This window comes from Mya arenaria, chromosome 14, assembly GCF_026914265.1.
Source record: "Mya arenaria isolate MELC-2E11 chromosome 14, ASM2691426v1".
Taxonomy (NCBI): domain Eukaryota; kingdom Metazoa; phylum Mollusca; class Bivalvia; order Myida; family Myidae; genus Mya; species Mya arenaria.
Genome location: NC_069135.1, coordinates 59543023 through 59687201, shown reverse-complemented (window position 1 = coordinate 59687201; position 144179 = coordinate 59543023). Strand labels below are relative to the sequence as shown.

Genomic DNA, 144179 nt, shown 5'->3' with positions numbered 1-144179 from the left:
ATGTCCCAAGGCCTATTTCAAGCCTTCTTTAAGTGACAATTGATCCCCGACCCGAAACTCGTGTGAATAACTCCTGGGTATTGATTTCTATTTCAATTGTCTTGTGTTCCCTATTTTTAAATAACATTTATTCAGCATTAAATAGTGTAAAAATAAGCACTAGTAACTCTGCAATATATGGTGAACTAGGACGGTACCCTCTGTATTTTACTAGACATGTAAGAATTGTAAAATATTTTCTTGAACGGATTAATTTAAAACAGACAGTTGCTTTTTATACAAAACATTGCAAAGCCTTCGATACGATGCGGAAAATAACGCAAATTCAAACAAGTGGTGGTCTAATGTACGCACACATATCCGGAGTCGATTTATATTGATTATTTTATTCCTTTTTTAGAAGAAGATTAATCGACTCATTTATTGGACATTGGAAAACTTATATAAACTCATTAAGTTCATTAGTGTTAAACAGAGAACTACAATTCAATATTCATATGTCATCGTATATAGATAAATTGTATAGCTATAGACATAGGAATATTATTGCTAGATTTAGATTGTCTTCACATATGTTAAATATTGAAAAAGGCAGATATGTTAATATTGAAAGAAATCAACGTAAATGTATTTTATGTGTTCATAATGATATCGAAGATAAATATCGTTTTGTTTTGATTTGTCCGAAATATAATGGCATAAGGAAAAAAAATATAACTAAATTTTACTATGCAAGACCAAGCATGTTTAAATTCATTTATTTATTAAACTCGGAAAACGCTGCATGTCTACGAAAACTAGCTTTGTATTCCAAACATACTTTTAAACTACGATATACTGCTTTGAATAATAATGCTTAATTTTTAACATGTTGAAATCATTGATAGTTTATATATGAATAATGCACTCTCGCATCTATCAACTATTGCCATGCAATGTGTTATTGTAACAACGATGAACTGTAAATGTAAAAGTTAACAATAAATGTTCTGTTCTGGTCAATGATATATAACGTTCAAAGACAAAATGCAAAAACATATGAAACAAATCATCGTGATATCATTATAACCATCATGCACGCTGAATTGTGTGATTAACTTGGTTGATATTTTCCTTTTACTCTTTTATTCTTTCGATTTTTGAGTAATTTCTAAAAATTCTGTCAATGATAAAAAATCATTTAAAACGTGTTATACATTAAACTATATATAGTTTGATTGTTTATGTGTGTGTATTCTATATTTCTGTTTTGTATTCATATAATATAACGATGAGCTTTTATGTTTAAGTCAAAAATAAACTTTCTGTTCTGATCTTTTCTATCAATAGATGAGTATACTATACATCATAGTATCAAATTCTTAACATAATAATGTTCTCGATCGTAACAAAGATGCATACTATAAATATTTACTAACTTGGCATATTTTTTTCCTCTGTCTGAGGAAAGAGGGTAATACATTTTGTTTTGTTGGCCAAAAGCAACAATATGGTTTACAGCAATGATTTCGTAGATAATAATGTTTTTGACATAGAAAATGATATTCATCTCGATGACATTTATATTACAAAAGCTACATATTCTATATTTTCTTGGAAAAAGATGCTGTCTTCCTGTTTCGATTAAAAGGTCATGTGAGGAAATGTTGTAACGACCGTTCTATACTTATTCATGTGCATACTATTTAGATATTTTCATGCTTGAGTTCATTTTTATACCAGCGATATGTTTCTAGTCTGTTCGATTCATTAATATCTGCATTCCATATATGTCAATTTTTCTTTGTCGTATTATTTCAATCAAAATCATAATTTAATGTAAAATATAGGGATGGCAAATAGTAGTAAAGTTAATACTCGAGTACTCGGACGATCGTTCGATCGAGTACCCGGGTACTCGATTACTCGGAAAAATTGAATATGTGTTCGCAAAGACAAGATTGTGTATACATGGATCGTTAATGACGTATATTGTGCGTTGGTCGTATTATTGGTCATTTTCACCTTTAAAGTAAACTTTCATTACGTATTTTAACAAAACAATGATATAAAAAGAAAACAAATGTTGTTTCAGGCTTTTAATTTGTCTTATTCGTTTCATTTCATACAAGTATGCACCGCAGAAATGAACAACAATCAGAATTACAATGAACGAAAATTAATAGCATACATAAAAATAGTGAACGAAGTTCAGTTGTTTACTCTACAATTTTTTTTTTAAATGATATTTTTTTGTACTGTGTAATTGTTGTTTACCTCATTAATATTCATAATTTAAAATATCAACCAATCAATTGTGATAATCATTGCAAAAATAGTTAAAATGCGCCCATTAAGAAATCAATCCTCGTAACATTCGATACTCTTTCGCTCGTTAGCGTCCATTGTTTGGTGAAAGGTCTCTAATTGGTATACAATAGAATTGTGTAGGTGAAAGTACCTCTATCAAAACTTCGCTAATTGACATCAGTGCTAATTTGAAATAGAGGTCCTTTGTTGACAGTTTGCAACTATCACAACAATTGTCAACCAAGTCAATTGTGTACACAGCGGAGATTAGAGGGACCGTAAATTGTCCTCTTGGCAAATAACCAGATCTGATATTTTGTCTGTAAATCGTGAATTTGGTGATTTTAATAGATTTTTTCCCGAGTACTCGAGTAGTGATTTGGTACTCGGACGTTCGATCGAGTACTCAAGTCCTCGGGTACTCGTTGCCATCCCTAGTAAAATATCAATAAATCGTAGACTTGCCGTTTTGAAATTGATTTTAAATAGTTTTATTAAGACTGCTCCACGTCAATTTTTTAAGAAATATTTGAGAAATAAAGTTCGAAAAATATCAATGAGCGTTATTTCTCTATAGTTCTTTGGCTCGTCTTCATTGCTCCCTTTGAATGCAGGTACTAAATATCTTCCCTAAATGGATCTGGGATATTCTCCTGTGGTAAAGATGCGATTTAATAGTTTCAAGAGAAACGGTGATATATCTGTAAATATGGTTTTATAGATTTCAGCATTACAGCTTCATTAATCTGCCAAAATTACCTTTTTAACAAGATTGTCATCGCAAATGTTTGCTCTTAATTTTGAGTTGTTAGTATAATCTTAAGTACTATATAGAGTTTTGAAATTATCATATAAATCCGACGCATTTTGATTCTCAGATTTTGGTTGACTTTTTTATATTCGTTTTTATTTTATTTCTAAAAATCGTTAAGGTTTATTTTGCTCAGGCTCTCACGGCTTTTTTTGGAAGCGATTTTCTAGAAGTTGTATCATTTTGTTTTTTGGCAGACCGACACAAAGACGAATTTGAATTATCTGTATGAACGAATTTGTTGAACCATCAATGTTTAATTAGAATCTAATTTTTTCTACAAATCAAGACAATTGGTTACATTTGAATGACAAACTACTTTTAAGTTCTTCAATTTTGGATGGATTCCATTAAATTGTATTATCATTATTGATATTATTACTCTTACTATTATTTTTGGCATTATTTTTCCCAAACTGCTTATTACAATCGAAAACGATCCATGATTGATTCGAAAATTCGGTTGGATCTTGTATTTGAAAGCCTGAAACAGAAAATATATTTTGAAGCTGAAGTATTTAATAATCCAATACGCCTGATTGATTCTTTTTGAATAAAATGTATATTCGCCCATACCTGATCGGTGTGCAGTCGACATATAACAAAAATATCAAACTTGGATTGACATAACTCGATGAAGCGTTTACCTTGTGTAACTAGCACATAATCTTTTGAATCACGTGGTGGAATGTAAGCACAATCTGACAGCTGATTACCCGTCGAATGTTAGGTAATCTATGATTTAGAGCTACTGCCATAAAGATCCGCTGTAACCAAACATTTATTAAGTTGGTAATCCTTTTAAAAACCGAAAACAATCAAATTGATCATATCGTTATAGTTTGCAGTAACTTCATCGGTTTTTCTCAGCAATTTCAAAATATTTGCTAAATGAATTGTGATGATAATATTCATTTCACGCGTTTCGTTAGTATAGCGTGAAATATTTGTCTTGGCGAAATGATAGTATTTGAATATAGTAGTGGTCAGTCTTGCACGAGGATTTCGTGCTATATTGGTATATTAGCGTGAAGAGTCATTCTACCAGTCGACTTCACTCAGTTCACTTCGTAACCTAAATTTTCACTTCAATAGTTTTAGTAATTTTGTTTCACTGTTTTATATCCATATTTGAAACCAGACAAATGAATGAGGTTCATACATGTGCTCGTTTTATACTTACTTAACCTGGCTTCACGTCATCATCTAATAAACAACTCGTCTGGTATTGCACATTTGTGTTGTTGCTTTTAGGGTAAAAACGAAGTATAACAAAGACATTGGTATGCCACCGCTTATTTAAATTTAAATGCTTAAATAAAAAATATAAGTATGTTTAGAAGTCAATGTGTCTGTTGAAATATCATATCAAACTTATAAATAATGTCTAAAAGGCTGTTATATAACTTTTGTTATTGAAAGACTATTGATATTCCGTGATATAAATCTTAATTATGACTTCTCTTGACTATGCACTATTGCCAAGGCGCTTGGTTAGCTTATTTGATCTCCGATCTAGGTGGCGAGCTGTGAAGCTATAGAAATGCACCAATATATCTTGTCTTTTAGTTTATGTTGCTTTCAAATGGTGATTGTATCATAATGCCTTTAAATAAGGAAAAGAGTTATGTAGATAGTCCGTTTATACAATTTAACCGGAATGCGTCACAATTAGGATAGAACAATGGTGACCATTCAATCAAAATGGATTTAAATACATGTCATATAACTATTTAAAAATAATTCTTATTTCCAATCGGTTTAATTAATAAATACATCGGCTAAGCACATTGTTTATATGTGTTAGTAAGACAATGCCAATTTCTAATAGCAAAGCGTCTACTCTAAATGGCTCTTAACACGATACACGAGTACACAGAAAATTGCCCCTACTGTGACACCAGTGCGATTAACGCATGAACCACAGGATGGGTTAAGCATGATAAACATTTTTAAACTAGTCCTTAAGCACTTTAAAAATGACAAAGTTTGCGCACTGAAATGATTATCAAATTGACAAAATGTGGTCTACAGTACAATGTTTACGTTTTCTAAAATAAAGACGGGAACCAAGATTAGCAGAGCGTATTCATAAAACGTCAAAATTACGCGGTGTACTTAAGTTATAATATAATATAACGTACTTTTCTTTATATTTCATCATAATAGTGGCCATCAATATTAAGTGTTAGAGGCTTTTATACATGTTAGCATATGCACAAACCCTAAAATCTCTAACTGGTAATTACCAGCTAACGTTTTACGGGCGTCAACATCACCTCTATCTAGTAGTTTAAGCTCCCAACAAAATTCCCCACACTGGTATAGAAACATCTGCGGTACAAGACCATTTATGTATTTTTATTCAAATAGTAAATCTACCCAAAGCGTCTCCATTGGTTGGGATCAGGTTTGAGCACTAGATTTCCGCTACGTGCCTTTGTCCGATCTTCGGGTGCCACATCGCGTCTTTATAATATTATGAAACCCATCCAGAGTCAACAAACTGGCTTATAATAGAAAAATACGTGGTTCTCTAAGCTGGCCCTTGTTTGCTGATATAAGATGGTAGTTCAAGTTGTTCCCTTCGTACCAGTATCCGGTCTTAAAAAGTCAAGCCACATCGTTCTAGTATTATGAACCATATTATTCATAACATATACTATTATATTATATTAATAACGAATGTTAAGTAATTCACCATTCATCAGCCTTCATGAAATATTTCCTAATTTGCTGTTACGGTAATATTATTTATTAATACCTTGGATATATGTTATATTTCGACGTAACCCGCATAGTTATTTGTTTTTAGCTGCGTTATTTATTGTTTTCATTTTTATCCGTTATCCTTCGTTGGTTAAAATAGGGCCTATATAAGGTTCATGTCGCTCACACATGGAGTGAACCTCAGTTACAGTGATTTATAAGTTGACTGCATTTTTAAAAGTTTCTGTAGATGCTCACTGCCATGCGATACACATTAGTCATTACTGATATCGAAGAATGAATTTGAATTTAGCAACTAAGCACTCAAGTTGATGGAAATAAGATATTAATTATAACTGTTTTTTAAGTATAGTCGACTCAAGTTATTGCAGATGTACGTGTATTACGTATTAAGTATGAGTAACTACGTTTATTATCTTCGAATGAACATTTACATGTTAAAATATTATTTTTGGATACAATATTTGATCTTGAGGATTTGGGGAAAAACTAGTTAGATATGCCGCTTGTAAACCATACACCATCAGATTAAAATGTTTGTTTTTGGTGAGGAGGTTTAACCCTGAACTGATTTTGGTTTATCAGTACATGATAACACATTTCGACGTATTTTATGATTTTTGCCGTCCATTTGAAAAATAGATTATATTTGCTTAACAGATTTCCACTTTTATGTCGGAATAATTGATTACAAGACGTTTCTTCGGGTTATGTTTTATTTAAAGTGTTTCGTCTGAAATTTTTATCTAGTAGTAACCCAGAGCAGTTTTATCTAGACATGAAGAAAACTTCTTGTTGTTATGGAAAACAGGTACCTTACTTTAATATATGAACTCATAGTAGATTCGTCATTTTGATGTTATTCTAAAATGTAATCATTGCATCAATATAAATGTTAATCAATACAAATAAAACATTAAAACAATTCTATATCATTATCTGAAATTCACTATCAACTAATGATAGATAACTTCTCTTAAATTCTAAATGTTGGTCAGTTATAAATAGGCAGGAAACTTGAAGCAGGAAACGACATGTTATATGTAAACCTATTTGTACCAGCATCTAAGGATTGAGGAGATATGGCGAAGTTACTGTTTACACTGCATATATCAATAGCAGATATTTATTTATCTACTTTGCAGAACATGTGTATCCCCTTGAGAACGAAACATTCTTAATAAGCTTAAAACAACCTTATCTATTAGAACAGAGTGATGGTTTTATGCGTTAGATTTTAATTGTTAAACCTTTGATGGATGCGAATAAATGCAACCCAAATTTATAATTACATGACCAAAACAAATCCGATAATCCATTCAAATTATCGCAGGAAAAATATCATACGCCAAGAAATTGATTTTGTTGATCACTGAATATATATGTAATGTTATCACATAATTGCTTTTTAAATCAATATACTTTCGTGTCTTGGCCATAATTAGATAGATAAACTCTTGAAACTCTTAATCACGAAACACTTAAACATCAATTAAAATTATAGAATTTTTGCTATAATCCCTTTAAACATTGATTTTGTTTTTGAACGACATTCATCAAATTGATATTTCACATTCAGGAAAATTTATAAACTCTTTAGTTGACCAAGGGTCCATTCTGGGACACCTCATGTTTTATATATATATAAATATATATACATCATAGGCATTCCCTTTGAAATACAAAATCTGATTGTCTTGTACGAGTATATGGATTGTGTCTTACCTTATCATAATAATTAACGTAAATGCACAAAAAATAAATGTACGGAGAAACTATTCTTGCACTGCATATCAGAGTGGTGCGTATCGGAAATAAAAGCTATCACGTGTGAAGAAAATAACTAGACTTTAACTAACAGGTCCAAACAAGTATATTGCTTAGCAGCACAGATTTAACGTTTTTTACAACCTTTTTTATTTTTTGTACAGAAATGAGCAGAATATTTCGTAGTACTAAATATCTGCAAACCAGCGATAAAAGACTGCTGATAAAAGACCGCAGATTTTCATAGTTCCGTTCTTAAATTTATATTTAAAGCTAAAAGTGTTACTAACTGTTTACAACAAATGCATAAAACATCATATTTCGAACTTAAATAATTTTTTTTATCTGAGACCAATTTCTGTCTGAATTCTTATTTTATGCATTTTCACATAATTTGGCTCGTTCTAAAACAGTTGTCACAACGTTCAATCTGTGAAATAACAGCTTTAAAACGCGAATAAGAATTGTTTGAAAAAATAAAACGGATTCAATATATAAACCATTGGTAGTATAAAACAGCTAGCACACTAGCTATTTTTGAGAAATCATTACTATATCTTATACTGCAGCATAGGACATCGTCTCTAAACGAAGAAGATATCGCTCATTTTAGGCATACAAAACAATAGAAGAAACACATGCTTGTAGAATAAACGTTTAGAACTTTTACGAATAGATAAACATAAATCTAAAAACATGTAAGAATTGCTTTACAACATCAGATGCAAATAAAAAATTGGATTTTTTGTGTAAATTCTGTTAGATACATATTAACAGATAATCTTTAATTGTATTTACGATATTATAGTTGTTTTAATTGATCGATATACTGTCTTAAATACATTGTATGTGTTCCTTAATTTACTGTAAATAGTTTATTAACATTTTATGTGATAACATGATGGTATCGATGGATCGATACAAAATGGTGTAATCTGTGAGTGTGCATGTGCGCGTGTGCGAGCGTGTGATACACGCGGGCATTCATATTTCTTATAAATGATTGATTTGTTTAATTGAAAATGTTTTATTGGACTAATTGACTTGCGTTTTGTTTGTTTGTTATGTGATGCTAGAAGTAGCCGGGAAAGCTGCGTTATTGACCGATAGTATTGAAAATTCTGATTTTGCGGTCACAATGGACTGCATATGCAACCAAATCAAGTATCAGTGTGACGTTATATCCATTTTTTAGAAATGCACAAGTTGAGCTCACTATGGCAGAACCAATTTTATATATACTACTCGTATCAGATGATGCTTAAAATTAAATATAAGTTAATTAAAATGTTCCTCATACAAAACGTATTGTCATTCAGGAACGGATGTTGTATATTGAGCAGAAATAATAGCCTAAAATCATAGTAAAACTTCAAAAAATCAATCTTTAAAAATGTATATTGATTGAGATAATGAAAAACGAATAATAAAACACCAAGTGTGCAACTGTTTGCAGTCTTTTTGCAATGGAAAACTAAAGTATATTTTGTCAAACTATCTTTAATTGGTGCAATATTTAGGATATATTCAAGGAGCTTGAAATACCAAAACTTATAGTCCTCGACGTTTTGCTGAACCAGTGTTGAATGGTCCATTGTAAAGAAAGTAAAGTTAACTGATAAGTAAATTAACAGTTTTCGCAATCATTGTAAAATAAGTAAGACTCATATATTAAACAGTGAAGGCGTGTCACGTTGGAACTGAAATATACGGATTTCAAAACAATGTTTTAAGAAACGCAACATTTTGTGTTGTTTACCATTATTTTGATTCCTTTGATGATAAAATTTCAGCCAACTTATATACAAATCAAGAACACTACCAGGCGGTCGGTCTTAAAGCTAGTTCTGCATTAGCTAGACTTAGCTAACTTAATTTGTAGCCTAATTGTTTGTTTTGATAGTTTGTGTATATGTATTGTAAAACACATTTGAACGTATATTGCCATATGACAATAGTGCTATATAAATCAGGTATAATAATAATAATAATAATAATAATAATAATAATAATAATAATAATAATAATAATAATAATAATAGTTGACTATCAATCAACTAGTGATTGATGAAATCCGATCAGGCGTTAACGTTCAATGCTGCTCATCTCTTTAACACAATAGTATGTTTGGTACCATTGTCGATAAAACATATATTAAGTAATTTAGTTTCATCCTAGATTTCTTACAGGTAACCAATGGTTTCTACAAAACTTTGAAATGATGCACTGACTACTGAATGTAATATAATTATGTGCTTACTATCATGATATGAAATTATGTTAAATAAAACCAGTATCTCTATACTTTGTTGATCTTAATGTGCGATTGCCTGTAATTATACATTTGGCTTCATTTAGTAAGAAACCATAGGCATAAGTATTCGTATATATTTTTAAGATTAATGCCGTTTGACTTCACGAAACTGTATTCATTTTATTGCATGTAATATTTTGTTTATTCCACGTTATACACGATTGGTGTAAAAATAATATTCGTCAACATTTGTTCAAATTGCTCGTTGTTTATATAATTAACAAAATTTAAGACGTCAATTTTATCCGCCATGCGGCCGTTAAAATAGCCATTTAATGCAACTATGCCAGCAGTGCTATATATTTCGATTCCCTGTTCAATAATCGAATAAATATATTTAAAATTGTTTTAAAATAGTGGAATTACTTGGTGGTAAATATAGACTGCATATATATAAATCTTCGAATGCTGAAAGGACACCTAAACATATTTTAGTCTACAAAACAACATTTTTATGTATTTCAATAATTGTAATATTTTCTCTAAAACTATCCTTAAAATAATTGGAGATACCTCCCATTATAACGATATTTTCTTGTATTTTTATATTTAGTACCAAAGAAAGGCTCATAATCAAAATTTCTTATGTCTAAAGTTATAGTATGTTTTTCTGATAGGCATGTCTCTGTTAAAATTATATCATATTCACATATAATGTTCACAAATTTAGTATCGTCAAGTTTTCTACGAAGTCCATTTATATTTCACGATCGACTGCAAATTACAAGTACTACTAAATTGGGAGCTATGTTTTGTTATATTAACAATTACAGATAATCATTAAGTCGTAATTATATAAAAAAAATAACTTTTGAAATTATCACTTGACCTTTGAAACTGTGCAGATAATAAATGTTTTGCAAATCATTAATTAACTTACGACGTAAAGTAATCTTGAATAAGCATACACATAACGCACAATGACTATTGGTCGAAAGAAGATATGACCTTCTGGTGAAAATTTTCAATGTCTCCCAAAGGTCGCAAATATGTTTCCCAAAGGTCGGATTTGACCAAATACTTTGGACACTATTTACAAGCATTTTTAGTATTTTCTTACTGTGGCTCTACATCTGTTATTGAAAGTGTCATGTGGGTGATATTTCGTTTCTCATACATGCAAAATATTCACGTAATAAAAATATAAACCCATCCAGATGAAAACAATAAACAAGCAATCTTGATACTAATTTAGTACGAATATCTTAGGTTGTACCGAGTACTTTCGAGATTGCTCACGATTTGACATTTGTATTAATTCTTTTATTTGGAGAAACATTCAGCGCAATATTTTTATGTGATCATCAATACGCCTTATCAAAATACCTTCTGATTTATACCTGTCCATACAAGTAAAACGCTTATTAGATGAGTTTGACATACATATATGTAGCATAATGCAAATGTTACGAAAGTTGAATTGGAGATGTTAATCCAACGTGCTCATGATCAATGCGTATTATGTTGGTTTGAAGATGCTAATAATAGCAAAAAGTTAAAATCGTATGCAGTTATGAGGAAAAGTTATATATATGAACCCAATCTTAACTATATTAATATTATGAAGTATAGAATAGCATTACCACGATTCAGGTGTTTTAAACATAAACTTATGATTAAAAAAGGTATATACAGAGGCATCGATTGAGCAGAAAGACTGTGCACAAAGTGTAATATGCGTACTTTATGAAATATGTGCTGAAATATTTGTATTTAAATGTGCTATGTAAACTATTTATATGCAATAAGGCCGGAGTTTTTTTGTTTTTTTTCGTTTTACGGGAAAGTTTTCAAAGTTAAGCGCCATGAGGAGGGAATAAAATTAAGAAAAAGATGTCGAAAAATGAGCGTCGAGAAAAAATAAATAAAAAAAGATGGATTTTTCGTATTTTTTTCGGAAACATTTAAAGAATGTATGTTTTGAAGTTGTGCACTCTTGTTTTGTACTCCATACTGCCTGTTGTATAATAGATCTGTATAATAATGTCAAAACAAGAAGTTGTTTTCACAAGTAGCCTCAATCATGCACCATTGAATTGTAACCAGCCCCTCCCCCAACCCAGGTCTTGAGAATAGCGGAAACTTTGACTATCAGTCCAGCTAATCCTTGGTAAAACCCTGTCCTGCGTAGAGACAGACGACAGTCTACTGGTCAAATCCACGCCAATTCCCCTGCACCCTGAGGTAAGGCCCATTCCCCACTATTTTCGGCGCAAAATCAAAACCACCGCATTCTCTCAGCACTGCGGGGCCACCTGGAAGGTAAATAACCGCTCATTTCTCTCGTTATCCCCTTTAAACCCCCGGACCTAGGGGCCGTGGTTACAATTGACTGATACATAACCTGGTGCATAATGCACGTTTAATGAACTTATTTCAACATTAATTTTGGATATTCATTTTACTCCTAAACGCCACAAGTCAACTGATTCACACCATTCATGTAACTATATTCTTCAACTGTAACTCCACAGTATTTAACACTGCACTTTTAAATAAAAATTAGTAAAATTACACATAAATTATTATATATGCATGATTTTAATATGAGCATATATACTTTTGTCGTGCTTTTTATAGTCACTGAAACTGCACCGGCAAAACATAAGGCATCTGGCATATTGTTCGTGTCTAAAATGTTGATTAATATCATTGCGGGACTACATATATTGAGATAAACAACACATCTGAACAAATCTAATGTCTTTGATATACAAGAAAAGAAACAAGGTATGTAACTCAAACTTACCAGAGGTCACAGTAGAGTCCATTTATTTCAGTTTCTTAATCAACATACAAATAATCCATTTTAAAATGAGTGACATGAAAAGAGGAGCCAATGCCCATTAAAATGGTATGCGATATGTTGGTATAACTTAATTGTCTTTAGACAAACAAGCCAAATCCAATGTCACATTTTCGTCTTTTTCTGTAGTCGGAACATGTACAGCTAATTACAATTCTCAGTGTATCCCCGTGTAAACAGGTCTACACACAGAAATATTTTAGAGATCTTATGCTTTGGTATAAATACCACAAAATGACAAACGCACTGATTTTATGAACAACAGTCTTCAAACTAAATCCACTTTAAAATTTCGTAAAGGCGGCCACTTTCCTTGCAATCGCTTAGATGGTGATAATAAGCAAGTTTCAAGTTTTATTTTCATCATCACATATAATATGCATGTGATATCACAAAACAATGAAACATAATTTGTTGTTGTTGTGAAATTAGCAATAAGCTAAAAAATACACTAAATTTTATTTTGTATCGGAGATCAAAAAACGGGCGGCGGAAAAAATAAAAATAAAGTTAAAAATTTGAATCTTTTTCTTATTTGGGTTTTGCAATATTTAGGTACGGCGCTCCAGTAAAACGAAAAATAAAAAAAAAATCTGGCCTAAGATATGAGTTAACCAAACAGGCGGGTCCGTGTAGATGCGTACGTGCGTGGGTGCGTCAGTGTTTGCGTAAGTGAGTCCGCTCGGCTTATTAACACTATAAGTTGAACATGCAAGGAGGATAACGAGTGTCAAGATTATAGTCTTAGCTTTATAATAATGAACATTTCTAGAAATAGCGAAGAATGATAATTATTTTGGCTTAACAAGAAATATATATCTCAACACATTAACATAATTATAAGACAAAAAGAAAATAGTAGCTCGATTAGATAAAAAGGTCTTTATTATTTATCACGTACATAAGTGCTGAAATAAGTTTATTTATGCAAAGAACGTGAATAGCTTAAACACCATAGTCATTTGATTCTTTTAAAAAATGATAAATTACACTTTAATCAACAATTTATTTATTACAGCAGTACAAGTAAGTCCAGTATAAATGCGTACAAAAAACGCTATGGCGTATAAAAAAAGGATAATTTCGAACAAAATATTACAAAAATGCTATTCAAAGTACATGCAAAATACAGATATAATTCGTTTAGTCTGTATAAGATTAAAACAACTTCAATCTTATTTTGGTTACGATGTATATGTAGTCTTAGGTGTCAATATATTTCCACCTTTTTTGTGGCGTCTCTTCTTGTGTTCTGGCTTTTAGTGACGTTAAAGCTTTACGATCACTTCTGATTTATCTCTTGCTAAAATCATTTTTCATACAACATTTAAGAAACATAGCAATAAGTCTTATAAAGAAATATGCAAAACATTTTTTGTGGCATACTTCTCACTAACTACATTCCCTGCTTTGGGAGGGTTTCTGCATGTTGCCTAAAAATACATCAAGGCAAAATCTGCATTTTTAGTAACGTAATAATACTGCCCTGTATCACACATAAGTCTTATTTATTTCATTATATTTCATTATATTACTGACAATTTCTTATTTCAATATGAGATATTCATGAAAACACACACCTTCCCCATCATTGTTTTGTTTCTGCTGCCCGACATTTTTAAGGAACATTTTATGTGACTGCGCAAAACAACTGGAGTCAGCCAATTCTTTGAAGGTTTGTGTAATTTTCCGTCTTAGACTTATGCTTTATGGCTGGTTGTTGGTACATTTATGTTTTCTGTTCTTTTTAATAATAGTCAGTGTTCTCTGTGACATCTTGTTAGGAAGAGGCAGTGCATTTTTTCTTTAAATCATATAAATTTGACTTCCCAAACCTTTTCGGTCAGAAACGATCACAATCAATAATGAATTAACCAATACAAAATACTGCCATCTAACTGTTATGCTTTCATCAAGGCTTCAAATTATAAACAATATGAACTATTTGAGTTATAAACGATTAAACCCAGCTGATTGTGAAAATGCCGATCACCAGACGGTAGGTAGAGTCGAGATAACAGGACTGACTAATCAACAACCGTATCCGCTAATGCGGTATGCATCTTCTTATAAAGAAATCTATGTAAACACCCTGAGAGGTATAAAGTCTTAACCGATAAATCAGTATACAACCCCATAAAAATGCGCTGAAGATAAGTATGAAAGTTATATTTTGCAAGTTCACTTTTTATGCTTTATGGCATTCGAAATCATTTTTTTTCTTTTGCTAATAAAAGTGAATTTGCTGTTATATGTATCTTTATAAATGTACATGTATTTTGAAATATAACTTGAACTTATTTTCTTTTGCTTTTTCTTGTGAATAAAAAATATGGTTTTCCTATTCTATGTCTAATACATTTGACTTAATCATTAACCTAATTATAAGAATTTCAATGTATGAACGCTTCAAATATATGTTTATTTATTTGCATTTAAATGTTTCAAGCTTATTTAGATTGAACCCACTATAGGCGCTATAAAATGCTGTTTAAATAAAATAAAATTATATCGTCCGCATAACAATGTTTACATTTTCTAAAACGAAGTGGGTAACCAAATATAGCAGAGCGTACTCATAAGGGGTCGCTGTTTAATAATTACTTCCTATACGGACGTCAAAATCACACCAGACGTACTGGAGGTTATAATATACTACTATTATGGCGTTTCCTCCATATTTTATCATACTAATAACAACCATCTTCTAACTAGTTTAAGAGGCAATTCTAGTTCTTCACATTTGCACAAATGCGATTGTATCAACTGGTAAATGTTTAACCAATACTTTGAGCGAATAAGCCAGGACACGGTGCCTTTGGGTGCCATTATTCGCTTAAACCAAGTATTAGCCCTAGATGTCCCATACGTACCGGTACCCAGTCTTTAGGCGTCACACCACCCCATCTAGTAGTATTTACCCCCAACAAAAATCCACACCCTGGCTTATCAAGGAAAACTCTGTGGTCCTTGACACTTAAAGTCATTTTGAGTAGACCTACCCGATCCTCCCTTATTGGTTCGGGTCCGGATGGTAAACTAAATGTCACCTACCTGCCTGTATCCAGTTTCCGGAAGTCACATTGCGCACTTATTATCCTCCCAGCCCAGAGTCTACATACTCGCGTATAATAGCAAATTCCGCGGTTCCTGACATTAAGACTCATTACTAGTCAACTTGACTCAAAGCTGGCCCTTATTGGCTGGTATTAGATGGTAGCCCTATATGTTCCCTACGTACCAGTACCCGGTTTTTGTGCGTCACATCACCTCCATCTAGTAGTTTCAATCTTAAAATTTGCATATATACCTATTTCGTTTAATTATGTAAAGGATAAATTTACACCGTTGCCCATATCGCTATTTCTGAAAAAGGGTATAGGCGTAGACAACTTTTGTATATATATATCTAATATTCACATGTTATTTAGCAATTCACCATTAAACAGTCTTAAGTCATTTTTGTCTAACTGGCTCCTACGATGATATTATATGCTAATAACTTGGTTATACTTTTTATTTCGGCTTATCCAATTGAGTGATTGGCTTCTGGTTGTAGTTATCATCTTTTTCATTTGTATCAGTTATTGTAATTTTGAAAATCTTGTTGTTCAACTGTACGACTTGTTAGGGGGCATTTCTACATCTTAAATCAAGAAAAATCATTACAAATGAACTATATATGTATGTAAAAAATAAAATATAATATGCATGCAAAACTTGATTTTGAACACATTGGTTTTACGATTCGATTTGTGAACAAAGATCTGTGCACTTAATTAAAACAATACCCGATTAGTTTTAGCAATATTCTAATGCATTCAATTAGACCACTTTTTTCTAATATAATAGTTAATCAATATAAATACAACATAATATTCTCGATTGTTATATCTAATATGCAATAACACCCTAATGATGGCTGACTTCACTTTAATTTGTAATGCTTATAAGTAAAACAGCTAGGCTGGAAACTCGAAGCAGGAAACTAACTGCTAAATGTATCAACTTATCTGTACCAGCATCTTAAGGTTTGGGGGAAAACGGCGAAGTGTATGTTTATACAGTAGATATCAATAACAGTGTTTGTTTATCTACCTTTGAGAACGTGTCAAACCATTTGAGAACGAACCATACTTAATCTGCTTAAACAACCTAATCTCTTTACCCAACTGATGATGCTATGCGTTAGAAATACCGTTATCAAACCTCTGATGAATGAGAATGAATACTAATCCAATGTCTAATTACATGACCAAAACAACTCCAATAATCCTTTCGAATGCAGACAATTGATTTCCCCATCCGGATGAAAATATCATAGTATTTGAATAGCTTAATCACGAAGTTCTTAAGCATCAATTAAAATATATAATTTTTAGCTATAAGTCCTTAAAACATTTAATTTTGTATTTGAACGATAGACATCAAATAATTAAGCTTGAAATGAATATTCACGAAGATTAATAAACTATGTAGTTCTCCATTCTAGGACTCATCATGTTTCTTATGCATGAATGTAAATAGCGTTACATGTACCTTTGAAATACAAAATATGATTGTCCTGTATGCGGATGGTATTACAAGCAAGAAATTGAATGTTTGCAGAAAATAAACTTAAACAGCTTGTTTGCTGTCTTTTTGCAATGGAAAACTAAAATATATTTTGTCAAACTATCTTATATGTATTGCTATGTTCATTATTCGGGAACTAAGGGACAAATTCAGAACAGCCGCTCACACTTACACTCAAACCACATTCCCGCAAGGGACACTGAAGTGACTTAAGTGGTACTAGGGGGATGAAACTCAAGAGATATGTTCGTAATCACACGCCTTACTAACACTCCACTTCATCACGTCACCAATACAATAACAAATACATGTACTTGTTCATGATCATTTCGGATTATGGTGGTGTTTTCAGTAAACATAAAAAATATGTTTAAATAAGATTTGGGTACCTTATTGTTAGAAATGGTGTCAAATAAAAGACAATTACTATTATAATTTGAAATTAATATTTTAAAACAATCGCTTGAATAAACATTTTGGAAATACACAAAATGATGCAAAACGCATTGAAATGCACGTGTGTGTGTGTTTTAAAATGTAGCCGTTATGCAATGTATCACGTTAATTAATGTGTTTTCGTGTATAAATTTATTTTTTGTTTGTTTGCAAAAACTGTTTTTAGCGTTTAAAAATACTAAATGTTAAGTCTAAAACACATGGACAGAATTAGCGAATGAATCGGCTTCGGGTGTGAAAATAACACATCGGAGTGAATAACAACTCAAGTGATGTAGGATTTTTTTTTATAATAATAATAATAATAATAATAATAATAATAATAATAATAATAATAATAATAATAATAATTAGAAGAAGAAGAGAAGAAGAAGAAGAAGAAGAAGAAGAAGAAGAAGAAGAAGAAGAAGAAGAAGAAGAAGAAGAAGAAGAAGAAGAAGAAGAAAAAGAAGAAGAAGAAGAAGAAGAAAAAGAGCGATAATAATAATAATAATAATAATAATAATAACAATACTACTACTAATACTAATACTAATACTATTAATAATAATCCAACTGACTGTTTTTTGGGAAAGACATATGAATGCCCTGACCACGCTCTGTAATAAAAATGTTGCGTAAAACCTCAAAGCCTATCGGCATGTCGGCCAAGCGGCGTGAAGTAAGCGGCCACCTAAAATTGCTTCCTAATTCAAAACATTATATATGCGCTTTCTTCTAAAACAATAATTAATCTTATGTTCCTATTCACAAATTAATATCCTTAAGCGAATACCGGCATTTTCCCTAAATGGATTGGTGATCAAATTTGTTTTATACTCGCTTTAGAGTGTTGATTGTTTCGTAAACAAGTATTGTTTAAGAAGCAAACACATATGAAAATGATTTGTGTTAATCTATGAATACATATGCTTTGATTAATCATTGTTTTCATAAAATGAAACGAATGTTCAATTGCATTGAAGTAGAGAAGTAGGACGCTAGGCCACCAACTTCACTCCGCAAGGCCGCTCGTTCCCAGATAATATTCAAGAGACCGGGATAATCCATTGAAGTACATTTTACTTCAATAACGTGGACTTCAAAAAAAAAATCAATTTTTCAAAAGGATGCAAAATCACATATTTGTGTTTTTTTTGTGCTGATCTCAAACGCTCAGTGAAGTTGGCATCCTAACGTCCTAAATTTTTACTCTATCTCAAAGGAATTGTGCATGTGTTTAATTGGAAACTAATGATAAATCAATGTTTTATTCACAATTATATTATAATAGCGGCCTTATATTATTTCTTATTCAAAACATTTTTATATTAGTTTTTTCTAAAACAATGCTAAAACCATTTTTTTTATTCAAAATGCAATACTCTGGAGCGATTATTAACATTTGTTTGAAAAACTTGATCGAGCAATCCAGCGCCATAGCAGCGTAAATCTTGGGGCCTGACGGCCTGTTAGCCTAGCGGTCTAAAATTCCGATACCACTCAATCCAGCAGCCTAAAAAATAAGGAAATATTCTAATATGTTCGTAAGAACGTTGACCTTTGAATAGAAACATCGAATTTATCATTGTTGAAAAGAACGCATATTAAAAGTTTGAAATATTGAAATACGAAACATTGTTAGGCCGCTAGGAAGCGGGGCCGCCAGGCCTCAAACTTCATGCTTCTAGGCCGCTAACTTCACGTACATGGTTTTACGCAACATGTTCATTTCAGACCTTGGGCAGAGAAATAATATGTATTTTCCAGCCTATAATCAGTTGGATTTATGTTATCATTATTATTATCATATAGTGATATTATTATTATTATTATTATTATTATTATTATTATTATTATTATTATTATTATTGTTGTTGTTGTTGTTGTTGTTGTTACCGTTATATTTAAAAAAAAACAAAAAAAACAACAGAAAACGAATTTTAACGAATTTTGGAACTGTTCTTTTAAATATTCACAATCCAAAACATATGTTAACATTAAATACTGTAAACACCACCATAGTGAAACAGATAATCCGATATGATTATGAAAACATACATGTATTTGTACTGAATTGGTCATTTGATGAGATGGAGTGTAAGCGAGGCGTTTGAAAACAGAAAGATCTTTTGAGTGTCACTCCATTCATTCAACTCAAGTGATCACTTGAGTGTCCCTAACGGGATTGTGGTTGGAGTGTGAGTGAGAGTGCATGTTCATTCGGCCAAATTTTAAACAAGATTTTTAAAATAAGACTAAAAGAGAACATGGAAATCCTTGTACCACACAGGGCCTGTCTAGAGAGCAAAACCTTAATTTGAACAAACTGTGTAAAGCACCATTACACCATGCTCAAAAACTTTATTTCAAGGGTCTGCGACTTGCGGTTTCAGGAAATTTTCTTTATTTTTATTACTTCAGACGCTATTTACTAAGGCCAAGGCATGCTTTGGCCAAAGGAATATTATTTGATTTTTGTTAGTTAACAGCAAAAATATGAGGCTACATACAACTTATCAAAATTCTTGCCCTTGTGATTGAGAGACATCTTGGGCAGGCCAATTTTTGGCAACAAAGCAATCATTTTATGTTGTTGTTCAATTGGCATTGAAAAAAAGAATGACGCACGGAAGAGTGAACACCGCCTCCCGCACTCATCCATCAATACTTGCACGTGTCTTCTAGGGGAAGGCCTTAATCTTAGGTAAAACCAAACACACGTTCAAAAGCATGCCAATACGAATATCTTAGTGTTTGGTTTACAGCCATGGTCAGGCGCGTAGCTAGCCCTCTATTGATGAATGTGCTTGCACCCCCCCTCGGAACATTTGTAAACCACGGTGCAATCTGGTTAAATCTGGTCGTTCTGAGGTGCTTTATTAAGTATTTTGAAATAAAAATCAGGTAGTCAAGTATGCGTATTGCAACGTTGTCTGTTTTGTGTCAATATCATATGGATTCAGCCGAGTACTCGTATATCTATATTTACGCGCCTGATAGTCCATTTAACTCTGAATTTTACTAACCTGTGACGGATATCGACCGACACTTGTATCCGAGAACAAGATGCTGGAAGACAAATATATGTGTATAACGTCCAAAATAGACCTACAGTACTATTGTGAACATTGCAGTGTAAAGGGGATTTGAACGTATGTACAAGGTAATATTATGATGCACACCAATTGCTTGGTCTGGGGTTGTAAGAATCCAATTCAAGCAGATAATAAGTGTCATATTCAATGTTACGATATACACTTTTGCAAAGAATGGTTGTTATTGGGTTGATTGTTAAAACAAGAAGTGCAAAATGCATTGTTTGCACAATATCACAGACGGCGAATTTTGTCACCACATTTTCACAACCCATTCCTGAACGTAGTAGTCTGGGTCTGTTTCAGCATTGATTCAAACCCGCCACTACTAAATAAAGTTGAAAATGCGCGAAATTTGAATTAGCCAGTGAGACAAAGACATTCTGCAGGTCACAACTATGTTTGGTTGTACCTGCTATAACCCCGTTATTGCACTTTGGACACTTATTCATCAGAATTGTATGAGGATGTGTGTACTGTTGCATTAAAAATCATAATGTGTTCATACTTTAAATGTTATATCTAATGTGCATGCCCTACTAAAACGGGCCGGTGTTTTTTGAGTGCCTATTTGACATGAACAATGATGACCTTAACCCTAAACTAAAAAAAACATGAAAGTTATTTATACGGCCGCTTTTTAAAGTCATGATCGCGACATGGATTTAATAAAAATAAATACCCTGTTAAATACATCTGATAAGTTCAATTCAAATTGACGAAAGTTGTGCATTGATATATTAACGCAATTGCATGCATTCAGAAAGTCTCTGACGTGTGGCTGAACCAGTGTTAAAATGACCATAGTGAAGAAAGTGAAATTTACTGATTAGTTAATTAAGATATTTCGCGCTAATTGTACAATAAGTAAACAGTGAAGGCGTATCACATTGGAACTGAAATATATGGATTTCAATACAACTTTTGAAGAAGCGCAACATTTGGATTTTTTACCATTGTTTTGGTCTTTGAAGATATTATTTTAGCAAACTTTTATACAATTATCTAAACGAAAAAAAGCTCATTGTGATAAGCATACAGATAATTCCCTTTCGAATTCCCAAAACGCTTAAAAGGGTAAAATGGCACAAATTAAACCAAACAAAAAATCGGCTGAACTTAATACTGTTTTAAGGGACTTAAGATGTATCGAGCAATTGGGGCCGGAGGTCTAAAAATGGTACATGATAAAGCTGACGTCACAGTAATCTGGTACCCTGATTTTATTATCGAAGATTTAATCGGCTGACAACGCGATCTGATTTTTTTGAAACTTATATATCGCCCATGTGCATTTTAGTCTTAGCAACTATAACTGTTTATTCGTCGTATTGTTTAAAATTCGAAAATCATATCACAAATAACGTTTGAAAAGTGAATTCTTCGACAGTGTATACTTTTGAAGTTCTTTTTCGGGCGGATTCATCTTTCCTAAGGAAATTATTTGGCTTTTAATAAAAACGTGGTTTGAAATATTCATTTCAATTTGAACATCATAACTATTGCATTGAAATTGTAAAAAATAAAATAAAATAAAAAGTTCATTCAATAATTTTTCATAGAAAACATTACCGATAAAAGTAGGAATATCAACCATAATTTATGTCCACTGCCCCATGGGTTTTAGACCTATATGCGTCGAAATGAGAAACCCTGAGATGAATTGTGCGGCGTCTGCAGTCTGCTAAAAATAACATGTAATCATAACAAAGGAGATTTCGGCGCATCACCTTCTGCTCTTAAGAAATGGTTTGATCAGTCCCACAGAAGTACCACAAAGCTTTAAAACAAGCTTTACACTGAAGAGCTGGCCAAAAGGATAAGTATTGAAAATGTATTTGTTAACAAACTTTGACATTGACTCTTAGATGTGAGTGCGAGGTTGGTGCCACGACACTTGAAAGTGACGATAATGCAAATGGGGCAATTACCATATAAATATAGAAATGAGTCATTATCACCATGCGGTTGTGCGGCATAGTTCTTACGCAAGAGACCCTGCTTCGAATCCTAATCCTGAGTGGAACTATTGCTTATCTAGGAAACATAGTATACTGGATACTTAATATTGGCACCGTTTAGGGGCCATTTTGAGTTAACAGTTTTTGGTTTCTGACTTATATTGTCTGAAGGTTGCAACTAAGTTAATCTTATCACTTTCAGCTGTTAAATAAAGCTTAAAAAGGTCATTGCTTGGGTTCGCGTCTTATCCCTCACACTTAGTGACCGATATTCTATACTGTAATAATTAAGACAACCCAAAATATTTTTCTTACAAAGATTACACATAGCTGAGAACCTAAATGTTGAGAAAATGCATATATCAATGTTATCAAAAAAATATCATTCTGTCGGTATAGAAGCTAGAAGCACATACTTGTACAATGCACAAACCCCCCTTGACCTACAATCACGCCCACTGCTTCATTTTCAGAGATTCTATCGACATTTCAAGATATTTATGGTGTTTTTCACATTTCAATTTAAAAGTTAACTACTGTGTATTCCAAAGTAATAAAACACGACTTGCATGAACATATATCCTTATATACTCGGTTTTAAAGTCATGCTAAAACACGAATTGTCAACATTTAAAAACAAGTATCTCTAAGACACAAGTATTATGCTATTCTTGAAAATGTTAACTCTTACTTACGCTTATATAAAGGCAATTAAGTATCCATGAGTTATTTACAGCGACTAAAACATACATGATATGAGTAAAGGGTCTGGCATTTAAAGACTTTTCATTTGCATATGGTAGACATATTTCATGCATTACTTGTGAAGTGGTAATGCAAACAACACAATGGAACTACTCAATGAAGTCCGAATTCCTCGGTTTAAGTGTCAGCGGCCAGTCATTGTCAGACGGGACATTAGTTTTGTCTCTACGTCGTTCAGTTCAGGATTCAAGCGATTGACTGTTGAATGTTCGCAAAAATCATATTTTAGTATTCTTAGAATAGGACTTTCTTTGGACATTAAGCAAGAGAGGACTTCTGTGACATTTCATGTGTTTTAAATTTAGTTGAATAGTTACTAACAAAAGATCTCATTTAAAGATTCACTCTCACGCCCAAATAAGAGTAACCTCAATTGAAAGAAGTGTTTCTATTTATCAAAATTAAGAAATATAATGAAAAAATATAATGAAGGACACCGTCTTTAATATGAAACAAAGGAGCATAAAACGGTATTTCTTTTATGAGACAATACTTGATTACTGTTATTATCTTAGGACCCACCAGTCATTTATGTTTTGTACGGTTTTAGCTACTGAATACACGTTTATAATCTTGTTATAAGTAAGAAACATTTTCATAAATGCATAATTTCGCAGTTCGTTTCGCCGATAATAGTTCACACATATAATTACACGGAAACAGCCAGTCATCTAATCATTCACTATTAACGCATCATTACGCGTTAAACAGTAAAGTAACAGAATTAAACTTGTGTTTTACTTTTTTAAACCGTTCTTTTTCTAAAGTAATATGCATATATGAACTGAACCTGTAAACCAATAAACAAGTAGTATAAATTGAAAATAAATAACATATTACACTTGTTTTATTTCTAATGATTTCGGCAACATTTGTTGACAACGGAAATAGAAAAGGCTATTAATGGCCTGTACGATTTGAACACAATTTATGGAATGATTATCAGCAGCATGCACTCCTTACGCATTCCATAAAGAAAATCTTTTACCTTTGATTAATGTTTGTGTAGATCCAGACCAGTTAAGTAGCATGAAAAGATGACAGCTTTTGTATATATAAAATCACAGATTTCGTAGGCTTCAAGACAAACATATCAGTTTGCATGATAAAATAAGACGTGCAGGTACATAAGTGTATATTTTTACTCTCCAATACAGATATTGTTAAATCAACCACCAAAACCTGTTTTAATATACTTAAATTCCGATTCAATGCTTTGTACAAGTAGTTAAGTGATAATCCTTTTAGATGTATCATAGTTTCTTAGCTTAAATGAGTCATGTAAATAAGATTAATTATCTTTTTTAGAATAGACTTGCAACTCGGTTTTCTGTAATAAAGAGACGAAGCACATGCGACCATAATTGCCATTCGTTATTCACAAATAGTTGCGTCAGGTCCGCCACCCTTGGTAGTGACTGTAGGCCAAATTGAAACTTCCTCGACGTTTGGTTCGAATGTCCAATTAAACATTTTAAAACAACTATTATAAATTATAATAAGCACTTTTGTCATTTGTGTTTATTAATTTTTTAATAAAATAACTAATACAACGAAAAGTATATGTCGTTCTTATAGTCTGCAAAGCATTGAATATACATCAACCTTTGGGCGACACGAAAACACGGAACGTACGCTTATTTCGAAAATATTTTTTGAGGGAATTTCGGAATCTTTAAAGTTGAACACAATTAACTTTTCTGTTAAAAAATATTATGTTCTTTACATTTATGAATTCTTATCTAAAACATATAACTATAACAAGAAAATTATTGATAAAAATTTAAATGTATCCCAAAGGTTGTTTTCAAAATATACACACTTTTTTGAAATTCATGATTTTTCTTTAAATGGTATTCCTGCTGATAATAGCTTAATGACTGAACCTTTTTTAAAGCGTTCAAAATCGTTTGCAAAATTGTATTATTATATTAAAAAATAAATTGATAGAAAAAAACACAATTACTTTTGGGCGACACAACATATATCCTATGGGCGACACGAGTCTCCCAAAGGTTGCATCAAAGTTACCCAAAGGTTGGATTGGTCTAAATATATATATATATATATATATATATATATATATATATATATATATATATATATATACGACTGAAGGTGTACGAAAACCCTAAAACATAGCAAATCAACAAAAACATACTAAATACAAATTGACGTTTAAATAATATCAATACTCACATATACCTTTGACATATAAATTATTAAATGCTATGTCACTCTGATGATATCAATGAAATATATCATTTTCCTGGCATATGAAAATCTGGCAGTTGAGTCTTAAACTAACACAAATACTCTGATAAAAATAAATAAATGATTAAAATACATAGTCATTCATTTACATTGATACACATGTTATTACTCTGTACTCACATAAACGGTTGCTATCCATGGTATTTGTCTAATCTGTCCCTCTGGGCTCGCTCATTTCCATTGCTGGATTATACTGTGAACTAAAGTGCATCTAACAACATGTGAACATGCAAATAGAATATTACACTGATAGCCAGGATATAATTTAGAAAGAAGAATGTTACCGAGAAAACCTCGAGACAAAAAACAAATGTAATTCCATCGACAATGCCAATTTAACGAAATGCTACAATTAAACTTCTACTTCTAAAAATGATTATACATCTATACTAACATGTGCTACTCTAAATATCATGAATATCTCCTCCAAACTATAATGAAAACTAAAGTAAAACTTTTCCCAGTCAGCTCGCTCGTCGACATTCTCTAAGAACAATGTGACTCAGCAAGAACAAAGACTCTCCCGCACAGTATTAGGGTTACATACTACTGATACGTTGATGATAAAACTTATCACTATCGAGAGGGTCACAGTAGTAGGTAAACTACATGTATTTTAATTCTTTAAACACGTAATCCCACGAACAAATGCATTTCATTTGTGATTTAGTGAGCAACAGGAATGAACACATTATGTTTTAGACTAGTTATGTGTTGATGGATTTGTTGTCAGTATGTCTTTGTTTTGTGTGGCATTTATTGGCGCGGAAACACTGAATCCGTTTAACAATCGTCCCTATTGCGTGATTTTAATCAGCGTTCCCGTATTTTCAAACGAATGGTTAAGCGTTTGGAGCTGGTGGTCATAGGTCGGTCAACATCAAATTGTGATCAAAACAGTCAATTAAAAATGACCCGTGCTTAATTTTGATCAGAAATGGGATCAATTTAAACGGTTATTTAAATATAAATGAACGTGTAAGAGACTGACTTTCCGTGGAAACAGCTGGTGACTTTCGCAATCTTATTGGCTAGCTTCATTACACGCAATCATGTCGAGCAACACGCAAGCTCGAACCTTAAACTTTCTAGATCGGGTTTTAAAGCAACTGTGCACCAGATGATCAATTTGCAAGAAAAAAAGAAAATTGTCGAAAACTGACATAAACTTGGTATTAATGTGTACAATGCATTGGAACTTACTAACTGAAGTACCACATAGTTTACAATTTATTTAACTTTAGCAATTATTTCGTATTTTTCCAATAAAAGATTACTTGGTATGTCTACCTAGTAGAATTCATTCCTTATGCGTGATTGGATAGTCGATGTTATTCGGTACTTTTTTATAATTATGATATAAAAGCGTTACACATTTTATTAAATAATCGTCCTGAGATTCGTTACAGAAAAAAATAATTTTGGTGCCAATCTGGTGTACAGTCCCTTTAATACAAAGAAATCAACCTAGTTGGGATTTGAAAAAAATGCATCCCGATTTCATAGCCATCACTCGTTCTTTTGTCCGAATAATACCTCGATTTAAGACAAATACTACGAGTTGGAGATAAAACCAGCGAATTCTAGCGCGTAACCAATCGACCACAGATTTAATCTGAGAACGCAGAAACTAGTCATTATGTACTACAAACCAATACGATTATTTCAATATATACGAAACCCCTGCTTCTATATTGGCAATTGTTTTTGGGTTTATTTACTCATGCGTGTGTGACCCGAAAATATTGACCGGATAATCATTATAAATTTGGGCATTAAGACTAAATAGGCACGTTTTGAAGAAAAAAGGAACCCCCTTTCTGCTTCAGTTTATGCTAAGTTATTAGACGCGGCCTGGAGGCAATTGTCAATGGGGAAGTGTAAACGGATAAATTTAAGTTATGTAAAAAAGAACATTTGTTAATGATATCAACTCTTATTCAACTTTACTTAAAAGTCGTCAATAACCGTTTTGATGCGTGTAAAACTTCCAAAACGTCATATAAAACGAATAATCCTAATGTTTAAAACAGAAAATTAAAAAAAGTTATTCTCTGTGTTTTTGTATTGACTGGTCGCCGGTCATACGAGTTCGTTATTTTAGAAATTTATTTTCTGTAAAAAACGATTTATATACACGCTGTGGTAGTAAATAAGCATGTGAGAATTTACGGGCATATTATGAAGAATAGTTTAAATTATGCATTTGATAACAAATATAAGTGCCTTAACACGACATTAATTGACTATTTTAAATTTAAGTGATATAAAATGGAAGTACAAAGCTTAATTCACACGATTTTATTAACAAATATAAGTCGCAATAACGAAATTAACACAATTTAAATTTAACTGATATAAAATGAAAGTTCAAAGCGTATTTCAAAAGATTTAAAACAAACATTAATGAATAAAATAGGTCGAAAAGGATCAGGCCGGAATGATATCTCGGCCGAATCGACACCAATAATTTTATCGATGATAATGCAAGGTACCAGTCGAAATAATTTACGCATGCTGGAGACGACCGAGTAACTACGATCTAGAAAGTTGATTAAACCGTCATAGTTCGGCTATGTCCGTGTTTATCCGGAATGTTAACAATTGTATATATTGTCACATGACTTTATTGAGCCAATTGGGTATCGATATTTTTCACGTATTATATTAATAAAACCCATTCAACCGCGTCTTTTATGCCTAGCATCAACATTCGTCTTGTATCTCCTTGTTATTTTATCTGAGAGCACTAAGCCACCGATTTAGTGCGATCATGTATACAGAGGTTTATTTTTTGTAAGGCACAGATTCATGTGTGTACGAGTTATACCCCTTTTAGTCGGCTATAAATGTTTAAGGTCATAGTACTATACTGATATATAAATTTTACATCGAGTTATGTTGAAAAGTCTTTTTGTTTATCTGTTACGCCATGTAAAACACTCCAACTAATTTAAACTATATTTTTTGTGAACTACTTCAACTGATGTAACGGCATACATCGGAGGATGTTTTTGATAAAAATGGCAGAGGAGTTTCGAATGGTCTTAATCTAAAACACCCAACGATACGCAAAACGGAAAGCCTTAACAGACGGTTTCTTACATGTCAATCAAAAGGTCAATAGCGATACCATGTCAGACTGTAGACTGTTCCCTTTACCTGCCTAGTAGGCGCAAAATAGAAAATCTAATGCCACGTGATCCGTCCAGGTTCCTTGGTGATTGCAATGTTTACAAAACACAAATCATTCGGTAAACCAACATACACATACAGCCCCCGTAAAGATGTTAATATTTTAAGGGCCTTCCACAGTGATAAAGTTGGTTGGAAAAGCCAAAAATTAAAACGTTTCAAAACTTCATGTTTAATTCACTTTGAGGTACAATATATCTAAGGAGCAATATAGACATCCTTTGTGACATGTTTTTGGGTAAAAAGGGGTTGACCAAAATTTACGAAAGAACATTTTATTAAATTTTAGACCAAAATTTCTTTTATTCTTTCTGAAAAGTCTTGTCGAAAATATTATTATGTTTTTTTTTGGATCAAAATTCCCCATACTACCTCATGAACAATATATTATAGTAATTGATGATATATTTTCAAAAAAGTTATATAGTCAATAAAATAATGAAAAAAATGAGAATTAAATTCATTTCCTGATTACAATAACCAAATATCTTAAACTGGTGGAATCATCACACACCCTCAAGACATTGTTGAGTGGCTAGTACTTATAATTTTGATACAAAATCAATATTTATTTTATATGAAGACATCGCCGGAAAAATGCAAATGATTATTTTATCAGAAATAAAATCTTCCTTCGTAAAATTTGCTTAAATACTAATTACAGCTACACATGTTTCAACAAATATAATTATGATTGCTAAATATTGAACCTCAAAACTAAATGAAAATTGATTATTTGATCATTCAACCGAAACTGTGGAAGGCCCTTAAAGGTATTAGTTCTTCTCAGAGCATAAATTCATGTTACTTTAAGATTTCGAAATACCAATACCCAAATGGCACCATAAATAGATTTGAAGTGTTCGAAAAGAGATATAAAGGGGTCGCGTCCAAAAGGTGAGGCAGATAGCGGAGGAGGGATTTGACTTGTGATCTAAAACAAGGTATTTTATTCAGAAATTAAGGTATTGGAAACTAGTGCGATTTAAAATAAGATGAACAATGAATAGTTGTTAAAATACTTACAATATAACAAACATGCTCAACATACGCTTCCGATTTTAGAATGTTTAAATGTAAAAAGTAACTAAAACAATATATTTTAAAAAATCAACATATATGTTAATACATGGTTGTTGTGTGTATTGTATGATTAATTATTCTAATTCAATATACTATACAATCAGATAAAATGGGATTTGTGAAGCTTCTGCTGCTTGCTGTGTTGACATGTGGGGTTTCTGCAGAAGGTAAGATATCTTTTAATTGTCACATTTTAACATTAAGCCATTTCTTTTACAACCATTGTGATACAAGTTATTTACGGATTATTTTTCATTCGTAAGCGCTTCATTGTCAATTTTCGGTGTTTATAATTCTTAAACGTTCGAAAACACATCTCGATCCTTTAATTCACATTTTGTTTTATGTGTTAAAATTCCAAAATATTCAGGGGTTGGTTTAAGATGGCTCATATTTGACCTTGAAAATTCACAAAAAAGCATCAGTGGTGTATGACACATACGTTTAGTGAAATAAACTGAAGTTATGCAAATATGATACAGTTTATCCGTCTTTCGCAAACTCCTTAAGAAATATTTTATAAAAGGATTGATGAAAGATGGCGTTTTAACATTTTTGATAAATATGAGAGCTGTTTAGCTTTTATTTTTAAAGCTGCATACTCACAGATTAAACGTTTTGAATTTTGTTTGATTTTCTGTCTTGGAACGAGCTATTGTTTATGAAAATGCATGAAAAACAGCTATATAAGACTTCTGACAAAAAAGAGATCGCAGATGTTTACATTTAATTTCAAAAACTGATTTATGCATTTCTTTTATTAAGCCATAAAACATTCATTCCGTTTTGAACGGAAATATGAAATTCTGCGATCTGAACCTTTGTCAGCAATCTTTTATCGTTGGTTTGCAGACAAAAAATAAAAAAGTTGTAAAATCGGTATATCTGTGAGAGTGCAGCTTTAATGTCACCAGCGCTCAAATTTGTCGACGTAAACGAAGATATGCGGCCAAATCAATTGTTCTCATTAAATTCACGAAACATGGCAAAAAAGGTCAAATATTACCATTTAATAGATAATGTGTAAAGCAAATTGTTTGGTGAAATAGAACATCTAGTGTTTAAAATGGCGTTTAAAAGGCTTTATCATTACATGAATGTCAAGCACCATACTTCTCAATATAGTTATACCTGCACTTACCCGCCTCGGTCAAGGTGAAAAGATGCAATAGCAAGTGCCCTTCCCCGAAATAATTAAGTGAGGTTTTTCGACCTTTTGGATGTTGTCACCAACGCGAAGACAAATCATTCAATGTAAACGAATAAACTTGAAGTCAATTTTTTACTTATTGATTTTTTACATCTCACATTGTTTTATTAAACTTATATTTAACACAAAACAGAATTTAAAAATTTGAGTGGAACTGGTCAATAATCAACAGGGAAAAAACGCTGTAGCTTGAGATGTTGTAATGTTTAAAATGTACTAATACAATGAAAACTACACGAAAAAGCCAAATAGTCATATTCTCAAATTATAAGCCCTATTTAGAAGCAAAAGGTAATGGCCCGCAAACGAGGGCCACATACACACAAGCACCGACATAACTTCATTAATAAATGCAATGATAACCGCCATCCATAGGAAATTTATCGCATTTTCATTTTAGCAGTGTATGTCAGTGTGCCACTCTTTTAACCGACTAATTGGAGATATATCTCGTACACACTCTTTTTCAGTCAACAGCTCTTGCAACTCGACTTCTCTTTGTACGGGCAAGCTTGTTTGTGAGAACAACCTCTGTAAGATACGTAAGTATAGTTTAAAAAATGACTGCAATGATTAAGTGTATACACAATAATTGCGATACAAGTATAAGGTTAACACAATTATCTTGTGTTCAGATATGTCATACAATTACTACATTATTTAAAATGTTGCAGGTTCTGTTACTGTAAAATTAACTCAACTCAAACTCGACTCAACTAATTTTATTAAAGTTAAGAAAGGAAATAGGCCAACAATATACAATATCTACATAAATCATTATAATTATTTATAGTTGCTATGTAAGCAATATAAATAAAATGTACTCACTTATATATATTCGATGTATTCCGCGGTAGGCAACGCCGGGGTGCGCGTCATCGCCTGGTTTGAGTGTTGCTGGCGCGTACGAGTTCAATCTTTAGTACTATCCTAACTTAAGAAATGAACGCAATGGGCAATTTACTTCAATTGCAGGGAAAATTATATTAAAAAAATAACGTCCGCGGTAAGGAAAAATCGCGGCGATGTGCGAAATGTGTCAAAAACGCGGGGTTTGTAGTGTATCGTGTTTAACAGATGATATTATACGTCGATTATTTTAATAAAGTTTTAACTTTGTCAGGGCCCTCTTAAGAGAAAAAATGATTATAATTGTTTCCAGATGTTTACCGAATTATGTCGAATATATAACATTGCACAAAAACATTATATTCACTATCAACAACTGTCATGTTATTTGATTTAGGCAAAAACTAAGAATACATTTTTTTTTGTACAGATCTATTTTGCAGAAATAATTATGGTCGCCCCTTTCTTTTCCAGCTGCTGCAGGAGTCTGCACAACCGAACACACAACCGCCGCACCGCAAACAGACATAGATGAAACGACAACAATTCCGCTAGATAAAAACACAACGACTGGAGAAAACACAAACATAACAGAAAGTACATCTGCACCAAAAGCTACAACTGCGAGCGCAAACACTACGACAAATGAAAATACACCTGTACTAGATACGACCATACAACCCGCTACGACAAACACCTCAAAAGCTGCAGATACTTCTTCAACAACTGCAGTAAATACAACACAGACAAGTGTGTCAACAACTGAACCGGACACGACCGTCACAATTAAAACAACAATTATGACAGATGCCACTACGACTGCTGAATCAACAGCTAAACCTTCTGCGCGGAGAAAGAGACAAGCAATTACACAGGAGTGTGTTGCTAATGCTGATTGTCTTTCTGGGGACACCACATTGACGTGTCACTGTAGAAAAGGGCATACCGCTGGCAGCGATGGTTTGTGCCGAAAAGGTAGAACATAAACTTTATTACTTTTTCATCAACTGTTCTCGGTGATTGTACGACTGTTAGTGTGCATGTACGTTTTATTAGGATGCATATGATTTAACCAGTATTCGAGCTTAGTTCAAGTAATTATTTTAAAATGCAATTATTTTAATTCTGAGACTCATGGTTAACCGATTAAAGGTGAATTATGAACACAAAAAATAGATAACGACAATCAAAACAACTTCCGATGAATATTGACGGTTAACTCTGTCAGAACTCATTACATTTATCTACGCTGCAAGTATATCGCGTAGTTATTTTAATTAAGCTGTTTAGCCTAAATATATTACTCTTAGGAGTCTTAACTATTTATGCAATAAAACACTTCGTATAGGGGTCAATTTTGACTAAGTAATGCAAATCAAGCGTTCAAACGATACAATTAATTGAATACTATAATTATACTATTAATTATTAACAAATTATTTTTATATAAGGCAAATAATCATGAGATTCATATTTGTTTTCAGATAACGCAGCCGGTTCCAACCACAAGGCCAGCGTGTGGATTGCCCTTGCAGCTGTCATTCTACTGCTGATGAAATGATTATGATCTGTTGTTGAAAGAATGACGAAAAGTCAACTTGATGCTTTACTTTGCATACATATATTTTCTTGTAAATGTCTGAAAACATCTGCAAATAGCTGTCACATAATTCCTGTGGCTTTATTGTATGCTGTTTTGGTTTCATGCTTATACAACAGTCTGATGACGCTTTCAGCCGATAAAACAGACTAACAGTATAAACACTGAACCTACAGCATGTATGCTGCAAGTTAATGCACGACTGTTTCATGCTGGCTTCGACATCCATTTTGTAATCAGAACCAAATAAAAATAAATGTAACATTTTTGTGTCTGTTTTCTTCTGTGACTGTGTATTTAAACAACGACCATTCGACCAAAAACGGTTTGGTTCTGATTAGCAGACCTATCTTAAAAATAGTGCGATGCATTTTGTACGAATAAATCAAATACGAGATTCTAAAAGTCAAATGAAACACTAAATTAATTCATACATTACGAAGGGATCTACTACTTATGATAAAGACAGCCCGACTTACCAACCGCTTATTTAAGGCATGTCACAGGAACCAGACTCAATAATATTAATAATAATTAAATTGGCCCTATGATTCCAAAAATGCATTTGAAACGGCGTAAAGGGGATTTTCATTAAATCTCACGATCTGTTTTGGTCAGTGTATATGTTAATGTTATATACCAATCATAAATTCACGTTAAGTAAGGTTGTCTGCATTCCGATCCAGTTCAAAATGGCCATATTATATTCTACTGACGTCACATCATAAACGGATCATTGCTCGATAATAAAATGACGTTATGAAACAAAACTTTGCGCCATTAAAAGTACCTTTATTTAAAACATATGTTTTTCAGAGGTTTAAATTAGCGAAGTGCATCATAAAAGGCTTATGAGTAATGCGTGTTCATGCGGAATGTCGTATTCGACTTAGTATCTAGTCCAAAACCTTGCGCCTCGTGAAATCCATATTTACAAAAATAACACCTATAAAAAAGAAAGATCGTGAAAAGATATCGAAAAACAGTCTTCATTTTTTGTGTTAAACGCACCAAAAAACATGGCATATGTAAAAAAGAACAAAATCCGTAACTATCATTATTTACCCTGTTGCAGTACGTCACATTTTAGCACAATATCGCATCAAAAATATCGAGCATAATCAGGGCGAACTTCAACTGACACCTCTAATGTAGGTCAACGATATTCGAGATCTGCTTATCTGTTTAAGGGTTTATTAACTGTTAACTGATAACCTAGGTATTGCGTTTAGACTAGTAAGACTAGTCATGGGCTCAGAAAAAGGCGGCCGTCTTGGCTATTGTCATCGTTTCCATGGTGTCTAATGAACTTTTTCTCTTTTTTTTGGTGCTAGTTTGTAATATTTAAAATCTTTCCACGTGGTAACAGGTTGTAACAGGTTGTTAACATCATTCTTATTGACCTTCAATTCTTCACAACTCTAAAAGTTTCAAAATAACACTTCTGGACAATCGATATGTGTTAGAGTTTGTACGATAAAAACTCTTATATTTTGGATGTAGTTTTTATGACTTTGTTTTTGCTTCGCCTTGTACCTTGTGCATCTAAATAAGGTCGTAGTTTAGTTCGTGTCTAACAAGATGAACCCTGTAGTTTCCATTGTATTATCCATACGTATTTCAGTAATCTTAAAGTGTGAAGTTTGTATGTTAAGACCGAATCCATTATTCTTAACTGATGTCTTTTTCCTGATAGAAAGGAATAGAAGAAAAAATAACTGTGAATTATTCTTTAGATAAATGCTGTGTTTTATTTGATATTGCTCTCGACAGTTTTATTTTCCTGCTTATTTTTAAATAAATTTTATATAAAAGCTTGTTGTCACCATTGATAACCTTGTTGACAAGGAGGAAATCGAACTGACAAGTCAAACAATACAAGCGTCATCTATGGGTCGAAGTCAAACAATGCAGAACAGAGATAATCAAAAAATATATTCACATAAAGTTTGGCATGTTGGCCCTTACAGAACGCAAAACTATAGATCTAGATGAAAGACTTGACTTTTAAGATTGTTTTGCTCAATCATTGTATGAAAAGTGCGATAATGGCCAATATTATAGATAAATAATATTAACAGCTATCAGTTAAGGGTACCTGACATTTTCCAAAGCATATTCACGACTTTAAGATAAGACTACTTGACGTTTTGCAAACAATTGAATCAACAACTGTAACTTAAGTGTACCTGATTTTGCAAAACAAAATGCCCTCGGTGAGATAAAACACTTGTGTTATCATCAAGCTCACATTATTGTTTATGGCATGTGTCGGCAAGTATGGATTGTAACATCGACTGCTACTTGTAACTCAATTTATGAACTTGATCTGCTAATGTCGGTAAAAATTCAGATTATCTCCTCGTTAGATGAAATATAAAACAAATAGTAAAAGTAGAAGCTATTAATCTGACAAGTTGTCAATAAAGCTCTAGAAAAAAATGAGTAAAGTCGCAGAGAAGGACCACAAGAAAGTCCTCATTAAGCAGCACTTTGTTAGACTTATAAGTCTAAAGCGGCATCAGACTCATCTTATACGTTTAAATAACATATTGATTATGTTATTGTGTGATTATAAGGTCATTTGAAAAACCATTTGAAACAAAGCACAAAAAGTGAACAGTAGCGAAATGTGTTGGTAGAAAAAAAGCTAAAGTTCGTTTACCTATTATTAAGTATGTTGAACTATCAAAAATGAACGTAAACATTTGAATGTCATTAAGAGTCGCTACAATATTATTCTGAAATTGTGCGTAGATGCGAATGAGTGGTCAAACGAGGCAACATTTGTAATTGTAATATATGTCAACTGTTTCCGGTCTGGATAGAAACCAGATTGTTTCATCCAGACCGGACACACATTTTTTCTAGCATACCTTAAATTACTTTTCTTGGTAAAATAACTGACATAGAAAAAAGCATGTTTGTAAATTTCACCAAAGAACGCATGCGATGATGTTTACTGACGCCATGACGCGCTGTAATTTTTATGCACTGCATACGTCAAGAAGTTTCTTCAAAATAACTTGTTTTGAATCTATATTTTTGTAAAGAAATTGTTTATGAAATCATCTATTGAAAAATCATAAGTATGCTTACATAAAGTATATAATAACAAGAATAAGAAGTATTTCGTGACAGCACAGCGCGGGACTCATCTAGCATGGTGGGTTCTAGAAAGAGTTTTCCAGCACGACTGAATTTATCGGAAATGCCTATCCGGCATACTAGAAACGTATGTCCGTTATGCATGAAAAGTCGTGTTTAACTACACAGTGGAATCGATCAGAGTACTTTGGTACGATCAAATTAGATTGGTTGTATTTTTTGTAACTCTGTGTCTGCTTTGCCTTAAACCTGATATCCCTAGATACGTTTTTGTTGAGTTTATGGATACCGGTTATGTTCATGTAGTTCCATTGTATTATAATGACGTATATCTGAAACTTAAAAGTGTATAATTCATTTGTTCGTGTTTTTTCATTATTCTTGCATATGTTTCTTTCTTCATATAATTAGGAATACGATAACATGCGAACTATTGTTTAGAAGAATGTTTATTATAATTGTCCTGCTTTTTGTTAAATTAATCTTCATAAAAAATATGTTGTCACCATTGATGTCCTTGTTGACAAGGAAGAAATCGAACTTACAACTGACAAACTATATTTCAATACAAGCGGCATCTACGGGACTAAAGCAAACAATGCATAGTCGAAATACTCCAAATACATATTTTCATAAATTTCAGTACGTGGAGCCTTCCATAAAAATATAAATCTAGGTAAAAGACATTACTTTTTTTTCACTCAAACTTTGCATCATAAGTGTAACAATGGCCAATAAATCAAACTAAATCCATATTTACGATTGTAAGTTAAGAGTACCAGACATTTTGCAAAACAAAGTACTTCTTATTGGGATGAAAACACGTTGTTATCATCACGCAATCCCTGTATTTGAAACATGTATCTGCAAGTATTGATTGCAACATCGACTGCAGCTCGTATAATAAATTGCATCCGCCAATGTCGGTGAGACCTCAAGATGTCTTGTTTATTGTAAAACAAATAGAGTAGAAACAAGTAATCTGATAAGATAAGAGTTGACAGGGCCAATGAATGCAAAAAAAGGAAATATCTGTAGGACACTTAAAGGTCCCTGGTCCTGGACTACAGGGAAGGGAGGGGGGACTTGGTTAGCTTTTTTGTACTCGCACTGGGGTTATGCCCATTTGACGAGTGCTCTTTTTAGATTGTTAGTCATTTAAGGCTATTTGATCAAAGTACACAGACAAAATGTTACTCTTGTTAGAGCTACCCTGGTTCTTTAACGTTCAATTATGTATAGCAGTGCCACACGTGACCTTTTGGAACACAGCATAGAATGTGTATTATCACGTAATCGGAACACCTCGGTCAGTTTCCATCGAACAAATAAAGTGTAGTGTTTTAGCTTATAATTTGTATGACTTAGTTCTAATTGATTGCCAGTGACATGTATTAATGCATACATCCGGATTGTTTTCTCGATAGAAACTGGCAAAGGCGTTCAGACTTGACGTGGACAATTATGGTACAAAATAAATGATATGGCAATAGATCCAACCAAAACAAAATGTATGTTTAAAGTACAAAGCACTCGACAGAAACAGTGTTTATCTCCTAACCTTTACATAACGATAACCTTGTTGAGAATGTGATCTTTAAGACAGTCATGGGTGTCAAAATGACACTAATAATTTACAATGGAATAAACAAAAACATCAATGTTGAAAAATGCTAAATATGAAACTTAATCTCTTGAAAAGACTGACACATTCCTTAACAACAGATATGAACAAAATTGTATCATAACCCATATAGCGACAGTAATTTACGATGGAATGTACAAACTAATCATTTTTTTTTTCAAAATTATACATAACCATAATATTATTTTTGCATTAATTACATATTAGGCGTTGCCCCCTCCATCCACTAACGGTACAGGCGTTGTCAATCCTATCCATTCACCAGATGTATACAATTTAATAACCTCATAATGACGCTTCTCTTATGATATGATATATTAAAGGGAGGTAATAACACACAATTTGTATATAATTATATAGCACTTTTATTAATATGTTTCAGGGATAACATAGTAAAAACGTTAGAAATTTTGAAATTTCATATGTTGCTACTTTAAAAATAAAACTTTACAAGCATATCAATTGTTGTATTAATGATGGATGAATAACCTTAAAATGAAACTTTACCAGTAGCCTTTCTTATTAATGATTGATCGGTTACCTTGAAGTAACAAAATAAAATTCCTTCTCTACCACGTATCAATAAAAAGGGATGGATACAGTACGAAAACCGAGATAACAATCATAGAGGCTTGACTGTAAATAAATCCTAAATAACCAATCGCTCTCTAACATTTGAAAACTATACATTTCTTACTCCTTGTGTAAACACTCTATACGATCTTCAACTCAAGGTCGCATCAGTTCAGACTTGTACGAAAAAAACCCAGGATAGACTTAATTGTGAAATGTCCACAAAAAGTCCAGTTTGTTCAAATTCAATGTGATTATTGATACTGTTCCTTATGTACAATGGAACAGAAATTATTTTCGTTACCCGGTATAGATTTTTGGCGGGACCTGATTTTTTTATGTTTATTTGTTGTTTTTGTTTTTCGTTGTTGTTGTTTGTTTTGCTGTATTTTTTTTTTTTTTTTTTGGGGGGGGGGGCGGGGGGGCATGTCCTAAATATATAGAGGATAGTTGTTTTCTTTTTCGGTGTAAGATCTTTATGTATTTCATCGAGTGGTCTTCAAAAGATATATTTTACGAGGTGAAAATTACTGCAATCTTACAGTGAAACAAACATTTTTTTCACCTAAACTGCAGTTAAAAGACATTTATTTACACATTTAGGAAAACATTCGCCTATTTTTATGCGCACGTAAAGTCAGTTCGGAAATAACATCGTTGAAATTTCGTTCCAGCCCTGTGCGTCGTGTGACGTAACAGCCACAGAACTCTCTAAGTGTTCACTTAAACTGTTGGAAGTCTTTAAGTTAATAAACAACAACCGTTCGAATGTCAGTTCTTTATTGTTCCACGTACTTTCTAAGTATAATAATAAGTTCTAAATACAGCATGACATTTAAGGTAATCCCGCATCATAACTGCCGTCCATTAAGGACCCAAGGCCACTTTCCTTGCCTTGCCTAACCCCCCTCTGTTTTTACATCCAAATTCATCTCTCTTATACTAATTGTTGTCTACATATGACAGCTTTACAACCCCAGGAATACACGTTTTTGTAATTAACATGACCATTTTGTACATTTGTACCAGGTCGGCTGTCAACCACCTCCATATTCAAATGACAATCAAATATGCCCTATATTACTAAACATACAGTATGTAGACACATATACATCTAATTATATCTTAAATATAACTTGAATTAACGTATTACGGTATTACTTCACAGTGCTGACGTTTGATTTTGAACAGAGAGCGGGCTAAAAATTCAAAACAGTGAAAAATATCAATTTTATTTCAATGACAAATCTCTATAAACCACCGGAAAGCATAAAATAAATATGCTGAATACTTTTTTAAACACCAGTTTTTTATTAATGTTTAGGTATACTGTTTAATTGTAACGACACGTTTATAAATTATTTGTTTCCGGGTCATACTTGAGTAGTTTGTTGAAGAATATATTATAACATTTTTTGCAGATGTGTTTAAATGATTGATTTTGTTTTGCATCGATATTAAAATATTTGTATGGAGGTCATATTGTAAAAAAGTTGTCAATGAGTTAAACAACTGTATGTGTTATCTCCAAAACATTTTTTTTTACATTCAACGAGACGAAAACAAGGTAATAAAGCGGGGTAGTACAAACAAGGGGGGTCCAATTCAACCACTGTTATTGATAAGCATCTTACACCATGATTCACACCTCTGCAAACACTCCTTATTGAGTGGTACATAGTTAATAACAGTCTTATCAATACATAGGTAAACATTTTATGAATTAAACGACCTTAAAAAGTATTGCTACTCCAATGGCGACTCCAATTGGGAAGCAAAAGACTAAATTATTATTAGTATACAGCATAGAAATTATATACAGTATATTACATATTTACAATTAATAAAACCAATAACTATGGCCAATATCAATAAATTGCTTGATTTTCATTGAAAAAATAAAATAAATGGGGACAGGGTAAACATCTTTTTTGTCTTGGATGACCGTAGAATATGTGTTCTTGCTCTTTCTTTTTGCATAAGGGACCATATTTACATGTGTTTCGGCTAACCACGAACAAGATTGTAGCTATTAACCTGTCTTAGATTTGAAGCATAGACAGCATAGGTACGAATAAACGCCGTACCCGGACAGTACCGAGCCGATACGTAAAAGCAGACCACAGTTCAACATTTTAAAGTAAAAACAAATAAAGGGGTGGCGGAATAAACGGAGTGGTCGGGGATGAATAAATAGCAATTTAGTACTAGTCCCTTTAACTAAGAACCTTTTTATATAAACAAACGGATTAAAGTTCAGAATACGGAAACATTAACTTTTATTAAAAGTTTTCTTTTATAGTTGACTGTTTCATCATTGAATATGTGTTCATGCTCTTTCATTTTGCCTTAGGAACCAAATTCACATGTGTTTTTCATCGTGGCTATTCTCCTTCCCTTATATTTGTACATCGACGCCGCAGGTATGAATAAATGCCGTTCCCAGACAGTACCGGACCGTGACGTAAAAGCAGACCAGAGTTCAACATTTTATTTAAGTAAATAGAATTAAAGATGTGGCGAAAGAATGAGGGGGTGGTCGGGTATGAAAAAAAGCAATTAATTTATAGTCGCCTAAAAGAGTATACTATATTCCCTTACAAATTCCTTCATAGTGGATTTACGTATTGGAGTTGTTTTGTATGAATGCCCTTATCAAAACACAATTCAACAGTTGAAAGGATGATTTATAAGCATATTGCCACATAACTCAATTTTTTGCAAACATCCAATACTGTATGATTACCTGTGCCATGCCATAAATCAATTCTGAAGTGTTATGAAGACCCCAGACCTCTTCCTAGTTCGCAGTATAAAACGAGCCGATCTCGTGCCCTTGTCTGATTGCGGACGACATGCACATTGATGTAATTTAAACATCTGGTAGTTTTACTTTAAAACGTTGAGGGCGCTTTTGAAAGGAAGAAAATTGTTATGAAATAATTTACTTAAACCGTTCATACAGGTTAATTTTGTTTAGATAGTTAAGCAGTTATGATTGCGCTGTGAAACATATTTAGCATTAGACTAATATTGAAATAGTTTTTCAGTGAAGTGAACCTTTTTAAATTAATATCTTACAGATAAAAATGGTGTTTGTGTGTATTCTACTGCTACCAGCTGTATTGCTCTACGGGGCTTCCGCCGAGGGTAAGATGATATATGTATTTTACATATGTGTGTGGGATTTTTATTAATTTTAGTTTGATTTAACATAATACACTGAATTATGACATATGATGTCATATTAATCCCGTTTTGTGTTAACTACTTAATTTCCGCGATAAGTATCTAGCCAATCTTGTTAATATTCGCGACACTTTTTGGTAAGATAAATATTATAAGACTACAAACTGGCTTGGACAGTGCCTAGAACTGCCACCTATTACCCTTTTTAGCTATACAACACTAACAGGTTACCCGGTTATGGTTTGCGAATTCCACTCGATAAGTTACATAATAACTGGTTAACTAGTTAAGATTCGTGTTACCAGTTACTAAGTGAACTTCGCAAATCATATGTAGATAACTAGTTGTGCAAGAATATTTATAGATAACTAGTAACACTTTAAACTAAATGACTTTCGTTTTGGAGGGAGGGGCGCCCTTAAAAGGGTTACGCCCTTATGTATCGCCCTACTATAACATCAAATTCTGGGCCACCCATGTATGTGGGGGATCCGTAGTCTAGTGGCAACCCAGGGGTCGCAGGTTCGATTCCCTGTCGCACCACTAAATAATATACTAATCGTGTTACGGGAGGAACGTTAAATGGGGGGTCCCCTGTGACACTGCTATGCACTGTTGCACGATCAAGAACCAAGGTAGCTCTAACGAACACTCGGCGAATGGGCAAGCCCCGAGTACCCAAGTATACATAAACTTACACACACATACCCATACAAAACATATATGTTGACCAGGCAACAATTTAACATTTATTTAAAGTTACGGTTATCAGAACACTAGCTTTAATGTTTGTGAGTCGGATTTCATCACGGTAGTTTATTAACGTGGTGTGTTTACATTCATGTACATGTATATGACATTAGGCAGATATAACAAAAAAGGAAGAAGGAAAATAAAAAGCTTTTCAACTTCTATTTATTTTATTAGATGGTCCCATCTATTTTTCAAAAGCCGAAACGGGAAATAAATGACACTGGTAAAGAATGTGTCATTTTGTCACTATATAGTTCATAAAGGGTCAATTACTTAAAATGTAGATGTCATTAAAACGTTCATATATACTTAAATAACACTCATGCACTTGAATGATCTAATGACCTTATGTTTTCTAGATATACCTTTTAAATGGAAAATTCAAAAGTCAGTTAATTGATATGGTTTGGTTTTTACTACTTGTTCGAGCTTGATTATGACAAAAGCTTAGAGAATCACTCTCGTGACAGTTTCCTGGGTAGACACCAGTCCCCATTTTCTCGAAACGTCTTAAGTCCCTTATAACAGGATTAAGCTAAGCTCACTATTTTTGTCTTTTAATAATTTGCATAATATTTACTTCTTTAGGAGTTTTTATGCTTTAGAAAGGAAAAATCATTATGATAGTCACAAATAACCATTTTTCATATATCAAAATACAATTAAGAATGTATATTGTCTTATTGAAATAAGCTACTTAAGCCTGTTAAGCTTCAAAGGTTTCGAGAAATTGGGGCCAGTACTTGTGGCCGTTTGGGAGGCCATTAGAAAGTACTCTTGGAGGGGCTGAACCCACAAAATCTGGGTTAAGAGACGTGCACCCATACCACTAGATCACTTTCATCCTGATATATAATCGAACCCACAACCTGTTGTGTAAGAGGCGGACATGTATACCACAAGACTACTCTAATTCTCCTAACGATATATTTCCACAATGGTGACCCTATAGACTGCAATCTCACAGATTTATCGTTTTGACAACGTTTTATTTTTGTCTGTGAAAGAGCCAAATTTTGCGCCAATATCTGGACAAAGGTGATACAAGACTGCTGGCAAAAGATCAGATAGATCATATTTACGCTCGAATTTAATGTTATATGGCTAAAAGCTTTACAAACGCATTAAGATAAATGAACTTTTCGGCAGTTTCCCAAACAATTGAGATCTATTAATTTTGTTGTGCAAAATATCTTATATATGACTCAATGGAAGGCAATGATGCCGAGATCTGAGACAAGTGTCAAAACTGACTATCTGAGAGTGTAGTTTAATGCACATTGTTGTGATCATTAAAGCATACATATTGAAATTTACAAGTACGCTTAGAGAAGTGTTTTGAAAAATTACTTACATGAACATTTCCTTTTTACAGTTGACAGTGCATGTAACCCGGGTGTGTGTGCGAATGGTTTTGTGTGTGAAAACAACTTCTGTAAAATACGTAAGTCATAACGATATTCGCATAAAAGTTTTAAACAATAACAATTAATATGTTTGCATAAAGAATTATAAGCTGTCGTCAAGTTAACAAATTCTTATTGACAATAATTGTGTTTGACTTATAGATGGATAGATTTATTTCGGCAATGAGTGCATAACATAGACAATCAAAGCAACATGTACAGTAAATATAAAAATATTACATACATACAAATATGACTAGTCAATTGCCTCGCACACCAGCACCAAGGATAACTCGAAAAGGGTAACAGAGAACCCTTATTTCCATTGAGGTCCATAATGTCGGTAGCATGACATAGACAGGCAGTTTTACCTTACATAAAAAAGATTACACATGCAATTAATCATATTGCTTTTACTTATTGCGCCCGGCATTGGACCTTGGTGTTCGCTGCGGCCTCTTTATGCTCGATCCATCTTCTGTAAGTCGCGAAAATGAATTATAACATATACACTATTCAGCTGCATAATGCGCTCTCAGTGTTGATTATGAGAGTCCCTTAGAACTTGTGTTCGTCAATGTCGAAGGCAAATTTTCGGGGGAGAATATCACGGTACCGATGCCTTTACATGTGGTGAGAAGGTTTGTAAGCGTTCAGGTAGCTAAGTCGGTAGAGCATTTTAACATAAAAAGGGTGAGGAATCGGGACAGTTACACAACCATCTTTAGAAGATAAATATAATGTAGGTATTTTTGTTTCTACAAATAAAAGTAAGTCATTGCAAACGATCATTTAACTTCCAGCTGCTTCAGGGAATTGTACGGAAAAACAAACAACCCAAGCACCGCCAACAACAACAGCGACGAAAACAACAACAGCAACGTCAACAACAACGACGGCACAAGCAGGTTCTTCACCTGCTGCAGACACTACAACACAACCCGCCGCGCCAACCACTGAAACAACTACTCCTGCTCCTGAAGCGACAACAGCATCACCTAGTGTTGGTCGAAGAAAGAGAGAAGCATCTCCACAGGAGTGTGTGGCCAACGCACTTTGCCTTCCTGACGGAGAGCAGTTGACATGTCACTGTAATCAAGGATATACCGCTGACAGCAATGGTTCTTGCCAACAAGGTAAACCAGAATACATATAATTAATTGATAATATAAGTATATATGTATGTAATATTATATCAACCGATAATTAGTGTATCTAGACATACACACAAGTAATGTACATTTATCTTATTTACGTCAAACAAACGTGTGAACAGTATGTGTAGTGCTAGCTTAGCTGAATGGTATATACTATGTATACTATGTATCCTGGACAGAAGAAATACGTGTATTAATAACATATCTCTCATATTTTAACATTTATATACATCAAATGGCTATCAGTTTAATGAGTTTTTAAATGCGACAAATTTCAGATAACGCCGCAGGTTCTCAGTACAAGGCCAGCACTTGGATCACATTTGGAGCTGCCATTCTACTGATGATGATGAAATAATCGTAACCAATGAATAACGGACAAAAATAGTAGTGCTTTACTTCGTATACAAGACTATAAGTATCTTCCATGGCCGAGAGTGTAAGATAGGTTCATTCCGACCCGAGAGTAGGGTGTTTTGCGGAAACGAGGTTTACCTCGTTTCCGCAAAACACCCTGCGCGAGGGTCGGGATGAACCTATCTTACACGAGCGGCTATGGTAGATGCTTTGTCTCCCACCTCAGTTAAAAAAATGAAGTAAAGATGTATTTTTTTGCCGGAACTCTTTTGTGCTTAGTGAAAATAATTGCATACGAATATGCAATAATTCGTGGTTTTCATGGATATTCGCGCAGTGATTCAGAGTATGTAAATGGTCTGATCGGTCTTTAAATAGTTCTAAGAAAAGTGAAGCATTATTTCTTGAAAGGTGCGTGAAAACTGTTTTCTGGTGACATTTGAAGCGAGAAATAATTAACTCGCGTTCTAAATATTGCCACCAGACAAGGTTTCCATGATGCGCTACAGACGACAGTCTTCAACAAGGGAGGTATTTACAATGTGGTGACCATTAAAAGAAGTTCCATACGGGCATTTTATCTTCGCCCGTGGGCAATATAAGAATTTCTAGCATGGTTAAATTAATGGATCTACTTATCTGAGGTGGGAGAAGTACTTCTCTGGTCGTATGAAAATGTATGAACATTGTTGTCAGAATTTCTGTTGATTTATTGTATGTTGCTATTTTGTATACAATAATTTCTTCTCTGAATGTCTGGAAACGTATGCATATGGCTGTTATACCATACCTGTCGATTTACTGAGCGCTTTTCTTGGTTCATGATATTACATTGGTCTGATGACGCTTTATGCCGAATAACAGACTTGCCGTATAAACTCTGAACCTAGATCATGCTCTCTGCAGGTGATATGTCTGACGCTGTCATGCTGGTTTCGACCTTCATATAGCGGCTACCTTATCAACGAGCGCACGGCCATATATAGTAACATCAAGAATTCCAATTAAATACAAAGGGTGTGTCAGATATGGAATCAAAATTTAAATTTCGTAAAACTACATGTAGATAAACTTTATGTAATTTTACCAGTCCAACTATTTGTTTTAAAATGCAATTCATAATAACCATGATTTAAGGAATCGAATGATCCGCTCGTTGATATGATGACCTTGTTATCTTTATGCAATTGTTATCAACTCGCAATAAAATATAAAACTCTAAGCAGCTGTTACTTCCCTGTTGATGTATACATTATCATGTCCGCAAAATATATTAAGTAAATGAGATGATACTCGAAAAAACATTAAAAACAATAGTATCTCAATTATTTCAATATAAATATTTTGCACTTATGAACAAAACACAGCGGTAATAAAAAAACTCTTAAAAATGAAATATTTTGATATTTTACAGAGATATATTCAATAAAAAAATATGTTTTTTTATATCTTAAATATTCGCGATGGAAACTGAAGAGACGATCTTAAAGATGCACTCTCACAGATATACCATTTTTACAACTTTTTTATTTTTTGTCTTGGAAAAAGCATTTTTTTGCGTACATATCTGCAAACCAATGATATAAGAAAAATCAGATCATAGGTTTTCATATTTTCGTTCGGAAAATAAAAATCTGCGATCTACTTTTTGTCAGCAGTCTTATATAACTGGTTTCCATGGATTTTCGCAAAAATTGGCTCGTTCCAAGACAAAAATAAAAAGTTGACAAAACGTTCAATCGGTGAGAGTGCAGCTATAATGTGTAACTTGATGACGTACTGCACAAAAGAAGTTCGCAAATGCACGTTTACATACAAGTAGTGTCTCACAAGCTCTGTGTTAACACTAACCAAACATAAAAGACTATGGCAGTAACAGAGAAAATAAACAAGACACAAACAACTAGAGTACATCATGTTGGAAATTTCCTTATGTTGAATGAATGTGGCTATAGTTGTTTATTGATGCAATGTTCATGTGTCCCGATATTTGCATAATCTGGTTCGCAGGAACATTGCTGCCATTCAATTTATTTATAGACGCGGTGTTTTATGGCGCTGTGATAAGAGAGTCGTTTGTTTGTATTAAACACACCGTCATCCATCATTCGTTTCACCGTAGAGCTGAGTTTGTTGACACCGAATGGATTTATTTGAAACAGCATTTTTGTTTTTTGTTTGTTTTGCGGTCACCAAGCCGGACAAGTGGATTTCCTCTGGGAACTCCGGTTTCCCCCAAAAGGCAAAACCATACTCTCGTGAAGCATCATGCCAACGAAAGTGACTGACCCTTACCCTGAAATGTAGAAGTAATTGGTTTCACAATTTCTGTAAAATAAATTTAAAAAGTTTAGCTTATAAAAATATCCAAATATCATGTATCAATGCATGTCGGGTATTTTGGAATAGATGTATTGAGACGGGAAGGTGTGATAAAAGAGCTTTTTTTTCGTAAAAAATAAAGTTCCAGGAAAAAGTAGGAACCAAAATTTAACTGTTATACGAATTCAGAATGGAGCAATAATGGATGTACAAAGGAGTGATGACCAGTTATATATAATGAGGTCATTTTCCTCTTGATGTGTTCCTACTTTATATTAAGCCACCGTCTCAAAGCCATTATGTTCCATTTCCTTTGGCATTCTAACACAGTAGTGCATCTCAGATATATGTTACTTCATTGAATTATGAGTTTAGATATTTTTACATGGCTTCCATGGGCTTTATATCCTAGGTTATGGCCAATAAATCAAAATAAATCCATATTTACGATTGTAAGTTAAGAGTACCAGACATTTTGCAAAACAAAGTACTTCTTATTGGGATGAAAACACGTTGTTATCATCACGCAATCCCTGTATTTAAAACATGTACCTGCAAGTATGGATTGCAACATCGACTGCAGCTTGTATAATAAATGCCATCCGCCAATGTCGGTGAGAGCTCAAGATGTCTTTTTTATTGTAAAACAAATAGAGTAGAAATAAGTAATCTGATAAGATTAGAGTTGACAGGGCCAATGAATGCAAAAAAGGAAATATCCGTAGGTCACTGAAAGGCCCCTGGTTCTGGACTACCTGTGAAGGGAGTGTGGGAATTGGTTAGTTTTTTGTACTCGCACTAGGGTTATGACCATTCGGCGAGTGCTCTTTTTTAGATCGTTAGTCATTTTAGGCTATTTGATCAAAGTACACACACAAAATGTTACTCTTGTTAGAGCTACCCTGGTTCTTTACCGTTCATTTATGTATAGCAGTGCCACACGTGACCTTTTGGAACACAGCATAGAATGTGTATAATCACGTAATCGGAACACCTCGGCCATTTTCCATCGAAAATAAAGTGTAGTGTTTTAGCTTATACTTTTTATTACTTAGTTCTAATTGATTGCCAGTGACATGTTTTAATGCATACATCCGGATTGCTTTCTCGATGGAAACTGACAAAGGCGTTCAGACTTGGCGTGGACAATAATGGTGCAAAATAAATGATATGGCAATAGATCCAACCAAAACAAAATGTATGGTTTAAAGTACAAAACACTCGACTGAGACAGTGGTTATCTCCTAACCTTTACACAACGATAACCTTGTTGAGAATGTGAACAAACTGACACTAATAATTTACAATTGAATAAGCAAAAACATCAATGTTGCGAAATGCTAAATGTGAAACTTAATCTCTTGAAAAACTGACATCTTCCTTAACAAAAGTGTATCATAACTCATATATCTGAAAATTAAAATTTAAATTATTTAAAAATTAACTTTAAAATTTGTTTACTTTCAACGGATAACATCGCATTATATTATACCTTGTACATCCTTTTTACAGATAACAATCATTCTATATTTTGTACATTTATGTGTGTATGTGTGTATTTTGTCAGAATTACGTTCATAAAACTTGTTCATGGGGTTAATGTAAACTGTGTTTTGGCCGGTGGCCTTTTATAAAGAATAAAATGGGTTTGAGTATCGACACTAATTAACGATAGAATTAATAAATAAATCAAGTTCGAAAAAATGCTTAATATGAAACTTATTTTTTTTTTAAATAAAACTAACATTCTTAACGACAGATTATACCTGAAGACAATAAATTACAATGGAATAAGATTATTTTTTTATGTTGTTTAACCATTATATTATTTTTCGCATGAATAACATTTTTGAATAACCCTAATTTGACGAATCTATTAAAGGGAGGTAATAAAACTCAATTTAAATATGATTATAAAGCACTTTTATTAATATTTTTTCAGAGATAACATAGTAAAAACGATAGAAATATTGAAACTTAAAAACTTGTTACTTTGAAATTTAAACTTTACAAGTTTATCACTTCTTGTATAAATGACGGGTGAATAACCTTAAATTAAACTTTACCAGTAGCATTTTTGTTAATGATTGATCGATAACCTTAAAGTAATCAAATTAAATCCTTCTATACCACTAAACAATAAAATGGGATGGATACAATTCGAAAACCACAACAAGAGTCACAGAGGCTTGACTGGAGATCCTAAATAACCGATTGCTCTGTTACATTTGAAAACTTTACATTTCTCACTCCTTGTGTAAACACTCTATACGATCTTCAACTCGAAGCGACATCAGTTCGGTCCATGTACGAACATCCCCAAAACAGGGTAGACTTAATAGCGAAAAGTCCGCAAAAAGGTCTGGTTAGTTCCTACACAATGTAATTAATGATACTGTTTCTTTTGAATAATGGAAAGCATATAACACATATGCTGAATACTTGAGTGTTTGTTGCTCAAGACATATATATGTAACATTTTATGTATCATACAAGTATTTATTTAGCTTACCAGGAAACTTAATTCTTTTTGGTTTGTTTAGGTAAACTGTTCCATTGTAACGACACTCTTAGAAACTGTTTGTTTAGGGGTCTTACCTAAATAGTTTGTTGAAGATTATATTATGATATGTCTTGGCAAATGTGTTTAAACGTTCGTTTTTGTGTTGCATTGGTCCACAAGTATTTTTAAGGAGGCCATATTTAAAACAAAGTCAAGTTAAACAACTTGATGGTTACCTTCAAAAAATATTTTTTGACTTTCACCGAGACTAAAACAATGTCATAACGTGGGGTAGTACAAACAAAGGGGTCCAATTCAACTACTCTTATTGATAGGCATCTGACAACATGATTCACACCTCTGCAAACACTCCTTATTGAGTGGTTCATAGTTTATTCCAGTCTCATCAATACATAGGTAAACATTTCATGATAAAAATGCATGACTATAAATATAGTATTGCTAATCAAATTGCGACTCATATCTGGTAGCAAAAAACTATGTTATTATATAGTTTACAGCATCTCGCTAAAACATATATACAGTATATAACATATCTACATTTAATAAAACCAATAAATTAGGTCAATATAGATTAATTGCTTGATTTTCATCGAAAAGAAATTTAATGGGGGCGGGGTTGACATCTTTTGATTCTTTGATGACTATTTTACCGTTGAATATGTGTTAATACCCTTTCTTTTTGCATAAGGGACCATATTTACCTGCGTTTGGGCTAACCACGAACAATATCGAAGCTATTTTCCTTTCTTAAATTTGATTGATATACATAGACAGCATAGGTACGAATAAATGCCGTTCCCGGACAGTACCAGACAATACCGATACGCAAGTGCGGACCGCAGTTCAACATGTTTATTTAAGTCAATAAAATTAAAGGACGGCTGATGGGGATGAAAAAATAGCAACTAATTTATGGTCGCGTAAATTAGTATACTATATTCCCCTACAAATTCCTTAATAGTGGAATTAAGGTAAGGGAGTTGTTTTGTTTGAACGTTCTAACAATAAAACAATTCAACAAAGCTAATTTATTAACATATTGCGACATAATTCACTGTTTTGCAAACATCCAATAGTGTACGACCACCGGCATTATAAATCATTTCTTAAGTGTTTTGAAGACCTCAGACTTCCTTAGTTCGCGGTATAAAACGAGACGGTCCCTTGTTCTTGGCTGATAACAAACCACATGCAATATTGATGTAATCTAGACATCAGGTAGGAAATGTTACTATGTAACGTTGAGGACGTTTTGTAAAGTATAATGAACTAATTAACTAAAACTCTTGATTCAGGTTTATTTAATTTAGAAAAAACGTAAAGCAAGTATGTTTGAAATATGAAACATTCAAAAATTAACTTAAACTGTATGTGTGTGTGTATTAAAACATTATTTCAGTAAAGTGAATTTTATTATTTTTCAGAATAAAATGGATTTACTGTGTATTCTACTACCGACAATAGTGTTCTTCGGGGCTTCAGCCCAAGGTAACTTGCTTCTGTTTTATTTATCAACGTAAATATGACGTCGTGAGCGCTAGTGAATCTTGTTGGGTAAAAATGACATTTTTGAAATGTAATGGGTCACATATATGTTTCACATTGTGTTAAATGTGATTTGTAGTCCTATCACTTACTAAGGTTTTTGTTTTCTCGTTAACGACCTTAACAGAACTTCGTCACAAAATATATTAATTACAAAATGAAATAAAATTAGCAATTGATCCCCTATTGTCCTCCATTTTGCAGACATTTTTTTAGATTATGTAGCCATTAACTTGCAAAGGAAAACGAAAATATAAACTTTGAATAAAGTTTTCTTGTTCATATGCAATGTTAATACAATACATACTACATATCATCCTGTGTAATGTATAGAAGGTAAACTGGGTTTGTCCGATACTTCTGAGCAAACCTGGTGCCATGATTACAATCAGTTTGAAGTCCTTGTCTAGACTCAAAAAAAGTAAGGAATAAATTTCTGCAAATTTCATCAACAAAACTAAATTAGGAAGAAAGTAACAATAACATTATACTTTTGCAGTTTTGTCATTTGAGTCTGAACTCTGACTTGGGACTGTTTGCAATAATTGCCCTAGAAAATATCATGGGATAAAAAGATTCAGCGATTTAAAAATAATAATTAAGACGATTTATAGCTTACAACTATTCACGCGAATAATCTGATGACATACGAGTATCTTAATATATAATAATATAATATATACATTTTTAATTGACAGAATGATTTTTAGAAGTTACACATAATTTTACTTTTTCAGTTCAAAGTCCATGTAACACAACGATTACATGTACGGGTGTATTAGTGTGTGAAAGTGATATCTGTAAAATACGTAAGTCATTCTTCATGTTTAGCTTTGTCAAACAAACTGTCGTCAAAAACACAAATTTCACAATGATTTTAATTCATTTAAAAGTATATGCTTATTGGAAATAGTTGTTGTATCCATGCTTCAACCAGAGTTACAAAAAACATTATTAGAAGGTAATTTTGTATTTACAAATATATTTTTTTATTTGCTAGTGATCACTTTACTTTTCAGCTGCGTCAGAGACTTGCACGGTACAACACACAACTGTGTTACCTCAAACAACAACGGCATCAGCAGGTTCTACATCAACTCAAGGTACAACTTCTCCTACTGCAGAAACTACAAAACAAACCACCGAGACAACAGTAACAACTATTCCTTCTACTGTTTCTATTCCTGCAACGACAGCACCAACTGGTGGTAGTGGACGGAGAAAGAGACAAACATCTACAGATGAGTGTGTGGCCAACGCTCATTGTCTTATGGTCGGAGGCCAGTTGAAGTGCTCCTGTATACAAGGACACACCGCTGATGGTGACGGGTTTTGCCAACAAGGTACAACATTATAAAAACTATATGTGTAGTGCAAGCTTAGCTGAATGGTATATAATATACATACTATGTATGCCGAATATATACAATAATATGTGTATTAATAACATAGTTATAAAAATCAAATGCCTATCATTTTAATGTGTTTTTTTAAATGCGACATGTTTCAGATAACGCAGCAGGTTCCCAATACAAGGCCAGCACGCGGATCGCATTTGGAGCTGCCATCCTATTGATGATGATGAAATAATCACGATCAATGAATAACTGAAAAACATTATGTTGCTTTACTTTGTATATAAGACGTACGCTGAATGCATATAAACGTATGCAAATGGTTGTCTGTGGCAATATCTGTGGATTAATATATGCTGTTCCTTTGTAAACAAGAAATACTCTGAATGTCTGGAAACGTATGCATATGGCTGTTATACACATTCCTGTAGATTTATTGCGCGCTGTTCTTGGTTCATGATAATACATCAGTCTGATGACGCTATATGCCGAATAACAGACTTGCCGTGTACCCACTGAACCTAGAGCATGCTCTCTGCAGGTGATATGTCTGACGCCGTCTTGCTGGTTTCGACCTTCACATAGCGGCAACCTTATCAACGAGCGCACGGCCTTATATAGTAACATCACGAATTCGCATTGAATACAAAGGGTGTGTCAGATATGGAATTCAAATTTTAATTTCGTAAAACTACATGTACTACTACATAAACTTTACGTAATTTTACCAGCCCAATTATTTGTCTTAAAATGCAATTCATGATAACCATGATTAAAGGTATCGAATGATCCGCTCGTTGATATGATGACCATGTTATCTTTATGCAATTGTTATCAGAACGCAATAAAAATATAAAACGGCTGTTTCTTCCCTGTTGATGTATACTGTTTTCACGTCCGCCAAGCATATTACGTAAATAACGTAGCGAATACAAGGGGTGGGGGGGGGGCGTCCCACCCCAAAATCCTCCAAGTTTACTTTTTATGTTAATATTGAAGATAAAAGTATGAAAATACACTCGAATTCCACCATTTCGGACTAGAAACTGTAAAAAATGGTTACCCCCAGACAACCGTGCCAACATTTAAAACTAAAACTTCGGTACTGAATGGGGGAGAATGTCAAAAGGTTGTGCACATAAGTTACGCCACATCTAACGTCGATTCCTAAAACTAGCCCTGAATAAGATGATAAATAAAATGACGTAAAGGACTTAAAGTAGTATTTCAAATACAATTCAATGCTTAGATATTACACTTTTAAACAAAACATTACGGTAATCAGATAAAAAAAATAATCGTAAAAATAGAGGATGCACTCTTACTCCCAGTAATTCATACTTTAAACATTTTTTTTTATTTACCAAACAGGATTAATAAACTTTGAAAACAATTGCTCTTATGAATAAAACCGAGTTTTATTTGAAAGAAATGTGCAGTAGACGATAGAAGATCACAGTAAATCTTTTAGCATTCACCAATCATTTAATATGTTTTTGCTTTTCAGCTATTAAATACACGGTTTTAATCTTGTTATCAGTAATTAATATTTTCTATAAATGCTTTATTTAGTTAGTAGTTAAAGGTTTATCACTCAAAATTTATGTTTGTTATACATGTTTATGTAATGATTTTGAATAAGAGTGTCACCTTAAATAGTGAGATATTTGGCAGAGATATCCTCAATGAAAATGCATTGATATTCGAGATTAAACGGATAAAGACGTGTACGTATACTGCTGATACTCGCAAAATCATTTTTTTTCGACCTATTATACATGTTTGTTTGTATCATGTACACAGAACTTGATGACGTAATGCACAAAAGAAATTCCATCGTGGAGCTGAGTTTGTATTACACACAGCCTCACCCATCATTCGCTTCATCGTGGAGCTGAGTTTGTATTACACACAGCCTCACCCATCATTCGCTTCATCGTGGAGCTGAGTTTGTATTACACACAGCCTCACCCATCATTCGCTTCATCGTGGAGCTGAGTTTGTATTAAACACCGCCTCATCCATCATTCGCTTCATCGTGGAGCTGAGTTTGTATTAAACACCGCCTCATCCATCATTCGCTTCATCGTGGAGCTGAGTTTGTATTACACACAGCCTCACCCATCATTCGCTTCATCGTGGAGCTGAGTTTGTATTACACACAGCCTCACCCATCATTCGCTTCATCGTGGAGCTGAGTTTGTATTACACACAGCCTCACCCATCATCTGCTTCATCGTGGAGCTGAGTTTGTAATAAACATCGCCTCATCCATCATTCGCTTCATCGTGGAGCTGAGTTTGTATTAAACACAGCCTCATCCATCATTCGCTTCATCGTGGAGCTGAGTTTGTATTACACACAGCCTCATCCATCATTCGCTTCATCGTGGAGCTGAGTTTGTATTACACACAGCCTCATCCATCATTCGCTTCATCGTGGAGCTGAGTTTGTATTAAACATCGCCTCACCCATCATTCGCTTCATCGTGGAGCTGAGTTTGTATTAAACATCGCCTCATCCATCATTCACTTCATCGTGGAGCTGAGTTTGTATGAAACACCGCCTCATCCATCATTCGCTCCATCGTGGAGCTTTGTTTGTATTAAACATCGCCTCATCCATCATTCACTTCATCGTGGAGCTGAGTTTGTATTAAACATCGCCTCATCCATCATTCGCTTCATCGTGGAGCAGCTGAGTTTGTATTACACACCGCCTCATCCATCATTCGCTTCATCGTGGAGCTGAGTTTGTATTAAACACAGCCTCATCCATCATTCGCTCCATCGTGGAGCTTTGTTTGTATTAAACACCGCCTCATCCATCATTCGCTACATCGTGGGGCTGTGTTTGTTTTAAACAAAGCCTCATCCATCATTCGCTTCATCGTGGAGTTGAGTTTGTATTACACACTGCTTCATCCATCATTCGCTTCATCGTGGGGTTGAGTTTGTATTAAACACCGCCTCATCCATCATTCGCTTCATCATGGAGTTGCGTTTGTATTAAACACCGCTTCATCCATCATTCGATTCATCATGAAGTTGCGTTTGTATTACACACTGCCTCATCCATCATTTACTTCATCGTGGGGCTGAGTTTGTATTAAACACCTCCTCATCCATCATTCGCTTCATCGTGGAGCTGAGTTTGTATTAAACACCGCCTCATCCATCATTCGCTTCATCGTGGAGCTGAGTTTGTATTAAACACCGCTTCATCCATCATTCGATTCATCATGAAGTTGCGTTTGTATTACACACTGCCTCATCCATCATTTACTTCATCGTGGGGCTGAGTTTGTATTAAACACCGCCTCATCCATCATTCGCTTCATCGTGGAGCCGAGTTTGTTGACACCGAATGGATTTTTTTTGAAACAGCATTTTCTTGTTTATTTACGGTTTTTTTCAGCGCGTATGAATACACTGTTCTAGGATGCGGTTACTTAATTTGCGTAGTTATTACACTATTTATATGAAAAAATAATGCATTGGGCTATATCCTTTCTGCGACGTTGGTTACGTTATAAACCTAGATATTATAACCACAGGCAACCTATTTGCATTTGTCAGTTTGTTTTGCGGTCACCAAGCCGGACAAGTGGATTTCCTCTGGGGCTCCGGTTTCCCCAACAAAACAATACCATACTCTCACGAAGCATCATGCAAACGAAAGTGACTGACCCTTACCCTATATTGTAGTACAGTTGTAGTAACTTATTTTACAGTCGATGTTAAATAAAAAAAAGTTCAAGCTTATCACTATATCACAATCTCATTTGATAATGAATGTCGGGGACTTTGAAACAAAGCATTGTAACGGGAAGATGTGATAAACATAAAAAGAGCTTTTATTTTCATAAAAAATGATGTTCCCAGAAATAATATAACCATAATTTAACTGTTTTACGAAATTCAGAATGAAACAATCATGGATGCACAAACGAGTGATGACCAGTTATATATAATGAGGTCATTTTCCTCTTGACGTGTTCAATCTTTATATAATACCACTGTCACAAAGCCATTATGTTCCATTTCATTTGGCTTTCTAACGCTGTAGTGCATCTCATATAAACATTACATTCATTGAATTATGAGTTTAGACAGACAGCTAGACCTCACCTTCCAAGGGTTTCATTGAAAAACTCATGTAGCTTTCATTGCTTCCATGGGCATTTTTACTAGGTTATCACACAATTAACCTCAACTTCTTTAGGTGAGTAACAGGCGTCCTTAGTCCACCAATGCTTTGAATAGATATAAGTCTTAATAACATGCCTGTTCTTTAGAATATAGTATGTTGTCACAAATTTCTGTGAAATATTTTAAGTTCGTCGGAGTGATAGCAGTTAATCTTCTTTATCATGTATAACGAAGTGTATATTAAGTGTGTTTTAACATTATTCATATCAATCAAAACGACAGATAAAAGTGTTAATTGTCGTTAACTGAATATAGACTTGATGGATGCTAACCGATGTCTCTTACACCTCTTACAAAAGTTCTTATACATCATAAGACGAATTTGATGCAAGACATAATTTGAATGAAGGAAAACATGTGTTTAAACGTTCTTATAAAATATCGAAAAAGCAGGGGTGACATAAAATGATATACCCCGTTTAAACGTCTTAATCCAAGAGAGCGCCATGTTGTCGGAAACATGTTGAAGATTAAATAAAAAAAAACATGTATCACCCACTCCCCGAAAAACACTTGAAGTCAATTCGTGTCAGTGGTCTTCGATACAATGTTAAGATATGCGGAAAATGTTGCACACACGTAAAGTCGGTATCAGATGCGTAATTGCATTGTTTAAATAAATGTCTGCCCATCAATGCGGTACGCGCTATACTTGCATCCTGTGTTTCTAACTGTTCCTGAGCGATCAGGGATACCTTCTTTTTTTTGACACTTCTTATGTATCCCTGTATCCCTGTATTGAGTCGCTATTATAAAAAATCGTCAAAAGACGCGTTGACGGCCATGTAGGTGAACTACCTGTGTTTCATGACATTTAAACTTACGACAGGACAGGTATGCCCTTAAATAAGTAGCGATTTTGAACCACACTGCTTTCCCTTGACAAAGGAAAATAACTTTTGCATCACACTTTGTTTTCGTTATAGCTGTCTGCCTAGCATTTCTTTATAAAAAAATATTTTGTCAATGATGATATCACAAGAGTACGATGGTGATGACGCGACAGAATGATGATCAAAACACGACAGTACGATGATGAAAACGCGACAGATGATGAACACTCGACAATACGAAAATGATAACACGATAATACGATGATGAAAACACGACAGTACAACGATGATAACGCGACAGTACGGTGATGATAACGCGACAGTTATGTGATGATAACGCGACAGTACGATGATGAAAATGCGACAGTACGGTGATGATAACGCGACAGTACGAAAATGATAACGCAATAATACGATGATTAAATCGCAACAGAACGATTATTGATAAGACAGTATGGTGGTGAAAACAAGGGAGTATACCGCATAAGCATCATGGCTTATAAGCGCGTTTTCATTTTCGTCCTGTCGGTTATCATCAAAATACTGTTCCGTTTTCGTAACCGCAGTGTCCTGATTATGCGTTGCCTTCATCGTATTGTCGAGTATCGCGTTTCATATCAACCCATTGACAGCCGATGACCCTAACCAAATTCCGTACTTAGCAGATAAGGGACACTATGCAAAATTGATGTAATGTAATCTAAACATCAGGTAGGGAGTGTTACTTTGTAGCGTTGAAGGCATTTTTGAAAATGAGAAAATTGTTATGAGCACAGTTTAGTTATAATATTAATTCAATATAATTTTGTTAAGACATTTTAAGCAACTTCATTTATTAAATGGGCAACATTCTTATCATTGACTTTGATTGTACAATTTTTCTGCACTTAGATCATAAATATTTCAATAACTAGTACGTTTTAACATTATCTTTCAGATTAAAATGGACTTACTGGATATTCTACTGCCCATAGCATTGCTCTACGGGGCTTCCGCCAAAGGTTACAGTACATATTTCTTTTTCTGTATATTTATATATATATGACGTTATCATTATGTGGAGGTAACAGTGGCATTTTGACTATGTATCGGGCCTAACAGCCATAGTTAATTAAAAAAAAATTATTTTTTTTTTCATAAATCTCTTACTCAATTTTACATATTGGTTTAAATTCGTATTGTAATAATTTGTCTTGGTTATTTTTTTCTTTCTATAAGTGATTATTTCTTAATGACTTATTTTCGCAGAAGACTTCACAAATTATGTAAAGTGAACTATCAAGTCAAATCAACAGTAGTACCCTTCATGTTTTCTATTTCGCTAAGACATTAAAATATGTATACATAAACTTGCAACAGAAAAAAACAATGAACAGCAAATACAGTCGAACCCCGTAGGCTCGAGCTCGCTTGGCTCGAATTCCTCACTGGCTCGAACTGGATGTAAAGGACCGATCTTTTTATACTGATGGTTAGCATTTCCGCTTTGGTCGAATTTTCCAAGGCTCGAGGTAATTTTGCCGGTCCCTGGAAGTTCGAGCCAACGGGGTTTGACTGTATGGACTTTAAACAGGGTTGACCAATTCATATTCTATATGTACATATACATAACATCCTATGTAATGCTTAGAAGTTCAAGTTTGCTTTGTCTGGTACTTCTGAGCAAACCAGACACAGTAATGGGGTAACAATGATTTAGCGTTGTAAAAATATTTAAAGTTAATATGACAATGTATTGAGTATTAGGTGGAAATGATATGGCTTTTAGACTGTTTTAGGAAATATAATATCATGTATAAAAACAAGTCTAAACGGGTAGAATCTGCATAAGAGTTTCTTTATATACATTGTAAATTGCCAGAATATTTATTTGACTAACACAGAAAATTACTTTTTTTTAGTTCAAAGTCAATGTAACAGAACAATTACATGTGCTGCTGAATTTGTGTGTGAAAGCAACATCTGTAAAATGTAAGTGATTCGTCATGTTCTGCTCCATGATTTAGCGCATGGAAAGTTTTTAACTGTCGTCATAATACACAAATTTCCCTTTTTTATCTAGATCTAGAATCATATGTTTATAGGAAATAATTGTCAATGATTTGTTCATGTTTCAATCAGAATTAATACCTAAACCAAAACATGAATAGAGGGTTATTTTGTATCTACATGTACCATTTATTAGTTTGTAATTGATCACTTTACTTTCCAGATGCGTCAGAGACTAATGCACTGTACCAGAAACAACCGTCTCACCGCAAACAACCACGGCACCAGCAGGTTCTTCAACAACACCAGCGAGTTCTTCAACAACTTCAACAACACCAGCAGGTTCTTCAACAACATCAGCAAGTTCTTCAACAACACCAGCAGGTTCTTTACCTGCTGCAGAAACTACAACACAAACCACCGCGCCAACCATTGTAACAAGCACCCCTTCTACTTCTGCTACAATTACACCAACCCCAGATGGTGGTCGCAGGCTGAGACAAGCAATTACTCAAGAGTGTGTGGCCAACGCTCTTTGTGTTTCTGACGAAGGGCAGTTCCTGTAAACACGGACACACCGCTGACAGTGACGGGTTTTGCCAACAAGGTAGAACAACATTGATTACATATTTCTATTAGCGATAAGTAGTGTGTCTTGGGAAATATGAGGGTATGGTTTAGACCACCAGTAGACCTGTGTTCTTGTGAACTCGTGTTTCAATGACCGTTCCAATTGTTTTTATGCAGTTAGTGTTTATACGATTGTGTCTCTTGTTCAATGTCAACTGGACTTTCTCTTGTGCTTCTAAACAGGTTGTCCCTGTAGTCTTTGATAATATTTACCTTTTGCTTTTTTTCTTTATTTAGGATTGTTGGGATAAGAGTGAGGTGTGTGCACTTAAACTGGTTTAAACCCCCGGTAAATTTTCATTTTACTGACCGGTCCAAGGCGGGTACCTGTAGTTTTTCGCATAAATATGCATTGTATTATTCATACGATATACATACTATTTACGTACAAGGTCTAGGGTATAGAAAACGCGTGTATTGTGTGTCAGTATGTGTAGTGCGAGCTAAGCTATATTGTCACTATAATGAAATGGAATTAACATTTGTCTTCACTGTCAATAATGTTTGGCAGATAAATTGAATTAAAAAGATATCATTTACTGAGATAAACCTTTCAAAAAACAACAAAGATATCAAGCCGTTTTGGGGAATCAAGGTCGACGGATTAACAGACTAAGTCGTTAACCACTAGTCCACCTGAGACACACACATTTAAGCTTTAAAATTAGTGCTATATTAACTTACACTACAGTATATTGATTGCACTCAACGATACATACTGTAGGTACTTCGGATGGCATTGTTATAAATTTAAGTTAACTGAAGTAAAAACAACTTGACAACAAATTCCAAAAAGGTATTCAAATAAATTATTATGTATTAATTTACAAAGGCTCTAGCATAATTCAGAGAACTAGACGATAATAAAGGCCCAAATGGAAAGTTTCAAAGCGGTAACGTTTTGAATTTAAACTTTTGTTTAATGCACATCATGCACACACATATCTTGATGGCACACAATGACATTATTAAAAGCAATTAAGAACATATAATGTGCACTTGTAAACAGTTTAAAACAACTTAAATTTCTGGTATATGATATATTCTGAAAACAGTAAACTTACGCGTATAACTGCAGCCATTTTTTGTCTAGTTTCGATCAGCTGTCTGTGTAAAATACGGCGCCGATTTTTTTTTATCGAATGTTCGGGCCCCGATGTCATTTTTTTCAAAAGACTTTTTCGTTTCGTATACTATAATATACTCGATAATCAGGTTGTTTATTTGCTCAAATGCTTATATAAAATTTAAATTGTGACAAAACAACTTATTTGTACAGTTAAATCAATAAAGATGTGCCCCCAAAAACATTACTTGCCGGCCTGCTTTGGGGGGGGGGGGCACGGGCCCTATGTGCCCCCCGGTAGAGCCGCCACTGCCTCTTCCTAGTTCACAGTATAAAACGAGCCGATCTCGTGCCCTTGTCTGATTACGGACGACATGCAAATTGATGTAATTTAAACATCTGCAGCCAATTGTATAAACAATGGTAAATATTTACCTCGGTAAGTTAAACCACAGGTAAATTCCGTGGTAATATTACCATGGCGGTAATTACGTTGTATAAAAGAAATTACCAAGGCGGTAAATTTACCAGGGTAAATTTTACCAAAATGTCCCATAATGCAATTGAGTGACGTCATTTTCCCCGCACAGCTGTCAGATTGGAGGTATCTTTTTTATAAAAAAAAATGAGCGTCCACATTCCATTTTTATAAAAAAAAATAATCTAAAAGGCAGGTTTAATGACAAAATTCATTAAATCAGTCCAACAAGTTACATCGTAAATATTCAACAAAACAGTAAAAAGTATTTATACGCTACTCCCGTGGCTGATCAATAAAACACATGCAACACTTCAAGGGGTAGGTTTATTCTGAATTCAGGGATGTTACTCTTTACTTCATACAAAACGGTTTACGAATACCGCAGAAAAATGCGAACATTATTGCAAGTCATAATGACACAATATATCTGAATAAATTTAAAATAGAAATTAACTTACAATAAATGATACTTACATAAAATACAAAAAAAAAATATCTTTGAATGTCATCGCCCGTTTTTCTCACGCTGACACCTAAGGAATTTATAGTCAGTTTCATCTTGTCATAGAATTTATGCACTTAGTTTCATAGAATTGATTCTCATTAAAGTGATCAATAATTCATATCTCTAATCTAATATGTACCATGTATTTCTTAATTAAAGCTGGGGGTCCATTGTTATATTTTAAACTGAATTATTGCTGAAATTAAGAATATATGTCAGCAAACACCACTGATTCTTTTAGTGTCAATACAGACACATACTATAAGTGTACTAAGTCTTGATCTTTTCTATATCTCCTATGTGAAATGTCATTTCTTGAAGAATTCCATTTATTAAATGCTGCGTCCAACAACTTTGCAAATTCATAAGATTATTAAACTACATGCGACATTTGTATATCAGTTATGTTTATTATTAATGACCAAATGATCTTGAATCTTTTTCTTTGATCTTGTTTGTAGCATATATATATATATATATATATGTTTGTATAATTATGATCCTACCCATAGGCTTGCAGTAGCCTCAACTTGGCACTAAAAGTGTATATAAACTTAATGAAATTATTTCTAGTGTCTGCTTATTTATGTCATCATTGTTTCTGTTTAAAATAGAATGAAACATGATCTCTTCAGTTATTGTCAGCACTATTTAATAATATTTTTTAACTATTTAAAAACTAAGCTGTCCCATTGTGGATGTCAACTTTAAGTGTTAGAAGTACTTACTCATATAGTCACCATATTTCCATTTTACAGGAGCATAAAGTCAATATACAAGGAGTGTAACATTTATTTTCTATTTTCATTAAACTATAAATGGTCTTAAATTAAAATCAAAGTCAATTCTTATGTAGATACCAATAACCAGAATCAGCAATGTTAAACAGCATATTATACACTAGCGGCTCCATGAAGTTCATTTTGTGATGTTTTCTTGACGGCACATTTGTCATATAACCTTGGTCCTCCACTGATAGCAATCTAAAGAAAACAAAATTATTTTGTACGCATTAAAATAATAATTTTATGCTGTCTGTGAAAATCAGCTTCATATCTTAAATGGGGGGGGGGGGGGGGTGACGCCGTTCCCTAGAGACCAATGTTTCTATAAATTTGAAAGGTAAGTTAACAAAAGCGTCGGTAAGAGATGATTGCTTTCACAATAAACAAACCAGTTATTAATATTTTGCTTTCACTAAAATGACAGTATTCTGATAATTTACAGAAGAAAAAAACCATCTAATTATTACCTCACTGCTCTTGGTGTCTTTAATCATGTGTCTTTTATATGTTCTAACATCACACTGGCTCTGCTGGCTTTCGCTGATGAAAAGCCTAAAATAATTATTTTTATTCATTATCACAAATATGAAATGGTTGTGTACAACTGAACATAAACATGTTTATCACGGAACTGTACTAACTGTATATGTAATAGTATAATTTATATAACAAACTCAAAATATCATACATGGGTATGTTGTCATACCACAGCTGTTGTTTTTGTCAAATATACAGTATACTTTTATATTATCAATGCAGTTTACAGTATTTGGTTAGCAATCGCTTCATTGTGTGCCTCTATATAAAAGAAAACTGTAGAAATAGACTATAGACTGAGGTATTTTTCATAGAAAATGACGTCATAGCTGTCATTTATTGTTCAATGTTTACAGGCGGTTCAATTTGATTGTAAATATTTATGTGCAAAATAATCAAAATATGTGCAAAGTGGGATATATTTCAACAAAGTAAGGTCGAGACCTGCAATTAAGTGTTGGTCTCGAACCATTGCATTGAATTTTGAAAGATTTTGGAATTATTTAAACGCGAAACAAGATAACTACATTCTTAAACTTCAGATTTCTTGTGTCACTGTTTTTGTACATGAATGATGAAATTTGTTCGTGGGAATATTTTTAATGTATTAATTTGTTCACACAGTGGTTATTGGCGATTTCTTACCTATGAATTCCTGTCTTCTATTGATATGGATGTAATGGAACAGTTTTCTATTTACGAAGTTTCAATTTGTCTTTAAAATCGACAAAATGAGTTGAGAATCGAGCGTTTTTTTATGTCTGGTCGGCCATCTTGATTCTTTTAACTGAGACGGTAAATCAAATTACCCACCTCTTGGAGGAGGGTAAATAGCTTGGTAAAATCTTAATTTTGTTTTATACAATTGCTTACCGCCAATTTACCAGAAAAATTCCGCCGGTAAAATATTACACTGGGTAAATCTGTTTATACAATTGGCTGCTGGTAGTAATTTTACTTTATAACGTTGAGGGCGCTTTTGAAAGGAAGAAAATTGTTATGAAATAATTTACTCAAACCGTTCATTCAGGTTAATTTTGTTATAGTTAAGCAGTTATGATTGCGCTGTGAAACATATTTAGCATTAGACTAGTATTGAAAAAGTTTTTCAGTCAAGTGAACCTTTTAAATTAATATCTTACAGATAAAAATGGTGTTTGTGTGAACTTCGCAAATCATATGTAGATAACTAGTTGTGCAAGAATATTTATAGATAACTAGTTACACTTTTAACCAAATGAATTTCGTTTTGGAGGGAGGGGCGCAAGTAAAAGGAATACGCCCTTATGTATCGCCCCACTATAACACCAAATCCTGGGCCGCCCATGCATGTGGCGGATCCGTGATCTAGTGGCAACCCAGGGGTCGCAGGTTCGATTCCCTGTCGCACCACTAAATATTATAATAATCGTCATCCGGAAGGAACGTTAAATGAGGGTAACTGGATAACAAGACAAGATTCGTGTTACCAGTTGCTAAGTGAACTTCGCAAATCATATGTAGATAACTAGTTGTGCAAGAATATTTATAGATAACTAGTTACACTTTTAACCAAATGAATTTCGTTTTGGAGGGAGGGGCGCAAGTAAAAGGAATACGCCCTTATGTATCGAACGAATATGACACCAAATCTTGGGCCGCCCATGCATGTGGCGGATCCGTGGTCTAGTGGCAACCCAGGAGTCACAGGTGCGATTTCCCCGTCGCACCACTAAATATTATACTCATCGTCATCCGGAAGGGACGTTAAATGAGGGTCCCCTGTGACACTGCTATGCACTGTTGCACGTTCAAGAACCAGGGTAGCTCTAACGAACACTCGTCGAATGGTCAAGGCCCGAGTACCCAACTATACATTAACTTACACACACATACCTATGCAAAACATATATGTTGACCAGGCAACAATTTAACATTTATTTAAAGTTACGGTTATCGGAACATTAGCTTTAATATTTGTGAGTCGGGTTTCTCACGGTAGTTTATTAACGTAGCATGTTTACATGCATGTACATGTAAATGACATTAGGCAAATATAACAAAAAAGGAAGAAGGAAAATAAAAAGCTTTTCAACTTCTATCTATTTTATTAGATGGTCCCATCTATGTTTCAAAAGCCGAAACGGGAAATAAATGACACTGGTAAAGGATGTGTCCTTTTGTCACTATATTTCATAAAGGCTCAATTAAAATGTAGATGTCAATATAATGTTCATATATACTTAAAAAACACTCATGTACTTGAATGATCTAATGATCTTATGTTTTTCTTTATATACCTTTTAAATGGGGATTTCAAAAGTCAGTTAATTGATATGGTTTGGTTTTAACTACTTGTTTGAGCTCGAATATGACAAAAGCTTATAGAATCACTCTCGTGACAGTTTCCTGGGTAGACACCAGGCCCCATTTTCTCGAAACGTCTTAAGTCCCTTATAACAGGATTAAGCTAAGCTCACTATTTTTGTCTTTCAATAATTTGCATAATATTTACTTCTTTAGGAGTTTTTATGCTTTAGAAAGGAAAAATCATTATGATAGTCACAAATAACCATTTTTCATATATCAAAATACAATTAAGAATGTACATTGCCTTATTGAGATAAGCTACTTAAGCCTGTTAAGCTTAAGAAGTTTCGAAAAATTGGGGCCAGTACTTGTGGCCGTTTGAGAGGCCATTAGAAAGTACTCGTGGAGGGACTGAACCCACAAAATCTGGGTTAAGAAACGTGCACCCATACCACTAGATCACTCTCATCCTGATATATAATCGAACCCTCAGCCTGTTGTGTGAGAGGCGGACATGTATACCAAAAGACTACTCTAATTCTCTTATATATTAAAGATATATTTCCACAATGTGTATGTAACCCTAAAGGCTGCACTCTCACATATTTATAGTTTAACAACTTCGTTTTATTTTTGTCCGTGAAAGAGCCAAATTCTGCGTCAATGTCTTGACAACAGTGATACAAGACTGCTGACAAAAGATCAGATAGATGTGTATCATATTTACGCTAGAATCTTATGTTAAATGGCTTAAAGCTTTGATAACGCTTTAAGAGAAATGAACTTTTCGGCAGTTTCCCAACCATTTTAGATCTATTTGTTGTATATGACTCAATTGAAGACAGTGATGCCGAAATCAGAGACAAGTGTAAAAACTAACTATTTGAGAGTGTAGTTTAATGCACATTGTTGTGATCTTGAAAGCACGAAGATCGAAAATTGCACATACGCTTCATAAGAATTGTTTTGAAAAATGTCCAAATGAAAATTACTTTTTTTACAGTAAACAGTCCATACCCGTGTGCGGATGGTTTTGTGTGTGAAAACAACGTCTGTAAAATACGTAAGTCATAACGATATTCGCATTCGAGTTTTAAACAAAAACAAATAATATACTTGTTTGCATAAAGAATTAAAAGCTGTCGCCGAGTTAACAAATTTTATTTTATTTTTTTATAAATAATTTGAATTCTTATTGAAAAATAAATGTTTGTGACATACTGCGCCCAACGATGGACCTAAGGTGTTCGCTGTAGCCTTTCTGTGCTCCATCTATTTTCTGTAAATCGCGAAAATGAACAGAAACATATACAAGGCAGCACTATTTAGCTGTATTATGCGCCCAGAGTGTTGATTTTGTAATTATCTTAAAAGATATGTTTGTCAATTTAGAAAACAAAATTCCAGTTTGCGGGGAGGAATATCACGGTACAAATAAATAACAATGTGGTGAGAAGGTTTGTTAGCGGTAAGGTAGCTCAGTTTGTAGAGTATTCGACCTTTAACAAAGTGGGGTATTGGGACACTGACACAAACATAAATCATAGAGGAAAAATAAACTGTAGTTATTTTGGTTTCTACAAATAGAAGATAGTCATGGCTAACGATCATTTAACTTTTAGCTGCGTCAGGGAATTGCACGGTACAACAAACAACCCCAGCACCGCCAACAACAACAGCAACGCCAACAACAACAGTGGCACAAGCAGGTTCTTCACCTGCTGCAGACACTTCTTCACCTGCTGTAGCAACTACAACACAACCCGCCGCGCCAACCACTGAAACAACTGCCCCTTCTACTGCTTCTACACCTAATGCGACAACAACACAACCTGTCGCTGGTCGGAGAAAGAGACAAGCACCTACACAGGAGTGTGTGGCCAATGCTCTTTGTCTTCTTGGCGGAGGGCAGTTGACATGTCACTGTAATCAAGGATATACCGACAGCAAGGTAACACAGAATTTATATTATGAATTTATATGATTATTTGTATTTCTTATTATATTAAACGATAACTAGTATGTCTTAATATGAATACAAATAAACATGCGCACATAATGTACATTTCTTATTTACGTCATACAAACGTGTGCACAGTATGTGTAGTGCAAGATTTGCTCGATGGTATATATACCAGACAGAAAAAAATATTATGTGTATTGATAGCATATTCCTCAAGTTAATATACATTAAATGCGTATCACCTTAATGTGCTTTTAAATGCGACATATTTCAGATAACGCAGGTTCCCAGTACAAGGCCAGCACATGGGTCGTATTTGGAGCTGCCATTCTACTGATGATGATTAAATAATCACAACCAATGAATAACGGACAAAAAATGTGTTGCTTTACTTTGTATACAAGACGTACTTCTCTGGTCGTATAGAAATATATGAACATTGTTGTCATAGAATTTCTGTGGATTTATTGTATTTTGCTATTTTGTATACAATATTTTTTTCTGAATGTCTGGAAACGTATGCATATGGCTGTTATAACATTCCTGTGGATTAATTGAGCGTTGTTCCTGGTTATTTGGTTCGTGATAATACATCAGTCTGATGACGCTATATGCTGAATAACAGACTTGCCATATACACCCCGAACCTAGAGCATGCTCTCTCCAGTTGATATGTCTGACGCTGTCATGCTGGTTTCGACCTTCATATAGCGGCCACCTTATCAACGAGCACACGGCCTTATATAGTAACATCATGAATTCCAATTGAATACAAAGGGTGTGGCAGATACGGAATTCAAATTTTCGTAACACTACATGTAGATAAACTTTAAGTAATTTGGCCAGCCCAATTATTTGTTCTAAAATGCACTTCATAATAACCATGATTTAAGGAATCGAATGATCCGCTCGTTGATATGATGACCTTGTTATCTTTATGCAATTGTTATCAACTCGCAATAAAATATAAAACTCTAAGCAGCTGTTACTTCCCTGTTGATGTATACATTATCACGTCCGCAAAAAAAATTAAGTAAATGAGATGATACGCGAAAAGACATTAAAAACATTTGTATCTCAAATTATTTCAATATTAATATTTTGCACTTATAAACAAAACATAGCGGTAATTAGAAAAAAAACTCTTAAAAATGAAATAATTTGAAATTTTACAGAGATATCTTCAATAAAAAAATAGTTTTTTTTTATATCTGAAATATTCGCGATGGAAACTGAAGAGACGATCTTAAAGCTGCACTCTCACAGATATACCATTTTTACAACATTTTTTTTATTTTCTGTCTTGGAAAAAGCATTTTTTGCGTAGATATCAGCAAACCAATGATATAAGAAAAATCAGATCATAGACTTTCATATTTTCGATCGGAAAATAAAAATCTGCGATCTACTTTTTTGTCAGCAGTCTTATATAACTGGTTTCCATGGATTTTCGCAAAAATTGGCTCGTTCAAAGACAAAAATAAAAAGTTGACAAAACGTTCAATCTGTGAGAGTGCAGCTCTTTTGTGTAACTTGATGACGTACTGCACAAAAGAAGTTCGCAAATGCACGTTTACATACAAGTAGTGTCTCACAAGCTCTGTGTTAACACTAACCAAACATAAAAGACTATGGCAGTAACAGAGAAAATAAACAAGAGACAAACAACTAGAGTACATCATGTTGGATATTTCCTTATGTTGAATGAATGTGGCTATAGATGTTTATTGATGCAATGTGTCCTGATATTTGTATAATCTGGTTCGCAGGAACATTGCTGCCATTCAATTTATTTATAGACGCGGTGTTTTATGGCGCTGTGATAAGAGAGTCGTTTGTTTGTATTAAACACACCGTCATTCATCATTCGTTTCACCGTGGAGCTGAGTTTGTTGACACCGAATGGATTTATTTGAAACAGCATTTTTGTTGTTTATTTGCGTTTATTTGGACAGTTCGTATGAATACACTGTTATAAGATGCGGTTACTGAATTTGCGTAGTTATTACACTAGTTATATATGAAAAATATTGCCTGTGGTGATATCACTCCTGCTTTGTAGACTATGTTATAAAGCCGGATATAATACCCGCAGGAAACCTACTTGTGAGTTTGTTTTGTGGTCACCAAGCGGAACAAGTTGATTTCCTCTGGGAACTCCGGTTTTCCCAACAACGCAAAACCATACTCTAGCAAAGCATCATGGAAACGAAAGTGACCAACCCTTACCCTATAATGTAATAGTAACGTGTTTTACAATCGCTATTAAATAAAACAGTTCAAGCTCATAATCATAGCCAAATATCATTTATTAATGTATGTCGGGGATTTTGGGTCACTGCGTTGGAACGGGAAAATGTGATTAACATAAAAAGAGCTTTTATTTTCGTAAAAAATAATATTCTTAGAAAGAATAGGAACCAAAATTCAACTGTTATACAAATTAAGAACGGAGCAATAATGGATGCACAAAAGAATGATGACCAGTTATGTATAATGAGGTCATTTTCCTCTTGACATGTTCCACCTTTATATTAAGCCACAGTCTCAAAGCCATTATGTTCCATTTCATTTGGCATTCTAACACAGTAGTGCATCTCAGATATATGTTACTTCATTGAATTATGGGTTTAGAATGACAGCTAGACCTCACCTTCCAAACGTTTCTTTGAAAATAAATGTAGCTTCCATGGCTTCCATGGGCATTTTTTCTAGGTTATCACATATTTAACCTCAGCTAATTTCTTTAGGTGAGTAACCGGCGTCCTTAGTCCACAAATGTTTTGAATAGATAGAAGTCTCAATAGCATGCCTGTTCTTTAGAATTTAGTAAGTTGACACAAATTTCTGTGAAATATTTTAAGTTCGTCGGAGTGATAGCAATTAATCTTCTTTATCATGTATAACGAAGTGTATATTGAGTGTGTTTTAACATGATTCTTATCAATCAAAACGACAGACAAAAGTGTTAATTGTCGTTAACTGAATATAGACTTGATGGTTGCTAACCGATGTGTCTTACAACTCTTACAAAAGTTCTTATATATCATAAGACGAATTTTGATGCAAGACATAATTTGAATGAATTAATCCAAGAGAGCGCCATGTTGTCGGAAACATGTTGTAGATTAAATAAAGAGACAAACATGTATCACCCACTCCCCGAAAGGCACTTTAAGTCAATTCGCGTCATATGTATTCGATATAACTTTAAGATATGCAGAAAATGTTGCATACACGTAAAGTCGGTATCAGGTGTGTAATTGCATTGTTAAAATAATTGTCTGCCAGTCAATGCGGGACGCGCTAAACTTGCATCTGTGTTTCTATCTACAATAATGAGCGATCAGGGATACCTTTTTTATTTTGACAATTCTTATGTATCCCTGTATCGAGTCTGCTATTGTAAAACATCGTCAAAAAACGCGTTGACGGCCATTTAGGTGGACTACCTGTGTTTCATGACATTTAAACTTACGACAGGTATGCCCTTAACTAATTAGCGATTTTTCAACCACAGTGCTTTCCCTTGACAAAGGAAATAACTTTTGCATCACACATTGTTTTCGTTATAGCTGTCTGGCTAACATTTCTTTATAAAAAATATTTTGTCAATGATGATATCACGAGAGTACGATGATGATGACGTGACAGAATGAGGTCCAAAACACGACAGTACGATGATGAAAACGCGACGGTATGAAAACGCGACAATACGATGATGAAAACGTGACAATTCGAAAATGATAACGCGATAATACGATGATGTAAACAGTACGATGATGATAACGCCACAATAGGATGATGAAAACACGACAGTACGATGATGATAACGCGATACTATGAAGATGAAAACACGACAGAACGATGGTGATAACGCGAAAGTAAGATGATTATAATGCAACAGTACGAAAATGATAACGCAATAATACGACGATGACATCTCAACAGTACGCAACAGTTAAGAAGACATTACGATACTTCGATAACGAAAACGCGGTATTACGATAGTGAAAGCGCGGCAGTACTATGTTGCAAACAAAGGAGTATATCGCATTAGCATCATGTCGTATTAGCGCGTTTTCGTGACCTTCCTGTCGGTTATCATGTAAATACTCTTCCGTTTTGGTTACAGCAGTTTTCATATTATGCATTGTCTTCGTGGTATTGTCGAGTATCGCGTTTCATATCAACTCATATGACAGCCGATGACCCTAACCGAATTCCGTATATGGCAGATAAGCGACAATATGCAACATTGATATAATGTAATCTAAACATCAGGTAGGGAGTGTTACTTTGTAACGTTGAAGGCATTTTGGAAATGAGATAATTATTATAAACATATTTTAGTTATAATATTGAATCAATTTAATTTTGTTAAAGGGGATGTACTCCGTATGATGAAATAGCGAAAAAAACATGTCGAAAGTGACATAAACTTGGTATCGATGTGTACAATGCATTGATACTTACTAACTAAGTACCACATAGTTTACAATTAATTTATTTTTCGCAGTTTTTTCGTACTTTTCCATTAAAAAGATTACTAGGTATGTATACCTAGTAGAATTCATTCCTTATGTATGATAGGCTGGTCGATATTATCACGTGATATTACCAAGTAAGGTATATAGCTTAAATATTCCAACCGTTTAGAGTGAGCCTTCGTAATGCATACAACACTTGCCTACAATTTGGGAGACACAAGTTCGAACTCGGTCTCCGACTCGATTTTTTTACATTTTGGTATTTTTTTACATTTATGATAAAAAGAGTAAAACATTTTAATACATAATTGTCCTGAGATCCGTTACAGAAAAAATCTTTTTTTGGTGCCAATCTGGTGAACAGTCCCTTTAAGACAATTTCAAAAGCCTTAAATTAAATGGGCAACACCCACAATATTGCTCTACGGGGCTTCCTCCAAAGGTTACATTTCATTTTTTTATGTATATTTATATACATGATGTTATCACCGCAAATGAATTTTGTGGAGGAAACAGTGGCATTTTGGCTATGTATCGGGCCTTACAGCCAAAGTTAATTAAAGCTGCACTCTCACAGCTTTACCGATTTTCCAACTTTTTTTATTTTTTGTCTTTGAATTAGATTGTTTTTTCGTAAATATCTGCAACCCAATGATATATTATTGATGACAAAAAATCAGATCGTAGATTTTCATATTTCCGTTCGACAATTAATGTTTTACGGCTAAAACCGTTACTAACGGTTTAAGAAAAATGCATAAAACATCAATTTTGGGACGGAAATATGAAATGCTGTGATCTAATCTTTTGTTCACAGTTTCTTTATATAGATTGTAAATTGCCAGAATATTTATTTGACTAACACAGAAAATTACTTTTTTCAGTTCAAAGTAAATGTAACACAACAATTACATGTTCGCTGAATTTGTATGTGAACGCAACATCTGTAAAATGTAAGTGATTCGTCATGATCTGCTCCATGATTTACCGCATGGAAAGTTTTTAACTGTCGTCATAATACACAAACTTCACTTTTTTCATCTAGATATAGAATCATATGCTTATAGGAAATATTTGTCAATGATTTGTTCGTGCTTCAATTAAAAACAAAACATGAAAAGAAGGTTATTTTGTACCTACATGTACCATTTATTATTTTGCAATGGATCACTTTACTTTCCAGCTGCGTCAGAAACTTGCACGGTACCAGAAACAACCGTCTTACTGCAAATAACAACGACAACAGCAGGTTCTTTAACAACACGAACAGGTTCTTCAACACCACCAGCAGGTTCTTTAACAACACCAGCAGGTTCTTTACCTGCTGCAGATTATACTACAACACAAAACACCTCGCCAACCACTTTAACAAGTACCCCTTTTACTACTCCTGCTACAATAACACCAACCCCAGATGGTGGCCGCAAGCTGAGAAAAGCAAATACCCAGGAGTCTGTGACAAACGCTCTATATGTTTCTAACGGAGGCCAGTTGAAGTGTTCCTGTATACACGGACACACCGCTGACAGTGACGGTTTTTGCCAACAAGGAAGAACAACATTAATAACATATTTCTATTAGTGGTAAGTAGTGTGTCTTGGGACAAATGGGAAGGTATGGCCATAAAAAACTTGTTAAGGCCTCCAGTAGACTGGTGTTCTTGTGAACTCGTGTTTCAATGACCGTTCCAATTGTATTAATGCAGTAAATACAATGTATTATACTATTGTGTCTCTTGTTCAATGTCAACTGGGCCTTTTTTGTGCCTCTAAACAGGTTGTCCCTGTAGTCTTTGACAAGATTTACTTTTTGCGTTTTTTTTCTTTATTTAGGATTGTTGGGATAAGAGTGAGTTTTGTGCACTTAAACTGGTTTAAACCCCCGGTAAATTTTCATTTTACTGACCGTTTCAAGGCGATACCTAACAATCCTTGATAAACATACCTAGTTTTTTATATATATAGTATGTATGCAATTTGCTGTTTGTGGAGTTTTGTTTTTCCATGTTTCTTGTTTGTGAATTTTTTTTATTTTTATGTTCTATATCTTTGGCGTTTACCCAGTTCCATAAAACCGGGTTTATATTTTTTTTTGCTACTGAGCTTGTTTCTGTAGTTTTTCGCATAAATATGCATTGTATTATTCATACGATATACATACTATTTACGTACAAGGTCTAGGTCAAAGTTTGTCAGTATTTGTAGTGCGAGCTAAGCTTTTATGTCACTATTATGTTTGTTAGACAGACAGAAGTATTACAAGCCCTAATATACAATGTAGCAAATGCTACTCTTTTTTATCTATGCAATGCTTCCACAACAGACACAGAGGGCAATAAGACATAAGCAATAATAATTATATATAGGGGATATTTGTATATGACGCTTTTCCGGTGACCCGGTTCACATCGAGTTTGGTGTGTAAATTCAATTTCAAGAAGTATCGTTTTAAATATGACTCATTTTCGTTTCAGATAATGCAGCAAATTCTTAATACAAGGCCAGCAAGTGGATCGCATTTGGAGCTGTCATCTTACTATTGATGATGAAATAACCGAGAGACGATATCTTGCTTTACTTTGGAAAACGTACACTGAATGTCTGGAAACGTACACTAAAGGTTGTTATACACTTTCCTGTGGAATTATTGTATGTTGATCTTGGTTCATGATAACACTTCAGTTTGATGACGCTTTATGTCCAAAAACAGACTTGCCATAATCATTGAACCTAGAGCATGCTCTCTGCAGGTGATAAAGTCTGACCCTGCCATGCTGGTTTCGACCTTCACATTGCGGCCACCTTATCAACGAGCGCACGGCCATATTATAGTAACATCACATATTCCAATTGAATATAAAGGGTGTGTCAGATATGGAATTCAAATTTTCATTTCGTAACACTACATGTAGATAAACTTTAAGTAATTTTGCCAGCCCAATTATCTGTTTTAAAATGCAATTCATAATAACCATGATTTAAGGAATCGAATGATCCGCTCGTTGATATGATGACCTTGTTATCTTTATGCAATTGTTATCAGAACGCAATAAAAATTAAAACTCCAGACAGCGGTTACTTCCCTTCGCGTTATACAGTTATCACGAACGCCAAGAATATCACTTTTGTACTATGATTAAACAAATCACATACAAGATTATTTCAAATATATAATTAATATTATAGATATGACTCTTTTAAAGTAAACAATACGGCATTGAGATAAACATCAATCGTAAGATAAATTACATAGCTAATTTGCAGAAATACCCCCCACCACCCTCTTTAAGGTAGATTGATGGTAAGGCTATTCAAAAATCTACTTTTTGATATATCTTATTATACCTTATTTTTTAGAGGTAACGACGAAAAGACGTATTCTTGAACAAGGCTCGCTGATACTCGTAAAACTGATTTCCTCGCCCGATCATACTTGTCATTTCTAACTTGTATCATATACACAGAACTTGATGACGTAGTTCACAAAAAGAAGTCCGCACGTACACGTTTCGATAGAAATAATGTTTCACCATATCTGTTTTATTAATACTTACCAAACACACTAGGAGAAGAAAACCGCAGAGACAATCAACAATAACACTACAAGCAATAATAAGTTTGTATAGAAGATATTAACAATAGTGGCAAGGACCTAAGCGACAATGAAACATTGACACACACATATAACATCACAATCACAAATACAAACATCACAAACAAATCACACCCTTATCAAAATTGCTTTTCCGTTAAATGGTGGAAACCTTGAAACGGTAACTGGAATTCAAGTTTATTGGGGGCTTAAACTAGTAGAACATAACCTCACACTTGTCTCATCATTTATCAATGATTACAAAATTAAAATATATAAGCCTCAACCGACCACGTATCAACTTGAAAAAATGAAAGAATAACGCGAAAATAACATATAATCTGACATATAATCTGATAAATTAAAATCAAGACCTCAACGACCGTATACCAACATCACCTGTAACAACTCCTCATTTATTGAGAATCAGCTGATTTGGGCACCAATGCTTTAAATTCAGTCATATATGACAACTCACATTCGAACACATCGCAATTGTTTTGAAAACTGCCGACAATTTTATTTTTGTTAAAGCGTTAAATTTAAAATAAGCTTTTAGCCATAAAACTTTCTAAATTTCAAGCATAAATATTTAAAATAACGGTCTAATCTTTTATCCGCAGTCTTATATCACCAGTTTTCAGAAATTAACGCAATATCTGGCTGATTCAAAAAGTTGTCAAAACTGTCTAGCTGTGAGAGTGCAACTGTAAGAGGTACGATAAAGTCATTCAAAGGCAACTATCAGACATAGCTCAACTGAACAATGTTTAAAATTGTGTCTTCATTTAGTCATATTGTCAGTACGAATTAAATTTATTATTGTTTTGTTTTGTATTTGTTTTGGTGCAAACTGTATTTGAAAACGTTGTACTATTTCCCCTGTTACATCATTAAATCGAAACGATACGAACTACAGATATAGTAGTGATATGCGGACTAATATATCTAGTGCACTTAATGTTCTGCTGGGGTTACATTGGCTTGGTCCAAATTCATGGCATTGTAATCACGAAGCTATGATTACAGTTTCATAATACGCAAACAGTTTGTGTACATATAAGAGGACTCAACAATCCCAAACATGAAACAGTCACAGATTCTTCACTGACAGTAAACTTCCATATAAACAAATGTCTGATTTATTTTGTCTCTAAAAGGATTATAAAAAAAACCCAAAGGATTTGGTTTTTTCACACTTAAATAAGTCACTTTCCAGTTGTTCATCTTTTACAATTATATGTTTCTTAAGAAAAAAAAACAATAGCGAATCATTCACTCATAGACACAAGTGCCAAGCCTTATATTACAGATATAAGCAAAAATCGTGCACAATCATTTCAATGTAATAGCTACAAATAGGAATTGAAGTCGTTCTGCACTGAATGAAAATACGTTAGGCAGCAGTGGGAACCGACCAATTGACTGATATAGAACAAATATAGATAAGGAATCTCATGCCGTCGTCGCATTCGTGTATGCATGCCAACCCAAAGACGCATGGCACTTTTTCGGTCATGGATTTTGTAAAATATATAGGTAAGCTATGATTTTCTTATTGTTATTATAATTGTTCATTTAAACGTCTTAACAAAAGTAAAGTTTATGACTTGAAATTTGGAAATTTTGGTTACAAATAGCTTATTGTTTGAAAAAATAATATCCGTTATGTAAGTAATGTACTGACCTATATTTTATCGCGTGACATAAAGAAGGTCAAAGAGCCATTATCATCGCCATTTTTGTTACATAGATCAAATTGAGTGATTTGCACTTTATTAAGCTATTTCTTTCAAAATCAATAACGAAACAAACCCGATATATCGCACTAAAAAGCAAATCGATGACGTAGCATATTTAAACAAGAGCTTTGTCTATTCGCTGCTTTGTTTAAGAACGGTATGCATCAATGATGTTACACGTCATATTTCAACCTTATATATTTAACACTATACTTGTCAAAATACAGAGTCGTATAATGAAAATGATTGTTCCATCATGTATAATATATATGTATATACGAAAGTTAAAAAAATATTCTTTTTCTTACTTTGATGAATTGCAAAATATATTTTATAGTGCATCCTCACTGCATGCTTTATTTGTAATATTGATAATATTATATGTACATATAACACAAAAAACTTTAAAGTTCACGTGTTATATAATATGTTCTGTGGTTTTCTGTTCTGTTCTGCTCTGCTCTGTTATATGTGTCAAATGACGTAATGGACGCGAACAACTGTGTAAATTATGAAGTCCATAGAACCAATCTTATTTGAGACTTGAATTAAAAAACCCAAGCTGTCCTAAACATTTACCAAAATGTCTAAGTAGATAAAGTGCCATAATAAAAAAGAAAAATCATGTGAATTATAAAAGCCATTGATTGAATAGTATGGGAGCCTTCCTTCGAAGTTGTCCTAAAACTTGAACCATTTTTTAAGTCGATCAAGGGCTATAGTATTATTTGTATTAAGTATAACATGGAGTTATGTAACCAAACTGTATGATGACCGTCAACAATAATGTGAAGTAAAAAGTCCGTTTTTTAATATATTTGTTTTGTATTTAGGATAATATGGAGTTATGTACCTTATTGTGTAATGGCCTTGAACAAATGTGTGAAGTATGAAGTGCATTGAATAAATGGTATTGGTGTTATAAGCGAAACAATCAAGTTGTCCTAAAACTCAAGCCAATTCTTCGCAGTCGATTTAGTGCCATAATATAGTTTGAATAAAGGATAGAATGGAGTTATGTAACCTAGTTGTTTGATGTCCGTCAACAATTGTGTAAAGTATAAAGTCCATTGAATAAATGGTTTAAGAGTTATTAATAAAATCCAAACTTGCCCATAAACTTAAGAAAAGCTTTCCTTGTCGATGAAGGGACATAATTTGCATTAAGGATAATATGGAGTTATGTGAATTGAGTGTGAAATAGCCTATATTAACTGTGTCAGGAATTAAGTGCACTGAGTTAGAGAAAAGTATCATTTTGCCCTAAACTTAAACTATTTTTAAGTCGATCAAGGGCCATAATTTGTATTTAGGAAAACATCGAGTTATGTAACGCAATTGTATGATGGCCATCAGCACTTGTGTGATGTATAAAAGCCATTAAATAAAGGGTATATGAGTTATTAGTGAAATCATAAATTGCCTTTTAACTTTCTTTGTCGATCAAGGGCCATGATCATATTTTGAATGGTGTTATGTTATTTGAGTGTAAGATAACCTGAGGTATGAAGTACATTCGATTATAAGTGGACAATATCGAGTTGCCCTGAACTTTAACCATTTTAAGTCGATCAAGGGCCATACTTTTCCATCGATGAAGAGTACAGGAAATTAATAGTGAAATACCAAGTTGCTCTGAAACTTAAACACAACTAACTTTGTCGTTCAAAGGCCATATTTGTATTTAGGATAATATAGAATTATGTAACATAATTGTGAGTTAACCTTGTACAACTGTGTTAAGTATGAAGTGCATTGCATGAACGATATTGGATTTATAGGTAAAATGTCATGTTGCTCTGAAACTTTAAACACATATTCTATGTCGATAGGGCCATAATTTGTTTTGAAGATATCATGGAGTTATGTAACCTAATTGTGAGATGGCCTCAAACAAGCATAAAATTCTATGAATTAACGGTATTGAAGGTATAAGTGAAAATGCCAAGTTGTCATTAAACTTCAACCAACTTTTCGATAAAGTGACATAATTTATATTTAAGATAACATGGAGTTCAAAATTTCAACCATTTTCTCTAAGTCGATCAAGGGCCATAATTTGCATCCATGATAAAAGGACGTAATGTAACTCTTTTAAAAACCTATTGCTAATGGATTGTGTTGATAAAAACATTTTGTCAGTATCTAAAAGAATACTATTTCTACACAAAGAACGTGCCTGTGTTATTGTTAAAAAAACAATTCAAACGGTCAAACACTTGTTTCACTACTAAACGACATAAAGGGACAAAATGCCACAATTCTAGTAAAAATACAAGAACCCCAGAATATTTTCCTAAAAATGCATTCAAATTGAAAATTGTTGTGTTTCAATTCGGAAAAACTTACAATATGACCGTATGTAATAAACGTTTAATTATTGATAGTAAAAGCATTTTATAAGATACCGTGCAATAAAAACATGATCCAGTGCATGCACAAACTTTTGTGCCGATGAAAAATGAGTGTTCTTCAACTGTTCGCCAGTTAATAATCCAAGGAGCTGATTAGCGAGCCCTTACTTTGAGCTCCTCAATTTACTGTAAAAAGTCTTTAAAAAAGTATAAGTATTATTTATCTTAATCAAATAAAACGATAACAAAATGACGTTCGATTTCGATATTTTTTTTTCTTATTTTACAATACACAATTGAATACCAGTACCAAGTTTTATTTCTAAAAGTAATTTAATACTGTTAAAATATATTCCAGGTTTACTTACATGCATCCTCACAACGGTTAACTGTCAACAAACAAGGCAACGACATACGGAGACAGGTACGCTTACTAATGCTTGTATTTTTGTGTTTGATAATAATTATCGTCGAATACTCCGCGTACACACTACGCTTTGCTTCGTTGTGTATGTAAGAAGTGTAACGGAAGAAAGTACCGTGGTTGCCGACGACGATAACCTTATTGATTTACCGACTTACTTATTATTTTTTTACTTAACTGCTTATTTTTATTTATTCATTTATTTATGTGTTAATTAATTATAAATGACTATTAATTTACGAACTATTTAATGTGGTGAACAGACTTGACCTTACTTGATGCACCAGTCAATTGTAACCACGCCAACACCCCCCTCCCTTAGGTCCGGGGGTATACCGGGGATCGCGGGGCACATGGGCCGTGTTTTACCTTCCAGGTAGCCTCGCAGTGCCGGGTGAATGCGGTGGTTTTGTTTTCGCACCTAAAATCGCGGGGAATGGGTCTCACCTATGACGTCCCGTGGGCATTTGGCGGGGATTTTACCAGGAGTTTGTCCCCGCAGGACGGTAATTTTACCTGTGATTGCCTGGACCGATAGTCAAAGTCCCCGCTATTCCCCGGAGCGGGGGTGGTGGATGGGGGACGTGGTAACAACCTACTGTTGCATCATCTACATGGTTTATTAATAATTTTACCCTACATTTCCATATTTCAGATGATTATTTGAGATCAGCAGACCAAACTCAGGGACAATATGAAAGAGCAATTCCAGCAAGTATGTACAAAACGTTAAAACCTTCCAACCTGCAGTAAGATAAGTATCGTCCATGGCCGCTCGTGTAAGAAAGGTTCATCTCAATGCGAGCGTAGGGTGTTTTGCGGAAAAGACGTTTTACACGAGCGGCCATGGTAGATGCTTTTTCTCCCACCATAGTTAAACAGAATAACAAAAAAAAAAATAGTGTTTTTCGTTGGAACTCTCTTGTGCGTTGTCGGTATTCCGGTTTCCCAGACAACATACTCGTGCAACATCGTACCAAAGTATGAAGGCGAATTAGAATGAGTTAATATAGCCTTTGTCACATACATTGTAACATGAATACCGTTTAAACTAGTTTTTATCGTATCAAAACGAATGTGATTGATTCTTTTTAAATGACTTTTTACAATCGCAGAAAATATCATGTTTGAAATTCATAAACGATCAGATATTCAAAATGTCCATGTTTGCTATTATATATAAAATTAAATCTTGCACCCATAAACCTCATATACTACAGTCTGGGGAAGCTGGCAATTGACCAACCCGTGTTCCGTGTCATGTGACGGCCAGGGATTCCTACAGCGGAACCGGGAGTGCTCCACGGGGTCGATCTCTGATTGCGAGAGGGGCGGCGGTCGCAGCTGGGAAGTCACGGTGTGTAATAACGGCCCGTGCACAACGCCGAGCGGACCCGCAGGTAACTAATATTTCAATTCTGATTGGTTCAAAATATTACATACGGGTATTCTCAACCAAATGATCTAACGTATACACATTTGAATTGGCGAAACATATAACTTATGGTAATGAGTAGTTTTGAAAAGAGTGCCGCGAATGATACGTCGATGTTCGAAGAAGAGGAATGTATAATTCGACATTGATTTAAGTCGGAGTTATCGGTCTTGCTTGACAAATTGCGTATTGTTCCCGGTAACATGTGGACCAAGTTAAAGTTGAATACCTTCAACTTTTTTTAGTTTAGCCCAAGGATAACGTTTTTGCTCATCAATGCCAACGACAAAGCGAATGACGACAAGGCTATTTCATTACCCATTGTGTTTTTATTCGAAAAAGGACGAACTTAATTTAAAAAAAATAATGATAACATTATGTATAATAATTCTCACCGACCTAATACTACGTCATTAAGATTATATTTAGAAAATAAGTTTGAAGAATTACAATACACTCAAGAAAGAATCGCTAAAGAAGTTACATCAGCTTTTGTTTAAAGTACGTGCCCGTGGTTCCACGAAGAGTCAGAAATTATTAAAGATTTGTGTTTTAAATATCAACTAATTACTATTTACTAATGAAATTAGAACTCTATCATTGATTGTTATTACAACAAGTGACAAACACTGATCTATTTGTTCCGAATATTGTTAGTAACGCTATTTAAAAAATTGGGGCTTGAATTTAAATTGTTATTTGTCAGTTGTTGTTTGTTATTTGTTCACAAAAGCAAGTTAAATAAACCAATTTAAACCATGTATAAAAGAAAAGGTTTCCATTATGAAATATGTGAGCGAGTCCCTTATTTTTTTTAGTTCTGAATTGCACTACACATACATGTACTTTTACCGCGCGTTCTCCTGGAAGGCGCCAGGTCCACGTGTGAGATTATTTTTGGTTAGGCCTAAATAAAAATATGTCCGTTTCGGGTAACCCTACCCTATCTATAAAAATGAGCCGACCCTAACTATTTTTTTCCGTTTCTTAGCAAAAAAATATTCGTTAGCGAATAGAGAGTTACGAAGGGCGGATTAATGCAGATTTTAATCAGAATTATTGTTTATATGATAAAACAAAGTCAGGCAATGACAGTAATGTAGGAAATACTGCCATGTGCAAGAAAACACCCTGAACTTACGACAGATTTTGAAATAAAAAATTAAAAAATCAAAAAAAAATCCCTACCTTCCCTACCTAGAAATTTTGGGAAGGTTACCCTAAACAAACATTTTTTGGGGGGCCTTACTGCTAGAGGAGAATCCGCGCATTTTATGAGAAGACTTGTAACACTCTTAATCAAAATCAGTAGATACACATGTATAACAAACATGAATTTTGACTGATAAACCTATAACTACTTACTAAATAATGCATTTATGGAAAATATTAATTATAACAGATAACAAGATTGTAGCCGTGAATTTAATAGCAGAAAGCGCAAAAATAGTAAATGATTGGTGAATGCTAAAAGATTTACTGTGGTCTACAATAGTCTCATAAGGTTGAAATACCGTGTTTATGCTCATTTCTTTTAAATTAAACTCGGTATCAATCATAAAAACCATTGTATTCGACATTTATTCATCCTTTTTGAAATATTAAAACAATACTATTAATTGTAGTAAATCTGATTTTGGAGTAACAGTGCATCTTTAAGGGTTTTCCACAGTGATAAAAGGGGGTTGGGAAGGCAAAAAATAAAATGTTTAAAAAGTTTTTTGTTGTTGTTTTAAGTTTTGAACTTTGAGTCACACTCTTTTTATACAACCTTTGCAACATGTTTTGGTGTACAAAGGAATTGAGAAAAAATAATAACGAAAGAAGTATTTATCAAATCTAGTCTCAAAACTTTTCAAGTTTATAAGAAAATTATGTCGACAATATAAATATCGTTTTGTGTGAAAATGCGCCAGACTACATATCCAACAATGCTTTAACGTGTGTTAGTAATATCTTGTAAACAGATTTACAACACAATAGTAAAACAATATTTTATAAAATTATTTTCCTGATTACATAAAAAGCGAATATATTTCTTAAGATAAAATTAATATATTTGAAGCCACAAGCCCTTATTCTTTGGTTAGAACTGAACATTTCGACACAAATACTTTTCTCATTTTGTAGAAAAAAAATACCCAAAAAAAGCAAATGCTTTTAAACAACAAAATGTATTTTGCTCAATTCCACAAAGCTGCACTCTCACAGATTTACCATTTTCACAACTTTTTCATTTTTTGTCTTGGAAAGAGCAAATTTTTGCGTAAAAATCTGCAAACCAATGATATAAGACTGCTGACAAAAATCAGATCGTAGATTTTCATATTTCCGTTCAAAAATTAATGTTTGATGGCTTAAACCTTTTAAGAAAAATGCATAAAACATCAATTTTTGAACTTAAATATAAAAATCTGCGATCTAATTTTTGTCAGCAGTCTTATATAACTGAATTCCATGGGTTTTCGCCAAAAATGGCTGGTTCCAAGACAAAAAATAAAAACAGTTGTCAAAACGTTCAATCTGTGAGAGTGCAGCTTTAATAAGTCTTTGCCGGATACATGCGGTGAAACATCTATGCAGTAGCACTTCAATTAAATAACCACTTCACCTATTTTAATTACAGCCTGGAGCCCATGGACGGAGAAGCAAAGTTGCTCCGTGACCTGTGACGGCGGCTACAAGGAGCTGGTGCGCACGTGCTCCACCGGCAACTACAACGACTGTAAGGGCCAATACTGGAGCGTCCAGGGCTGCAACAAGGAACCTTGCAGTCCAGGTAGGGAACTAGGGCGTAATATCTATACCTGAGTTGTCCATTTCTGTAATGAACGGCCTTTCGGCATTTGCGAATATTTTTCGATGATGAACGAAACAACTTCGGATATGTTCGGGTCGCGAATCAGTGCGTATTTATTCTTCAGTGAAATGAAATTTTATATTCACAACTCTGGAAATCAATAATGAACTTTTGGTGTAAAATAGGTTATGAATTGCGTGATAGCAGTCATTATCAGGGATATGAATGCAGTTCGGCTATTTATCCCTGAAATAAAAACTCTTTGGTTTAGACTCGTTTTTTTGGGAGGGTGACAAATCGGCTCCTTACCAAATCTTGCTACTACCTAAATCGGCTCCTGAGACATTTCGGCCCTTAAAAAATAATGACTCGACACATTTCGGACCGTTTCTTATTTTCAACAGAGACATTCGGCCCCTTATTTCAAATATATTAAAAATAGAAGAAATGTTTTAAAGTGATTTAACTATTGCTTCCTTATCAACATGGCTGGAATGGGGAGCGCAGTGTGACATGCGGGTCGCGGTGGCTACGCGCTTCCGGAACTGTTCGTAGTTAAAGCTGCTCATAAAACTATCTTCATCAGAATGGCTGGAATGGGGCGCGCAGTCCTCGTGTAGTATGACATGCGGGCTGGGTGTGGCGGCGCGCTACCGGACATGCAACTCTGGGAGCCTAACAGACTGTACAGGGAAGTCGTACCTACTCGAGGCTTGCCAAGTCAAGGCATGTGAAGGTGGGCTGCCATTGTTTTGTTTCCCATTCTTACATGTGATCAATGTCCACTACCGTGCTTTTTACATAACACACGGACTCTTACTATTTGCAATTTGCCCTTCCTTGTTCGCTAATGAACTAACTGTATTGCGTTTGAAATTTGAATTTTATTTTTCAATTGTGCACGTGACAAAACATGTCAAATTTTAAATTTGCTTTCGTGCATATTTTTAACATTATGGAATATATCACAAGCGAGCGTAGCGTAACTAATACCTAGTATGAAGTACATAAAATGTTCGCTAGCTAATGTATACCAACACAATGACTAAGATGAAATTCAGTGTGCGAGAAGAGAAGGATATTAAGTGCAGTATTTTATCTAAATATGCAACAGCAATCATTAGAATAGTTTAAGTACAAGTCTTAATATTGACATCAAGAAAAAAATATATTTGCACTTGGTATCACTTAAATCTTCTGTACACATGATTAGATTTATAGTCCGTTTCAAAAAATCCGTAGAGCTAAGTTGAGCTTATGTTGTTCTGTTTGCAACTGATGGACTTAAGTATAGACTGATTTAACTATAACCATCCCGGAAGACCAAGCAGCGCTCTTTTCGTCACTGATAAACTTAAATAAATGCAAGTTTTCTCTCTTTTAGCACCTTCAACCACGCCTGCACCTACCACTCTTCAGCCAGCTTGTAAGTAGAGCTGGCGTCGATTTGCCATAAAAATAGTTATTAAATATATATATTTTTCATTTGGAACAAAAGCGAAAAACGGATAGATAGTGCATTCATGAATAAATGCATCAATTCAAACGTGCAAAAAATAGTCAATTCCAAATATTGAATTTTGTCAGCATCCTTAGATTAAGATCTAAAAAATAAGATTTATATTAATATCGCAGAAAAATTATGACAAAATAAAGCCGCATAAAAGAAATCACCACATTTAAACAATATGATTTATCTGGCTTTGTGATCGTTATCTGCGGCTGAATCTAGGAAAAAAAATAACCTTGGCCATAGCGCAAATATTGTTCAAAGAAACTCGGGTGGGGCGCCGCAAAGTTGAACCCATAAGCTACGCCCTCTTAAGTCAATTAATGAATCATAACATTGTCATTAATACGTGCAATATAATAATACTGTCATGACTACGCCATTGTAAAATAAGTTCATTACATTATTCAAACTTCATGGAATTGACCTATGTATAAGTTAGATAACATGAATTAAAATGTTAATGATTAAGAATGGGCGGAGTGAGCGTATCAAACGAGCCCTTCTTAATACTTAAACGTTTAATTCAAATGATCTAACTGACTTATAATAAAATCTCATTCGCTGATACATTGTCAACGCAAAATCTGACGCAGGGAGTGTGTATTGAATGAGTGACAGCGGGCGGATCTTTATAACATCAGCTAAAGTTGAACTTCTTAATGATTAAGCTTCGGACTTAATGATTGTCTTTCTGTTATTTCATTGGCTGTAAATGTAGGTTGTATCCTTATATAACAGCGTGGACGGCATGGCACACATACATCCAGTGCTCTAAGACTTGCGGGGTCGGGTTCGGGGAGCGGGTCAGGGAGTGTTCTTCCGGTAACAATAATGACTGCGTAGGTAATGCATGGGACGTCTCTTCCTGTAACATCGCCGACTGCAGCGGTAAGCCATACTCAGTTTTTTATAATATTATTTAGGCGAGGATAGAGTAAATTTGTATATTATGTTATTAATTAGGTAATTTCATATTGGCCAAGTTATTTGTCCGATTTAACTGTATTTGCATGAGCCCGAAAGGGTCCATTTCCCAAATCCGATATTTGGCGAGTTTTATAGCCAATCAAAACGGAGGAAACTCATATTGGCCGAGTTTGGTCGATATTTGCCGAGTTTGGTCGATATTAGCCGAGTTTGCTCGATATTGGCCGAGTTTGCTCGATATTGACCGAGTTTTGGCATATATTGTCGTCATTTGTCTGGTATTGGTAACGCGATTGTCCCCGTATCGCGTCAAATACGTAATAGTTGATTAATAGAATTGTGTATGAGGTGAACTTAGTTTAGAAGTTCAAGAAAATACAGTCGAGCTCCGTTGGTTCGACTGTGTACGGACATACCATTAATAAAAATCGTCTTAAAAAGTATTAAACTTTACCGTAATGGTAATTATCACGGCATAATCATCCAACTCATTTTACTTTAACAAGTCAATGCTTAATGAACAAAGTCTTGAATAGTATTGAAAAATAATCAACTCTTTCCACGTGGCAGCGAAGTTTTTTTTCAACCTAAAATGGTTTACACTCGAAACTCGCTATGTTGAACTCGATTATCTCGATGTACTGGTTATTTCAAACTTTCTTTAGAAATGTGTTGGGATAAGTTATACGTTTTTACATTATTAAGGTTATATCGAATCTTTATTATCTCGAATATTTTTACCGAGGACCCAGCAACTTCGAGATATCTCGTTTTGACTGTAGGTAAAATAGGGAAATTATTGTTTACCAACATATGCAACTACTTAAGATATGTCTAAGTACAGAAATGGAAATAGATCGCTAGATCGGAAGAAAAATGATAGCATTATAATAAATAAACAATGTGTGTATATCACGTGATAAATTGCGTCATAAACGCTACGTCGGAAGGCAATATTTTGCTTCGAATGAAGACTTTAAACAAAGATAACTTTACGATTTCTCTCCATTTTAAATGAAACAGCGTAGTTTACGCCGCTGACGGAGCCCCGCCTTCGGTCTTAACAAGAGTTTGATTGAGAGTTTAGTTTCTTGAAGCACTTCGACAAACCTTTTCACAATACGGCCGTCTGACGGAGCACTGTCAAAACATTATTTTGGAAACAGGTTTGTCGAAGTGTTTGATGAAACTAATCACCTTATCAAACTTCGGTATTAAAACGAAGCCGGTGCTCTTTAAGCGGCATAGACTGCCCTTTGTTTTATTCAAAATGGTGCAGTAAAAGAAAAAAATATCTTTGATTTAAGTATTCATTATAAGCAAAATGTTGCCTTCCGACGTAGAATCTACATGACGTAATTTTTCACGTGGTATACAAACACTGAATACATAAATAATAATAAATACCCTATCACCAGTGGACGGTACCTGGGCGGAGTGGAGCACATGGACTTCATGTCCGGTCACGTGCGGCACGGATCGAGTGACCCGAAACCGGAGCTGCTCGTACGGGGACGGAGGGACCCCGGGAAAACCGTGTGAGGGCGACAGCACCGAGAGTCGAGACTGCAACACGGGCGTTTGTCCTGGTAACATATTATTACAGTATTGTTACAATGTTTTATCGAAGTAAAGTTCACACCAGTAAGTGTGCGAACTTGGACTTTGGAATTAGTCAAAGTCATGCGCAGAGGTAAGTGAAACGGACGTATGACCCTCTTTGTGTAAGGTTTTGACGATACATGCCTCAATTTCTCGATACATCTTACGTCTCCTTTTACAGGACCAAGCTCAGCACACTATTTCTTATTTAGTATAAACTGTGTTATATTATCTGTTTTAATGCGTTTGCGACTTTAAAAGGATTAAATACGTGATACAAAAAATAAACTACTTTTTGTTTTGCAAAAGCATATACATTTCAGTGAGTAATTGAAATAATATACGTAAGCTAGTTACGCTTAGAAGCTTTTGAATAATTCGGGTTTGGCTAAAGATTATAAGTATCATCCCAATCTGAGTGTATTTTTTTGCGGAAAATCCCGAACACCCTGCGCGAGGGTTTGGATGAACTGTTCTTACACGAGCGGCCATGGTAGATGCTTTCCCTCCAACCTCAGTTAATTAAAATATTGTGAACTGTATGTTTTTCGCTGGAACTCTTTTGTATATATTGAAAAATGTAGTTCCATGCGACTGCTGTTTTATCTTTGCCTGTAGACAAGATGGTAATAATATACCATGGCTAGCAATAACAACGTAACGTCGTTTTTTACACTTCCCTATTCTGCACAATGCTAATACCACTCCTCACTCCAATGGATATTACTCCTGCAAACATTTATACTTACTGCCGAAAATGGTACCAAAATAATCATGAATAAATCATCTATCAACTGTAGTACGGGTTTTATCTAATTATGTGAAACAAAATAAAACGAGCAAAAAGTTTCACAAGCATTTTTTGTAATATGTCGTTTTTCTGCCGGTCTTGGGACGTTTTGACTGTCATTTTATACTTTCGATTTCGGATATTTTAAGAATTGTTTTCATTGTCAATGCTTTACAAGGATACATTGACGTCTCCTGCATCGGTGAGTATAACTTTAATGAATTATTATGTATATTTTCTGCTTTTATTTTGACAAAAACTGAAACAGGGGATAAAACATGCTGAATTATAGGTCCAAATCGAAAGAGAACAACAATGCATCATCGAATTTCTGAAAATTCATTCATTTATCTACACAGTGATACTATCCATTTGATTCAGTAATCTGTCGCATTTTTCCGCAAAGGCTATTTATAAACACATCTTTTCTGAGAGTGGCCAAAAACAAGAACAATTTGATGACTCATAAGGCATGCAACCTTAAAAGCCGAGAGTATCCGAATTAACCAGGAAGTAATTTTTGTTTACTTTTAAAATGCCAACCTCTGTAAATAGTAATTTATTTTGAGTAAACATTGAGGAAGGTTTATGCATATCATTGTTTTATTATATTTAGAATGCTATTTATTAGGAGTTGCCAATTCTTTTGCATGAACATTGGTCAAATATTTTATAATTTGAATAAATATTATAAGACATTTGCAATTGTTTTTATTTTGGATATTGTGATTGGTTTTAATGAAATAAACAGGCCGGGTTCTTTAAGGATCTGGTCACTTTCGGTTTTAAAAAATGTAAATAAACTATTGGAGAATTGGCAGTTATTTTTTATTAAGCCATTCTATATTATTAATTAAGAATCTGTCAACCTGAAGTTTGTTATTGTTTATGCGCATGTTTCTGCCACGGGCATTGCCCGACAAATTCATATTAAATAACTTAAAAGAGCTCGACAACCAAAACCCAATTAATCAAATTACAACGCCAAGTTTCCATTTAGTGTTTTATTGGTTAATAAGAAAAATGAAGGCTGGCTTATATATAGGCATTTCACAATTGAAACTATGAAAGTAGGCATTTTTTTAATCTTCTAAACAGTTAATTGGATGCCTACCAATTTTAATTGTTTATAGATCATACATTATCACCAAGTAACTAATACTTAAATAACAATTGGAAAGTTTCAAATTTCAACATATCAATGTTTTAATGTGTAAATTTCAGGAAACATTTTTATGTTCTGTATAGTTACTTGGATTATAAAATCACTCTCTGTAAAAATTATTCAACTTTCCAAACATTATTAGTCTGTAGATTTATTGGAATTCCTGTTATGATAGGATTTCAATTGCTGTCATAAATTTTCAACTCAATGTTTTGATTATTCATTTGAAATTATTTTAAACTTCACATTCCATAAATGGCTGTTCTTCCTTTTTGACTAAATATTGTGAGTATTTTTACACATTAGTAAGTCTGCCAATTCATGGGTGGTCAGTTTTGTCATTTATTAGTCTTTTTTCCCTTTTTTATTTAATCTTTTCTTCCTTTCAGTGAGAAATAAAGCCATAGAATACATTCATACCACTCAAATTCAGCCAGTCAGAATGATGGGAAGGATTGCAGAACTGAGGTAACTTAGAACTATGATGCATATTTACCAGAGAAGATCTCATGAACATGCCATTTTCTTTTAAATTATACCTGAAGTTATTGAGAACTCTTTATAAACTGTGACATTTTGTATGATGACATATTTTATTATTTGTAAAATAAATGCTTTTGACATTTTTTTGAGCTGTAAAGTTGAATTGATTCTTAAATTGATTCTGGTAAATACCAAACTGTGTATAGACATCAAACCTCATTACATATACATAGTTGTCCCTCTCTGAATAATACATAATTATCTATGTTTCTGTTTACTTTCAGTTTCACTCTCACCTGACTGATGCAGATTCAGTAACCTAATTGTATGTACTTTTTTGTCAAATTGTATTTATTTGCTCTATTAAAAATATAATGTTGACCTTTTTGAGGAATAATTTTGAAAGGAAAAATAAATTATTATAGAGAAAAGGTAATTTGTTTTGTACAAAAAGTGGACAAAAATGTTGAACAGTATGAAGTTTTAAATTAGAAAATCCTTATTTCTCTCTGTATGTATGTCAACTTTATTAAGACAAAATCTGGTAATATAATGTATTCCCTTAATTAATTGTGATAAAACCTTTTTACACTGTATGTATACATCTGTATATGTATGTTGCCATATAAACTGAATGCATGTAGTTTCTTTTGTGAACATGTGTATTGAAATCAACACATTCCTTTGTTATATTTTCAGGCTCATGATGGTTTCTGAGAAAAAAACAGCTTGGTGTAATTTGACAGTATTTTTCAGTATTTGACAGTGGTTCTATCATGCAACAGTCATACCATGAAGTGTCTCACAGATTCTCTCTCAATTCCTGCAATATCCAAGATTGCAGTGTAGTGCAAAGAGGATTAATTTTCTTGCAATAAGAAGTATCTGCACTTCCAAATACCCCTGTACAGCATGAACAGTTTCTTCATTTTTTGAGTGATTATAGAGTGAAAATGTTTCCATATAAAATGTTTTCTTTTTATGTGTAAAACTTGTTATGAATGGTTACAAATACATGCATGGACATTATGATTCCAAATCTATGCACATTTTGATTCCAATAATTAACCACAAAAGTATTTTAAATTTGGTTTGAAACAGAAATATTGTCCTTATGTTTGTTTCTAAACATTATCTGGTATTATTCGTGTTTATAGTTTCCATGTCAATTTAAAAAAAAGTCAGTTCTTTGAAAGATGCACTCTTACTCCCACATAAGATTTACCACAATTAATACTTTTGTTTTATTATTCCAAAAAGGATGAATAAATGTTGAAAACAATGGTTCTAATGAAGGATGCCTACTTCTACTTGAAGGAAATGTGCATAAAAGACAGTATTTCTACCATTTGAGATCATAGTAGATCACAATAAATCTTTATGCATTCACCAATCATTTAATATCTTTGCTTTTTCAGCTTAAATACACGGTTACAATATTTTTATCAATACTTAATATTTTCCAAAAATGAATTATGAAGTAAGTTGTTAAAGGGTTAACAGTCAAAGTATATGTTTGTTATACATGTGTATGCATTGATACTGAATAAGAGTGTCACTTTAAACAGTTGCCATGGTAACTATAGAGTCTAGTTTTCTTAAGAAACTGTAATTGTTGTCTAAAAACCTTTGTATTTTCAATGTGATACTTTTTAGCATGTCCGCTTCAGTCAATGAAATATTTCTGTTATTTGTTAATCATTTGGTCATACTTTGTATACAATTATATTTATAATTTAACCTTGAAAATTGCTGACAATCTCATACTTATATTGAAATATTCAGAATTGCTAGATGGGTTGAAGTTCACCTTTATTACAACTGTCAGGCAAATCATGGCAAGATGTACATAATTCTCCTTTTTAACAAAAAGCGATGTTTAAAGCATTTTTGTATTTTTATTGAATGGTTACCATGGCAACTAATTTTTTGTTTGCCTTTAATCTTCCTATTTATAATACTATTAATTGTAAAAATGCAACAGTCAAGCAGTGAATGGAAGAATGTAAATGTTCTTTGTCTTTTACCTTTTTCAAGCTCATTCTTCAAAATATAAAGCAATTTTAAAATTTCTTAAAAATGGACGTTTTTTCATCATTTTTTTAAAGTAAAATAATTTGCTTAAAACTTTGTTTAGGTTCTGATATTTAGGAATGTGTAATAAATTTATAGAAAATAAACAAAATGTGTTGTTTGGCATTATTTATTTCATTTAAATTCCGAAGTTTTGAATTTGACCTATTTTGGCAGAAAAATTGATAAAAATGTAAAATTAAAAGGGCCATAATTCTGTCAAAAATTGATGGATTTTGAAAAAATGTGCATATTTGAGTTTGTAATGACATAACCTTTAAAATGATATATCACTTTAATATACCACATTAAATTATTATTTTACGTTGTTATTGCTACCATGGCCGCCAGTGTAAGATAGGTTTCATCCGAAGCAGAGCGTAGGGTGTTTTTTTTAGAATTGAGTTACGGCAGAAGACCCTGCGCGAGGGTTGGGTGAACCTATCTTACGCTCGTTTACACGAGCGGCCATGGTGATTCTTTTCATCCAACCTCAGTAAATCAAAATATAGAAAAGTGTATTTTTTCGCTGGAACTATTTTGTGCGTAGTAAAAATCTGTTCCATACGGGTACTTTTTATCTTTGCCTGTGAGCAACATAATGATTTCCAGCATGGCCAGACAATTGGATTTACTAATCTGGGTTGGGAGAAAATGCGTATTTTAACTTGTAAGGACAAGTTGAAAGTTGTTTTTCTCTTTAAGTGGATGGAACGTGGGCGGACTGGAGCTCGTGGAGCACGTGTTCTCAAACGTGCGATGACGGACAACAACAGCGATCGAGAACCTGCACGTTCTCCAGCAACGCACCGCATGGGGCGGACTGTCCTGGTAACGCCATGGAAACCAAAACATGTAGCCAGGGACTTTGTCCAGGTTGGTGATTCGTTTTGATATGTCATGAATGAAATCTTACACTAGCATTTACATTTCTACTGGATATATACTACTCTGAAGTAACTAAATATATAATATATAGTTTGCACAATTTCCGATTTTTTTACCAAGACCAGGCTGGTATTCAATATTGATTTCAATTGGCTTTAAGAACGGTGTAGCTAATCGGATTGCTTGTTTTTAATATCCGACCCAGAGAGTGGAATAAGTCAATAATGTATGACTGTAATATTGACTTAAGTCGCATATTGAATGCCACCCCAGTTATCACAGTTATTAGATAAAGATAACATGCATAAACGCCCAAAAAAACTGCTGTTCGCTTATGAACTTCATGATTATTATATATATATAAGTTGTTTCACATTATGTGTATGCATGTATATAATCGGACGAAGATTGGGCCGAGTTTTTTCACATTACGTTTATACATGTATGATTTAGCGGACGGGGCGTGGGCCGAGTGAAGCATGCTAATTTACATTATGTTCATACATGTTTATAAGTGGACGGTGTCAGGGCCGAGTGGAGCATGCTATTTCACATTATGTTCATACATGTACATAAGCGGACGGTGTTTGGGCCGAGAGGAGCATTCTATTTCACATTATGTTTATACATGTACATAAGCGGACGGTGTGTGGGCCGAGAGGAGCATTCTATTACACATTATGTTTATACATGTACATAAGCGGACGGTGTGTGGGCCGAGAGGAGCATTCTATTTCACATTATGTTTATACATGTACATAAGCGGACGGTGTGTGGGCCGAGAGGAGCATGCTATTTCACATTATGTTCATACATGTACATAAGCGGACGGTGTGTGGGCCGAGTGGAGCATGCTTTTTCACATTATGTTCATACATGTACATAAGCGGACGGTGTTTGGGCCGAGAGGAGCATGCTATTTCACATTATGTTTATACATGTACATAAGCGGACGGTGTGTGGGCCGAGAGGAGCATTCTATTTCACATTATGTTCATACATGTTCATAAGCGGACGGTGTTTGGGTCGAGTGGAGCATGCTTTTTCACATTATGTTTATACATGTACATAAGCGGACGGTGTGTGGGCCGAGAGGAGCATGCTATTTCACATTATGTTTATACATGTACATAAGCGGACGGTGTGTGGGCCGAGAGGAGCATTCTATTTCACATTATGTTCATACATGTACATAAGCGGACGGTGTTTGGGCCGAGAGGAGCATTCTATTTCACATTATGTTTATACATGTACATAAGCGGACGGTGTTTGGGCCGAGAGGAGCATGCTATTTCACATTATGTTTATACATGTACATAAGCGGACGGTGTGTGGGCCGAGAGGAGCATTCTATTTCACATTATGTTCATACATGTACATAAGCGGACGGTGTTTGGGCCGAGTGGAGCATGCTATTTCACATTATGTTCATACATGTACATAAGCGGACGGTGTCAGGGCCGAGTGGAGCATGCTATTTCACATTATGTTCATACATGTACATAAGCGGACGGTGTGTGGGCCGAGAGGAGCATTCTATTTCACATTATGTTTATACATGTACATAAACGGACGGTGTGTGGGCCGAGAGGAGCATGCTATTTCACATTATGTTTATACATGTACATAAGCGGACGGTGTGTGGGCCGAGAGGAGCATGCTATTTCACATTATGTTTATACATGTACATAAGCGGACGGTGATTGGGCCGAGAGGAGCATTCTATTTCACATTATGTTTATACATGTACATAAGCGGACGGTGTTTGGGCCGAGAGGAGCATTCTATTACACATTATGTTTATACATGTACATAAGCGGACGGTGTGTGGGCCGAGAGGAGCATGCTATTTCACATTATGTTTATACATGTACATAAGCGGACGGTGTGTGGGCCGAGAGGAGCATTCTATTTCACATTATGTTTATACATGTACATAAGCGGACGGTGTGTGGGCCGAGAGGAGCATGCTATTTCACATTATGTTAATACATGTACATAAGCGGACGGTGTGTGGGCCGAGAGGAGCATGCTATTTCACATTATGTTTATACATGTACATAAGCGGACGGTGTTTGGGCCGAGAGGAGCATTCTATTTCACATTATGTTTATACATGTACATAAGCGGACGGTGTGTGGGCCGAGAGGAGCATGCTATTTCACATTATGTTAATACATGTACATAAGCGGACGGTGTTTGGGCCGAGTGGAGCATGCTATTTCACATTATGTTTATACATGTACATAAGCGGACGGTGTGTGGGCCGAGTGGAGCATGCTATTTCACATTATGTTCATACATGTACATAAGCGGACGGTGTGTGGGCCGAGTGGAGCATGCTATTTCACATTATGTTCATACATGTACATAAGCGGACGGTGTTTGGGCCGAGTGGAGCATGCTATTTCACATTATGTTCATACATGTACATAAGCGGACGGTGTGTGGGCCGAGTGGAGCATGCTATTTCACATTATGTTCATACATGTACATAAGCGGACGGTGTGTGGGCCGAGTGGAGCATGCTTTTTCACATTATGTTCATACATGTACATAAGCGGACGGTGTGTGGGCCGAGTGGAGCATGCTATTTCACATTATGTTCATACATGTACATAAGCGGACGGTGTTTGGGCCGAGTGGAGCATGCTATTTCACATTATGTTCATACATGTACATAAGCGGACGGTGTTTGGGCCGAGAGGAGCATGCTATTTCACATTATGTTCATACATGTACATAAGCGGACGGTGTTTGGGCCGAGTGGAGCATGTAATTTCACATTATGTTTATACATGTACATAAGCGGACGGTGTGTGGGCCGAGTGGAGCATGTAATTTCACATTATGTTTATACATGTACATAAGCGGACGGTGTGTGGGCCGAGTGGAGCATGTAATTTCACATTATGTTTATACATGTTCATAAGCGGACGGTGTTTGGGCCGAGAGGAGCATGCTATTTCACATTATGTTTATACATGTACATAAGCGGACGGTGTTTGGGCCGAGTGGAGCATGCTATTTCACATTATGTTCATACATGTTCATTAGCGGACGGTGTTAGGGCCGAGTGGAGCATGCTATTTCACATTATGTTTATACATGTACATAAGCGGACGGTGTTTGGGCCGAGTGGAGCATGCTATTTCACATTATGTTCATACATGTACATAAGCGGACGGTGTCAGGGCCGAGTGGAGCATGCTATTTCACATTATGTTCATACATGTACATAAGCGGACGGTGTTAGGGCCGAGTGGAGCATGCTATTTCACATTATGTTTATACATGTACATAAGCGGACGGTGTTAGGGCCGAGTGGAGCATGCTTTTTCACATTATGTTCATACATGTTCATAAGCGGACGGTGTTTGGGCCGAGTGGAGCATTCTATTTCACATTATGTTTATACATGTACATAAGCGGACGGTGTTAGGGCCGAGTGGAGCATTCTATTTCACATTATGTTTATACATGTACATAAGCGGACGTTGTTAGGGCCGAGTGGAGCATGCTTTTTCACATTATGTTCATACATGTTCATAAGCGGACGGTGTTTGGGCCGAGAGGAGCATTCTATTTCACATTATGTTTATACATGTACATAAGCGGACGGTGTTAGGGCCGAGTGGAGCATGCTTTTTCACATTATGTTTATACATGTACATAAGCGGACGGTGTTTGGGCCGAGAGGAGCATTCTATTTCACATTATGTTTATACATGTACATAAGCGGACGGTGTTAGGGCCGAGTGGAGCATGCTTTTTCACATTATGTTTATACATGTACATAAGCGGACGGTGTTAGGGCCGAGTGGAGTATGCTTTTTCACATTATGTTTATACATGTACATAAGTGGACGGTGTTTGGGCCGAGAGGAGCATTCTATTTCACATTATGTTTATACATGTTCATAAGCGGACGGTGTTTGGGCCGAGAGGAGCATTCTATTTCACATTATGTTTATACATGTACATAAGCGGACGGTGTTAGGGCCGAGTGGAGCATGCTTTTTCACATTATGTTTATACATGTACATAAGCGGACGGTGTTTGGGCCGAGAGGAGCATTCTATTTCACATTATGTTTATACATGTTCATAAGCGGACGGTGTTTGGGCCGAGTGGAGCATGTAATTTCACATTATGTTTATACATGTACATAAGCGGACGGTGTTAGGGCCGAGTGGAGCATGCTATTTCACATTATGTTTATACATGTACATAAGCGGACGGTGTTAGGGCCGAGTGGAGCATGCTATTTCACATTATGTTTATACATGTACATAAGCGGACGGTGTGTGGGCCGAGAGGAGCATTCTATTTCACATTATGTTTATACATGTACATAAGCGGACGGTGTGTGGGCCGAGAGGAGCATTCTATTACACATTATGTTCATACATGTACATAAGTGGACGGTGTTTGGGCCGAGAGGAGCATTCTATTTCACATTATGTTTATACATGTACATAAGCGGACGGTGTTTGGGCCGAGAGGAGCATGCTATTTCACATTATGTTTATACATGTACATAAGCGGACGGTGTGTGGGCCGAGTGGAGCATGTAATTTCACATTATGTTTATACATGTACATAAGCGGACGGTGTGTGGGCCGAGTGGAGCATGTAATTTCACATTATGTTTATACATGTACATAAGCGGACGGTGTGTGGGCCGAGTGGAGCATGTAATTTCACATTATGTTTATACATGTTCATAAGCGGACGGTGTTAGGGCCGAGAGGAGCATGCTATTTCACATTATGTTTATACATGTACATAAGCGGACGGTGTTAGGGCCGAGTGGAGCATGCTTTTTCACATTATGTTCATACATGTACATAAGCGGACGGTGTTAGGGCCGAGTGGAGCATGCTATTTCACATTATGTTCATACATGTACATAAGCGGACGGTGTTTGGGCCGAGTGGAGCATGCTATTTCACATTATGTTCATACATGTACATAAGCGGACGGTGTCAGGGCCGAGTGGAGCATGCTATTTCACATTATGTTCATACATGTACATAAGCGGACGGTGTCAGGGCCGAGTGGAGCATGCTATTTCACATTATGTTCATACATGTACATAAGCGGACGGTGTTAGGGCCGAGTGGAGCATTCTATTTCACATTATGTTCATACATGTTCATAAGCGGACGGTGTTTGGGCCGAGTGGAGCATTCTATTTCACATTATGTTTATACATGTACATAAGCGGACGGTGTTAGGGCCGAGTGGAGCATTCTATTTCACATTATGTTTATACATGTACATAAGCGGACGTTGTTAGGGCCGAGTGGAGCATGCTATTTCACATTATGTTCATACATGTTCATAAGCGGACGGTGTTTGGGCCGAGAGGAGCATTCTATTTCACATTATGTTTATACATGTACATAAGCGGACGGTGTTAGGGCCGAGTGGAGCATGCTTTTTCACATTATGTTTATACATGTACATAAGCGGACGGTGTTTGGGCCGAGAGGAGCATTCTATTTCACATTATGTTTATACATGTACATAAGCGGACGGTGTTAGGGCCGAGTGGAGCATGCTTTTTCACATTATGTTTATACATGTACATAAGCGGACGGTGTTAGGGCCGAGTGGAGCATGCTTTTTCACATTATGTTTATACATGTACATAAGTGGACGGTGTTTGGGCCGAGAGGAGCATTCTATTTCACATTATGTTTATACATGTTCATAAGCGGACGGTGTTTGGGCCGAGAGGAGCATTCTATTTCACATTATGTTTATACATGTACATAAGCGGACGGTGTTAGGGCCGAGTGGAGCATGCTTTTTCACATTATGTTTATACATGTACATAAGCGGACGGTGTTTGGGCCGAGAGGAGCATTCTATTTCACATTATGTTTATACATGTACATAAGCGGACGGTGTTTGGGCCGAGTGGAGCATGTAATTTCACATTATGTTCATACATGTACATAAGCGGACGGTGTTAGGGCCGAGTGGAGCATGCTATTTCACATTATGTTCATACATGTACATAAGCGGACGGTGTCAGGGCCGAGTGGAGCATGCTATTTCACATTATGTTTATACATGTTCATAAGCGGACGGTGTGTGGGCCGAGAGGAGCATTCTATTTCACATTATGTTTATACATGTACATAAGCGGACGGTGTGTGGGCCGAGTGGAGCATGCTATTTCACATTATGTTTATACATGTACATAAGCGGACGGTGTTTGGGCCGAGAGGAGCATGTTATTTCACATTAAGTTTATACATGTATATAAGCGGACGGTGTGTGGGCCGAGTGAAGCATGTTGTTTCACATTACGTTTATAAATGCATTTTAGCGGACGGTGCTTGGGCCGAGTGGAGCAGTTGGTCCGATTGTACGAAGACGTGTGGGGACGGAATCAGGTTCCGGGCACGAATATGCCTGTTTGACATGAACCGGCCTCATGGGGCGGACTGTACAGGGGAAGTCTCACAGAGGGACACGTGTAACGTAAAACAGTGTATAGGTAAGCGGACGCATGGCTGCAACTCAACTCAACTCAACTTATTTTTATTTTAGTAAAAAAGTCACCGGCCCCAAAACACAGTGTCTACATAATTTATAGTAGTTGTAGTAGCAAATTCATTTCAATTCACTTCAATATCTTTATTTGAATTGAATTGAATTGAATTGAGTTGATTTTAATTTAAACATTTATCTAATTCACTCGGTGATGTATAGAAACATCACTGTCAGAAGGTATTAGAGAGAAATGTTTCCAGATGTTTACCATTTAAAATGATAATTTCTACGAATAATATCTGACTTACTACATTGAAAAACGTATAATATTTGCAATCAATAGTTGTCATGTTGTTTTGATTCAGAAAAAAATACAAAGTCGCTAATTATGCCGAGTATTTAAATGTCTTTTAAGTTAAATTGAATGTGTTGTTTAATTCAGTGGGTTTTTAAGTATAACGAGACCAAATTTATAGTATTGCGGCGAATTATTTTTTTAACCATGTAAAATAATATATTATCGGCCTCCATCTAGTTCGGTTTGATAATTCAAGTCTTTTAGATGAGGAAATGCTGTATTTGTCGATTTTCGGACTATCTGGTGACTTGTCCCTTTAAAGCTGCACTCTCACAGATTGAACGTTTTGACAACTTTTTTTTTGTCTTGGAACGAGCCAATTTTCAAAAAATGCATGGACACAAGATCTTTTGTCAGCAATCTTTTTATTACCGGTTTGCAGATATTTACGCAAAAATTTGCTCTTTCAAAGACAAAAAAAAGTTGTCAAAACGGTATATCTGTGAGAGTGCAGCTTTAAAGCCTGTGTCAAAAAAAAAGGAATTAGAAATTAAACTTGTTATTCGAAATGTTGATTATATTGAATAAAGTCAGAACATATCGGGTGGTTGTGTAGGCTTACTAGCTATCCCTTGATTGACAGTCGAGTGTTTATAAACCAGATCCGCCACGTAGAATATATATTATTTACAACCAACAAATAAACGAAGTGAAACGATCATTCCACTAGAGATGTGGCAGGGTGACCGCATTAGTGAAACATTCGTATACACATGTACATACATACGGGAAAACAATGTCCAGTTGTAACAAAAATTAAACATAGTACATATATATATATCATACCCTCTGGTTTCCAGCTGACGGACAGTGGAACCAATGGGGCGGCTGGTCTCAGTGTACGCACACGTGTAATGGCGGGAAACAGTCGCGGGGCCGCGTGTGTCTGTACACCCCAGGGTTCCTGCACGGGGCGCCATGTCCAGGCGACTCCATCGCCATACAGAACTGCGGGACGTCCGAATGTCCAGGTACTATAAGCAATAATATTATTTGAAAAGTGTTGAGGCCAAAATTAAACTTGTTTTATTCTATGACAATTCGCTGTCTACTTTCTGGACAAGCGCTCAGAGTCGGGATTACAAACACAACAACCGTAGACTGGATTTATTGTGTGTGAACAAGGTAAATGCTAGCAACATTGTGTAGGGTTGGCACATTTTCGCAGATCATAATGCTGACAGAAAATAGTTTAATACTAAAATTTAACAAAATCAAAATATATTTTTCAATTCGCCAGTGGACGGAATATGGGGCCCCTGGTATCCGTGGGGCACGTGCAGCCAATCGTGCGACACGGGGCGAACCACGCGCAGCCGCACGTGCATGTTTCGAACACGCGACCCGGCGACACCGCACGGGAAAGAGTGTGACGGCGATATGACACAGCTAAAGGACTGTAACACAGATGTATGTCCAGGTGTGTAAGTTTTTCTGATCGCTTGTAGTACACCGTTCAATTGTAGTTTTAAACCTGCACTCTCACAGAGTGACAGTTTTGAGCATTTGTTGTTGTGTTTTGTCGCAGAATCAGCTGATTTAAGCATAACTGACATTTAAGAAAACTCACAATATATTAGAAAATATATATTTTCTTCAACCGTAAGTAACGCGTTAAGTTATTTTTTGAACATAACTATGAAAAACTGCGATCTAATTTTAAGTCAGCCTTTTTATTTCAATTCTGTCCAGATACATTTACGCAAAAAATGGCTTATTCAAATTAAGACAAAAGAAGTTGTCAAAACAGTCAATTTGTGCGAATGCAGCTTAAACATTCGAACAAATATGAACATTCGCACACGTTCATTATTATCCCATCCTTTCAATTATTGACTGTTTACTTTACGACACTAACTGCAAAAAAATTCTTTTCGAAACCAGGGCCGGGTTATAACATAAATTGTCTTTCTAACAAGTTATTTATCCACTTGCTTAGTGGGTGTTCGCTGGTCCCCTTGGCCCGCGTTCACCACGTGTGACATTATCGTGCGGCGGAAGGAGGCGCGCCCGGAAGTTGTGTTGAATCTACCATCATATAGTCATATAGCCCCGATGAGTCTATGATCGTCAAGGCGTGGAGCGGAGGGATGCGCGTCCGGACGCGAAAATGTATCTAACACCATATAGCCGCGATGAGCCTCAACATTTTTTAACTTCAGATAACATTTTGTTTTTTATTTGACCTTTCAAATCAGTGGATGCTCGCTGGTCCACGTGGTCGGCGTTCACCACGTGCGATAAGACGTGTGGCGGCGGCAGGCGCGCCCGGACGCGACACTGTATCTACGACCCCGTAGCGCCGATGGGCCTCAACTGTACTGGCTCGACGGAGGAATCTGAACAATGCAACACCGTTGAATGCCCAGGTAGGTAGATATATGTTGTTCTATTTAGTCAGTTCGTGAAAATAACACGTTTGAAAATAACAGCTATCACTATAATATTTATTTTGTGTTCGGATAAAAAATATCAAGTTCGAGTACAGTCGAAACCCGATGGCTCGAACTCACAGGGACCCGCAAAAATACATCTAACCTCGGAAAATTCGAGCCAAGCGGGAATGTTTGCCTTCAATATAAAGAAATCTGTCTTTCACATCTAGTTCGAGCCAACGAGGAATTCGAGCCAAGCGATCTCGAGACAACGGAGTTCATCTGTATATACGCAAGGCTCAAAAATGATAATTCACATTCCACACTCTTATTTACTATTATTAACTATAACTATTATTAACTTATTCGATTTCTTACCCGAGAACAAGGCCCGCTTATTCTTGCTGTAAAAACTAAATGACTATTTCTTAAAATGCATTTTTAAGAAAATACTTTCCAGTTGATGGAGTCCTCCAATCTTGGAAATCCTGGTCCCACTGCACAGTCACGTGCGAGGGCGGGACCCATTCCCGGACACGTGACTGCTATTTCCCGCTAAATCGTCCACATGGTGATAACTGCACGGGGCCGTTACGGGAACAGGAAATCTGCAATGACAATATGTGTCCAAGTACGTGCGGCATTATTTCGAATGTTAAAGGGACGAGACACCAGATGATATAAGAAAAAAAGAAATTTGTAAAAAAAATGGGGTTGATATTGTTGTGTATAGGGCATTTTATGTTACGAACTGATGTATCTCATCGCTTACGAAACATTTATCCGGGGTTATCTACTAGCCACGTGACTTTTATACACTAAATATACACTATATAAACTGGGAAACCAGTGAGCTATTTTTAAACGGGTAAACTCAGCTGAGACAGCGACAAAATATTAATTTAATGATGTTGAATGATGTTTTATCGGCGTCATACCAGCTCGTATGAACAATTTAAGACTTGTCTTGCGGAAATAATATACTTGTCGTTTTTGGGACATACTGGTGTCTAGCCCCTTTAAGTGTTGGGCCTATTATTCAGAACTTTGTTAAAGTTAACCACGTTGTTAACGTCATCCTTGTTAACTTTCACATCGTTACAAATGTGTTTCATTTTTTATTTAGATTCAATATGAAATTTTCGCATTAAATTTTATAATAAATGGAAAACATCGTTTGTTTGAATAATCATTTTTTTTCTGTTAGATGCTATAGGAAATTTTCGAAGTCGAATAAAACTGTACATGTAAATTTAATCTGTTCATTTGATGGAAACACGAGATATACCCGTGCTATGCATTTAATTAAATCGTTCCTTAGCCACAATTGAACATTTTCATGTAAAAATAACAATGCTTTATTTTTATGACAAACTATTTCAGCTACAACGCCGGCTACAACGACAACAACGTTAGCTACAGGTACATAACATTTTACACTTATGAGGTAATTAGCTTATTCAGTCATCATCATCATCATCATCATCATCATCATGAAATTGACACATTATCTACTACACACAAGCTATGCGACAGGAACGTGAAAAATGCCCTGAGATTGCTTTGCAGGAGTTATTACCAATGGACCTTTAAGTGAGGGCTTGATCTTTGGGCGAGAGCACAAATCTATGGGCGATACGCCTTCCTGTTCTGCTGTACATTTCTGTAAAGTTTGATAAAAAAAGTCTTGTGAACTTGAGTAAGGGATATCTGCAACACGATAGTAAAAAACGGACACTGTGCGACTACTGCCCCGAGTCAGAGTTATCAAACAATTTCATCGCCTCCAGAGACTTACTGTTTCCCATTAACCCCCATATTTCTGCTACAGTCGAAGGCCACTGGTCCAAATGGGATCCATGGACAATCTGTACGCAGTCATGCGGAACGGGATCCCAGTACCGAGAGCGGCACTGCACGTATCCCGACCACACCCTGCACGGAGAAAAGTGTCCCGGGCCCCTCAATCAGACGCGGGAGTGTAACACACAACACTGCCCTGGTGAGAAGGAACATTGTGCTGTTAAGCAAGAGCACAGAAATTAATTTGGCAACTTAGAGTGTCCCCTAGGCATTAATGTTTTTCAGTAATGTACCCTAAAACTTTGAGTTCTTTGGCTTTGAACACTGCCTGTTCACCATATCTACAATCATGCTCAATGATACAACTTTCTTTAAACCATTTTTACAACATGTTGCAATGATACAACTTTCTTTAAACCATTTTTACAACATGTTGCAATGATACAACTTTCTTTAAACCATTTTTACAACATGTTGCAATGATGCAACTTTGTTTAAACCGTATTTACAAAATTATTCAACGATTCGGCTTTCTCTTCAAATTATTTTTACAATATATTTCAACAACACAGCTATCTTGATAACTTATAATCAATATTGTGTTCAACATATCCTCAGCACCCCAGCGTATAATAACCTATATCCTGGGCAAAATCAGTTGTAAAAATCTCGTATTTATGAATAATTAATAAGGTGAAATCCAGCCGCTTGATTGGTCGCATGAGACATACCTCATGCAGTGCGGAAATGACCGAGAAGTTACGTATGTAATCTCGGTTCGAAATAATCCAATAAGATCACGGCTTACAAACCGTTTTAGGCAGGATACTGTTAATATTTGCCGATAGCTCTTCAGCAAGGAGATTCTTTTCTTTTTATTATCGGCTATTTCGTTGGTCGGAAAATGCTTATAAATATTCAAGATTTACGAAGGTTCCTTAGCCAATTTGCCCAGGGTATCATATAAGTTATGATACACTGGGTGCCGAGGATGTGTTCAACGATACAAATTTCTTTACACTATATTTGCAATATTTTGTTTAACGATGCAGGCTCAGTACCATTGTCCAACGATACAGTTTTCTCTACACAATATTTACACTATGTTTCATCGATACAGCTTTTTAACACCAGAGCGGCAATATTATTGTGTTTAACGACACATTTTTCCTTTCACCATATTTACAACATCTTTCAACGATTCTACTTTCTTCAAACTGTATCAGCATTATTTTTATAAAAAAATGAGTTATCTTGTAAGAATTTTGTCAGAATATAAATGCAATATTTTTTACATGGAGCTTTTTATCAAAACCTTTTATTCATGCATTTTTATCTTATTGAAGCTCTCGTAAAAATGCACATAAATGCTATACAGTTCATATATCTTCATTAAAAGAAATACCAAAACACTTTTTCTTTGCCTGCAGTGGATGGAAAATGGTCCGACTGGTCAACCTACAGTAGATGTTCAGTGTCGTGTGGCAACGGCACCCACACGAGGTCAAGGACGTGCGACTTTGACCCCAGGTACGGTTCTTAATTGTGCACTCATCGTTCAGGTTACTCCAGTTAGTGGTAAACCGACACAGTTGAACACCTAGAGCATGTGTTTAGTGTCCTGTAGAAACCGCACCGACACCAGGTCAAGGATATGCGAGGTTGACCCCAGGTGCAGTCATTATTTGTACACTCAGCGTTGAGGTTTCTCTAGATAGTGGTAAATGGACACCGTGGAGCACTAGAGCAAGTGTTCAGTATGCTGAAGCAAAAGCACCCACGCGAGGACAAGGACGTGCGACTTTGACCCCAGGTGTGGTCCTTAATTGTACACTCAGCTTTCAGGTTTCTCAAGTATGTAGTAAACTGACACCGTGTTACATATATAGCACTGGTTTAGTGTCCTGTGGTAACGACACCAATACAAGGTCAAGGAAGAGCGAGATTAAGCCGTGGTATTGCTCTTAACTGTTCACGTTGCGTTCTGGTTTCTCTAGTAAGTTGTGAATGGACACCGTGTTACACATACAGCATGCGTTAAATGTCTTGTAGTAACGGCACCCACATAAGGTCAATAATGTTCGAGTTTGACCCGAGCTCGAAATTTTATATTTTAAATTTTATACTATTAAGGTTCTTTTTTTTTCTAGTTAATGGTAAATGGAACCAAAAGTACCTCAACCTCACATTTTTGTTATTTTTTTCATATCTAATTTTTCGACAACCATTTATCCTTAGTAACCGTTCCTTTTTTTACAACAGTTCCAGGATCGAATCCTTCAGCCAATTTGTATTTCTTCCAATTTATTTTAATTTTCATGTTCACATTTATTTTGTAATATTTCTATGTTCTTTTTTTTCATATCTATTTGGTATCTTCGAAATCGTAGCGTATAGGAATTTCACTGTCCAAATACTACCAACAGCAACCAGAGCGTGACTTACACACTTTGCATTTAAGGGATTCAATATAGGTTTACACTTCATGGAAGCAAATATTGTTTTATTTAATTCTAATTGTGCTAAACTCATTTGACTAGAATGATCAAAACTAAGCAAACCCATATAAGTTAGATACAGCTAAGAAATATGATAAGCCTTAATCATTGGGTTTTCAATTAATAACTACAAGAACACAAATTCCCCATCGAAGCAAAACCAAAATATCGCTACTTTTGCATTCATTAAGTGTCCCTTTAACACAACCATGACTTTTTTATACAGATATGACAGCGGAGATAACTGCACTGGACCTGCCTCAGAGTCCGGCATCTGCCAAGCACCAAAGTGTCCAGGTAAAATTCTTACTAATTACAATTTAAGTAAACCTAAATTTATATAAAAACATATTTTTAGTTTTAAGTAATGGTACTTAAGTTTATCTCCTGGCTGAGATGTAATTTATATTATTTTGTGGGATGGGGTGGGGATTGGGGTGATATTAAAAAAAATATTCATTTGTACATTTGTTTGATCAATTACTAAGGCTTATAGCCCCGATTTCTAAGTCCCGTATAGCAGTTTTAAGTTTAGCTTACTATTTTCGTGGTATAATTTGTGTAATGCTTACATTCAGTTTTGGACTTAAATCCCTGAAATTGTATTAACATTGCATTTTTAATAGGAATCAGACCCAATCAGAATATGAATTTTGAATGCCTGGTGGCCGCATACTATTTTTGCATCATTTAATAGGGGTATTGTGTGCTGTTGGAAAACATCAAACATTTACCGAAAAATATAACAAATATTTATAATCCACAATCAAATAACTTAAACATGATACCAAAATCAATAGGGTCACAAGATTTGATAAACAACATTAACAACATTAAGGTTAATAGACCTATCAGAGAATAAGCCTATATGTGGATCGAATCCCTTAAAGATCATTTTGCATCCGTGGAGACTGGGGCGCGAGATCACAGGGGGCAGACCAAGAGATTAAGCTTCTGTCTTAACATTCAATCGGACAATTATTTTATCCATAAGTAGCATTTATCTCATTTTCATTAAGCTTGTCTACCGTGGTCGATGGCGTTGTGGCGTTGGCAAAGAGTGGAGTACAAGGAGCACTACCAAACTCAGACTCTCGCTAGTTCAGTGGTGTAGTTTCCCAAGACTTAGGGGGGGGGATGGACGCTTTCCCCGAGTTATGAGGAAAAAAATATCAAAGATAGGACTCAACGCTCACTTAATAAATGTTAAAAAAATTATTAGTTATACTTTCGTTCAACTTAAGACGCCGGTGTTTATCAAAGACAGGGCTCAATGCTAACAGATTAAATGTCAAAATTTGATTTAAAATTATTTTTACCCTTTTCGCCTCACTTCAGTGGACGGTGTTTTCCAAGATTGTGGTGCCTGGAGTGTTTGCCCGGTGACATGTGGGGGCGGAATCCAGGACAGGACCCGCATCTGCTTCTTCCCGCCCGACACGCCCCATGGACAGGACTGTGGAAACTACACACACGAAAATCAAACTTGCAACAACAACAAGTGTCCAGGTGTGTTTTCAGAATAAAATATACGCCGTGTTCATTATGTAATAGATACAGACGAGTATAAGTTTTCCGTCAAAAGTGTCCTCTTACAGACGTAAGAAACCGTTTCGCTAGGACGAACACCAATCCAATTTTCGCTAGGACGAACACCAATCCAATTCTGTCCGAGGCGAAGCTTTATCTTGACTTATACGACGATAAGTGTATTGCATATATTAGTAAGCAAATGTATGCATAAAAAATGAATAAATACAGATTTATAAATAGATAAATAGAAAAAGATTTTTCCGACATATAAGCATTAGATTATTATCATAGCCTTTTTAAATGCCATGTATCGGCTAGTAGGATTACCCGAAATTCTCGTGCACGGTCCGCTTACAAGCGTAAGAAGACACATTTTCAATAGCTCCGCTGGGGGTTTAGTAGTATAATGTTTGATAACTTAAGAACATTTTACTACAGTATAACGAAGAAAACTCTTAAAGGGACTAGTTACAGATGATACAATTGCAAGAAAAAATATTAAAATTGTCAAAAACTTACATAAAATTTCCGTCGATGTGTACAACGCATTGAATCTCACTTAATGATGTATCACATCTCGTACGACACATGCATCTTTCGCAGTTGGTGAGTATTTTTTTATTCGAAATAAACTGGGGTGGTCTACCACGTAGATCCCAGTAAATTTAGAAATATAATATCGTCGGTATATGTATCTGTACGCATGAACATATATGAGTTAAACTGAGAAACCATTATGCACTATTTTTGAAACGGGGAATCTAAGATGAGACAGCAACATAAATGTTGTGTAAATTATTTTAATCATGTCAAGTAAAGTATTATCGGCCTCTAACTAGCTCGCAATGGCAAGTCTATGCTTGTTTTGAAGAAATACTGTATTTTTGAACAATTTGGTGTTGCTATGACTATAATAACAACAACAACAACAACAACAACAAAACATAGAAGACAAAGACATTTCAAACTATGACAACAAGAAAAAAAGCAAAATAAATGAAAAAGACACGTCAGATTTTGATAACAACAACAACGTAGCTAACAAATAGACTATCAGCTATATGACTACAACAACAAGAACATCAACATAGATGACACAAACTATACAGGCCATGACAACAACAACAACAACAACAACAAGATACTTAGCATAGACACTGTTGTCTGCGGTTATTTGTTACAGTTGACGGTGTACTCACGGAATGGTCAGAATGGTCGGCGTGCACGGTGACATGTGGAGGAGGGACCATGTACCATAACCGCACGTGCTATTTCCCACCTGACGTTCCTCATGGACTCGACTGCAAAAGGCGGCTTGAGAACACAAAGACGTGTAACACCAACAAATGTCCAGGTGAGTAGATTCGAGGTGAAATTTGGACGTGCTACCTTATTAATGATTTGCTTACATTTAAATATCCTACATTTATAGGTCAAATATTTTTCCAAGATATTTCGCATTGCTCTGACAACTAAATAGAGAACAAGTGTACGTCTCAGTGTAAGATTGCAATTTATTTCACCGAGTGGGGACCAAAGGCTTTATTTCACAAGTGACGTAGCACGAATTAAATATTTACTTCTGGTGCGCAGGAGGTAAAATATATTACGATCTCACACTAAAATGATTATTTTTTTATTTTTTTTATTAAATACCTAAAAGGGATATTGTTTTTCAAAAAAGCGCGCCATATTGTATGCAAACGTAACGTCTGTTCTGAAATGACGTCGTTGACTTCGAGTCCCAGCTCTGTACGCTCTGACGTTAGATTTACAATTCAGAGCGGGCTTAATTTTCAAAAAAACAGTGAAAAATATCAAAATGTTATTTCACTGTTTAAAACAGTGAATTCAAGGTTCGTTATAATACATGTTTTACTTATTCCTTGAAGTTGATGGATACTGGAGCGCGTGGTCCGACTGGCCCAAGTGTTCAGTCACGTGTGACGGGGGAAACCAACAGAGGACCAGACATTGCGTATACGACTCGTAAGTTTTAAACACCTTTATTTTACGAAGCTGTCGGGAAAATCATCGGCGTCGGCCCAAGTAAAAATATTTGTCTTGTTGGCGTGTGGGTCATAGTCCACTGATATGGTATAACCCTGGTTAGAGAATGTTTGTCTCTGCCACGCCCCGCGATGGATTTAAGCAGATAAATTGTATATATCAACAACGCCCCACAAGGGTTAATAGCAATTGAATATGTTATTAATTATTTATCTCAGTCACGTTCCACAAGGAATAATGAAGCTGAACATGTTTAAATTACTTATAACAGATACGCCCCATAAGGGATATAGAAGTTGAAAATGTTATTAATTGTATATCTCAGCAACGCCCCATAAGGGATATAGAAGTTTAATACGTTATGAATTGTATATTTTAGCCACGCCCCACAAGGAATATTGCAGTTGAATATGTAATGAATAATATATCTCAGCCAAGCTCCAAAAGGGATATAGCCGTTGCATATAGTATCAATTGTATATCTCAGCCACGCCCCACAAGGTTTAATAACAATTGAATATGTTATGAAGTATATATCCCCGCCAAACCTGACAAGGGATACAGCAAATAGATATAATATCCATTGTATATATCTCAATTGAATATGTTATGAATTATATATCTCAGCCACGCCCCAAAAGGGTTAATAGCAAATTGAATATGTTATGATTTATTCATCACAGCCACGCCCCAAAAGGGACACCATGTGCGGGTAGTGGGTCAGAAGATAGGGAATGCAATACAGACCAATGTCCAGGTATTTCCTATATCAATATATTTTTACTAATAATCATAACAGAGGTTAATGTCTGCTTATTTTTAAACACAGGACTACATATCATATCCAAATAAAATAAAGGCGATCCTCTTTGATATTTAGACTGACGTTTATCAGAAATAAGCCAGTTACAACAATTCAGTCATTCAAAAAAACATAGCAACTAAAAATATTTCCTAAGCAGTAAGGCCGGTCGTTCAGAACTTAGCTTCAGTTAACAACGTGGTTGGTGCCATCGCTGTTAACTTTCAAATCTGTAATGCTCAGGACAATTCGGGAATATGTTTATGATATGCAGTTTTCTTAACAAAATTTCGGACAACTGTTGTGCTGTAGTCCTTCATATTTAAATATTGTTGCACGTCATCATTTTTTAACGTATAAAACTGAACAAGTGTGCCGTAAATTATGTTGTTTACGTTAAAATGGTATGAATATTCGACGCAATGTTACGATTTTAAGTTGACGGCAATTGGAACGCGTGGAAGGCGTGGTCTCCATGTTCGGTGACGTGCGAAAATGGTACCCACACGCGACACAGGGAGTGCCACTTCATAAAAACCGCCCCAAAAGGAAGAGATTGTAATGGCAGCGCCCTCCAGTCGGAAGGCTGTAATGATGGAATCTGCCCAGGTGGGTTTTTAGATTTTGATTAAAAAACAGTCAAAAATCGAGATGTCGAAGTCATTTGAACCAGTGCTCGAAATATTTCGAGATAACGAATATTCTATATAACCGAAATACAAAGAGTGTTTAGCTAAACCGAAAAAAACGGCAGAAGATTGACATAATCATATCATCGAGATACCAAAGATCGACATATCGAGTTTTGACTATATATTTTTAAGCGAATAGTTGACCTACTCAAATGAGCTTGGTTCTAGTGCGTGTTAACGATTGCCAAAGTAAAAGCAGACGCACGTTGTTAAAAGCCATTTCCACTGAACAATAGACCTCCCATCAGACAGATCGACATTTTCACACCTACATTTCACCACTTTCTTCCTTTTTTTTCTCAAACGGGACATTTAAATATATAAATAGAAGGATTCATCGCATCCGTTTTATATTTTCCTGCTGTAGGAAGCAGACCGATAATATTAAAACTAGTTTTTATCATTAACAAACCTTCTCCTCAGTTGACGGAGTGTGGGAGTCATGGACCGCCTGGACGCCTTGTACGGTGAGCTGCGGAAACGGCACCACGACACGTGATCGGAACTGCTTCTTCCCGCTCGACGTTCCCCATGGCACAGACTGTACTGGTGACACCTCCGAGCTGCGGTCCTGCAACGAAACATTATGTCCAAGTAGGTTAAAATCTATTTAATGCACTACAGCTAAAGGCGGCAATTGACTATATCTATAACATAAATAATACAGTCATCAGTTAAACAATGTATGAAATACTTAGTGGGCACATTGAACTAATGTTATCTAAACTGTTCAAAGGTGTTCACGACTTACACAGCACGACAAGGGTGTCCCCAAGAATAGATCAAAGATAGGGGGGGGGGGGTAACTTAAGGAACGCGACTTGAGGCTTGCGCACCCTCCACCTTAAATGGACAAAACTATATGCTAGTGAAGACCTTTTTGCGGAATGCTGCTTTGTAACAGAGTGAATGTCGAATGTACTGATTATAATCGTCAGGAGGACGAGTTACACTTTGAACCATTTCTGCGTTTGCTAGACGTTATTCTAACTTCTATAACTTTTTCAGAGCTTAAGTTTTGTTGCAGACGTAATACTTTATTTTCCATTTCTTGCTGGGGTTTTTTTCCAAAACGTGATGAAATTGTAACCTCTGCAGTCGACGGGGTATGGGCCTCATGGACCACGTGGTCAGACTGTTCGCAGACATGCGGTGGCGGAAATACGACCAGGACTCGGAACTGCACCTACGACCTTTTAGCACCGAGGGGACAGGAGTGCCCCGGCGATGCGGTCGAGAGCAGCCTGTGCAACATCCAGAACTGCCCAGGTATATTTCCTTCATCTGTTTTCTTTACTCTAGCTCATTTATTTAGATAAACATATTTAGCTGAGGCGACTTTAACAAAATTGCTAGATTTTCATCCCCACCCGCCCCCTCTTTTTCTTGACACAAGTTAAGGATGCATGTCATGCACAAACATATCTTGATGGCACACACTGACATTATTAAAAGCAATGGCGAACATGTGCAAATGTTAACAGTTTCAAACAACTTATATTACTGGTATATGATTTACTCTGAAAACAGTAAACTTACGCGTATAACTGCAGCCGTATTTGTCTACTTTTGATCAGCTGTCTGTGTAAAATGCGGCGCCGATTTTTTTTATCGAATGTTCGGGCCCCGATGTCAATTTTCGTTTCGTTTACTGTATTATATTCGATAGTCAGGTTGTTTATTTGCTCAAATGCTGATATAAAATTGAAATTGTGACAAAACAACTTATTTGTACAGTTAAATCAATAAAGATGTGACCTCAAAAAACATTACTTGCCGGCCCGCTGGGGAGGGGAGGGGATCCGCCACTTATATCATTATGGTTTATTATGCCATAAGAAAGAGAATGAACACATATTCAACGGGTAGTCATCTAAGAAAAATCAAAATAAAATGTAACCCTTTTAAAAAAATGGATAAAAATTAAGCAATTGATTTATATGGGCCTATCAATGGGTAATACAATGTACTCACTTTTTTCCAGTGGACGGTTTATGGTCTTCCTGGAGCAATTTCACGGAATGTACGACCACGTGTGGGACCGGAAGTCAGTACCGGGTTAGACAATGCGAGTTCCAACCCGGATATCCCCACGGAGAAAACTGCACCGGACCGTCCAACGAGAATAGCAACTGTAATGAAAACCCGTGTCCAGGTGAGTTTGAGTAACGGCTTAAAATTACTGACCTATTAAAATATTCCTTTTACTCTACACAATTAAGCAAATGATTGGTCTCAAGTTCTACTATGACGAAGCGAAAATTGAGTCTGATAAACATACATTGCTAAAAAAACCTGTGTTATGAGCTTTCAAAAAAACAGCTATTAAAAATGTTACTTATGTTATACATTGTTTTATAATGTAAGCCATAAAAATACCATTCTAGCACACCCGTAGCTATTTTTGTGTATGAATACAAAGCCACAAAGTAATGGATCGATTTGAACTAATGCGAAAATGTACATTTCCTTACAAAATGTTACCCTGAGTAGTCAATTCCGAATGAGTTTTATCCGCCCTTCATAGTGCACATGAAATACACATGCACCAAATTCGCCACATGCAAAACATGCACATAAAAACTGCATGTTGTATCAAATACATACTTTCCATAAATTCAATTTAATGAAAAAGCCAAATTAAAACATGCAGTTTGTTTAAAATAAGTTAAGATATGCAAACTTCTGGCCACAATGTCTCGAAACTTCTTAAGTCCCTTATAACAGGATTAAGTTAAGTTCAGTATTTCTGTATTTTAATAATTTGCGTTATGATTACCTTTTATATAGGAAATTGTTATATGTTGATCACAAGTAACCATTTTCAGTTATTTAAATTCAATTTAGGTATTATTTTGTCTAATTGAATAAGCTACTTTAGCCTGTAAAGCTTAAGAAGTTTCGAGATATGTGGCCTGGTTTTTATTTTTATTTGAGATAAACCCCTTCAAATGTTGTGTTAAAAATTCTTTCACTTTTTTAAATTTTAAAAAGTAAATGACAATTTCATTTTCGCTATCTGAAAAGTCCCTTTTGATATTATCTGTTAAACTGCCATCTTTCTATTCACATCTAGTGGACGGAGTTTGGACCGCGTGGGTTAAATGGTCGGTCTGCTCGGCGAGTTGCGCGGGCGGCACGAGGAACAGATCACGCACGTGCGACTTCCCCGAACCACCGATCCCGCACGGATCCCCGTGCAATGGTTCCGCGGAGGCAATGGAGAACTGTAACATTGAGAAATGTCCCAGTAAGTTGTTGTTCAGATTCCTTACGCATGCGCGTTTAAAGTTAAGATTCGCACATAGGTTATATTAAACCATTTGTCTCAAAAGACTGGTTTAAAGTTTGAATAAACCTGTTTCGTAACTACTGGCCATATATGTGAGAAATAATAAGCAATAATACTAATTTATCAATTTTAAATGCAAATAAAGGATTGAATAGCCGCTCAAAAATGATTTCGAATAAACTTATTCGACAGACCATGATATAGCGATGAAATAGACAGTTTTACAACTGTAAACAATTCTATAGAACTACCTTAAATTTAATGATCTTAGTCGCTGGCCATTGGTCAAACTGGAGCTTACCGACGGACTGCAGCCTGTCGTGTGGGGGCGGAGTTCAGACCCGAAACAGGTCGTGCGTCTTTGACGACCCTGACGCACCTCACCTTTCCGAGTGCTTCGGAAACACGACGGAAACACTCGACTGTAACACACAGCACTGCCCGGGTAAGTTTTAAGAACTTTTTGTTCACAAAATAAATATATTCTTGTTCATTTAGTGGGTATGAAAACCTATCAACTACTATTTGTTCAGCATTCAGATTATTTTCGAAATATCGCTCTACCAAATTTGTTACACCATTCATTTTATGTGGGACATAACTATGCATAAAGGTAGAAATCATTTGTTTTATATTAAACTTTAGCGACAAATATAATTAACCTTTTCATTCTAAGATATCAAACATAGAGCTGGAAACATGCTAAAAAAGGTAATATAAAGAAATGAAAAAAAATGGCATTCCGACGGTAACACTGTGTTTAAAATATATCATTTTAAAGAAAAGAGTGTTTAAAAATGACGTTCCACAATTGAATGCGTGTTGCTGAATAGGAAATCTAGGCAAACTATTAGTTGGCGTAAGAGGCGGGGGTGTATGTGGTTTTGGGGGTTGTTGCGAGGCGGAGAAACGAACTTTAAGTGAAATAATTTAAAACTGTCGTTCCTCAGTTGACGGTGTATGGAAAGCCTGGAACGCCTGGCACCAATGTTCGGTGACCTGTGGGGGCGGGAACAGAGTGCGAGATCGGGACTGCTTCTTCCCACCGGACATTGCGCAAGGGGAAAGCTGCGCTGGACAAAAAACTGAAATTGAGCAGTGTAACACAAACCTATGTCCGGGTAAATGATGAATTACTGCGAATTTGTTTTATTTATTGATATAAGTTGTTGTTTTGCATGACTGTCCATCCATTTATATCATTTGAATTTCAAGGCAGTCATTTTCATTTTAAAAAATAACCGAAAAAAAATATAATACCGTTAAGATGGAAAATGTTTGCAAGTCCTGGAAAATTTGGCCAAATTCTACACATACAACAATAAAAGGAAATTGTTGTGTGTTTTTTTTTTCAATTTCTTGCTAAGATCGAAATGATCTAATTTAAGATATATTAAGTTCTAGGGCAATCTGTTTATGTTTCATTTCCATTTTAAAAACAGAACTTGGAATTCCATGTAGGGTTCGACTTTTAAATGAAATTTAAAGTTTAAAGTTGTGTCGTGTTATTTTGTAACCTTCTTTCACCTTTAAAGCTGCACTCTCACAGATTTACCGTTTTTACAACTATTTTATATTTTGTTATGGAAAGAGCAAATTTGTGCGGACTTATCTGCAAACCAATGATATAAGATTGCTGACAAAAAATCAGATCGTAGATTTTCATACTTTTATTCGAAAATTAATGTTTTATGGCTTAAACCGTTACTAAAAAAATGCACAAGACATCAATTTTTGAACTTAAATATAAAAATCTGCGATCTTAATATTTGTCAGCAGTCTTATTAAACTGGTTTTCATGGATGTTCGCAAAAAATTGCTGGTTTCAAGACAAAACATAAAAAAAGTTGTCAAAACGTTCAATCTGTGAGAGTGCATCTTTAACACTAATTATATTACGAGATGTGTGGAACAATGGTTTATCACCTTCGCGTTTAATTTCTGTTTTTATAGGTTTACAAAAGCATTTGAGCTTGGCTGGCTGTTAGATAATATGTATTTTTAGTGTATTTTCTTAATTTACTTTCAAGCTTCAAATTACTAACACGAAATATTCCCATAACTGCTGTTAAGTTGATACTTGTAGCTTACAACAAAAAATGTGTATTTCAATATTTAAGTGAATGGGACGTTTACGGCGTGGAGCGACTGGACTTCCTGTTCTCATACGTGCGGGGACGGTTCACAATTCCGCACGCGGAAGTGCGAGTTTAACGGCGGACCGCCCGGTGTGAACTGTACCGGGAACTACAGCGACTCGCAGACGTGTAATATCGCCGTATGCCCAGGTAAGATGTTGGAACTACAGCGATTCGCGGGCGTGTAATATCGCCGTATGCCCAAGTAAGATCTTGACTTTAAAGCGACTCACAAGCGTGTTATATCGCCGTATGCCCAGGTAAGATTTTGGAACTACAGCGATTCGCGGGCGTGTAATATCGCCGAATGCCCAAGTAAGATGTTGACTTTAAAGCGACTCGCGGGCGTGTAATATCGCCGTATGTCCAAGTAAGATGTTGACATTAAAGCGACTCGCGGGCGTGTAATATCGCCGTATGCCCAGGTAAGATTTTGAAACTACAGCGATTCGCGGGCGTGTAATATCGCCGCATGCCCAAGTATGATGTTGACATTAAAGCGACTCGCGGGCGTGTTATTACGCCGTATGCCCAGGTAAGGTGTTGAAAGTACAGCAATTCGCGGGCGCGTAACATCGCCGTATGCCCAAGTAAGATCTTGACTTTAAAGCGACTCACAAGCGTGTAATATCGCCGCATGCCCAAGTAAGATTTTGGAATTAAAGCGACTCGCGGGCTTGTAATATCGCCGTATGCCCAGGTAAGATTACAGCGACTCACAAGCGTGTTATATCTGCTTTTGTCCAGGTAAGATGTTGATGCTACAGCGTAACGCAGGCGTGTTATATCGGCGTTTGCCCAGTTAAGTTGTTGAAGCTACAGCGACTCGCAGGCGTGTTATATCGCCGTATGCCCAAGTAAGATGCTGATGCTACAGCATCACGCAGGCATGTAATAGCGACGTTTGTCCAGGTAAATTGTTGATGCTGCAGTGACTCGCGGGCGTGAAATTTTGCAGTTTACCCGGGTAAGATGTTGATGCTACTGAGTCTTGCAGGCGTTTAATAGCGCCGTTTGCCCAGGTAATATGTTTGAACTACTGCTACTCATAGGCGTGTTATATCGGCGTTTGCCCAGGTAAGTTGTTGATGCTGCAGCGTCTCGCAGGCGTACAATAGCGCCGTATTTCCAGGTAAGATGTTGAAATTACAACGACTCGCAGGCGTGTTATTTCGCCGTATGCCAAGGTGAGATGTTGAAACTACAGCGACTCGCAGGCGTGTTATTTCGCCGTATGCCAAGGTGAGATGTTGAAACTACAGCGACTCGCAGGCGTGTAATATCGCCGTATGCCATGTTGAGATGTTGAAACTACAGCGACTCGCAGGCATGTTTTATCACCGTATGCCATGTTGAGATGTTGAAACTGCAGCGACTCGCAGGCATGTAATATCGCCGTATGCCATGTTGAGATGTTGAAACTGCTGCGACTCGCAGGCGTGTAATATCGCCGTATGCCATGTTGAGATGTTGAAACTACAGCGACTCGCAGGCGTGTTATATCACCGTATGCACAGGTAAGATGTTGAAGCTACAGCAACTCGCAGGCGTGTTATATCACCGTATGCCCAGATAAGATGTTAATCTGACATATCTGAAACATGTTATTTTGTTTCTATCTTAAATATGTATAGTATGATTAAGAATGTAATAATTGCTTATGTTAATCTCATTTACTATAAATAAAATAACCTTAAATAAATTTTCGAAAAACAATAGTTTTGCGAGGTCTCTAATTTGACATGATACGCGGTAAAAGATTGTATAAACGAAAGTTCAAAGAAAACGCAATATTAAGAAATAACTTGAACATGTGTTATATGTATCAAATACACTCTGTTTTCGTTCCATTAGTTGACGGAAAGTGGGCGGCTTGGGAGCAATGGACATACTGTACGGCCACGTGCGGAACTGGATCCAGGTCACGTAATCGCACGTGTTTCTTCCCGTCCGATAAGCCAAAGGGCGATAATTGCACGGGACCAGACTCTGACAGCGCGATCTGCAACACACAACTCTGCCCGGGTATGATATTTTAGTTTGTTTGAAAACACTGACTCAACATGAATCTAAATGTATACATACTATTACTAAAATTTGTTAAAACTGCACTCTCACGGAGAGAACGTTTCGACAACTTTTCTTTTATTTCATATTTTGGAATGAGTAAATTTTTGCGTAAATGTCTGCCAACCAGTGATATTCGACTGTTGACAAAAGATCAGATCGTTTTTCATATTTCCGTTCGGAAATTAATGTTTTATGGCTAAAAGCGTTATTTACTAAAATGCATAAAATGATATAGTTTTTGAACATAAATATGAAAGATCTGATTTTTGTCAGCAGTCTTATGTAACTAGTTTTTAGAAATTTACGCAAAAATGCTAAATTCCATGTCAAAACAGTCAATCTGTTAGAGTGCAGCTTTTACCATGATCACACATAATGTTTACTTTGATAACCTCAAAGTGCAATTTTTAAAACAACATACATGTATTTACATTCTCCTAGTCCTTTGTGTAGATAAAACTTGACGTTCATATTGTTTAACACGCAAAGAGTTATGACGTCACTGTTTACTTCAATTTTGCGCTCCGATTGGATAAGCGCGACTTCATTTAACCAATGATATACGACGTTACAAAAATCAGCTATTCTTTCAACAAACGTATATTGTCGGTAAGACTTCTTTAAGAACAAATACCCAATTGCAGAAAGAATTGCTAATTTTTGATAGCAATGCATATTTTTTTTGTAAATGTAAATATCAGTTTTTATCGCATTTTTTCTTGCGTTTATGCTCTATGAACGCAGTAGGGCAAGCGAGCAAATGACCAAAAAGCACTAGAGGGCTTCATTTTACTGCGTCCATACAGCATTGAAGCAAAAATGTAAACAATTGAAACAATAAAGGGTAGACGAGTTCAATAATTAGTAACCGGAATATATGTTTAGTTGATGGCACGTGGAACCAGTGGGGATCGTGGACGCCGTGCGTAGAAACGTGTGGAAACGGAACTTCGACAAGGTAACCGCTTATTGAACACCTCAGTGAGCCTATCCTTCAGTCTTCTTCAATGTGTTTGAAGAATAAAGAAATAGTTTCTCTAAATTATAATTATTTCTCCCACCTCAGATAAGTAGATCAAAAAATTTAACCATGCGAGAATTTTTTTATCTTGCCCACGGGCAAAGATAAAACAAGTACCCGTATGGAACTCCTTTTAATGGTCATCACATTGTAATTTCCTCCCTTGTTGAAGACTGTCGTCTGTAGCATCAAAGAAACCTTGTCTTGTGGCAATATTTAGAATGCTAATTAGATATTTCTCGCTCCAAATGTCACCATAATTTTTTTTATGCACCTTCCAAGATCTAATGATTCACTCTTCTCAGAACTATATAAGGACCGATTTGTATAAACATTATCGAATCACTGCCCGCATATCCATGACAATCACGAATTATCCCATATCCATACGCAATTATTTTCACTATGCATAAAACAATTCCAGCAAAAACTATATTTTTACTTAATTTTGTTTAACTGAGTTGGGAAAAAGCATCTTCCATAGCCGAGAGTGTAAGTTAAACCTCGTTTCCACAAAACACTATACTCTCCGGTCGGGATGAACCTATCTTACATTCTCGGCCATGGAAGATTCTTATATTCTTCTACTATCGGCAAAGTAGAGATGGACACATTGTCACAAATAAATCATTTATTCGTTAGTGGAAATATATTTAATAACCACAGTTTTACCTTATAGATAATTAACTGTACTGTTTTGTCCGATAACTCATTCATCTGCCCCTGAAATTCACTTTAACACGGAGATTTAGTCCCCAGAAGCAAAAAGTTATCTTTTAAATGCCATGCTTTAATTTTGTCTTGTTGTGTGTAGCCATGTTCCTTGCATACTTCTTTGTTCGAATACAAGTTATTATACATACCGTTAACATTGGCTTCACACAATTAAGCCATAATTGAAGTTCTGCATTATATATGAATATGTTTTTCTGCTCTCGGGGACAACATCTACCGATTGAAGTGTATTTAAGGGGCAGACAGGACAATGTAAGATGTAAAAATAAAACACCATAATAATTTAACATAAAAGGGAATTTGTTACTTTTCTCACTCACCAAGAGACAGTTTGCTTGCCTTGTAACATGTCCCATACCCCAATCGTTCATACCTAAACAAGGCTCTCATTCTTTAATACTAAGCAGTTTGTTTGATTGACCTTTGGTTTGTTTGATTGACCTTTGGTTTGTTTGATGACCTTTTGCAGGAATCGCACTTGTGAGTACCTGCCTCTTGGGTCACCACCTGGGAATCCGTGTCCCGAAAGTGACAGGGACGTCAAATACTGCAACACAGACCCATGTCCAGGTAAGCCGTTTCTGAAATTTGAAATGTATCTTTTCAATATTTGGAAGATATGTTTTTTCGCTTACAACATAGTTTATTTATTCAAATCAGAAACAAAAGGCATGTTTATGTGATGCATTCGCTTAATAATTAATTATATTGTAATTGAACTACATAAGTTACCCGGTGACAGGATCTTACTTTAAACGGTCTGTCTCAGGAACGTGTCAAAATAAATGTCCTCCAATAGACATTATCGGGGTGATAGCCACTTGAACTCTTAGTGTGGCCTTGACCTTTAAGGTGTGAAGATAAATTTCATTTCCATTATGATGTACATGTATGTGTAGTTAAATTGAATACCGAAAATAACTGAATAATTTACAAATGAGAGAAGACTGTAACGAACGAACGGACGGACGGACGGATGGATGGAAACAGTGCTGATTATGCGACTTCTTTATGCCTCCCTTCGGGATATATCAACATATCAATGAGAAACACATTATGTATGTCTTTTTCTCTGCTCTTCAGTTGATGGGGTGTGGGGATTCTGGACGCACTGGACCGCATGTGACGTCACGTGCGGCGGCGGGAACAAAACACGTGACCGCCCTTGCAACTTCCCTAGTGACCACCCTCACGGAGACAACTGTACTGGTAACAGTCAGGAGATGGATATCTGCAACACGAACCTGTGTCCAGGTGAGGCTCTTATTCTTAGTTTCGATTCAATATTGCATGACAATTATCCAATTCATCCGGTAAGGTTATTGATACGTATATATGAAAGTGAAACGTTCACCTTTTTAATGTCATACATCGAAAACACTAATTTCGGTTGAAACGTCAACAAAATGCTTGTTTCAATAATGAAACACCATCAAAATTTTGTATAAGAACTTTATTACAATTATTAATTAAACACATGACAGAACATGTTCTCCCTTGATCGAAAAGGGCTGTTGAAAAGTGAGTTATCTTATGACGGTAAAGTTGGAAAGTAGTTGGTAGATAGGGATTCGAATATTCAACTTCCTACTAGTTGCCATTTAAGGATTCGAATATTCAACTACCTGCTAGTTGCCAGTTTGGGATTCAAAAAATCAGAGTTAGATGTTGATATTGATATTAAGCTATTCGACTGTTTTCTAGTCGTTTAGTTGCGAAAATTCAACCACAGACATTGGTAGTTGGGGATGTAGACTGTTTCTTCTTCTTTTTTATGGTTAAAGAGTATACATGTAAAGCAATAAAAAAGTTCGTGTGTTTTTATTCATGTTCACATATGTATCTTTGTGACAAACACTGGTTTAATTCACAATTGTTTGCACATTCGCCAGTCGGATATTCGACCATTTCCAGTCGGTTATTCGCCAATATTCAATTACAAACCAGTTGGTAGTCGGTGATTCAGATTTCTTTTTCTTTTGTATGTTTAAAAGGTACACATGTCAAGAAATCAAATATTATTACATTTTTATGCAAGTACACATTCGTATATTTGTGACAAAAAACTGGTTGAATTCACAATTGTTCGCACAATTGCCAGTCGGATAATCGACCATTTCCAGTCGCTTATGTGCTAATATTCAACAACAAACCAGTTGGTAGTTGAGGATTCAGATTTTTTTCTTCTTTATGGTTAAAAGGTACACATGTTCGGAAATCAAACAGTGTTTTGAATCACTAATTTTGGTACAATCACATGTCGGATATTGGACCATTTCCAGACAGTTATTCGCGAATATTCAATTACCAACCAGTCAGGATTGGGGATTCAGATTATGTATATTGTATATTGTTTGAAAGGTCACACATAGAAATATCACACGCCAAATGTTTGTTTATGTTTTAAGACATAATTATGTATCTTCGTTACAAACACTGTTTTAAATTACTTTTAATCGTATATTCGCTAGTCGGTTATTCGCGAATATTCATCTACCAACCAGTTGGTGAATCAGATTTTATTTATTTTTTGGTTGAAAGGTACATATGCATAGAAATCAAACAGTTATTGCATTCTTATGCATGTACACATATGCATCTTTGTAACAAACATTGTTTTTTCTGTTTTGTTCGTAGATTCGCTAGTCGGATATTTGACCATTTCCAGTCGGTTATTCGCTAATATTTAACTAACAACCAGGGGATTCAGATAGTTTTCTTTTTATGGTTAAAAGGTACAAATGTAAAGAAATCAGACAGTTCTTGTGTTTTTGTTCATGTTCACATATATATATTTGTGACAAACACGGGTTTTATTCATTATTGTTCGTACATCCGCCAGTCGGAATTGGGCCATTTCCAGTCGGTTATTCTGAATATTCAACCACCGACCAGTTGTTTTTTGGGGATTCAGATATTTTTTTTTTCTTTTTCATGGATTAAATAACCACATGTAAAGAAATCATACAGTGATTTATGTTTTTATTATTGTATACATGTGTACCTTTATGACAAACAATGTTTAAAATCACTATGTTTCGTACATTAAAAAGTCGGATAGTCAGCAAAATTCCAAAACCTGATTGCTTGTCACATATATATATATATTTGAAAATGAATAAGCATGCAATAACATGTGTACCTTATAACCATAAACAAAACGAAATCTGAATTCCCAACTACCAGCTGGTAGGTAGTTGAACATTCGTGAATGACCGTCTGGAAAAAGTCGAATATTCGACTGGCGAATGAACGAATAAAGGTGATTAAAGCAGTTTGTTAAGAAGATACATATTTTGCTTGTTTTGTTTACATATGTACTTTTCAAACCGTAACACAAGACAACAGCTGAATCCCCAACTGGAAATGGTCGAATATCCGACTGGCGAATGTTCGAATAATAGAGATTTAAACCATTGTTTTTTTTACGAAGATACATCTGTGTGCATGAATAAAATGCATTTGGAGTGTGAATTTATCACTTGTGTACCTTTTAACTATGAACAAGACAAAATCTAAATCTCCAACTAGCATTGGTTGGTTGTTGGATATTCGCGAATAACCAACTGGAAATGGACGAATGTCCGACTGGCGAATTAACGAAAAACAATTTATTTAAAACAGAGTTTGTTACGAAGATACATATGTGTACATGCATAAACAAACCATTGGCGTGTAATTTCTCCATTTGTGACCTTTCAAACCATATAAATAGACAAAAAGATCAGTTTGTGGTTTAATATTCGCGAAAAATTGACTGGAAATAGTCGAATATCCGACTGGCAAATGTACGAACCATCCCGACTGGTTGGTAGTTGAATATTCGCAAATAATCGACTGAAAATGGTCGAATATCCGACTGGTGAATGAACGAAATATAGGGATTTAAAACGGTGGGTTTCAAAAAGATATATATTTGCAGCTGCATAAACATACATTTGGCTCTTGATTTCTTTACAAGTGTACCATTCAACCATAAAACAAAACATCATCTGAATCCCCAACTCCCGATTGGTTGGTAGTTGGTAATATTCGCAAAAAATCGACTGAAAATGGTCGAATATCAGACTTGTGATTCCACGAAAAATAATGTTTTAGAACAGTGTTTGTCACAAAGATATATTTTGGTTCATGGACAAAAACTCAATAACTATTTGATTTCTATACATGTTTACCGTTTCGCCAAAACAAAAAAGAAGAAAACAAGCTGAATCCTCAGTTACCAACTGGTTTGTAGTTGGATATTCACAAATAACCGACTGGAAATAGTCGAATAGCTTAATACCAACATCAGCATATAACTGTTTTTTTTTATCCCACAACTGGCTCCTGCTGGTAGTTGAATATTCGAAACCCCTACTGTCAACTAGTATGTAGTTGAATATTCGAATCCCCAACTACCAACTATTTTCTAACTTTATCGTCATAACATAACTCACTTTTCAACAGCCCTTACGGCGCTTTTTAATCAAAGTAGAAAGTTTACTTTTTTCTAGTAGTAGTATATAACTTTATTAAGCCTATTTCGTACTTAATATCAATTTTAATAAACACAAATTACTTCGTGATTACCAAAGTTAATTTCCGTCTGAGTTAAAAAAAATCTCCAAGAATGTTAACATTGCACAAAATTATAACAATTAAGAAATATAACACACCACTGAGGGTCATATAACATTATAACGCCTCGATCCATGCAGCTTCGGGAGCTGACTGACCGGTCCTTCTAATGTCATATGGCCCGAAGTAGTGTGTTATATTTCTTATATTATACCGAACACTTTTCATTACAAATCAATATTTTTAAAGCGATTTAAATATGTTTTATTGAACAAAGCTTATAATGTTTACTTGCGACAAGTTTTCGCCGTTGTGGATTAAGCAAGCCGCATTTACCAATTGTATGACGTCAGCGGTCCATATTACATTTTTGGCGAGGTCCGGACCGGCCAAAAATATAATATGGACCGCAGACGTCATTAAACTGGATTTTCATCAAAATACAGTGATATACGGACCGATCGAGTTTATATATACAAAGAAGGGACAAATTTGTGTCAGGTATAATCTAAAAGTAATAGTGAGCTTAGCTTTATCCTGTTACAAGTCATTGAAGCATCTTAAGTCCCTTGTATCAAGATTAAGGTATGCTTTTGGTATTGTTTGATAATCGGTTTCCGCGTTGGGCTTAAAAAGAGAATTAATTTACTTGATGAAAATCACGATATTTTAACTAATTTTTATTAAGTCGATTCAATATAGAGTACAGAAAATGGCTGTATGAAATAAGTTTTTAAGCTGATTGCCTTTTAAATCTGTCTAGAAATTAGGGGCCATAGAGTTGTTGCGTGAAAATTAGGGGCCATATAAGACGTTTCGAAAAAATGGAGCCATATAAAATGTGTTGAGAAATTGAGGCCGTTTTCAATAAGTAGCTTTCTAATAATAGAAACTAGGTGTTTGATAGGCCTGATTATTAAGCTGACCAATAGAATGAATGTAATCACTGAGGCATGTCTAACGATAAGGATAAGTTCAATATTTATTACTGGTACTGTATCTTCTCAATCCGAGAACAGAAAACGCATGGCAATGCACAATAGCAGTATTTTAGCAATACATTTCTTTAGTGAATGGTGACTGGGGTTCATGGGGCGAGTGGACAAAGTGTTCCGCCACGTGCAACATTGGCCAGCACTCGCGCAACCGCACGTGTGTGTACGACCCCGTAGCGCCGAAGGGAGCTAAATGTCTGGGCAGAGACCACATGGCAGGCTTCTGTAACGATGGTTACTGTCCACGTAAGTGATGTTTTAAACTAGAAAAAAAATGTTTTCCAATAAGATACACATTCTAGTTAACATCCCTATTGATCTTATTTTAATCATATCGCGACATTCACTCAATTTTACTACTCTGTATACTCCTGTAGTGCAAGCACTGATATTAGGGGTGGGCTTGTTCATCCAGAATTATCATTTTTATGACTTTAATATTATTCTACGGGGACAAGCCTTTTAGCCAACAAAATAAAGTATACCCTGTTAAATGAAATAAGGCTATAACTTAAAGGGAAAATATCATGTTTTGACACCAGTTTTATCCTTGCTGTACATCGAAAAACATTTATATTATAAATATTTTACTCTTTGATACCGATATTGCAGAACTAAATTTGCATTCTGGTTATAGTTGGGATCAAATTCACGCTAGAAACAAAACATGAAGCCACAAGGAGTGATACACAAACATAAAGATAATTTAAAGGGACTGTACACCAGATTAGTACCAAAACGGTTTTTTTCTGTAACGAATCTCAGGACAATTATTTAATAAAATGTTTTACTCTTTGTAAAAATTACCAATATGTAATAAAATAAATCGAGTCTGAAACCGGATTCGAACCGGTGTCGCCAAAACTGTAGTCCAGTGTTGTATCCATTGTGCTACGAAGGCTAAATATAATTAGTTGGAATATTTAACCTATAAACCCAACTTGGTAATATCACGTGATAACATCGACTAGCCAATCAAGCATAAGAAGTTAATTCTACCAGGTTGACATACCTAGTAATCTTTTCTTAATGGAAAAATACGAAAAAACTGCGAAAAAAAAAATGTAAACTGTGTGGTACTTCAGTAAGTAAGTTTCAATGCATTGTACACATCGATAACAAATTTATGTCAGTTTTCGACAATTTTCTTGTTTCGCTATTTCATCATACAGAGTACAGCCCCTTTAACCTTAATTTTCAGCCTTTTATGGGAAGGCGTAACCAACAGCATTCGACAAGGAACCAGAACTCATAATTCAAACCTTTCGGATCCGATTGAGATTATATTTTGTTTTATTTTGAAAGGGTTAAAAAGGGTCAGGACAAAGGTGAGGTTAGCGTGCTCTAACTTCACGCCATTAGGCTGCCATACCACTGGATTTTGATTTTAAAATACTGATTATCAGATCCAGAAATTGTAACCCAAATCTTAATAGACATTCGGATCCGATTGGAAATACGTTTTTACGTTTGAACGAATTGGAAAATGTAAAGATACATTTCAGGTTGCGCGCGCATAAATTTGTTTAAAGTTTTAAACCTTTAATAATCTTCTCTTACATAACCCCAAGGTTCGTGGATAATGCTATTGGTATACCGTTATTGTATGTCCACAGTTACCTGGTATTTGGACTGCATTTAAGGCTAGTGGAGCTATCTAATTCGAGCGATTCGATCCCTAGGGTAATGTCATGGACTGAGAATTACAAAAAAATGTGTTCTTGTACTTTGTGGTGGACATAATAAACAAATACTCCAATCTTGGTCGTATATTTCTACATATTAAATAGTTTTATATTTCAAACAATCTTTATCATTGATAAATTGAGTACAAATATTTATGCAAAAAGCTACACAAAAACACATATTTTTATCATTCTCAAAATAAGAGATCATCTTAGGGAGCATGACCTTTGCGTGTGCCTCTTAACATTTATTTAATTAGAAATAATTATATTGATGATCCTACAACAGTGATTTTATAAGCAGTGCAGGTCCGTTATAATGTATAACACGCAGTCAATTCTCTTCATCGTGTTAAAACGAATTAAGACCAACAATTAAATACCACACATGGTTCCCGTTTACTGGGTAGGAAGTGTTTATATCCCATTGTCACATTCTCAAATCTAAACCTTATACTTTTTCAAGTAATTAAACCAAAAATTGGATTCCAGTTCATTTTATGTATGGAAGAAATCGTGTATTCATAAATAAGCAAATTTTATCACATAAGTGTATCTGCTCTGACGATGTTTTAAAGAATACTTATTCATCTTAGGAAATTGTTGATTAAATATGCCACGGCCACGTCTTCTTAATAGTATTTGTTTTGTTGCCGATAACCTAAAATGGTTTTTGCGTTCATCAGAGGACGGCGTTTTATCCGAGTGGGGGACCTGGAGCGCGTGTTCGGTCACGTGCGGTGATGGAATGGAGTCACGTGACCGCTCGTGTGTGTACCCTATCCCCCTGGCGCCTCACGGGAAACCTTGCGAGGGCGAGACTAACAACACCCGGGCCTGCCTCAATGTCACTCAGTGTACAGGTATGAAAAATGTCACACAGTATACAGGTACAAGGAATGTCACACAGTATACAGGTATGAACAATGTCACTCAGTGTACATGTATGAAGAATGTCACTCAGTGTACAGGTATGAAGAATGTCACTCAGTGTACAGGTATGAAGAATGTCACTTAGTGTACAGGTATGAAAAATGTCACTCAGTGTACAGGTATGAAGAATGTCACTCAATGTACAGGTATGAAGAATGTCACTCAGTGTACAGGTATGAAGAATGTCACTCAGTGTGCAGGTATGAAGAATGTCACACAGTGTACAGGTATGAAGAATGTCACTCAGTGTACAGGTATGAAGAATGTCACTCAATGTACAGGTAAGAAGAATGTCACTCAGTGTACAGGTATGAAGAATGTCACTCAGTGTACAGGTAAGAAAAATGTCACTCAGTGTACAGGTATGAAGAAATTCACAAAGTGGACAACACTGTACACGTTTGAAGAATATTAAATAGTGAACAGCAATGAATAATGCCGCACGCTTATTACAAAACAAAAAGTCAAATTTTTTTTTTTTCTATATCATTCCAGTTTAGACCATCTTATTAAAGAATGAACGACAAAAGGTTCGAATATAACGACCTTTCACCTAAGAGTGTACTAAAGTGTAAGAAATAATATTAACAGATACCTTGTATTTTTAAATCAACATAAAGTTATTATTCAACTCAAACTCTTCGTTACGGCTAAAAATCATTGTACGATAAAATCGCTTCTATGATTTCAAATTATTTTTAAGATTATGAAAGTGTTTACACACCTATATATAATTAATTTATCTACAGTTGATGGAGTATGGAGTGAGTGGAGTACGTACGGCGCATGCTCCGTAACCTGTGGCAATGGCGACAAGATAAGAACGCGCACCTGCGACTTCACACCGGGTCATCCTCAAGGGCACAACTGCGTGGGGAATTCTACTCAGAGCATCGGCTGCACAATGCGATCATGTCCAGGTAAGAATACAACAAAACAATAAATGCCTCCGTTACTTAGTGGTTAGAACGTCTGCCTACTGAAGAACATAGAATTTGAATCGGGAGTATAACTATTCATCAATCTAGGCCTCTATAATAAGTCAAGCGGTGTGACGGGAGGCAATTGAATAAAGGAACGAAAAACATTTCACTTAACTGTTTTACAGCAAAGGTACGTATATATATTAAACATGATCTGGAAACAAAAACAATGTATGCTGTCAATCAATTGAATAACCGGGATGATTTTTCTCTTCAATACAATGCGTTTGAAAAATAATTGCCAAGCCATTTCTAATTGTACACTCAATCATAGTGTACACACAGCGTGTATTGACTTTAAAACAATGTTAGTTGAATTTAACTGTTATTGGAAGAAATAAATTCATAAATGCTTAATAATTCAATTTCACTTTTTTATCTTACGGTTGTAGTTGATGGGGTTTGGGAGTCTTGGGAGGCATGGGATGTGTGCACACGAACTTGTGGAACAGGAACTAAGGTCCGAACCAGGGACTGCTTCTTCCCTCCGCGCGTAACACAGGGAGATTTCTGCACCACTGGAAAGAGCAAGGAAACCGTGGACTGTAACACAAACCAGTGTGCAGGTATTGGAAAGCTGAACAAACAATAAGTATAGTATATGGCTCTTTGGCGAAAACACGAGGAATTCGAACGGAAATGCTTACCTTCAGTCAAAAGAAATCGGTCATTTACATCCAGTTCGAGCCAACGAGGGATTTGAGCCAATCAAGTTCTTGCCAACGGGGTTCGAATGTAGATTTTTTTTCCACAAGCATTAACTACAGTGTTTTTGTCATCACATCTCTTATGAGGCGTGTTGTTCGATTATATATGTACTTATACACGCATTGCATGTCAATTGATTTTTATTCCTCCAATTCCAGTGGACGGAACGCCTGGACAATGGACTGAGTGGACAAGTTGCACGGTATCCTGTGGGGGCGGAACGCAAACTCGAACCCGAAACTGTACATACCCGGAAAACTCTGTGCATGGCGAGGAGTGCAAAGATTCTCTTTCTGAGAACCGCAATTGTAACTCGGATGTCTGCCGAGGTAAGTCTTTCATTACTGTTCTGAATATCACCAACAGTTAGAACTTAAATTAGCATGTGAACGATAATTCTAGAAGAGAACATGATATGAGTTGTAATTTCCTCCAAAGAGGCTACTCAATTAATACTTGCATTTTTGCTTTAAGTGGACGGTGTATGGAGCTTGTGGAGTGCATGGGGGGCATGTAGTGTCACGTGCGCTGACGGAACACAATTACGGACAAGGAGCTGCACATTCCCCCCAGACGCCGCGAAGGGCAAAGACTGTGGAGGCAATGGAAATGCAACTCAGACTTGCAACCTCGGTGGATGCCCTGGTAATATTCTTTATGAAGCGATGCTCACGGTTTATCAATATTGAGATCACAGAACACCTCAGTCAAATTAAATCAACCCAGCTTATTCTAATAATGCCAATGTTCCCAGAATCAATCTACAAGTTTGAATAGATTAATTGAAGTTTTATATTTTCTGTGGACCTGTTACCGATGTCTATTCTTGTTTTGTGTTGTTATTGCATGCTGATGGACTAACGAACAAATAGTTGACAGATGGCCAAGAGCCTGACAAGCGAAATGGCATTTTCAGTCGGCAATTTCGTGTTGAACGAAAAACAGTCATATAAGTTATATCTAACGGACATATATGTCTCTATCTAGTATTCTTGAGAACATTTAAAAAGATCAATATTTGTTTATGGCAAGTTTTATTCAGATTTTTATAACTTTATTTAATATTCTATGGTTGTAGTTGATGGGGTTTGGGACGAATGGGAGTTATGGAGTGTGTGCACAAAAACCTGTGAAACAGGCACCCAGACCAGGAGGAGAGAGTGTTATTTTCCTAATCGCGTGGTACAGGGCCAATACTGCACAGGAAATAGCAAAGAAACCTAATGGCATCATTATTTGAGGCCAGTTGTATAGACCTCCTTCGATGTACATTTGACTTGATTGATTTGACATGAAATATAAAATAGGTTCAATTTCAGTGGACGGCTTTTGGGGCGCTTGGGAAAGCTGGAGCGCTTGCAGCGTTACTTGCGGAAATGGACAACAAACACGGGACCGGAACTGCACATTCCCCCCGGACGCTGTAAAAGGGACTGAATGTCAAGGCCAACCTCAAGACCATCAACAATGTAATGATGGACCATGCACAAGTAAGTACACAAGTACAATGTGAGGAAATGCTGTTATACCATTGTTTTTTTTCCAAATTCATAATAGCAAAATACATCACCAGATAAAATTGTTCAAACGTGATATATGATAAGGTTACAACTGACAAAATATGACAGCATCAAAAGATGCTTCACAACATGTAAACAATTTTTAAGGGCTTGTCTGTATAGCGTTTATAACATAAATGATATTTAAAGCATAACTTTATATACAATAACACAGCCGTTATAATGTGAACGCTTCATCCACATTGCCTTGCTTGCTCTCAACCCTCCTAAATTAGCTTCTCTGCGGTTTTGCGAGGATAGCGGCAGCCTTCATATCGTGGTTTGAAATTGCGAGTTCCTCATCTTATTGATATGAACACATAATGGAAAGTGATGCAGAACGCTGATTTTGGAATAATCACGTAGAGAAACCATGCATTCCTCATCTTAAAGGTCATTTTTGGTTTATGTTTAGCAGTGGTAAGTGCTCGTGCGTTTTTGAGCTTGGTGTTTTGTCACTAAGCCAGACAAGTGGGTTTTCTCTGTGTAGTCCAAAAACGCAAGACAACACTCTTACGCATGGGCGTACCAAGGAATGTGATATAGTATAAATTAATACAATTTTTTCACAATTGTTGAGAATTAAAACAACTCAGACTGAAAGGCATTTTACTTAAAAACAATCCTTTAACTTTTCAGAGGCAACAACAACGCCAATGGCATAGTTACCAGAAGCTTGCAATTCATTTTTTGACCATCTATGTATCTACCTCGCTCAAAATCTAACTCAATAAAATAACAGGGCCATTTTAACTCGACTTTGCTTGAATCTATACTTAAATGAACATTTTGGAATGCAAATCATGCAAATTTATTCCCAAAATGGGCAAGAATATTTGACCAACCCCATAGAATGCATTTTGTGGAAGAGTTACTTAAATGAACATTTTATAATATAATTTATACAAATTTATTCCCAAGATGGGCATAATTGTTTGACCATCCTCAAAGAATTCATTTTGTGGAAAACAGAAACGAATCTATTGTTTTTAAATGAATGCCACTTTTCCTACTTGCTTCTGCTATGGGTGATATCTAAAATAGTTGACGCGTGTAAGAAGATATTTTATCGACTTAGAAACATTAAGGTAAGTTCAAATATTTGCTTGCTTGTAATTTTTTGCTATCCATGAAAATATTTTAGATGTCACCCATTTGCTTCTTTCATCGCTGTAAATAGGTTTGGTATTGTTCAGTATAAATATTTCTGATATCACTCAAAATATACAATTTATTGTGGCATCTAAAATATTTTCATTGTTGAAATTATTGTTTAATTTAATTAAATGACTAAATAAATGAATGCATTCCTGTTAGTGTTCAGAAATGTTAGCATTAAAGAATAATACCATACGATTTTACACCCTATCATGCCATGCTTAGTTAGATAAAGACTTTATTACTCTGTTACTAACCAAAATGTTTACATTTTATTTTACGCAAAAGGCTCCATGACATTAAACAACGAATATCTGTAAAATTAATTAAAATATATATACTTTCTAAAAATGACTTATCGACGATATCAAAATTGTGCTTTTTTGGAACAAGATCTTCCTCGGGATTTTAAAATCGTATTTGCTTTAAACTCGAACTGTAGGAACGTTAAAATCTCAATTAAACATTGAATCATTAAACCTTCCATAAAGGTTCCATTAACATTCAGTGGTATGTTACCAGGTGTGTTACATTTGATTTAGCTTAGAAAATGCACACTGTATAACCTTTCTTTTTTAAACCTACCTTGGCAAGTTTAGAGATATCATCATCAAGTTCAGAATTGCGTCCTAAAATATCATTATTCTAAAAGCCCAATCAAACCAATTTGATTAATATGTGAGATGACCCTAAACCGCGCGATGCGTGTTATTTTTCTAAATGGCATATGCTTTAAGTTATGTTTCGAACGTTTCGTACGCAACATGTAATTGCAAAAGCGACAAATATTGAAAAAAATGCAAAAGCGACGAAATTGCTAGTAATTTTAATATTTTTGTGCAAACCTCTCATTTTGCTATTGCCTTGTGTCCTAAAATGTCATTTATTCGAAATACACGTGCAAACAAAAACGTCAACAGTTAATTGTTTGTCTCCAGGGCTGTCCCTGTAGTTTCCATTGTATGATTTAAAGTCCAAACCGACTGTACAGTTGTTGCATATGATACTTGACCAACTAGGGTATTGTGTTTTATATAAAATGAGGAACACATGAAAGCATTGATGGTAAATTGAAAGGCTCGGTGGTAAAGTCAAGCGTTCGGCAGTTAAGTCAAGCGTTCGGCGGTAAATTCAAGCGTTCGGCGGTAAAGTCAAGCATTAAGCTGTAAAGTGAAGCTTTTGACAGTAAAGTCAGGCGTTCGGCGATTAAGTCAAGCGTTCGGCGGTTAAGTGAAGCGTTCGACAGTAAAGTCAAGCATTCGGCAGTAAAGTCAAGCATTCGGCGGTAAAGTCAAGTGTTCGGCGGTCAAGTCAAGTTTCTGCGGTAAAATCAAGCGTTCGACGGTCAAGTCAAGCATTCGGCAGTAAAATCAAGCGTTCGACGGTCCAGTGAAGCGTTCTGCGGAAAAGTCAAGCTCTCGGCGGTAAAGTCAAGCGTTTGGCAGTAAGGTCAAGCATTGTGCGGTTAAGTCAAGCGTTCGGCAGTAAATTCAAGCGTTCGGCGGTAAAGTCAAGCGTTCGGAGGTAAAGTCAAGCGTTTGGCGGTAAAGTCAAGCATAAAGCGGTAAAGGCAAACTTTTGCCAGTGTAGTCGACCGTTCGGCAGTAAATTCAAGCGTTCGGCGGTAAAGTCAAGCGTTCGGCAGTAAATTCAAGCGTTCGGCGGTAAAGTCAAGCGTTCGGCGGTAAAGTCAAGCGTTGTTCAGTAGTCCCTAACAATTGTGTTTGTGTTATTTATTTTAGAAAGAAAATGTCAGGTGTGCGCCGGCCCCGTCCTGATATGCGAGAGCCTTTTTAGAGAAGAAGAATGTCCTCTGGACAAGCAATACTGCATTAATGAGCTCAACAACAAAGTCGATGCTGCAAGACATGTTATCAGGAGGTAAGATGATTGTCCGGTTATGGAAGTGATAAACACATTCGCGTTTTATCAATACGTTTTGGGTTCGAGTCCCGGTCTTGGATTATGTGAGCCTCCTTGGTGGTTTCCAAGCCGGATAAATTTTGTGTTTTTCCGGGTTCCGTTTAACCCCATACGACAAGACAAAACTCCCGCAAAACATCGTCCCAGATAACTTGACATAGCAAAAGCAAACATTCCTTCACAATCATTGTAATTTAAAAAAAGTGATAACAGACTAGGATATTACGAGGATATTTGTTTTTTGAATTTCAGTGTAAGATTGAAATTTAAATTTCAACGGGTGAACGATAAAGTGAAAGTAAAAAGAATGTGTAATGCAATCATTTTGAAAATTAGGTAAAGAACAAACCCTCGTGACTCATAATTGTGTCATAAAGGATTAAATTTCAATAAAGTCAATGAAAAGAAGAATGTGAACAGCAATACTGTAACAAAGGGTTACAACGTCAAGGTTGAATATAGCTAATACTTTGGAGTTTAAATGTCTAAAACCTAGTTCAACAAGCCTGTGATAACACTATGCCATCAACGACGGTTTCAAGTTGTTAAAAAATAAAGCCATCAGTCCAGGTCGGCACTGTTTTAATTGACTAGTAATTTGGACTCACGACGTAATCTGTGAAAACATTTAAGGATTAAAAATAAAAACTTATCTTTAAAACATCAAATACAAAAAGTAGGAATAATCAAAGGTTATAGCTTGTAGAAAAAAAATAGTGTAGTAAACATTTGGGCGGATAGTGAGCATGCTAGAGAGCATTCCTTTCCAAAATTACTTATATATATACAGCATTTCCTAGTAGGTACAGCATTGGATACACCATTGCTCAAGGAAGGCAGCATTGATTAAACATTTGTCCAGATTCACAGCATTGGCTAAACCGGCTATCCAGATAAACAGCATTGACTTAACGGTTTATCCAGTTTTACAGCATTGGCTAAACCGGCTATCCAGATAAACAGCATTGATTTAACGGTTTATCCAAATTTACAACATTGGCTTAACCGGCTATCCAGATTTGCAGCATTGACTAGACCGCTTATCCAGATTGCAGCATTGACTTAATAGTTTGTCAAGATAAACAGCAATGACAAAACCTGTAATGCAGATAAACAGCATTGACTTAACCAGTTAACCAGATAAACAGCATTGACTAAATGGTTTATACTGATTTACAGCATTGACTTAACCGTTATCCAGATGTACAACATTGACTAAACAGTTTATCCAGATATACAGCACTGACTTAACGGTTTATCAATATTTACAGCATTGACTAAACCGGTCATCCAAATTTAGAACATTGACGAAACGGCATACCCAGATAAATGCCGTTGACTTAACGGTTTATCCAGACAAACAGCATAGACTTAACGGTTTATCCAGATTAACAGCATTGACTTAACGGTATATCCAGATTCACAGCATTGACTAGACGGTTTATCTAGATTTGCAGCATTGACTAAACGGTTTATCAAGATAAATAGCATTGACTAAACGGTTTATCCAGAATTATAACATTGACTAAACCGGTTAATCCAGATTTACAACATTGACTAAACCGCTATTCCGATGTACAGCATTGATTTACCCGTTGATCTATCTATAAGAATATATTCACCATTGATATGATTTAATGTTTATATACTGCATCGAATAAACCGTTTATTTAGATATACAGCATATACAAAACCGTTTAACCGTTCATCCAGATATACAGTATTTATTTAAACCGTGTATGCATATCGACAGCAATGATTTGACCTTTAATGTAGATATACGCCATTGACTTACAGAAATACAGCATTGATTAAGCAGTTTAACATAGCAGTTTATCCAGAATGCATCATTGACTCAGCAGTTTCGCCAGATAAACAGCATAGATTAAACCATTTATACAGATATAAGGCATTGCTTAACCTTTAAACTTTACTTACAGCATGTATTTAAATACAACAAGAAATATTGCATTGGTTTAACCAATTATTGAAACATACAGCATTAATTCAACCATTTATCTAGGTGCGGAACATTGGAAGAATGCCACAACGGATGGTTTAGCAAATATTCCTCAACCGACAAGTGTCTCAACTTCGACGAGAAATTCGTCTATACAAGCGCGTTCGAGTGTGAGTTCTGCTGTGGATCGGACAACTGCAATCTGAAAGTTAATCCACCAAATAAATATTACCCAGTTCCTTAAAAATATCAAAGTAACAGTTGGGTGTGACTGTATTTAATATTTAAGGTTAACTTTAGGCATCCTATGTTCGTTTTCAAAAATCGGTGTGACCCCATATTATTTTTCTATCAAATGAAATGTTTAAACGTGTACCAGAATATTGTTTCAAGTAAAACACTAATACAAAGATCATAAACACGTTGTTTTGGCCTTCAACTTTTACTTACAAAAAATGTTAACTTATTTACGACAAAGACACAAATATAAACTGTAATTGCTTTTCAATCATTTATTTAAGGTTTGAGAAATAAGTTCAGCAATAAACTCTAAATGCTACCAAAACTACCTGGGGTCATTAGACATACTCATAAAAAAATAACATGACTGGAGAAAATACAGAGCTTGTTCGTATACATTCCAAGTCCCAATGGTGTTTGACTTTATGTCATCATCGTCTAGTTGTATTTGATAAATTTTATAAAACATAGTTTACTTAGTGAAAAATAAATAATTTTGACCTAAATAATCTTTGTTATATGACGTCAGCAAGGGGCAATAACTCTGACATTCACCAAAGGATATAGTGTCGATACCAGTAATAATAATGTTATATGACCCTCAGTGATGTGTTATATTTCATAATTATAAAGAATTTTTTGGAATGAATTTTATTATTTCAAAAGTCAGAAAACTTTCCAATTTGGAAGGCAAAGTCGTTGGGGAAAAACATAAAGATATGTTACTGTTTGCATACTTAACAAGTAAAACATGAAATTGCGTGCCATACGCGTGGTCTGATGGGCTGATGATGATTTATGGAACGAAGCAAAGCTAATGTTTAATGGATACAATTTTGTACATGAATTAACAATATATAAAAATAATCAAAACCTGTAATTGTGACCTCTTTACGACATAAATGAAAATTAAGTGCACTGCACTACGTAGAAAATCACAGAAAATAACGACGAACAGCATATGAAGTTAAATGTGTGATATTTTGCACATTCAATTAATCGAATACCTCAGATATTTTAAGGAAATATCAAAATCATGAACACAATATCCATGTTATGAAAAGCAAAGTATGTGGGAGATTGAATGTTTTGACAATTTGTTTTGTCTTTGAACGAGCCAATTCGTGCGAAAATGCATGGAAACCAGTATTATAAGACTGCTGACAAAAATCAGACCGCAGATTTTCATATTTAGGTTGAAAATTGTGGTTTGATGCATTTTTCATAAACTGTAAATAACTCTTTTACCCACAAAACATTAACTCTCGAACAGAAATATGAAATCTACGATCTGATCTTTTATCAGCAGTCTTATATCACTGGTTTGCAAATATTTACGCAAACAAGGGCTCATTCCAAGACAAAAAATATCAAAGTTGTCCCTACGGTACATCTGTGAGAAAGCAGCTTTTAAAGGTACCCCAATAATACCACATTCAGCCATGTCGTTGTCGTCTGGCAATTAAGGTAACAATAGTTTACATGACTCTAGGCAAGGCTAATATTGGTTGCATAACTTATTATAAGTCACATAAAGATATAATGAAACATGGACACCAAGCGTTGTGATAAGTGGTTGTATGTTTAGCTAAATTTAGAGAGCGGACACTGTTAAGACAGTTTTGCCAATACAAGAGCCGTAACTCCGGAGTGACTTAGGCGACATCCTAGTTAACCTGTTGGTGGTGGTGTTAGTAGTTAATACTCCCGGTGTGAGCACAGTGAAGGGTTCCAGAGTGACAGTTCAACCACCGCACATCAATCCTGCGCAGACTATCAAACGGTTAAACAGTACTATAGGTGCCTTCAACTCTGCAAGGAACTGACAACTTATGTACATGCCAGTGGCAGTGGTACAGAACGAAATTAACATGATCAAAATATTCTACCTATGCATATTCTGACCAAATTTTGTGATAGTTGGAAAAAACAAACTTAAATGTATTAATTGGACAAGACCAAATTTATATTATTAAAGGGCAATTTCCTTTAAGTGACGCAATCGTTATGGCTTCTTGTCCAAAATAGTATTCTATACACATTATGATCGAATTTAGTGATGGCTTCAAAAGGCTTCAAAAGCGATCGATCGGACTGTACAAGATTTAGTTTATTTATGCAATTAGAGGATGGTATTCCCAAACTGCCTTAGTCGATACGGTTGGTTACCGTATTACTTTTGAATGCCTACAGCTCTATTGCTGGCTAACGAACTGGTCTGAGATAGTATGGCTTTTCACATACTGGCCGAATTTGGTGATGCTTTGACAAATGCTTCAAAAGATATAAAGCGGGCAAGACCAATCTTAGGTAATATCTATACTAAAAGAGCAATAACTCTTTACTGTCTGCTGGTGAGCAACTTATCCGATATATTTGGCCAAGACACATTCTTATACATTTCGGGATAATTAGACCAAGGCTTTTGAACTTAATGATCAGACAAGACTGATTTGAGCGATTGGTTGGGATGCACCCAGTATTTTATCCGATCAATAACTTTTAAACCCTTTTCAGATCAGGAGAGCGATTCAGAGCCATCTTGACCCTCTCTTTTTAAAACGGGCGTATGAAAACATAATGATATATAATATATTATATTCATTACAATGATTGTTTGTACCTGTGTAAATGGTAAGGAGGTGTCTGAAGACTGACAAGATACAGTTTTTTATTTCAAATTCGGATATATAATTACAAGTAGAAAAAAAGCTCAATGAGGTATTTCTGACATGAATAACAAACCAATATAACATAACAATACATTTCAATGAATTGTTGACCGGGAAATATAAGCATCCAGTTGTAAATAGGTTACACATGGATACAGTAAAAACAAAAGCCGTCTATATTCGATGAGTAAGAACACTGTATACAATGATAACATCAAACAGTTATCCCGGTTGTACAGCCAGTTCACACGCGCACGGTTCCACTAGTTGCCTACCATTGTCAATCGTAAGTGCCTTAAATAATATAAATCAATAGTATTAATATTTAATAGTATACATTTTAATCAGCAAAGTTGTATGTTCATGGTAATTGCAACATGGTAAGTTATGTAGTTGATCAAACAATGTGTTTACTTAATTTTGGTACTACAGTTTGCCCGAAACAATCTTTTTAAAGAATTGCTAGAAACAATATCTTTGAAAAGAAGTGCTAGAATATATCTTTGAAAAGTATTGTAAGAGACAATATTTCGAAAGTCTAGCTAGACACAATCTTTGGACAGTATTGCTAAAAAACAATCTTTGGAAAGTTTTAGTAGAAACAATCTTTGGTAAGTTTGGTAGAAACAACATTTGGAAAATATTTTTTGCTAGAAATAATCTTTGGAAAGTATTGCTAAAAGCAATCTTTGGAAAGTATTGCAAGAAACAATCCCTCGAAAGTATTGATCGAAACAACATTTTGAATATGTTGCTAGAAACAACATTTCAAAAGTATTGCTAGAAACAATATTTGAAAAGTATTGCTAGAAACCGTATATGGAAAGGATTGCTAGTAAAACTATTTGGAAAGCATTGCTAGAAACCATATATGGAAAGGATTGCTAGAAAAAAATATGTGGAAATTATTGCTATAAACAACATTTGGAAAGTATTGCTATAAACAAATTTTGGAAATTAGTGCTATAAACAATCTTTGGAAATTAGTGCTATGTGGAGGTACTCAATTAAACATGTCATTTAAGAATTATTATATTTTCTTGACAATATCAGAAATATCAATGAACAAAGCCACGGTTGTTCAAGTTATCAGGGTATTCGCTACCTATAGACAACCATCCAAATATCATCCAGGCCACTGTCCTGTCAACAATAACAACACCTACCACTGTTTAAACATGTTGACTAAATTCACCAAACCGAAACACCTCATTAAAAACTTGTCGAATAAAACAGATAGTAATTATAAGTGTTCGATAGCTGTTTATGATTAAGAAATTTGAAGGAAACAAAAATAAACATTAGCCCTTAAAATTTAAGTTTGATAATTAATATTCAAAATGCACGCTTAGACTTTTTCTAGTTTATAAATACTACATCTTGCCCGGTGGTTGTAAGGCAACCTATTGAAAACAAAACTCCTTTCCCGTTAAAACAAAGGATAAAACTTATTCGGTGAGACAGCTTATAATTCTCAATCCCTTCTCTTTTAAAATTATAACAGATGATTTGCAAATAGAGCATTTATAAGAGGGCCCGGTCAGGTGCAGATCAGCCTTTTCAACCCGATGTGGTTTTGAGATCACCTTATTTCCTTTTGGAGTCCGTTTCACACCTGAGTGACCTAAAAGCAGTAAATATTTACATGTTTTTACTGATGGCAAATCTATATTTTTCGTATCTGAGGATAAAAGTATAAAT

The 144179-nt window shown here is 35.1% G+C and overlaps 3 protein-coding genes and 1 long non-coding RNA gene across 9 annotated transcripts; all 4 read left to right on the top strand.

The window, feature by feature from the left end:
* The first annotated feature begins 41946 nt into the window (after positions 1-41946).
* Positions 41947-69966, top strand: LOC128218139 (integumentary mucin C.1-like). 2 transcript variants are annotated; one of them, XM_052925696.1, is made up of 4 exons: positions 41947-42238; positions 44406-44474; positions 45240-45572; positions 69263-69966. In XM_052925696.1, the coding sequence occupies exons 1-4, from the start codon at positions 42178-42180 to the stop codon at positions 69337-69339; spliced, it is 540 nt and encodes a 179-aa protein (XP_052781656.1). In that variant the 5' UTR covers positions 41947-42177; the 3' UTR covers positions 69340-69966. The 2 variants fall into 2 exon arrangements, with proteins under 2 accessions (XP_052781656.1, XP_052781655.1); XM_052925695.1 differs by lacking the exon at positions 69263-69966 and adding an exon at positions 45872-47172 and having other exon boundaries at positions 41955-42238.
* LOC128218140 (uncharacterized) lies at positions 51936-54561 on the top strand. The gene is made up of 5 exons (XM_052925697.1): positions 51936-52017; positions 52224-52287; positions 53082-53153; positions 53364-53687; positions 53855-54561. Exons 2-5 carry the CDS (start codon positions 52230-52232, stop codon positions 53932-53934), a joined length of 534 nt encoding a protein of 177 aa, XP_052781657.1. The 5' UTR covers positions 51936-52017; positions 52224-52229; the 3' UTR covers positions 53935-54561.
* An 8591-nt stretch (positions 69967-78557) lies between the features above and the next one.
* On the top strand, positions 78558-139987 carry LOC128218100 (SCO-spondin-like). Of its 2 annotated transcripts, XM_052925641.1 has the most exons (44): positions 78558-78608; positions 81524-81589; positions 82245-82304; positions 82810-82989; positions 85651-85803; positions 86411-86560; positions 87209-87250; positions 88076-88225; positions 89683-89853; positions 95083-95253; positions 101609-101779; positions 102934-103104; positions 103374-103553; positions 104332-104502; positions 104969-105139; positions 105892-105930; positions 106340-106510; positions 107742-107841; positions 109036-109106; positions 110148-110318; positions 111526-111696; positions 112235-112331; positions 113036-113109; positions 113593-113763; positions 114270-114440; positions 114945-115115; positions 115831-116001; positions 116923-117096; positions 117410-117583; positions 118089-118259; positions 119259-119426; positions 121131-121301; positions 122232-122304; positions 123572-123672; positions 124186-124356; positions 128733-128903; positions 131029-131205; positions 132025-132195; positions 132651-132824; positions 133125-133295; positions 133441-133611; positions 134286-134456; positions 137426-137564; positions 139630-139987. In XM_052925641.1, the coding sequence occupies exons 1-44, from the start codon at positions 78587-78589 to the stop codon at positions 139808-139810; spliced, it is 6336 nt and encodes a 2111-aa protein (XP_052781601.1). In that variant the 5' UTR covers positions 78558-78586; the 3' UTR covers positions 139811-139987. The 2 variants fall into 2 exon arrangements, with proteins under 2 accessions (XP_052781601.1, XP_052781602.1); XM_052925642.1 differs by lacking the exons at positions 137426-137564; positions 139630-139987 and adding an exon at positions 135165-135270.
* LOC128218101 (uncharacterized) lies at positions 90770-94636 on the top strand. 4 transcript variants are annotated; one of them, XR_008258320.1, is made up of 4 exons: positions 90770-90858; positions 92211-92289; positions 92589-92629; positions 93004-94635. It is a non-coding gene; the product is annotated as an uncharacterized LOC128218101 (long non-coding RNA). The 4 variants fall into 4 exon arrangements; XR_008258321.1 differs by lacking the exon at positions 90770-90858 and adding an exon at positions 91151-91169 and having other exon boundaries at positions 93004-94636; XR_008258322.1 differs by lacking the exon at positions 90770-90858 and adding an exon at positions 91222-91240 and having other exon boundaries at positions 93004-94636.
* Positions 139988-144179: the final 4192 nt, after the last annotated feature.

Coding starts and splice junctions, on each gene's coding strand:
- LOC128218139 (XM_052925695.1), top strand. CDS start 42,178: ATGGTGTTTGTGTGTATTCTACTGCTACCAGCTGTATTGCTCTACGGG. Junction 44,475..45,239: donor AAACAACTTCTGTAAAATAC/GTAAGTCATAAC, acceptor TTTAACTTCCAG/CTGCTTCAGGGAATTGTACG. Junction 45,573..45,871: donor CAATGGTTCTTGCCAACAAG/GTAAACCAGAAT, acceptor GACAAATTTCAG/ATAACGCCGCAGGTTCTCAG.
- LOC128218140 (XM_052925697.1), top strand. CDS start 52,230: ATGGATTTACTGTGTATTCTACTACCGACAATAGTGTTCTTCGGGGCT. Junction 52,288..53,081: donor CTTCGGGGCTTCAGCCCAAG/GTAACTTGCTTC, acceptor TTACTTTTTCAG/TTCAAAGTCCATGTAACACA. Junction 53,688..53,854: donor TGACGGGTTTTGCCAACAAG/GTACAACATTAT, acceptor GACATGTTTCAG/ATAACGCAGCAGGTTCCCAA.
- LOC128218100 (XM_052925641.1), top strand. CDS start 78,587: ATGGATTTTGTAAAATATATAG. Junction 82,990..85,650: donor AACGCCGAGCGGACCCGCAG/GTAACTAATATT, acceptor TTTTAATTACAG/CCTGGAGCCCATGGACGGAG. Junction 119,427..121,130: donor TAATATCGCCGTATGCCCAG/GTAAGATGTTGG, acceptor TCGTTCCATTAG/TTGACGGAAAGTGGGCGGCT.